The sequence below is a fragment of the Lissotriton vulgaris genome, chromosome 3_1 (genome assembly GCF_964263255.1).
Source record: "Lissotriton vulgaris chromosome 3_1, aLisVul1.2, whole genome shotgun sequence".
Lineage (NCBI taxonomy): Eukaryota > Metazoa > Chordata > Amphibia > Caudata > Salamandridae > Lissotriton > Lissotriton vulgaris.
The window spans coordinates 902,237,908-902,382,086 of NC_141689.1; positions in this window are offsets into that span (position 1 = coordinate 902,237,908).

Genomic DNA, 144,179 nt, shown 5'->3' on the forward strand with positions numbered 1-144,179 from the left:
TCCAGGACCATCCCATGAAGGGACCGCTGCATCCCGGATCATCCCATGAAGGGACAGGTGTATCGAGGATATTCCCCTGAAGGAAGAAGTGCATCCAGATCATCCCCTGAAGGGAGTAGTGCATCAAGGATCATCCCCTGAAGGGACAGGTGCAGCCAGGATCATCCCCTGAAGGGACAGGTGCAGCCAGGATCATCCCATGAAGGGACCGGTGCAGCCAGGATCATCCCCTTAAGGGAGTAGTGCATCCATGATCTTCCAATGAAGGGACCGATGCATACAGGATCATCCCATGAAGGGAGTAGTGCATCCAGGATCATCCCATGAAGGGACCGATGCATCAAGGATCATCCCATGAAGGGACAGGTGTATCCAAGATCATCCCATGAAGGGACTGGTGCATCCAAGATCATCCCATGAAGGGACTGGTGCATCCAGGACCATCCCCTGAAGGGAGTAGTGCATCCAGGATCATCCCCTGAAGGGAGTAGTGCATCCAGGATCATCCCCTGAAGGAAGTAGTGCATCCACGATCATTCCATGAAGGGACAGGTGCATATAGGATCATCCCATGAAGGGAGTAGTGCATCCAGGACCATCCCATGAAGGGACCGCTGCATCCCGGATCATCCCATGAAGGGACAGGTGTATCGAGGATATTCCCCTGAAGGAAGTAGTGCATCCAGATCATCCCCTGAAGGGAGTAGTGCATCAAGGATCATCCCCTGTAGGGACAGGTGCAGCCAGGATCATCCCCTGAAGGGACAGGTGCAGCCAGGATCATCCCCTGAAGGGACAGGTGCAGCCAGGATCATCCCATGAAGGGACCGGTGCAGCCAGGATCATCCCCTTAAGGGAGTAGTGCATCCATGATCTTCCAATGAAGGGACCGATGCATACAGGATCATCCCATGAAGGGAGTAGTGCATCCAGGATCATCCCATGAAGGGACCGATGCATCAAGGATCATCCCATGAAGGGACCGATGCATCAAGGATCATCCCATGAAGGGACAGGTGTATCCAAGATCATCCCATGAAGGGACTGGTGCATCCAAGATCATCCCATGACGGGACTGGTGCATCCAGGACCATCCCCTGAAGGGAGTAGTGCATCCAGGATCATCCCCTGAAGGGAGTAGTGGATCCATGATCTTCCAATGAAGGGACCGATGCATCCAGGATCATCCCATGAAGGGAGTAGTGCATCCAGGATCATCCCATGAAGGGAGTAGTGCATCCAGGATCATCCCATGAAGGGACCGATGCATCCAGGATCATCCCATGAAGGGACAGGTGTATCCAGGATCATCCCTTGAAGGGATTAGTGCATCCAGGATCATCCCCTGAAGGGAGTAGTGCATCCAGGATCATCCCATGAAGGGAGTAGTGCATCCAGGATCATCCCATGAAGAGACCGCTGCATCCAGGATAATCCCATGAAGAGAAAGGTGCATCCAGGATCATCCCATGAAGGGACAGGTACATCCAAGATCATGCCATGAAGGGAGTAGTGCATCCAGGATCATCCCATGAAAGGACCGGTGCATCCAGGATCATCCCCTGAAGGGAGTAGTGCATCCAGGATCATCCCATGAAGGGACCGATGCATCCAGGATCATCCCCTTAAGGGAGTAGTGCATACAGGATCATCCCCTTAAGGGAGTAGTGCATACAGGATCATCCCCTGAAGGGACAGGTGCATCCAGGATCATCCCATGAAGGGACAGGTGCATCCAGGATCATCCCCGGAAGGGAGTAGTGCATCCAGGATCATCCCATGAAGAAACCGCTGCATCCAGGATAATCCCATGAAGAGACAGAGGTGCATCCAGGATCATCCCATGAAGGGACCGGTGCATCCAGGATCATCCCATGAAGGGACCGGTGCATCCAGGATCATCCCCTGAAGGAAGTAGTGCATCCACGATCATTCCATGAAGGGACAGGTGCATATAGGATCATCCCATGAAGGGAGTAGTGCATCCAGGATCATCCCATGAAGGGACCGCTGCATCCCGGATCATCCCATGAAGGGACAGGTGTATCGAGGATATTCCCCTGAAGGAAGTAGTGCATCCAGATCATCCCCTGAAGGGAGTAGTGCATCAAGGATCATCCCCTGAAGGGACAGGTGCAGCCAGGATCATCCCCTGAAGGGACAGGTGCAGCCAGGATCATCCCATGAAGGGACCGGTGCAGCCAGGATCATCCCCTGAAGGGAGTAGTGCATCCATGATCTTCCAATGAAGGGACCGATGCATACAGGATCATCCCATGAAGGGAGTAGTGCATCCAGGATCATCCCATGAAGGGACCGATGCATCAAGGATCATCCCATGAAGGGACAGGTGTATCCAAGATCATCCCATGAAGGGACTGGTGCATCCAAGATCATCCCATGAAGGGACTGGTGCATCCAAGATCATCCCATGAAGGGAGTAGTGCATCCATGATCATCCCATGAAGGGGGCGATGCATCCAGGATCATCCCATGAAGGGACAGGCGCATCCAGGATCATCCCCTGAAGGGAGTAGTTCATTCAAGATCATCCCATGAAGGGACAGGTGCATCCAGGATCATCCCATGAAGGGACAGGTGCATCCAGGATCATCCCAAGAAGGGACAGGCGCATCCAGGATCATCCCCCGAAGGGAGTAGTGCATCCAGGATCATCCCCTGAAGAGAGTAGTGCATCCAGGATCATCCCCTGTAGTGCATCCAGGATCATCCCCTAAAGGGAGTAGTGCATCTATGATCATCCCATGAAGAGGCCGATGCATCCAGGATCATCCCCTGAAGGGAGTAGTGCATCCAGGATCATCCCCTGAAGGGAGTAGTGCATCCAGGATCATCCCATGAAGGGACCGGTGCATCCAGGATCATCCAATGAAGGGATAGGTGCATCCAAGATCATCCCATGAAGGGAGTAGTGCATCCAGGATCATCCCCTTAAGGGAGTAGTGCATCCAGGATCATCCCATGAAGGGACAGGTGCATCCAAGATCATCCCATGAAGGGACAGGTGCATCCAGGATCATCCCATGAAGGGACTGATGCATCCTGAATCATCCCCTGAAGGGAGTAGTGCATTTAGGATCATCCCATGAAGGGACAGGTGCATTTAGGATCATCCCATGAAGGGACAGGTGCATCCAAGATCATCCCATGAAGGGACAGGTGCATCCAAGATCATCCCATGAAGGGACTGGTGCATCCAAGATCATCCCATGAAGGGAGTAGTGCATCCAGGATCATCCCATGAAAGGACAGGTGCATCTAGGATCATCCCATGAAGGGGGCGATGCATCCAGGATCATCCCATGAAGGGACAGGCGCATCCAGGATCATCCCCTGAAGGGAGTAGTTCATCCAAGATCATCCCATGAAGGGACAGGTGCATCCAGGATCATCCCATGAAGGGACAGGTGCATCCAGGATCATCCCATGAAGGGACAGGCGCATCCAAGATCATCCCCCGAAGGGAGTAGTGCATCCAGGATCATCCCCTGAAGAGAGTAGTGCATCCAGGATCATCCCCTGTAGTGCATCCAGGATCATCCCCTAAAGGGAGTAGTGCATCTATGATCATCCCATGAAGAGGCCGATGCATCCAGGATCATCCCCTGAAGGGAGTAGTGCATCCAGGATCATCCCCTGAAGGGAGTAGTGCATCCAGGATCATCCCATGAAGGGACCGGTGCATCCAGGATCATCCAATGAAGGGATAGGTGCATCCAAGATCATCCCATGAAGGGAGTAGTGCATCCAGGATCATCCCCTGAAGGGACAGGTGCATCCAAGATCATCCCATGAAGGGACAGGTGCATCCAGGATCATCCCATGAAGGGACAGGTGCATCCAGGATCATCCCATGAAGGGACTGATGCATCCAGAATCATCCCCTGAAGGGAGTAGTGCATTTAGGATCATCCCATGAAGGGACAGGTGTATCCAAGATCATCCCATGAAGGGACTGGTGCATCCAAGATCATCCCATGAAGGGACTGGTGCATCCAGGACCATCCCCTGAAGGGAGTAGTGCATCCAGGATCATCCCCTGAAGGGAGTAGTGCATCCAGGATCATCCCCTGAAGGAAGTAGTGCATCCACGATCATTCCATGAAGGGACAGGTGCATATAGGATCATCCCATGAAGGGAGTAGTGCATCCAGGACCATCCCATGAAGGGACCGCTGCATCCCGGATCATCCCATGAAGGGACAGGTGTATCGAGGATATTCCCCTGAAGGAAGTAGTGCATCCAGATCATCCCCTGAAGGGAGTAGTGCATCAAGGATCATCCCCTGTAGGGACAGGTGCAGCCAGGATCATCCCCTGAAGGGACAGGTGCAGCCAGGATCATCCCATGAAGGGACCGGTGCAGCCAGGATCATCCCCTTAAGGGAGTAGTGCATCCATGATCTTCCAATGAAGGGACCGATGCATACAGGATCATCCCATGAAGGGAGTAGTGCATCCAGGATCATCCCATGAAGGGACCGATGCATCAAGGATCATCCCATGAAGGGACAGGTGTATCCAAGATCATCCCATGAAGGGACTGGTGCATCCAAGATCATCCCATGAAGGGACTGGTGCATCCAGGACCATCCCCTGAAGGGAGTAGTGCATCCAGGATCATCCCCTGAAGGGAGTAGTGGATCCATGATCTTCCAATGAAGGGACCGATGCATCCAGGATCATCCCATGAAGGGAGTAGTGCATCCAGGATCATCCCATGAAGGGACCGATGCATCCAGGATCATCCCATGAAGGGACAGGTGTATCCAGGATCATCCCTTGAAGGGATTAGTGCATCCAGGATCATCCCCTGAAGGGAGTAGTGCATCCAGGATCATCCCATGAAGGGAGTAGTGCATCCAGGATCATCCCATGAAGAGACCGCTGCATCCAGGATAATCCCATGAAGGGAGTAGTGCATCCAGGATCATCCCATGAAAGGACCGGTGCATCCAGGATCATCCCCTGAAGGGAGTAGTGCATCCAGGATCATCCCATGAAGGGACCGATGCATCCAGGATCATCCCCTTAAGGGAGTAGTGCATACAGGATCATCCCCTTAAGGGAGTAGTGCATACAGGATCATCCCCTTAAGGGAGTAGTGCATACAGGATCATCCCCTGAAGGGACAGGTGCATCCAGGATCATCCCATGAAGGGACAGGTGCATCCAGGATCATCCCCGGAAGGGAGTAGTGCATCCAGGATCATCCCATGAAGAAACCGCTGCATCCAGGATAATCCCATGAAGAGACAGAGGTGCATCCAGGACCATCCCATGAAGGGACCGGTGCATCCAGGATCATCCCATGAAGGGACCGGTGCATCCAGGATCATCCCCTGAAGGAAGTAGTGCATCCACGATCATTCCATGAAGGGACAGGTGCATATAGGATCATCCCATGAAGGGAGTAGTGCATCCAGGATCATCCCATGAAGGGACCGCTGCATCCCGGATCATCCCATGAAGGGACAGGTGTATCGAGGATATTCCCCTGAAGGAAGTAGTGCATCCAGATCATCCCCTGAAGGGAGTCGTGCATCAAGGATCATCCCCTGAAGGGACAGGTGCAGCCAGGATCATCCCCTGAAGGGACAGGTGCAGCCAGGATCATCCCCTGAAGGGACCGGTGCAGCCAGGATCATCCCCTGAAGGGAGTAGTGCATCCATGATCTTCCAATGAAGGGACCGATGCATACAGGATCATCCCATGAAGGGAGTAGTGCATCCAGGATCATCCCATGAAGGGACCGATGCATCAAGGATCATCCCATGAAGGGACAGGTGTATCCAAGATCATCCCATGAAGGGACAGGTGTATCCAAGATCATCCCATGAAGGGACTGGTGCATCCAAGATCATCCCATGAAGGGACTGGTGCATCCAAGATCATCCCATGAAGGGACTGGTGCATCCAGGACCATCCCCTGAAGGGAGTAGTGCATCCATGATCATCCCATGAAGGGGGTGATGCATCCAGGATCATCCCATGAAGGGACAGGCGCATCCAGGATCATCCCCTGAAGGGAGTAGTTCATCCAAGATCATCCCATGAAGGGACAGGTGCATCCAGGATCATCCCATGAAGGGACAGGTGCATCCAGGATCATCCCATGAAGGGACAGGCACATCCAGGATCATCCCCCGAAGGGAGTAGTGCATCCAGGATCATCCCCTGAAGAGAGTAGTGCATCCAGGATCATCCCCTGTAGTGCATCCAGGATCATCCCCTAAAGGGAGTAGTGCATCTATGATCATCCCATGAAGAGGCCGATGCATCCAGGATCATCCCCTGAAGGGAGTAGTGCATCCAGGATCATCCCCTGAAGGGAGTAGTGCATCCAGGATCATCCCATGAAGGGACCGGTGCATCCAGGATCATCCAATGAAGGGATAGGTGCATCCAAGATCATCCCATGAAGGGAGTAGTGCATCCAGGATCATCCCCTTAAGGGAGTAGTGCATCCAGGATCATCCCATGAAGGGACAGGTGCATCCAAGATCATCCCATGAAGGGACAGGTGCATCCAGGATCATCCCATGAAGGGACTGATGCATCCAGAATCATCCCCTGAAGGGAGTAGTGCATTTAGGATCATCCCATGAAGGGACAGGTGCATTTAGGATCATCCCATGAAGGGACAGGTGCATCCAAGATCATCCCATGAAGGGACAGGTGCATCCAAGATCATCCCATGAAGGGACTGGTGCATCCAAGATCATCCCATGAAGGGAGTAGTGCATCCAGGATCATCCCATGAAAGGACAGGTGCATCCAGGATCATCCCATGAAGGGGGCGATGCATCCAGGATCATCCCATGAAGGGACAGGCGCATCCAGGATCATCCCCTGAAGGGAGTAGTTCATCCAAGATCATCCCATGAAGGGACAGGTGCATCCAGGATCATCCCATGAAGGGACAGGTGCATCCAGGATCATCCCATGAAGGGACAGGCGCATCCAGGATCATCCCCCGAAGGGAGTAGTGCATCCAGGATCATCCCCTGAAGAGAGTAGTGCATCCAGGATCATCCCCTGTAGTGCATCCAGGATCATCCCCTAAAGGGAGTAGTGCATCTATGATCATCCCATGAAGAGGCCGATGCATCCAGGATCATCCCCTGAAGGGAGTAGTGCATCCAGGATCATCCCCTGAAGGGAGTAGTGCATCCAGGATCATCCCATGAAGGGACCGGTGCATCCAGGATCATCCAATGAAGGGATAGGTGCATCCAAGATCATCCCATGAAGGGAGTAGTGCATCCAGGATCATCCCCTGAAGGGACAGGTGCATCCAAGATCATCCCATGAAGGGACAGGTGCATCCAGGATCATCCCATGAAGGGACAGGTGCATCCAGGATCATCCCATGAAGGGACTGATGCATCCAGAATCATCCCCTGAAGAGAGTAGTGCATTTAGGATCATCCCATGAAGGGACAGGTGCATTTAGGATCATCCCATGAAGGGACAGGTGCATCCAAGATCATCCCATGAAGGGACAGGTGCATCCAAGATCATCCCATGAAGGGACAGGTGCATCCAAGATCATCCCATGAAGGGACTGGTGCATCCAAGATCATCCCATGAAGGGACAGGTGCATCCAAGATCATCCCATGAAGGGACAGGTGTATCCAGGATCATCCCATGAAGGGACTGATGCATCCAGAATCATCCCCTGAAGGGAGTAGTGCATTTAGGATCATCCCATGAAGGGACAGGTGCATTTAGGATCATCCCATGAAGGGACAGGTGCATCCAAGATCATCCCATGAAGGGACAGGTGCATCCAAGATCATCCCATGAAGGGACTGGTGCATCCAAGATCATCCCATGAAGGGAGTAGTGCATCCAGGATCATCCCATGAAAGGACAGGTGCATCCAGGATCATCCCATGAAGGGGGCGATGCATCCAGGATCATCCCATGAAGGGACAGGCGCATCCAGGATCATCCCCTGAAGGGAGTAGTTCATCCAAGATCATCCCATGAAGGGACAGGTGCATCCAGGATCATCCCATGAAGGGACAGGTGCATCCAGGATCATCCCATGAAGGGACAGGCGCATCCAGGATCATCCCCCGAAGGGAGTAGTGCATCCAGGATCATCCCCTGAAGAGAGTAGTGCATCCAGGATCATCCCCTGTAGTGCATCCAGGATCATCCCCTAAAGGGAGTAGTGCATCTATGATCATCCCATGAAGAGGCCGATGCATCCAGGATCATCCCCTGAAGGGAGTAGTGCATCCAGGATCATCCCCTGAAGGGAGTAGTGCATCCAGGATCATCCCATGAAGGGACCGGTGCATCCAGGATCATCCAATGAAGGGATAGGTGCATCCAAGATCATCCCATGAAGGGAGTAGTGCATCCAGGATCATCCCCTGAAGGGACAGGTGCATCCAAGATCATCCCATGAAGGGACAGGTGCATCCAGGATCATCCCATGAAGGGACAGGTGCATCCAGGATCATCCCATGAAGGGACTGATGCATCTAGAATCATCCCCTGAAGGGAGTAGTGCATTTAGGATCATCCCATGAAGGGACAGGTGTATCCAAGATCATCCCATGAAGGGACTGGTGCATCCAAGATCATCCCATGAAGGGACTGGTGCATCCAGGACCATCCCCTGAAGGGAGTAGTGCATCCAGGATCATCCCCTGAAGGGAGTAGTGCATCCAGGATCATCCCCTGAAGGAAGTAGTGCATCCACGATCATTCCATGAAGGGACAGGTGCATATAGGATCATCCCATGAAGGGAGTAGTGCATCCAGGACCATCCCATGAAGGGACCGCTGCATCCTGGATCATCCCATGAAGGGACAGGTGTATCGAGGATATTCCCCTGAAGGAAGTAGTGCATCCAGATCATCCCCTGAAGGGAGTAGTGCATCAAGGATCATCCCCTGTAGGGACAGGTGCAGCCAGGATCATCCCCTGAAGGGACAGGTGCAGCCAGGATCATCCCATGAAGGGACCGGTGCAGCCAGGATCATCCCCTTAAGGGAGTAGTGCATCCATGATCTTCCAATGAAGGGACCGATGCATACAGGATCATCCCATGAAGGGAGTAGTGCATCCAGGATCATCCCATGAAGGGACCGATGCATCAAGGATCATCCCATGAAGGGACAGGTGTATCCAAGATCATCCCATGAAGGGACTGGTGCATCCAAGATCATCCCATGAAGGGACTGGTGCATCCAGGACCATCCCCTGAAGGGAGTAGTGCATCCAGGATCATCCCCTGAAGGGAGTAGTGGATCCATGATCTTCCAATGAAGGGACCGATGCATCCAGGATCATCCCATGAAGGGAGTAGTGCATCCAGGATCATCCCATGAAGGGACCGATGCATCCAGGATCATCCCATGAAGGGACAGGTGTATCCAGGATCATCCCTTGAAGGGATTAGTGCATCCAGGATCATCCCCTGAAGGGAGTAGTGCATCCAGGATCATCCCATGAAGGGAGTAGTGCATCCAGGATCATCCCATGAAGAGACCGCTGCATCCAGGATAATCCCATGAAGAGAAAGGTGCATCCAGGATCATCCCATGAAGGGACAGGTACATCCAAGATCATGCCATGAAGGGAGTAGTGCATCCAGGATCATCCCATGAAAGGACCGGTGCATCCAGGATCATCCCCTGAAGGGAGTAGTGCATCCAGGATCATCCCATGAAGGGACCGATGCATCCAGGATCATCCCCTTAAGGGAGTAGTGCATACGGGATCATCCCCTTAAGGGAGTAGTGCATACAGGATCATCCCCTTAAGGGAGTAGTGCATACAGGATCATCCCCTGAAGGGACAGGTGCATCCAGGATCATCCCATGAAGGGACAGGTGCATCCAGGATCATCCCCGGAAGGGAGTAGTGCATCCAGGATCATCCCATGAAGAGACAGGTGCATCCAGGATCATCCCATGAAGGGACCGGTGCATCCAGGATCATCCCATGAAGGGACCGGTGCATCCAGGATCATCCCCTGAAGGAAGTAGTGCATCCACGATCATTCCATGAAGGGACAGGTGCATATAGGATCATCCCATGAAGGGAGTAGTGCATCCAGGATCATCCCATGAAGGGACCGCTGCATCCCGGATCATCCCATGAAGGGACAGGTGTATCGAGGATATTCCCCTGAAGGAAGTAGTGCATCCAGATCATCCCCTGAAGGGAGTAGTGCATCAAGGATCATCCCCTGAAGGGACAGGTGCAGCCAGGATCATCCCCTGAAGGGACAGGTGCAGCCAGGATCATCCCATGAAGGGACCGGTGCAGCCAGGATCATCCCCTGAAGGGAGTAGTGCATCCATGATCTTCCAATGAAGGGACCGATGCATACAGGATCATCCCATGAAGGGAGTAGTGCATCCAGGATCATCCCATGAAGGGACCGATGCATCAAGGATCATCCCATGAAGGGACAGGTGTATCCAAGATCATCCCATGAAGGGACTGGTGCATCCAAGATCATCCCATGAAGGGACTGGTGCATCCAAGATCATCCCCTGAAGGGAGTAGTGCATCCATGATCATCCCATGAAGGGGGCGATGCATCCAGGATCATCCCATGAAGGGACAGGCGCATCCAGGATCATCCCCTGAAGGGAGTAGTTCATCCAAGATCATCCCATGAAGGGACAGGTGCATCCAGGATCATCCCATGAAGGGACAGGTGCATCCAGGATCATCCCATGAAGGGACAGGCACATCCAGGATCATCCCCCGAAGGGAGTAGTGCATCCAGGATCATCCCCTGAAGAGAGTAGTGCATCCAGGATCATCCCCTGTAGTGCATCCAGGATCATCCCCTAAAGGGAGTAGTGCATCTATGATCATCCCATGAAGAGGCCGATGCATCCAGGATCATCCCCTGAAGGGAGTAGTGCATCCAGGATCATCCCCTGAAGGGAGTAGTGCATCCAGGATCATCCCATGAAGGGACCGGTGCATCCAGGATCATCCAATGAAGGGATAGGTGCATCCAAGATCATCCCATGAAGGGAGTAGTGCATCCAGGATCATCCCCTTAAGGGAGTAGTGCATCCAGGATCATCCCATGAAGGGACAGGTGCATCCAAGATCATCCCATGAAGGGACAGGTGCATCCAGGATCATCCCATGAAGGGACTGATGCATCCAGAATCATCCCCTGAAGGGAGTAGTGCATTTAGGATCATCCCATGAAGGGACAGGTGCATTTAGGATCATCCCATGAAGGGACAGGTGCATCCAAGATCATCCCATGAAGGGACAGGTGCATCCAAGATCATCCCATGAAGGGACTGGTGCATCCAAGATCATCCCATGAAGGGAGTAGTGCATCCAGGATCATCCCATGAAAGGACAGGTGCATCCAGGATCATCCCATGAAGGGGGCGATGCATCCAGGATCATCCCATGAAGGGACAGGCGCATCCAGGATCATCCCCTGAAGGGAGTAGTTCATCCAAGATCATCCCATGAAGGGACAGGTGCATCCAGGATCATCCCATGAAGGGACAGGTGCATCCAGGATCATCCCATGAAGGGACAGGCGCATCCAGGATCATCCCCCGAAGGGAGTAGTGCATCCAGGATCATCCCCTGAAGAGAGTAGTGCATCCAGGATCATCCCCTGTAGTGCATCCAGGATCATCCCCTAAAGGGAGTAGTGCATCTATGATCATCCCATGAAGAGGCCGATGCATCCAGGATCATCCCCTGAAGGGAGTAGTGCATCCAGGATCATCCCCTGAAGGGAGTAGTGCATCCAGGATCATCCCATGAAGGGACCGGTGCATCCAGGATCATCCAATGAAGGGATAGGTGCATCCAAGATCATCCCATGAAGGGAGTAGTGCATCCAGGATCATCCCCTGAAGGGACAGGTGCATCCAAGATCATCCCATGAAGGGACAGGTGCATCCAGGATCATCCCATGAAGGGACAGGTGCATCCAGGATCATCCCATGAAGGGACTGATGCATCTAGAATCATCCCCTGAAGGGAGTAGTGCATTTAGGATCATCCCATGAAGGGACAGGTGTATCCAAGATCATCCCATGAAGGGACTGGTGCATCCAAGATCATCCCATGAAGGGACTGGTGCATCCAGGACCATCCCCTGAAGGGAGTAGTGCATCCAGGATCATCCCCTGAAGGGAGTAGTGCATCCAGGATCATCCCCTGAAGGAAGTAGTGCATCCACGATCATTCCATGAAGGGACAGGTGCATATAGGATCATGCCATGAAGGGAGTAGTGCATCCAGGACCATCCCATGAAGGGACCGCTGCATCCTGGATCATCCCATGAAGGGACAGGTGTATCGAGGATATTCCCCTGAAGGAAGTAGTGCATCCAGATCATCCCCTGAAGGGAGTAGTGCATCAAGGATCATCCCCTGTAGGGACAGGTGCAGCCAGGATCATCCCCTGAAGGGACAGGTGCAGCCAGGATCATCCCATGAAGGGACCGGTGCAGCCAGGATCATCCCCTTAAGGGAGTAGTGCATCCATGATCTTCCAATGAAGGGACCGATGCATACAGGATCATCCCATGAAGGGAGTAGTGCATCCAGGATCATCCCATGAAGGGACCGATGCATCAAGGATCATCCCATGAAGGGACAGGTGTATCCAAGATCATCCCATGAAGGGACTGGTGCATCCAAGATCATCCCATGAAGGGACTGGTGCATCCAGGACCATCCCCTGAAGGGAGTAGTGCATCCAGGATCATCCCCTGAAGGGAGTAGTGGATCCATGATCTTCCAATGAAGGGACCGATGCATCCAGGATCATCCCATGAAGGGAGTAGTGCATCCAGGATCATCCCATGAAGGGACCGATGCATCCAGGATCATCCCATGAAGGGACAGGTGTATCCAGGATCATCCCTTGAAGGGATTAGTGCATCCAGGATCATCCCCTGAAGGGAGTAGTGCATCCAGGATCATCCCATGAAGGGAGTAGTGCATCCAGGATCATCCCATGAAGAGACCGCTGCATCCAGGATAATCCCATGAAGAGAAAGGTGCATCCAGGATCATCCCATGAAGGGACAGGTACATCCAAGATCATGCCATGAAGGGAGTAGTGCATCCAGGATCATCCCATGAAAGGACCGGTGCATCCAGGATCATCCCCTGAAGGGAGTAGTGCATCCAGGATCATCCCATGAAGGGACCGATGCATCCAGGATCATCCCCTTAAGGGAGTAGTGCATACGGGATCATCCCCTTAAGGGAGTAGTGCATACAGGATCATCCCCTTAAGGGAGTAGTGCATACAGGATCATCCCCTGAAGGGACAGGTGCATCCAGGATCATCCCATGAAGGGACAGGTGCATCCAGGATCATCCCCGGAAGGGAGTAGTGCATCCAGGATCATCCCATGAAGAGACAGGTGCATCCAGGATCATCCCATGAAGGGACCGGTGCATCCAGGATCATCCCATGAAGGGACCGGTGCATCCAGGATCATCCCCTGAAGGAAGTAGTGCATCCACGATCATTCCATGAAGGGACAGGTGCATATAGGATCATCCCATGAAGGGAGTAGTGCATCCAGGATCATCCCATGAAGGGACCGCTGCATCCCGGATCATCCCATGAAGGGACAGGTGTATCGAGGATATTCCCCTGAAGGAAGTAGTGCATCCAGATCATCCCCTGAAGGGAGTAGTGCATCAAGGATCATCCCCTGAAGGGACAGGTGCAGCCAGGATCATCCCCTGAAGGGACAGGTGCAGCCAGGATCATCCCATGAAGGGACCGGTGCAGCCAGGATCATCCCCTGAAGGGAGTAGTGCATCCATGATCTTCCAATGAAGGGACCGATGCATACAGGATCATCCCATGAAGGGAGTAGTGCATCCAGGATCATCCCATGAAGGGACCGATGCATCAAGGATCATCCCATGAAGGGACAGGTGTATCCAAGATCATCCCATGAAGGGACTGGTGCATCCAAGATCATCCCATGAAGGGACTGGTGCATCCAAGATCATCCCCTGAAGGGAGTAGTGCATCCATGATCATCCCATGAAGGGGGCGATGCATCCAGGATCATCCCATGAAGGGACAGGCGCATCCAGGATCATCCCCTGAAGGGAGTAGTTCATCCAAGATCATCCCATGAAGGGACAGGTGCATCCAGGATCATCCCATGAAGGGACAGGTGCATCCAGGATCATCCCATGAAGGGACAGGCACATCCAGGATCATCCCCCGAAGGGAGTAGTGCATCCAGGATCATCCCCTGAAGAGAGTAGTGCATCCAGGATCATCCCCTGTAGTGCATCCAGGATCATCCCCTAAAGGGAGTAGTGCATCTATGATCATCCCATGAAGAGGCCGATGCATCCAGGATCATCCCCTGAAGGGAGTAGTGCATCCAGGATCATCCCCTGAAGGGAGTAGTGCATCCAGGATCATCCCATGAAGGGACCGGTGCATCCAGGATCATCCAATGAAGGGATAGGTGCATCCAAGATCATCCCATGAAGGGAGTAGTGCATCCAGGATCATCCCCTTAAGGGAGTAGTGCATCCAGGATCATCCCATGAAGGGACAGGTGCATCCAAGATCATCCCATGAAGGGACAGGTGCATCCAGGATCATCCCATGAAGGGACTGATGCATCCAGAATCATCCCCTGAAGGGAGTAGTGCATTTAGGATCATCCCATGAAGGGACAGGTGCATTTAGGATCATCCCATGAAGGGACAGGTGCATCCAAGATCATCCCATGAAGGGACAGGTGCATCCAAGATCATCCCATGAAGGGACTGGTGCATCCAAGATCATCCCATGAAGGGAGTAGTGCATCCAGGATCATCCCATGAAAGGACAGGTGCATCCAGGATCATCCCATGAAGGGGGCGATGCATCCAGGATCATCCCATGAAGGGACAGGCGCATCCAGGATCATCCCCTGAAGGGAGTACTTCATCCAAGATCATCCCATGAAGGGACAGGTGCATCCAGGATCATCCCATGAAGGGACAGGTGCATCCAGGATCATCCCATGAAGGGACAGGCGCATCCAGGATCATCCCCCGAAGGGAGTAGTGCATCCAGGATCATCCCCTGAAGAGAGTAGTGCATCCAGGATCATCCCCTGTAGTGCATCCAGGATCATCCCCTAAAGGGAGTAGTGCATCTATGATCATCCCATGAAGAGGCCGATGCATCCAGGATCATCCCCTGAAGGGAGTAGTGCATCCAGGATCATCCCCTGAAGGGAGTAGTGCATCCAGGATCATCCCCTGAAGGGACCGGTGCATCCAGGATCATCCAATGAAGGGATAGGTGCATCCAAGATCATCCCATGAAGGGAGTAGTGCATCCAGGATCATCCCCTGAAGGGACAGGTGCATCCAAGATCATCCCATGAAGGGACAGGTGCATCCAGGATCATCCCATGAAGGGACAGGTGCATCCAGGATCATCCCATGAAGGGACTGATGCATCCAGAATCATCCCCTGAAGGGAGTAGTGCATTTAGGATCATCCCATGAAGGGACAGGTGCATTTAGGATCATCCCATGAAGGGACAGGTGCATCCAAGATCATCCCATGAAGGGACAGGTGCATCCAAGATCATCCCATGAAGGGACTGGTGCATCCAAGATCATCCCATTAAGGGAGTAGTGCATCCAGGATCATCCCATGAAAGGACAGGTGCATCCAGGATCAATCCCCTGAAGGGAGTAGTGCATCCAGGATCACCCCCTGAAGGGAGTAGTGCAACCAGGATCATCCCAAGAAGGGGCCCATGCATCCAGGATCATTCCCTGAAGGGAGTAGTGCATCCAGGATCATCCCCTGAAGGGAGTAGTGCATCCAGGATCATCTCATGAAGGGACCGGTGCATCCAGGATCATCCCATGAAGGGGCCGATGCATCCAGGATCATCCCATGAAGGGACAGGTGCATCCAGGATCATCCCATGAAGGGACAGGTGCATCCAGGATCATCCCATGAAGGGACAAGCGCATCCAGGATCATCCCCTGAAGAGAGTAGTGCATCCAGGATCATCCCCTGTAGTGCATCCAGGATCATCCCCTGAAGGGAGTAGTGCATCTATGATCATCCCATGAAGAGGTCGATGCATCCAGGATCATCCCCTGAAGGGAGTAGTGCATCCAGGATCATCCCCTGAAGGGAGTAGTGCATCCAGGATCATCCCATGAAGGGACTGGTGCATCCAGGATCATCCCATGAAGGGACTGGTGCATCCAGGATCATCCCATGAAGGGACTGGTGCATCCAGGATCATCCCATGAAGGGATAGATGCATCCAAGATCATCCCATGAAGGGAGTAGTGCATCCAGGATCATCCCCTTAAGGGAGTAGTGCATCCAGGATCATCCCATGAAGGGACAGGTGCATCCAAGATCATCCCATGAAGGGACCGGTGCATCCAGGATCATCCCCTGAAGGGAGTAGTGCATCCATGATCATTCCATGAAGGGATGGGTGCATATTGGATCATCCCCTGAAGGGAGTAGTGCATCCAGGATCATCCCATGAAGGGACCGCTGCATCCCGGATCATCCCATGAAGGGAAAGGTGTATCCAGGATATTCCCCTGAAGGAAGTAGTGCATCCAGATCATCCCCTGAAGGGAGTAGTGCATCAAGGATCATCCCCTGAAGGGAAAGATGCAGCCAGGATCATCCCCTGAAGGTACCGGTGCAGCCAGGATCATCCCATGAAGGGACCGGTGCAGCCAGGATCATCCCATGAAGGGACCAGTGCAGCCAGGATCATCCCCTGAAGGGACCGGTGCATCCAGGATCTTCCAATGAAGGGACCGGTGCATCCAGGATCATCCCATGAAGGGACCGGTGCATCCAAGATCATCCCATGAAGGGACCGGTGCATCCAAGATCATCCCATGAAGGGACAGGTGCATCCAGGATCATCCCATGAAGGGACCGGTGCATCCAAGATCATCCCATGAAGGGACCGGTGCATCCAGGATCATCCCATGAAGGGACCGGTGCATCCAGGATCATCCCCTGAAGGAACAGTGCATCCAGGATCATCCACTGAAGGAATAGTGCATCCAGGATCATCCACTGAAGGGACCGGAGCATCCAGGATCATCCCATGAAGGGACAGGCGCATCCAGGATCATCCCCTGAAGGGAGTAGTGCATCCAGGATCATCCCCTGAAGGGAGTAGTGCATCCAGGATCATCCCCTGAAGGGAGTAGTGCATCCAGGATCATACCATGTAGGGGCCGATGCATCCAGGATCATACCCTGAAGGGAGTAGTGCATCCAGGATCATCCCCTGAAGGGACAGGTGCATCCAAGATCATCCCCTGAAGGGACAGGTGCATCCAGGATCATCCCATGAAGGGACAGGTGCTTCCAGGATCAACCCATGAAGGGACAGGTGCTTCCAGGATCATCCCATGAAGGGACCGGTGCATCCAGGATCATCCCATGAAGGGACCGGTGCATCCAGGATCATCCCCTGAAGGGAGTAGTGCATCCAGGATCATCCACTGAAGGGACCGGAGCATCCAGGATCATCCCCTAAAGGGAGTAGTGCATCCAGGATCATCCCATGAAGGGACAGGTGCATCCAGGATCATCCAATGAAGGGACTGATGCATCCAGGGTCATCCCATGAAGGGACAGGTGCATCCAGAAGCATCCCCTGAAGGGAGTAGTGTATTCAGGATCATTCCATGAAGGGACAGGTGCATCCAAGATCATCCCATGAAGGGAGTAGTGCATCCAGGATCATTCCATGAAGGGACAGGTGCACCCAAGATCATCCCATGAAGGGACAGGTGCATCCAGGATCATCCCATGAAGGGATTAGTGCATCCAAGATCATCCCATGAAGGGACAGGTGCATCCAAGATCATCCCATGAAGGGACTAGTGCATCCAAGATCATCCCATGAAGGGACTAGTGCATCCAAGATCATCCCATGAAGGGACAGGTGCATCCAGAATCATCCCCTGAAGGGAGTAGTGCATTCAGGATCATCCCATGAAAGGACAGGTGCATCCAGGATCATCCCATGAAGGGACAGGTGCATCCAAGATCATCCCATGAAGGGACTAGTGCATCCAAGATCATCCCATGAAGGGACTAGTGCATCCAAGATCATCCCATGAAGGGACTAGTGCATCCAAAAGCATCCCCTGAAGGGAGTAGTGTATTCAGGATCATTCCATGAAGGGACAGGTGCATCCAAGATCATCCCATGAAGGGAGTAGTGCATCCAGGATCATCCCATGAAGGGACAGGTGCACCCAAGATCATCCCATGAAGGGACAGGTGCATCCAAGATCATCCCATGAAGGGACCGCTGCATCCAGGATAATCCCCTGAAGGGAGTAGTGCATCCAGGATCATCCCATGAAGGGACCGGTGCATCCAGGATCATCCCCTGAAGGGAGTAGTGCATCCATGATCATCCCATGTAGGGACCAGTGCATCCAGGATTATCCCCTGAAGGGAGTAGTCTATCCAGGATCATCTCATGAAGGGACCGGTGCATCCAGGATCATCCCATGAAGGGACGGGTGCATCCAGGATCATCCCACTAAGGGACAGGTGCATCCAGGATCATCCCATTAAGGGACAGGTGCATCCAAGATCATCCCTTGAAGGGACAGGTGCATCCAGAATCATCCCCTGAAGGGACAGGTGAATCCAGAAACATCCCCTGAAGGGAGTAGTACATCCAGGATCATCCCATGAAGGGACAGGTACATCCAACATCCCATGAAGGGAGTAGTGCATCCAGGATCATCCCCTTAAGGGAGTAGTGCATCCAGGATCATCCCATGAAGGGACAGGTGCATCCAAGATCATCCCATGAAGGGACAGGTGCATCAAGATCATCCCATGAAGGGACAGGTGCATCCAAGATCATCCCATGAAGGGACAGGTGCATCCAGAATCATCCCCTGAAGGGACAGGTGCATCCAGAATCATCCCATGAAGGGACCTGTGCATCCAGAATCATCCCATGAAGGGACCGGTGTATCCAGGATCATCCCATGAAGGGACCTGTGCATCCAGGATCATCCCATGAAGGGACAGGCGCATCCAGAATCATCCCCTGAAGGGAGTAGTGCATCCAGGATCATCCCATGAAGGGACAGGTACATCCAACATCCCATGAAGGGAGTAGTGCATCCAGGATCATCCCCTTAAGGGAGTAGTGCATCCAGGATCATCCCATGAAGGGACAGGTGCATCCAAGATCATCCCATGAAGGGACAGGTGCATCCAAGATCATCCCATGAAGGGACAGGTGCATCAAGATCATCCCATGAAGGGACAGGTGCATCCAAGATCATCCCATGAAGGGACAGGTGCATCCAGAATCATCCCCTGAAGGGACAGGTGCATCCAGAATCATCCCATGAAGGGACCTGTGCATCCAGAATCATCCCATGAAGGGACCGGTGTATCCAGGATCATCCCATGAAGGGACCGGTGCATCCAGGATCATCCCCTGAAGGGACAGGTGCATCCAGAATCATCCCATGAAGGGAAGGGTGCATCCAGGATCATCCCACTAAGGGACAGGTGCATCCAGGATCATCCCATTAAGGGACAGGTGCATCCAAGATCATCCCTTGAAGGGACAGGTGCATCCAGAATCATCCCCTGAAGGGACAGGTGAATCCAGAATCATCCCCTGAAGGGACAGGTGAATCCAGAATCATCCCCTGAAGGGAGTAGTGCATCCATGATCTTCCAATGAAGGGACCGATGCATACAGGATCATCCCATGAAGGGAGTAGTGCATCCAGGATCATCCCATGAAGGGACCGATGCATCAAGGATCATCCCATGAAGGGACAGGTGTATCCAAGATCATCCCATGAAGGGACTGGTGCATCCAAGATCATCCCATGAAGGGACTGGTGCATCCAGGACCATCCCCTGAAGGGAGTAGTGCATCCATGATCATCCCATGAAGGGGGCGATGCATCCAGGATCATCCCATGAAGGGACAGGCGCATCCAGGATCATCCCCTGAAGGGAGTAGTTCATCCAAGATCATCCCATGAAGGGACAGGTGCATCCAGGATCATCCCATGAAGGGACAGGTGCATCCAGGATCATCCCATGAAGGGACAGGCACATCCAGGATCATCCCCCGAAGGGAGTAGTGCATCCAGGATCATCCCCTGAAGAGAGTAGTGCATCCAGGATCATCCCCTGTAGTGCATCCAGGATCATCCCCTAAAGGGACAGGTGCATCCAGAATCATCCCCTGAAGGGAGTAGTGCATTCAGGATCATCCCATGAAGGGACAGGTGCATCCAGGATCATCCCATGAAGTGAGTAGTGCATCCAGGATCATCCCCTTAAGGGAGTAGTGCATCCAGAATCATCCCATGAAGGGAGAGGTGGATCCAAGATCATCCCATGAAGGGAGCGGTGGATCCAAGATCATCCCATGAAGGGAGGGGTGGATCCAAGATCATCTCATGAAGGGAGGGGTGGATCCAAGATCATCCCATGAAGGGACAGGTGAATCCAGGATCATCCCATGAAGGGACAGGTGAATCCAGGATCATCCCATGAAGGGACAGGCGCATCCTGGATCATCCCCTGAAGGGAGTAGTGCATCCAGGATCATCCACTGTAGTGCATCCAGGATCATCCCCTGAAGGGAGTAGTGCATCCATGATCATCCCATGGAGGGGCCGATGCATCCAGGATCATCCCCTGAAGGGAGTAGTGCATCCAGGAACATCCCCTGAAGGGACAGGTGCATCCAGGATCATGTTTAAACAATAAGGAGGGTGCTTAGGGGAATTTTTATTGACCTATCATTGCTACAATCCCTGGATACTATAAAAAAACACATAACAGCAGTGGGTCAGAAATGAATAAAGCTATCTATAGGAACTGTGCATTCACATCAGGATACAAACACGAAATCCAAGTAATTCGTGGTGAAAAAATTGTGTTCCCATCAGATACCCATCCTGTACCGCCCTACATCATTTGGGATCCTTCACCCGAAGGAAGTGGATGCGTATCCACTATGGATTAGGTAGATTGTAGACTAACATCTATGAAGGATACAGAGATATGATGAAAGGAAAGTAGTATCAGGGGGTAAACTGACTAGCAGTGCAAAGAAATTAGTGGAAGTGCTGTGTGCAAAAATATGTGGATAAATTAAGATTGGGTTGCGGAAATGGAATTACAGACAGGTGCATCCTGGATCATCCCCTGAAGGGAGTAGTGTATCCATGATCATCCCCTGAAGGGAGTAGTGCATCCATGATCATCCCCTGAAGGGGCCGATGCATCCAGGATCATCCCCTGAAGGGAGTAGTGCATCCAGGATCATCCCCTGATGGGACAGGTGCATCCAGGATCATCCCATGAAGGGTGGAGTGCATCCAGGATCATCCCCTGAAGGGAGTGGTGCATCCATGATCATCCCCTGAAGGGAGTAGTGCATCCATGATCATCCCATGAAGGGGGCGATGCATCCAGGATCATCCCATGAAGGGACAGGTGCATCCAAGATCATCCCATGAAGGGACAGGTGCATCCAGGATCATCCCATGAAGGGACAGGTGCATCCAGGATCATCCCATGAAGGGACTGATGCATCCAGAATCATCCCCTGAAGGGAGTAGTGCATTTAGGATCATCCCATGAAGGGACAGGTGTATCCAAGATCATCCCATGAAGGGACTGGTGCATCCAAGATCATCCCATGAAGGGACTGGTGCATCCAGGACCATCCCCTGAAGGGAGTAGTGCATCCAGGATCATCCCCTGAAGGGAGTAGTGCATCCAGGATCATCCCCTGAAGGAAGTAGTGCATCCACGATCATTCCATGAAGGGACAGGTGCATATAGGATCATCCCATGAAGGGAGTAGTGCATCCAGGACCATCCCATGAAGGGACCGCTGCATCCCGGATCATCCCATGAAGGGACAGGTGTATCGAGGATATTCCCCTGAAGGAAGTAGTGCATCCAGATCATCCCCTGAAGGGAGTAGTGCATCAAGGATCATCCCCTGTAGGGACAGGTGCAGCCAGGATCATCCCCTGAAGGGACAGGTGCAGCCAGGATCATCCCATGAAGGGACCGGTGCAGCCAGGATCATCCCCTTAAGGGAGTAGTGCATCCATGATCTTCCAATGAAGGGACCGATGCATACAGGATCATCCCATGAAGGGAGTAGTGCATCCAGGATCATCCCATGAAGGGACCGATGCATCAAGGATCATCCCATGAAGGGACAGGTGTATCCAAGATCATCCCATGAAGGGACTGGTGCATCCAAGATCATCCCATGAAGGGACTGGTGCATCCAGGACCATCCCCTGAAGGGAGTAGTGCATCCAGGATCATCCCCTGAAGGGAGTAGTGGATCCATGATCTTCCAATGAAGGGACCGATGCATCCAGGATCATCCCATGAAGGGAGTAGTGCATCCAGGATCATCCCATGAAGGGACCGATGCATCCAGGATCATCCCATGAAGGGACAGGTGTATCCAGGATCATCCCTTGAAGGGATTAGTGCATCCAGGATCATCCCCTGAAGGGAGTAGTGCATCCAGGATCATCCCATGAAGGGAGTAGTGCATCCAGGATCATCCCATGAAGAGACCGCTGCATCCAGGATAATCCCATGAAGAGAAAGGTGCATCCAGGATCATCCCATGAAGGGACAGGTACATCCAAGATCATGCCATGAAGGGAGTAGTGCATCCAGGATCATCCCATGAAAGGACCGGTGCATCCAGGATCATCCCCTGAAGGGAGTAGTGCATCCAGGATCATCCCATGAAGGGACCGATGCATCCAGGATCATCCCCTTAAGGGAGTAGTGCATACAGGATCATCCCCTTAAGGGAGTAGTGCATACAGGATCATCCCCTTAAGGGAGTAGTGCATACAGGATCATCCCCTGAAGGGACAGGTGCATCCAGGATCATCCCATGAAGGGACAGGTGCATCCAGGATCATCCCCGGAAGGGAGTAGTGCATCCAGGATCATCCCATGAAGAAACCGCTGCATCCAGGATAATCCCATGAAGAGACAGAGGTGCATCCAGGACCATCCCATGAAGGGACCGGTGCATCCAGGATCATCCCATGAAGGGACCGGTGCATCCAGGATCATCCCCTGAAGGAAGTAGTGCATCCACGATCATTCCATGAAGGGACAGGTGCATATAGGATCATCCCATGAAGGGAGTAGTGCATCCAGGATCATCCCATGAAGGGACCGCTGCATCCCGGATCATCCCATGAAGGGACAGGTGTATCGAGGATATTCCCCTGAAGGAAGTAGTGCATCCAGATCATCCCCTGAAGGGAGTAGTGCATCAAGGATCATCCCCTGAAGGGACAGGTGCAGCCAGGATCATCCCCTGAAGGGACAGGTGCAGCCAGGATCATCCCATGAAGGGACCGGTGCAGCCAGGATCATCCCCTGAAGGGAGTAGTGCATCCATGATCTTCCAATGAAGGGACCGATGCATACAGGATCATCCCATGAAGGGAGTAGTGCATCCAGGATCATCCCATGAAGGGACCGATGCATCAAGGATCATCCCATGAAGGGACAGGTGTATCCAAGATCATCCCATGAAGGGACAGGTGTATCCAAGATCATCCCATGAAGGGACTGGTGCATCCAAGATCATCCCATGAAGGGACTGGTGCATCCAGGACCATCCCCTGAAGGGAGTAGTGCATCCATGATCATCCCATGAAGGGGGTGATGCATCCAGGATCATCCCATGAAGGGACAGGCGCATCCAGGATCATCCCCTGAAGGGAGTAGTTCATCCAAGATCATCCCATGAAGGGACAGGTGCATCCAGGATCATCCCATGAAGGGACAGGTGCATCCAGGATCATCCCATGAAGGGACAGGCACATCCAGGATCATCCCCCGAAGGGAGTAGTGCATCCAGGATCATCCCCTGAAGAGAGTAGTGCATCCAGGATCATCCCCTGTAGTGCATCCAGGATCATCCCCTAAAGGGAGTAGTGCATCTATGATCATCCCATGAAGAGGCCGATGCATCCAGGATCATCCCCTGAAGGGAGTAGTGCATCCAGGATCATCCCCTGAAGGGAGTAGTGCATCCAGGATCATCCCATGAAGGGACCGGTGCATCCAGGATCATCCAATGAAGGGATAGGTGCATCCAAGATCATCCCATGAAGGGAGTAGTGCATCCAGGATCATCCCCTTAAGGGAGTAGTGCATCCAGGATCATCCCATGAAGGGACAGGTGCATCCAAGATCATCCCATGAAGGGACAGGTGCATCCAGGATCATCCCATGAAGGGACTGATGCATCCAGAATCATCCCCTGAAGGGAGTAGTGCATTTAGGATCATCCCATGAAGGGACAGGTGCATTTAGGATCATCCCATGAAGGGACAGGTGCATCCAAGATCATCCCATGAAGGGACAGGTGCATCCAAGATCATCCCATGAAGGGACTGGTGCATCCAAGATCATCCCATGAAGGGAGTAGTGCATCCAGGATCATCCCATGAAAGGACAGGTGCATCCAGGATCATCCCATGAAGGGGGCGATGCATCCAGGATCATCCCATGAAGGGACAGGCGCATCCAGGATCATCCCCTGAAGGGAGTAGTTCATCCAAGATCATCCCATGAAGGGACAGGTGCATCCAGGATCATCCCATGAAGGGACAGGTGCATCCAGGATCATCCCATGAAGGGACAGGCGCATCCAGGATCATCCCCCGAAGGGAGTAGTGCATCCAGGATCATCCCCTGAAGAGAGTAGTGCATCCAGGATCATCCCCTGTAGTGCATCCAGGATCATCCCCTAAAGGGAGTAGTGCATCTATGATCATCCCATGAAGAGGCCGATGCATCCAGGATCATCCCCTGAAGGGAGTAGTGCATCCAGGATCATCCCCTGAAGGGAGTAGTGCATCCAGGATCATCCCCTGAAGGGAGTAGTGCATCCAGGATCATCCAATGAAGGGATAGGTGCATCCAAGATCATCCCATGAAGGGAGTAGTGCATCCAGGATCATCCCCTGAAGGGACAGGTGCATCCAAGATCATCCCATGAAGGGACAGGTGCATCCAGGATCATCCCATGAAGGGACAGGTGCATCCAGGATCATCCCATGAAGGGACTGATGCATCCAGAATCATCCCCTGAAGGGAGTAGTGCATTTAGGATCATCCCATGAAGGGACAGGTGCATTTAGGATCATCCCATGAAGGGACAGGTGCATCCAAGATCATCCCATGAAGGGACAGGTGCATCCAAGATCATCCCATGAAGGGACTGGTGCATCCAAGATCATCCCATTAAGGGAGTAGTGCATCCAGGATCATCCCATGAAAGGACAGGTGCATCCAGGATCAATCCCCTGAAGGGAGTAGTGCATCCAGGATCACCCCCTGAAGGGAGTAGTGCAACCAGGATCATCCCATGAAGGGGCCCATGCATCCAGGATCATTCCCTGAAGGGAGTAGTGCATCCAGGATCATCTCATGAAGGGACCGGTGCATCCAGGATCATCCCATGAAGGGGCCGATGCATCCAGGATCATCCCATGAAGGGACAGGTGCATCCAGGATCATCCCATGAAGGGACAGGTGCATCCAGGGTTCATCCCATGAAGGGACAGGTGCATCCAGGATCATCCCATGAAGGGACAGGTGCATCCAGGATCATCCTATGAAGGGACAAGCGCATCCAGGATCATCCCCTGAAGAGAGTAGTGCATCCAGGATCATCCCCTGTAGTGCATCCAGGATCATCCCCTGAAGGGAGTAGTGCATCTATGATCATCCCATGAAGAGGTCGATGCATCCAGGATCATCCCCTGAAGGGAGTAGTGCATCCAGGATCATCCCCTGAAGGGAGTAGTGCATCCAGGATCATCCCATGAAGGGACTGGTGCATCCAGGATCATCCCATGAAGGGACTGGTGCATCCAGGATCATCCCATGAAGGGACTGGTGCATCCAGGATCATCCCATGAAGGGATAGATGCATCCAAGATCATCCCATGAAGGGAGTAGTGCATCCAGGATCATCCCCTTAAGGGAGTAGTGCATCCAGGATCATCCCATGAAGGGACAGGTGCATCCAAGATCATCCCATGAAGGGACCGGTGCATCCAGGATCATCCCCTGAAGGGAGTAGTGCATCCATGATCATTCCATGAAGGGATGGGTGCATATTGGATCATCCCCTGAAGGGAGTAGTGCATCCAGGATCATCCCATGAAGGGACCGCTGCATCCCGGATCATCCCATGAAGGAAAGGTGTATCCAGGATATTCCCCTGAAGGAAGTAGTGCATCCAGATCATCCCCTGAAGGGAGTAGTGCATCAAGGATCATCCCCTGAAGGGAAAGATGCAGCCAGGATCATCCCCTGAAGGTACCGGTGCAGCCAGGATCATCCCATGAAGGGACCGGTGCAGCCAGGATCATCCCATGAAGGGACCAGTGCAGCCAGGATCATCCCCTGAAGGGAGTAGTGCATCCATGATCTTCCAATGAAGGGACCGGTGCATCCAGGATCATCCCAATGAAGGGACCGGTGCATCCAGGATCATCCCATGAAGGGACCGGTGCATCCAAGATCATCCCATGAAGGGACCGGTGCATCCAAGATCATCCCATGAAGGGACAGGTGCATCCAGGATTATCCCATGAAGGGACCGGTGCATCCAAGATCATCCCATGAAGGGACCGGTGCATCCAAGATCATCCCATGAAGGGACCGGTGCATCCAGGATCATCCCCTGAAGGAATAGTGCATCCAGGATCATCCACTGAAGGAATAGTGCATCCAGGATCATCCACTGAAGGGACCGGAGCATCCAGGATCATCCCATGAAGGGACAGGCGCATCCAGGATCATCCCCTGAAGGGAGTAGTGCATCCAGGATCATCCCCTGAAGGGAGTAGTGCATCCAGGATCATCCCCTGAAGGGAGTAGTGCATCCAGGATCATCCCCTGAAGGGAGTAGTGCATCCAGGATCATACCATGAAGGGGCCGATGCATCCAGGATCATACCCTGAAGGGAGTAGTGCATCCAGGATCATCCCCTGAAGGGACAGGTGCATCCAGGATCATCCCCTGAAGGGACAGGTGCATCCAGGATCATCCCATGAAGGGACAGGTGCTTCCAGGATCAACCCATGAAGGGACAGGTGCTTCCAGGATCATCCCATGAAGGGACCGGTGCATCCAGGATCATCCCATGAAGGGACCGGTGCATCCAGGATCATCCCCTGAAGGGAGTAGTGCATCCAGGATCATCCACTGAAGGGACCGGAGCATCCAGGATCATCCCCTAAAGGGAGTAGTGCATCCAGGATCATCCCATGAAGGGACAGGTGCATCCAGGATCATCCAATGAAGGGACTGATGCATCCAGGGTCATCCCATGAAGGGACAGGTGCATCCAGAAGCATCCCCTGAAGGGAGTAGTGTATTCAGGATCATTCCATGAAGGGACAGGTGCATCCAAGATCATCCCATGAAGGGAGTAGTGCATCCAGGATCATTCCATGAAGGGACAGGTGCACCCAAGATCATCCCATGAAGGGACAGGTGCATCCAGGATCATCCCATGAAGGGATTAGTGCATCCAAGATCATCCCATGAAGGGACAGGTGCATCCAAGATCATCCCATGAAGGGACTAGTGCATCCAAGATCATCCCATGAAGGGACTAGTGCATCCAAGATCATCCCATGAAGGGACAGGTGCATCCAGAATCATCCCCTGAAGGGAGTAGTGCATTCAGGATCATCCCATGAAAGGACAGGTGCATCCAGGATCATCCCATGAAGGGACAGGTGCATCCAAGATCATCCCATGAAGGGACTAGTGCATCCAAGATCATCCCATGAAGGGACTAGTGCATCCAAGATCATCCCATGAAGGGACTAGTGCATCCAAAAGCATCCCCTGAAGGGAGTAGTGTATTCAGGATCATTCCATGAAGGGACAGGTGCATCCAAGATCATCCCATGAAGGGAGTAGTGCATCCAGGATCATCCCATGAAGGGACAGGTGCACCCAAGATCATCCCATGAAGGGACAGGTGCATCCAAGATCATCCCATGAAGGGACCGCTGCATCCAGGATAATCCCCTGAAGGGAGTAGTGCATCCAGGATCATCCCATGAAGGGACCGGTGCATCCAGGATCATCCCCTGAAGGGAGTAGTGCATCCATGATCATCCCATGTAGGGACCAGTGCATCCAGGATTATCCCCTGAAGGGAGTAGTCTATCCAGGATCATCTCATGAAGGGACCGGTGCATCCAGGATCATCCCATGAAGGGACGGGTGCATCCAGGATCATCCCACTAAGGGACAGGTGCATCCAGGATCATCCCATTAAGGGACAGGTGCATCCAAGATCATCCCTTGAAGGGACAGGTGCATCCAGAATCATCCCCTGAAGGGACAGGTGAATCCAGAAACATCCCCTGAAGGGAGTAGTGCATCCAGGATCATCCCATGAAGGGACAGGTACATCCAACATCCCATGAAGGGAGTAGTGCATCCAGGATCATCCCCTTAAGGGAGTAGTGCATCCAGGATCATCCCATGAAGGGACAGGTGCATCCAAGATCATCCCATGAAGGGACAGGTGCATCAAGATCATCCCATGAAGGGACAGGTGCATCCAAGATCATCCCATGAAGGGACAGGTGCATCCAGAATCATCCCCTGAAGGGACAGGTGCATCCAGAATCATCCCATGAAGGGACCTGTGCATCCAGAATCATCCCATGAAGGGACCGGTGTATCCAGGATCATCCCATGAAGGGACCTGTGCATCCAGGATCATCCCATGAAGGGACAGGCGCATCCAGAATCATCCCCTGAAGGGAGTAGTGCATCCAGGATCATCCCATGAAGGGACAGGTACATCCAACATCCCATGAAGGGAGTAGTGCATCCAGGATCATCCCCTTAAGGGAGTAGTGCATCCAGGATCATCCCATGAAGGGACAGGTGCATCCAAGATCATCCCATGAAGGGACAGGTGCATCCAAGATCATCCCATGAAGGGACAGGTGCATCAAGATCATCCCATGAAGGGACAGGTGCATCCAAGATCATCCCATGAAGGGACAGGTGCATCCAGAATCATCCCCTGAAGGGACAGGTGCATCCAGAATCATCCCATGAAGGGACCTGTGCATCCAGAATCATCCCATGAAGGGACCGGTGTATCCAGGATCATCCCATGAAGGGACCGGTGCATCCAGGATCATCCCCTGAAGGGACAGGTGCATCCAGAATCATCCCATGAAGGGAAGGGTGCATCCAGGATCATCCCACTAAGGGACAGGTGCATCCAGGATCATCCCATTAAGGGACAGGTGCATCCAAGATCATCCCTTGAAGGGACAGGTGCATCCAGAATCATCCCCTGAAGGGACAGGTGAATCCAGAATCATCCCCTGAAGGGAGTAGTGCATCCATGATCTTCCAATGAAGGGACCGATGCATACAGGATCATCCCATGAAGGGAGTAGTGCATCCAGGATCATCCCATGAAGGGACTGGTGCATCCAGGACCATCCCCTGAAGGGAGTAGTGCATCCATGATCATCCCATGAAGGGGGCGATGCATCCAGGATCATCCCATGAAGGGACAGGCGCATCCAGGATCATCCCCTGAAGGGAGTAGTTCATCCAAGATCATCCCATGAAGGGACAGGTGCATCCAGGATCATCCCATGAAGGGACAGGTGCATCCAGGATCATCCCATGAAGGGACAGGCACATCCAGGATCATCCCCCGAAGGGAGTAGTGCATCCAGGATCATCCCCTGAAGAGAGTAGTGCATCCAGGATCATCCCCTGTAGTGCATCCAGGATCATCCCCTAAAGGGACAGGTGCATCCAGAATCATCCCCTGAAGGGAGTAGTGCATTCAGGATCATCCCATGAAGGGACAGGTGCATCCAGGATCATCCCATGAAGTGAGTAGTGCATCCAGGATCATCCCCTTAAGGGAGTAGTGCATCCAGAATCATCCCATGAAGGGAGAGGTGGATCCAAGATCATCCCATGAAGGGAGCGGTGGATCCAAGATCATCCCATGAAGGGAGGGGTGGATCCAAGATCATCTCATGAAGGGAGGGGTGGATCCAAGATCATCCCATGAAGGGACAGGTGAATCCAGGATCATCCCATGAAGGGACAGGTGAATCCAGGATCATCCCATGAAGGGACAGGCGCATCCTGGATCATCCCCTGAAGGGAGTAGTGCATCCAGGATCATCCACTGTAGTGCATCCAGGATCATCCCCTGAAGGGAGTAGTGCATCCATGATCATCCCATGGAGGGGCCGATGCATCCAGGATCATCCCCTGAAGGGAGTAGTGCATCCAGGAACATCCCCTGAAGGGACAGGTGCATCCAGGATCATGTTTAAACAATAAGGAGGGTGCTTAGGGGAATTTTTATTGACCTATCATTGCTACAATCCCTGGATACTATAAAAAAAACACATAACAGCAGTGGGTCAGAAATGAATAAAGCTATCTATAGGAACTGTGCATTCACATCAGGATACAAACACGAAATCCAAGTAATTCGTGGTGAAAAAATTGTGTTCCCATCAGATACCCATCCTGTACCGCCCTACATCATTTGGGATCCTTCACCCGAAGGAAGTGGATGCGTATCCACTATGGATTAGGTAGATTGTAGACTAACATCTATGAAGGATACAGAGATATGATGAAAGGAAAGTAGTATCAGGGGGTAAACTGACTAGCAGTGCAAAGAAATTAGTGGAAGTGCTGTGTGCAAAAATATGTGGATAAATTAAGATTGGGTTGCGGAAATGGAATTACAGACAGGTGCATCCTGGATCATCCCCTGAAGGGAGTAGTGTATCCATGATCATCCCCTGAAGGGAGTAGTGCATCCATGATCATCCCCTGAAGGGGCCGATGCATCCAGGATCATCCCCTGAAGGGAGTAGTGCATCCAGGATCATCCCCTGATGGGACAGGTGCATCCAGGATCATCCCATGAAGGGTGGAGTGCATCCAGGATCATCCCCTGAAGGGAGTGGTGCATCCATGATCATCCCTTGAAGGGAGTAGTGCATCCATGATCATCCCATGAAGGGGGCGATGCATCCAGGATCATCCCATGAAGGGACAGGTGCATCCAAGATCATCCCATGAAGGGACAGGTGCATCCAGGATCATCCCATGAAGGGACAGGTGCATCCAGGATCATCCCATGAAGGGACTGATGCATCCAGAATCATCCCCTGAAGGGAGTAGTGCATTTAGGATCATCCCATGAAGGGACAGGTGTATCCAAGATCATCCCATGAAGGGACTGGTGCATCCAAGATCATCCCATGAAGGGACTGGTGCATCCAGGACCATCCCCTGAAGGGAGTAGTGCATCCAGGATCATCCCCTGAAGGGAGTAGTGCATCCAGGATCATCCCCTGAAGGAAGTAGTGCATCCACGATCATTCCATGAAGGGACAGGTGCATATAGGATCATCCCATGAAGGGAGTAGTGCATCCAGGACCATCCCATGAAGGGACCGCTGCATCCCGGATCATCCCATGAAGGGACAGGTGTATCGAGGATATTCCCCTGAAGGAAGTAGTGCATCCAGATCATCCCCTGAAGGGAGTAGTGCATCAAGGATCATCCCCTGTAGGGACAGGTGCAGCCAGGATCATCCCCTGAAGGGACAGGTGCAGCCAGGATCATCCCATGAAGGGACCGGTGCAACCAGGATCATCCCCTTAAGGGAGTAGTGCATCCATGATCTTCCAATGAAGGGACCGATGCATACAGGATCATCCCATGAAGGGAGTAGTGCATCCAGGATCATCCCATGAAGGGACCGATGCATCAAGGATCATCCCATGAAGGGACAGGTGTATCCAAGATCATCCCATGAAGGGACTGGTGCATCCAAGATCATCCCATGAAGGGACTGGTGCATCCAGGACCATCCCCTGAAGGGAGTAGTGCATCCAGGATCATCCCCTGAAGGGAGTAGTGGATCCATGATCTTCCAATGAAGGGACCGATGCATCCAGGATCATCCCATGAAGGGAGTAGTGCATCCAGGATCATCCCATGAAGGGACCGATGCATCCAGGATCATCCCATGAAGGGACAGGTGTATCCAGGATCATCCCTTGAAGGGATTAGTGCATCCAGGATCATCCCCTGAAGGGAGTAGTGCATCCAGGATCATCCCATGAAGGGAGTAGTGCATCCAGGATCATCCCATGAAGAGACCGCTGCATCCAGGATAATCCCATGAAGAGAAAGGTGCATCCAGGATCATCCCATGAAGGGACAGGTACATCCAAGATCATGCCATGAAGGGAGTAGTGCATCCAGGATCATCCCATGAAAGGACCGGTGCATCCAGGATCATCCCCTGAAGGGAGTAGTGCATCCAGGATCATCCCATGAAGGGACCGATGCATCCAGGATCATCCCCTTAAGGGAGTAGTGCATACAGGATCATCCCCTTAAGGGAGTAGTGCATACAGGATCATCCCCTTAAGGGAGTAGTGCATACAGGATCATCCCCTGAAGGGACAGGTGCATCCAGGATCATCCCATGAAGGGACAGGTGCATCCAGGATCATCCCCGGAAGGGAGTAGTGCATCCAGGATCATCCCATGAAGAAACCGCTGCATCCAGGATAATCCCATGAAGAGACAGAGGTGCATCCAGGACCATCCCATGAAGGGACCGGTGCATCCAGGATCATCCCATGAAGGGACCGGTGCATCCAGGATCATCCCCTGAAGGAAGTAGTGCATCCACGATCATTCCATGAAGGGACAGGTGCATATAGGATCATCCCATGAAGGGAGTAGTGCATCCAGGATCATCCCATGAAGGGACCGCTGCATCCCGGATCATCCCATGAAGGGACAGGTGTATCGAGGATATTCCCCTGAAGGAAGTAGTGCATCCAGATCATCCCCTGAAGGGAGTAGTGCATCAAGGATCATCCCCTGAAGGGACAGGTGCAGCCAGGATCATCCCCTGAAGGGACAGGTGCAGCCAGGATCATCCCATGAAGGGACCGGTGCAGCCAGGATCATCCCCTGAAGGGAGTAGTGCATCCATGATCTTCCAATGAAGGGACCGATGCATACAGGATCATCCCATGAAGGGAGTAGTGCATCCAGGATCATCCCATGAAGGGACCGATGCATCAAGGATCATCCCATGAAGGGACAGGTGTATCCAAGATCATCCCATGAAGGGACAGGTGTATCCAAGATCATCCCATGAAGGGACTGGTGCATCCAAGATCATCCCATGAAGGGACTGGTGCATCCAGGACCATCCCCTGAAGGGAGTAGTGCATCCATGATCATCCCATGAAGGGGGTGATGCATCCAGGATCATCCCATGAAGGGACAGGCGCATCCAGGATCATCCCCTGAAGGGAGTAGTTCATCCAAGATCATCCCATGAAGGGACAGGTGCATCCAGGATCATCCCATGAAGGGACAGGTGCATCCAGGATCATCCCATGAAGGGACAGGCACATCCAGGATCATCCCCCGAAGGGAGTAGTGCATCCAGGATCATCCCCTGAAGAGAGTAGTGCATCCAGGATCATCCCCTGTAGTGCATCCAGGATCATCCCCTAAAGGGAGTAGTGCATCTATGATCATCCCATGAAGAGGCCGATGCATCCAGGATCATCCCCTGAAGGGAGTAGTGCATCCAGGATCATCCCCTGAAGGGAGTAGTGCATCCAGGATCATCCCATGAAGGGACCGGTGCATCCAGGATCATCCAATGAAGGGATAGGTGCATCCAAGATCATCCCATGAAGGGAGTAGTGCATCCAGGATCATCCCCTTAAGGGAGTAGTGCATCCAGGATCATCCCATGAAGGGACAGGTGCATCCAAGATCATCCCATGAAGGGACAGGTGCATCCAGGATCATCCCATGAAGGGACTGATGCATCCAGAATCATCCCCTGAAGGGAGTAGTGCATTTAGGATCATCCCATGAAGGGACAGGTGCATTTAGGATCATCCCATGAAGGGACAGGTGCATCCAAGATCATCCCATGAAGGGACAGGTGCATCCAAGATCATCCCATGAAGGGACTGGTGCATCCAAGATCATCCCATGAAGGGAGTAGTGCATCCAGGATCATCCCATGAAAGGACAGGTGCATCCAGGATCATCCCATGAAGGGGGCGATGCATCCAGGATCATCCCATGAAGGGACAGGCGCATCCAGGATCATCCCCTGAAGGGAGTAGTTCATCCAAGATCATCCCATGAAGGGACAGGTGCATCCAGGATCATCCCATGAAGGGACAGGTGCATCCAGGATCATCCCATGAAGGGACAGGCGCATCCAGGATCATCCCCCGAAGGGAGTAGTGCATCCAGGATCATCCCCTGAAGAGAGTAGTGCATCCAGGATCATCCCCTGTAGTGCATCCAGGATCATCCCCTAAAGGGAGTAGTGCATATATGATCATCCCATGAAGAGGCCGATGCATCCAGGATCATCCCCTGAAGGGAGTAGTGCATCCAGGATCATCCCCTGAAGGGAGTAGTGCATCCAGGATCATCCCATGAAGGGACCGGTGCATCCAGGATCATCCAATGAAGGGATAGGTGCATCCAAGATCATCCCATGAAGGGAGTAGTGCATCCAGGATCATCCCCTGAAGGGACAGGTGCATCCAAGATCATCCCATGAAGGGACAGGTGCATCCAGGATCATCCCATGAAGGGACAGGTGCATCCAGGATCATCCCATGAAGGGACTGATGCATCCAGAATCATCCCCTGAAGGGAGTAGTGCATTTAGGATCATCCCATGAAGGGACAGGTGCATTTAGGATCATCCCATGAAGGGACAGGTGCATCCAAGATCATCCCATGAAGGGACAGGTGCATCCAAGATCATCCCATGAAGGGACAGGTGCATCCAAGATCATCCCATGAAGGGACTGGTGCATCCAAGATCATCCCATGAAGGGACAGGTGCATCCAAGATCATCCCATGAAGGGACAGGTGCATCCAGGATCATCCCATGAAGGGACTGATGCATCCAGAATCATCCCCTGAAGGGAGTAGTGCATTTAGGATCATCCCATGAAGGGACAGGTGCATTTAGGATCATCCCATGAAGGGACAGGTGCATCCAAGATCATCCCATGAAGGGACAGGTGCATCCAAGATCATCCCATGAAGGGACTGGTGCATCCAAGATCATCCCATGAAGGGAGTAGTGCATCCAGGATCATCCCATGAAAGGACAGGTGCATCCAGGATCATCCCATGAAGGGGGCGATGCATCCAGGATCATCCCATGAAGGGACAGGCGCATCCAGGATCATCCCCTGAAGGGAGTAGTTCATCCAAGATCATCCCATGAAGGGACAGGTGCATCCAGGATCATCCCATGAAGGGACAGGTGCATCCAGGATCATCCCATGAAGGGACAGGCGCATCCAGGATCATCCCCCGAAGGGAGTAGTGCATCCAGGATCATCCCCTGAAGAGAGTAGTGCATCCAGGATCATCCCCTGTAGTGCATCCAGGATCATCCCCTAAAGGGAGTAGTGCATCTATGATCATCCCATGAAGAGGCCGATGCATCCAGGATCATCCCCTGAAGGGAGTAGTGCATCCAGGATCATCCCCTGAAGGGAGTAGTGCATCCAGGATCATCCCCTGAAGGGAGTAGTGCATCCAGGATCATCCCCTGAAGGGACCGGTGCATCCAGGATCATCCAATGAAGGGATAGGTGCATCCAAGATCATCCCATGAAGGGAGTAGTGCATCCAGGATCATCCCCTGAAGGGACAGGTGCATCCAAGATCATCCCATGAAGGGACAGGTGCATCCAGGATCATCCCATGAAGGGACAGGTGCATCCAGGATCATCCCATGAAGGGACTGATGCATCCAGAATCATCCCCTGAAGGGAGTAGTGCATTTAGGATCATCCCATGAAGGGACAGGTGTATCCAAGATCATCCCATGAAGGGACTGGTGCATCCAAGATCATCCCATGAAGGGACTGGTGCATCCAGGACCATCCCCTGAAGGGAGTAGTGCATCCAGGATCATCCCCTGAAGGGAGTAGTGCATCCAGGATCATCCCCTGAAGGAAGTAGTGCATCCACGATCATTCCATGAAGGGACAGGTGCATATAGGATCATCCCATGAAGGGAGTAGTGCATCCAGGACCATCCCATGAAGGGACCGCTGCATCCCGGATCATCCCATGAAGGGACAGGTGTATCGAGGATATTCCCCTGAAGGAAGTAGTGCATCCAGATCATCCCCTGAAGGGAGTAGTGCATCCAGGATCATCCCCTGAAGGGAGTAGTGCATCCAGGATCATCCCCTGAAGGAAGTAGTGCATCCACGATCATTCCATGAAGGGACAGGTGCATATAGGATCATCCCATGAAGGGAGTAGTGCATCCAGGACCATCCCATGAAGGGACCGCTGCATCCCGGATCATCCCATGAAGGGACAGGTGTATCGAGGATATTCCCCTGAAGGAAGTAGTGCATCCAGATCATCCCCTGAAGGGACAGGTGCAGCCAGGATCATCCCATGAAGGGACCGGTGCAGCCAGGATCATCCCCTTAAGGGAGTAGTGCATCCATGGTCTTCCAATGAAGGGACCGATGCATACAGGATCATCCCATGAAGGGAGTAGTGCATCCAGGATCATCCCATGAAGGGACCGATGCATCAAGGATCATCCCATGAAGGGACAGGTGTATCCAAGATCATCCCATGAAGGGACAGGTGCATCCAAGATCATCCCATGAAGGGACTGGTGCATCCAGGACCATCCCCTGAAGGGAGTAGTGCATCCAGGATCATCCCCTGAAGGGAGTAGTGGATCCATGATCTTCCAATGAAGGGACCGATGCATCCAGGATCATCCCATGAAGGGAGTAGTGCATCCAGGATCATCCCATGAAGGGACCGATGCATCCAGGATCATCCCATGAAGGGACAGGTGTATCCAGGATCATCCCTTGAAGGGATTAGTGCATCCAGGATCATCCCCTGAAGGGAGTAGTGCATCCAGGATCATCCCATGAAGGGAGTAGTGCATCCAGGATCATCCCATGAAGAGACCGCTGCATCCAGGATAATCCCATGAAGAGAAAGGTGCATCCAGGATCATCCCATGAAGGGACAGGTACATCCAAGATCATGCCATGAAGGGAGTAGTGCATCCAGGATCATCCCATGAAAGGACCGGTGCATCCAGGATCATCCCCTGAAGGGAGTAGTGCATCCAGGATCATCCCATGAAGGGACCGATGCATCCAGGATCATCCCCTTAAGGGAGTAGTGCATACAGGATCATCCCCTTAAGGGAGTAGTGCATACAGGATCATCCCCTGAAGGGACAGGTGCATCCAGGATCATCCCATGAAGGGACAGGTGCATCCAGGATCATCCCCGGAAGGGAGTAGTGCATCCAGGATCATCCCATGAAGAGACAGAGGTGCATCCAGGATCATCCCATGAAGGGACCGGTGCATCCAGGATCATCCCATGAAGGGACCGGTGCATCCAGGATCATCCCCTGAAGGAAGTAGTGCATCCACGATCATTCCATGAAGGGACAGGTGCATATAGGATCATCCCATGAAGGGAGTAGTGCATCCAGGATCATCCCATGAAGGGACCGCTGCATCCCGGATCATCCCATGAAGGGACAGGTGTATCGAGGATATTCCCCTGAAGGAAGTAGTGCATCCAGATCATCCCCTGAAGGGAGTAGTGCATCAAGGATCATCCCCTGAAGGGACAGGTGCAGCCAGGATCATCCCCTGAAGGGACAGGTGCAGCCAGGATCATCCCATGAAGGGACCGGTGCAGCCAGGATCATCCCCTGAAGGGAGTAGTGCATCCATGATCTTCCAATGAAGGGACCGATGCATACAGGATCATCCCATGAAGGGAGTAGTGCATCCAGGATCATCCCATGAAGGGACCGATGCATCAAGGATCATCCCATGAAGGGACAGGTGTATCCAAGATCATCCCATGAAGGGACTGGTGCATCCAAGGTCATCCCATGAAGGGACTGGTGCATCCAGGACCATCCCCTGAAGGGAGTAGTGCATCCATGATCATCCCATGAAGGGGGCGATGCATCCAGGATCATCCCATGAAGGGACAGGCGCATCCAGGATCATCCCCTGAAGGGAGTAGTTCATCCAAGATCATCCCATGAAGGGACAGGTGCATCCAGGATCATCCCATGAAGGGACAGGTGCATCCAGGATCATCCCATGAAGGGACAGGCACATCCAGGATCATCCCCCGAAGGGAGTAGTGCATCCAGGATCATCCCCTGAAGAGAGTAGTGCATCCAGGATCATCCCCTGTAGTGCATCCAGGATCATCCCCTAAAGGGAGTAGTGCATCTATGATCATCCCATGAAGAGGCCGATGCATCCAGGATCATCCCCTGAAGGGAGTAGTGCATCCAGGATCATCCCCTGAAGGGAGTAGTGCATCCAGGATCATCCCATGAAGGGACCGGTGCATCCAGGATCATCCAATGAAGGGATAGGTGCATCCAAGATCATCCCATGAAGGGAGTAGTGCATCCAGGATCATCCCCTTAAGGGAGTAGTGCATCCAGGATCATCCCATGAAGGGACAGGTGCATCCAAGATCATCCCATGAAGGGACAGGTGCATCCAGGATCATCCCATGAAGGGACTGATGCATCCAGAATCATCCCCTGAAGGGAGTAGTGCATTTAGGATCATCCCATGAAGGGACAGGTGCATTTAGGATCATCCCATGAAGGGACAGGTGCATCCAAGATCATCCCATGAAGGGACAGGTGCATCCAAGATCATCCCATGAAGGGACTGGTGCATCCAAGATCATCCCATGAAGGGAGTAGTGCATCCAGGATCATCCCATGAAAGGACAGGTGCATCCAGGATCATCCCATGAAGGGGGCGATGCATCCAGGATCATCCCATGAAGGGACAGGCGCATCCAGGATCATCCCCTGAAGGGAGTACTTCATCCAAGATCATCCCATGAAGGGACAGGTGCATCCAGGATCATCCCATGAAGGGACAGGTGCATCCAGGATCATCCCATGAAGGGACAGGCGCATCCAGGATCATCCCCCGAAGGGAGTAGTGCATCCAGGATCATCCCCTGAAGAGAGTAGTGCATCCAGGATCATCCCCTGTAGTGCATCCAGGATCATCCCCTAAAGGGAGTAGTGCATCTATGATCATCCCATGAAGAGGCCGATGCATCCAGGATCATCCCCTGAAGGGAGTAGTGCATCCAGGATCATCCCCTGAAGGGAGTAGTGCATCCAGGATCATCCCCTGAAGGGACCGGTGCATCCAGGATCATCCAATGAAGGGATAGGTGCATCCAAGATCATCCCATGAAGGGAGTAGTGCATCCAGGATCATCCCCTGAAGGGACAGGTGCATCCAAGATCATCCCATGAAGGGACAGGTGCATCCAGGATCATCCCATGAAGGGACAGGTGCATCCAGGATCATCCCATGAAGGGACTGATGCATCCAGAATCATCCCCTGAAGGGAGTAGTGCATTTAGGATCATCCCATGAAGGGACAGGTGCATTTAGGATCATCCCATGAAGGGACAGGTGCATCCAAGATCATCCCATGAAGGGACAGGTGCATCCAAGATCATCCCATGAAGGGACTGGTGCATCCAAGATCATCCCATTAAGGGAGTAGTGCATCCAGGATCATCCCATGAAAGGACAGGTGCATCCAGGATCAATCCCCTGAAGGGAGTAGTGCATCCAGGATCACCCCCTGAAGGGAGTAGTGCAACCAGGATCATCCCATGAAGGGGCCCATGCATCCAGGATCATTCCCTGAAGGGAGTAGTGCATCCAGGATCATCTCATGAAGGGACCGGTGCATCCAGGATCATCCCATGAAGGGGCCGATGCATCCAGGATCATCCCATGAAGGGACAGGTGCATCCAGGATCATCCCATGAAGGGACAGGTGCATCCAGGATCATCCCATGAAGGGACAGGTGCATCCAGGATCATCCCATGAAGGGACAGGTGCATCCAGGATCATCCTATGAAGGGACAAGCGCATCCAGGATCATCCCCTGAAGAGAGTAGTGCATCCAGGATCATCCCCTGTAGTGCATCCAGGATCATCCCCTGAAGGGAGTAGTGCATCTATGATCATCCCATGAAGAGGTCGATGCATCCAGGATCATCCCCTGAAGGGAGTAGTGCATCCAGGATCATCCCCTGAAGGGAGTAGTGCATCCAGGATCATCCCATGAAGGGACTGGTGCATCCAGGATCATCCCATGAAGGGACTGGTGCATCCAGGATCATCCCATGAAGGGACTGGTGCATCCAGGATCATCCCATGAAGGGATAGATGCATCCAAGATCATCCCATGAAGGGAGTAGTGCATCCAGGATCATTCCCTTAAGGGAGTAGTGCATCCAGGATCATCCCATGAAGGGACAGGTGCATCCAAGATCATCCCATGAAGGGACCGGTGCATCCAGGATCATCCCCTGAAGGGAGTAGTGCATCCATGATCATTCCATGAAGGGATGGGTGCATATTGGATCATCCCCTGAAGGGAGTAGTGCATCCAGGATCATCCCATGAAGGGACCGCTGCATCCCGGATCATCCCATGAAGGAAAGGTGTATCCAGGATATTCCCCTGAAGGAAGTAGTGCATCCAGATCATCCCCTGAAGGGAGTAGTGCATCAAGGATCATCCCCTGAAGGGAAAGATGCAGCCAGGATCATCCCCTGAAGGTACCGGTGCAGCCAGGATCATCCCATGAAGGGACCGGTGCAGCCAGGATCATCCCATGAAGGGACCAGTGCAGCCAGGATCATCCCCCTGAAGGGAGTAGTGCATCCATGATCTTCCAATGAAGGGACCGGTGCATCCAGGATCATCCCATGAAGGGACCGGTGCATCCAAGATCATCCCATGAAGGGACCGGTGCATCCAAGATCATCCCATGAAGGGACAGGTGCATCCAGGATCATCCCATGAAGGGACCGGTGCATCCAAGATCATCCCATGAAGGGACCGGTGCATCCAGGATCATCCCATGAAGGGACCGGTGCATCCAGGATCATCCCCTGAAGGAATAGTGCATCCAGGATCATCCACTGAAGGAATAGTGCATCCAGGATCATCCACTGAAGGGACCGGAGCATCCAGGATCATCCCATGAAGGGACAGGCGCATCCAGGATCATCCCCTGAAGGGAGTAGTGCATCCAGGATCATCCCCTGAAGGGAGTAGTGCATCCAGGATCATCCCCTGAAGGGAGTAGTGCATCCAGGATCATCCCCTGAAGGGAGTAGTGCATCCAGGATCATACCATGAAGGGGCCGATGCATCCAGGATCATACCCTGAAGGGAGTAGTGCATCCAGGATCATCCCCTGAAGGGACAGGTGCATCCAGGATCATCCCCTGAAGGGACAGGTGCATCCAGGATCATCCCATGAAGGGACAGGTGCTTCCAGGATCAACCCATGAAGGGACAGGTGCTTCCAGGATCATCCCATGAAGGGACCGGTGCATCCAGGATCATCCCATGAAGGGACTGGTGCATCCAGGATCATCCCCTGAAGGGAGTAGTGCATCCAGGATCATCCACTGAAGGGACCGGAGCATCCAGGATCATCCCCTAAAGGGAGTAGTGCATCCAGGATCATCCCATGAAGGGACAGGTGCATCCAGGATCATCCAATGAAGGGACTGATGCATCCAGGGTCATCCCATGAAGGGACAGGTGCATCCAGAAGCATCCCCTGAAGGGAGTAGTGTATTCAGGATCATTCCATGAAGGGACAGGTGCATCCAAGATCATCCCATGAAGGGAGTAGTGCATCCAGGATCATTCCATGAAGGGACAGGTGCACCCAAGATCATCCCATGAAGGGACAGGTGCATCCAGGATCATCCCATGAAGGGATTAGTGCATCCAAGATCATCCCATGAAGGGACAGGTGCATCCAAGATCATCCCATGAAGGGACTAGTGCATCCAAGATCATCCCATGAAGGGACTAGTGCATCCAAGATCATCCCATGAAGGGACAGGTGCATCCAGAATCATCCCCTGAAGGGAGTAGTGCATTCAGGATCATCCCATGAAAGGACAGGTGCATCCAGGATCATCCCATGAAGGGACAGGTGCATCCAAGATCATCCCATGAAGGGACTAGTGCATCCAAGATCATCCCATGAAGGGACTAGTGCATCCAAGATCATCCCATGAAGGGACTAGTGCATCCAAAAGCATCCCCTGAAGGGAGTAGTGTATTCAGGATCATTCCATGAAGGGACAGGTGCATCCAAGATCATCCCATGAAGGGAGTAGTGCATCCAGGATCATCCCATGAAGGGACAGGTGCACCCAAGATCATCCCATGAAGGGACAGGTGCATCCAAGATCATCCCATGAAGGGACCGCTGCATCCAGGATAATCCCCTGAAGGGAGTAGTGCATCCAGGATCATCCCATGAAGGGACCGGTGCATCCAGGATCATCCCCTGAAGGGAGTAGTGCATCCATGATCATCCCATGTAGGGACCAGTGCATCCAGGATTATCCCCTGAAGGGAGTAGTCTATCCAGGATCATCTCATGAAGGGACCAGTGCATCCAGGATCATCCCATGAAGGGACGGGTGCATCCAGGATCATCCCACTAAGGGACAGGTGCATCCAGGATCATCCCATTAAGGGACAGGTGCATCCAAGATCATCCCTTGAAGGGACAGGTGCATCCAGAATCATCCCCTGAAGGGACAGGTGAATCCAGAAACATCCCCTGAAGGGAGTAGTGCATCCAGGATCATCCCATGAAGGGACAGGTACATCCAACATCCCATGAAGGGAGTAGTGCATCCAGGATCATCCCCTTAAGGGAGTAGTGCATCCAGGATCATCCCATGAAGGGACAGGTGCATCCAAGATCATCCCATGAAGGGACAGGTGCATCAAGATCATCCCATGAAGGGACAGGTGCATCAAGATCATCCCATGAAGGGACAGGTGCATCCAAGATCATCCCATGAAGGGACAGGTGCATCCAGAATCATCCCCTGAAGGGACAGGTGCATCCAGAATCATCCCATGAAGGGACCTGTGCATCCAGAATCATCCCATGAAGGGACCAGTGTATCCAGGATCATCCCATGAAGGGACCTGTGCATCCAGGATCATCCCATGAAGGGACAGGCGCATCCAGAATCATCCCCTGAAGGGAGTAGTGCATCCAGGATCATCCCATGAAGGGACAGGTACATCCAACATCCCATGAAGGGAGTAGTGCATCCAGGATCATCCCCTTAAGGGAGTAGTGCATCCAGGATCATCCCATGAAGGGACAGGTGCATCCAAGATCATCCCATGAAGGGACAGGTGCATCCAAGATCATCCCATGAAGGGACAGGTGCATCAAGATCATCCCATGAAGGGACAGGTGCATCCAAGATCATCCCATGAAGGGACAGGTGCATCCAGAATCATCCCCTGAAGGGACAGGTGCATCCAGAATCATCCCATGAAGGGACCTGTGCATCCAGAATCATCCCATGAAGGGACCGGTGTATCCAGGATCATCCCATGAAGGGACCGGTGCATCCAGGATCATCCCCTGAAGGGACAGGTGCATCCAGAATCATCCCACTAAGGGACAGGTGCATCCAGGATCATCCCACTAAGGGACAGGTGCATCCAGGATCATCCCATTAAGGGACAGGTGCATCCAAGATCATCCCTTGAAGGGACAGGTGCATCCAGAATCATCCCCTGAAGGGACAGGTGAATCCAGAATCATCCCCTGAAGGGAGTAGTGCATCCATGATCTTCCAATGAAGGGACCGATGCATACAGGATCATCCCATGAAGGGAGTAGTGCATCCAGGATCATCCCATGAAGGGACCGATGCATCAAGGATCATCCCATGAAGGGACAGGTGTATCCAAGATCATCCCATGAAGGGACTGGTGCATCCAAGATCATCCCATGAAGGGACTGGTGCATCCAGGACCATCCCCTGAAGGGAGTAGTGCATCCATGATCATCCCATGAAGGGGGCGATGCATCCAGGATCATCCCATGAAGGGACAGGCGCATCCAGGATCATCCCCTGAAGGGAGTAGTTCATCCAAGATCATCCCATGAAGGGACAGGTGCATCCAGGATCATCCCATGAAGGGACAGGTGCATCCAGGATCATCCCATGAAGGGACAGGCACATCCAGGATCATCCCCCGAAGGGAGTAGTGCATCCAGGATCATCCCCTGAAGAGAGTAGTGCATCCAGGATCATCCCCTGTAGTGCATCCAGGATCATCCCCTAAAGGGACAGGTGCATCCAGAATCATCCCCTGAAGGGAGTAGTGCATTCAGGATCATCCCATGAAGGGACAGGTGCATCCAGGATCATCCCATGAAGTGAGTAGTGCATCCAGGATCATCCCCTTAAGGGAGTAGTGCATCCAGAATCATCCCATGAAGGGAGAGGTGGATCCAAGATCATCCCATGAAGGGAGCGGTGGATCCAAGATCATCCCATGAAGGGAGGGGTGGATCCAAGATCATCTCATGAAGGGAGAGGTGGATCCAAGATCATCCCATGAAGGGACAGGTGAATCCAGGATCATCCCATGAAGGGACAGGTGAATCCAGGATCATCCCATGAAGGGACAGGCGCATCCTGGATCATCCCCTGAAGGGAGTAGTGCATCCAGGATCATCCACTGTAGTGCATCCAGGATCATCCCCTGAAGGGAGTAGTGCATCCATGATCATCCCATGGAGGGGCCGATGCATCCAGGATCATCCCCTGAAGGGAGTAGTGCATCCAGGAACATCCCCTGAAGGGACAGGTGCATCCAGGATCATGTTTAAACAATAAGGAGGGTGCTTAGGGGAATTTTTATTGACCTATCATTGCTACAATCCCTGGATACTATAAAAAAACACATAACAGCAGTGGGTCAGAAATGAATAAAGCTATCTATAGGAACTGTGCATTCACATCAGGATACAAACACGAAATCCAAGTAATTCGTGGTGAAAAAATTGTGTTCCCATCAGATACCCATCCTGTACCGCCCTACATCATTTGGGATCCTTCACCCGAAGGAAGTGGATGCGTATCCACTATGGATTAGGTAGATTGTAGACTAACATCTATGAAGGATACAGAGATATGATGAAAGGAAAGTAGTATCAGGGGGTAAACTGACTAGCAGTGCAAAGAAATTAGTGGAAGTGCTGTGTGCAAAAATATGTGGATAAATTAAGATTGGGTTGCGGAAATGGAATTACAGACAGGTGCATCCTGGATCATCCCCTGAAGGGAGTAGTGTATCCATGATCATCCCCTGAAGGGAGTAGTGCATCCATGATCATCCCCTGAAGGGGCCGATGCATCCAGGATCATCCCCTGAAGGGAGTAGTGCATCCAGGATCATCCCCTGATGGGACAGGTGCATCCAGGATCATCCCATGAAGGGTGGAGTGCATCCAGGATCATCCCATGACAAGATAGGTGCATCCTGGATCATCCCCTGAAGGGAGTAGTGCATCCATGATCATCCCCTGAAGGGAGTGGTGCATCCATGATCATCCCCTGAAGGGAGTAGTGCATCCATGATCATCCCATGAAGGGGGCGATGCATCCAGGATCATCCCATGAAGGGACAGGCGCATCCAGGATCATCCCCTGAAGGGAGTAGTGCATCCAGGATCATCCCCTGAAGGGAGTAGTGCATCCAGGATCATCCCCTGAAGGGAGTAGTGCATCCATGATCATTCCATGAAGTGGCTGATGCATCCAGGATCATCCCCTGAAGGGAGTAGTGCATCCAGGATCATCCCCTGAAGGGACAGGTACATTCAAGATCATCCCATGAAGGGACCGCTGCATCCAGGATAATCCCCTGAAGGGAGTAGTGCATCCAGGATCATCCCATGAAGGGACCGGTGCATCCAGGATCATCCCCTGAAGGGAGTAGTGCATCCATGATCATCCCATGAAGGGGGCGATGCATCCAGGATCATCCCATGAAGGGACAGGCACATCCAGGATCATCCCCTGAAGGGAGTAGTGCATCCAGGATCATCCCCTGAAGGGAGTAGTGCATCCATGATCATCCCATGAAGTGGCTGATGCATCCAGGATCATCCCCTGAAGGGAGTAGTGCATCCAGGATCATCCCCTGAAGGGACAGGTACATTCAAGATCATCCCATGAAGGGACCGGTGCATCCAAGATCATCCCATGAAGGGACCGCTGCATCCAGGATAAAACCCTGAAGGGAGTAGTGCATCCAGGATCATCCCATGAAGGGACCGGTGCATCCAGGATCATCCCTTGAAGGGAGTAGTGCATCCATGATCATCCCATGAAGGGACCAGTGCATCCAGGATTATCCCTGAAGGGAGTAGTGCATCCAGGATCATCTCATGAAGGGACCGGTGCATCCAGGATCATCCCATGAAGGGACGGGTGCATCCAGGATCATCCCATTAAGGGACGGGTGCATCCAGGATCATCCCATTAAGGGACAGGTGCATCCAAAATCATCCCATGAAGGGACTGGTGCATCCAAGATCATCCCATGAAGGGACCGGTGCATCCAAGATCATCCCATGAAGGGAGTGGTGCATCCAGGATCATCCCCTGAAGGGAGCAGTGCATTCAGGATCATCCCATGAAGGGACAGGTGCATCCAGGATCATCCCCTGAAGGGAGTAGTGCATCCAGGATCATCCCATGAAGGGACAGGTGCATCCAGGATCATCCCCTGAAGGGAGTAGTGCATCCAGGATCATCCCATGAAGGGACAGGTGCATCCAAGATCATCCCATGAAGGGAGTAGTGCATCCAGGATCATACCCTTAAGGGAGTAGTGCATCCAGGATCATCCCATGAAGGGACAGGTGCATCCAAGATCATCCCATGAAGGGACAGGTGCATCCAAGATCATCCCATGAAGGGACAGGTGCACCCAGAATCATCCCCTGAAGGGACAGGTGCATCCAGAATCATCCCCTGAAGGGAGTAGTGCATCCAGGATCATCCCATGAAGGGACAGGTACATCCAACATCCCATGAAGGGAGTAGTGCATCCAGGATCATCCCCTTAAGGGAGTAGTGCATCCAGGATCACCCCATGAAGGGACAGGTGCATCCAAGATCATCCCATGAAGGGACAGGTGCATCCAAGATCATCCCATGAAGGGACATGTGCATCCAGAATCATCCCCTGAAGGGACAGGTGCATCCAGAATCATCCCATGAAGGGACCTGTGCATCCAGAATCATCCCATGAAGGGACTGGTGCATCCAGGATCATCCCATGAAGGGACCGGTGCATCCAGGATCATCCCATGAAGGGACAGGCGCATCCAGGATCATCCCCTGAAGGGAGTAGAGCATCCAGGATCATCCCCTGAAGGGACCGGTGCATCCAGGATCATCCCATGAAGGTACCGGTGCATCCAGGATCATCCCATGAAGGGACCGGTGCATCCAGGATCATCCCATGAAGGGACCGGTGCATCCAGGATCATCCCATGAAGGGACCGGTGCATCCAGGATGATCCCCTGAAGGGAGTAGTGCATCCAGGATCATCCACTGAAGGGACCGGAGCATCCAGGATCATCCCCTAAAGGGAGTAGTGCATCCAGGATTATCCCATGAAGGGACAGGTGCATCCAGGATCATCCCATGAAGGGAGTAGTGCATCCAGGATTATCCCATGAAGGGACAGGTGCATCCAGGATCATCCCATGAAGGGACAGGTGCATCCAGGATCATCCCCCGAAGGGAGTAGTGCATCCAGGATCATCCACTGAAGGGACCGGAGCATCCAGGATCATCCCCTAAAGGGAGTAGTGCATCCAGGATCATCCCATGAAGGTACAGGTGCATCCAGGATCATCCAATGAAGGGACTGATGCATCCAGGGTCATCCCATGAAGGGACAGGTGCATCCAGAAGCATCCCCTGAAGGGAGTAGTGTATTCAGGATCATTTGATGAAGGGACAGGTGCATCCAAGATCATCCCATAAAGGGAGTAGTGCATCCAGGATCATCCCATGAAGGGACAGGTGCACCCAAGATCATCCCATGAAGGGACAGGTGCATCCAGGATCATCCCATGAAGGGATTAGTGCATCGATGATCATCCCATGAAGAGACTGATGCATCCAGAATCATCCCCTGAAGGGACAGGTGCATCCAGAATCATCCCCTGAAGGGACAGGTGCATCCAGAATCATCCCCTGAAGGGAGTAGTGCATTCAGGATCATCCCATGAAGGGACAGGTGCATCCAAGATCATCCCATGAAGGGAATGGTGCATCCAAGATCATCCCATGAAGGGAATGGTGCATCCAGAATCATCCCCTGAAGGGAGTAGTGCATTCAGGATCATCCCATGAAGGGACAGGTGCATCCAGGATCATCCCATGAAGTGAGTAGTGCATCCAGGATCATCCCCTTAAGGGAGTAGTGCATCCAGGATCATCCCATGAAGGGAGAGGTGGATCCAAGATCATCCCATGAAGGGAGAGGTGGATCCAAGATCATCCCATGAAGGGAGAGGTGGATCCAAGATCATCCCATGAAGGGACAGGTGAATCCAGGATCATCCCATGAAGGGACAGGTGAATCCAGGATCATCCCATGAAGGGACAGGCGCATCCTGGATCATCCCCTGAAGGGAGTAGTGCATCCAGGATCATCCACTGTAATGCACCCAGGATCATCCCCTGAAGGGAGTAGTGCATCCAGGAACATCCCCTGAAGGGACAGGTGCATCCAGGATCATCCCATGAAGGGTGGAGTGCATCCAGGATCATCCCATGAAAAGATAGGTGCATCCTGGATCATCCCCTGAAGGGAGTAGTGCATCCATGATCATCCCCTGAAGGGAGTGGTGCATCCATGATCATCCCCTGAAGGGAGTAGTGCATCCATGATCATCCCATGAAGGGGGCGATGCATCCAGGATCATCCCATGAAGGGACAGGCGCATCCAGGATCATCCCCTGAAGGGAGTAGTGCATCCAGGATCATCCCCTGAAGGGAGTAGTGCATCCAGGATCATCCCCTGAAGGGAGTAGTGCATCCATGATCATCCCATGAAGTGGCTGATGCATCCAGGATCATCCCCTGAAGGGAGTAGTGCATCCAGGATCATCCCCTGAAGGGACAGGTACATTCAAGATCATCCCATGAAGGGAACGCTGCATCCAGGATAATCCCCTGAAGGGAGTAGTGCATCCAGGATCATCCCATGAAGGGACCGGTGCATCCAGGATCATCCCCTGAAGGGAGTAGTGCATCCATGATCATCCCATGAAGGGGGCGATGCATCCAGGATCATCCCATGAAGGGACAGGCGCATCCAGGATCATCCCATGAAGGGATTAGTGCATCCATGATCATCCCATGAAGAGACTGATGCATCCAGAATCATCCCCTGAAGGGACAGGGGCACCCAGAATCATCCCCTGAAGGGACAGGTGCATCCAGAATCATCCCCTGAAGGGAGTAGTGCATCCAGGATCATCCCATGAAGGGACAGGTACATTCAACATCCCATGAAGGGACAGGTGCATCCAGGATCATCCCTTGAAGGGACAGGTGCATCCAGGATCATCCCATGAAGGGACAGGTGCATCCAGGATCATCCCATGAAGGGACCGGTGCTTCCAGGATCATCCCATGAAGGGACAGGTGCATCCAAGATCATCCCATGAAGGGACCGGTGCATCCAGGATCATCCCATGAAGGGACTGGTGCATCCAGGATCATCCCCCGAAGGGAGTAGTGCATCCAGGATCATCCACTGAAGGGACCGGAGCATCCAGGATCATCCCCTAAAGGGAGTAGTGCATCCAGGATCATCCCATGAAGGGACAGGTGCATCCAGGATCATCCAATGAAGGGACTGATGCATCCAGGGTCATCCCATGAAGGGACAGGTGCATCCAGAAGCATCCCCTGAAGGGAGTAGTGTATTCAGGATCATTTGATGAAGGGACAGGTGCATCCAAGATCATCCCATAAAGGGAGTAGTGCATCCAGGATCATCCCATGAAGGGACAGGTGCACCCAAGATCATCCCATGAAGGGACAGGTGCATCCAGGATCATCCCATGAAGGGATTAGTGCATCCATGATCATCACATGAAGAGACTGATGCATCCAGAATCATCCCCTGAAGGGACAGGTGCATCCAGAATCATCCCCTGAAGGGAGTAGTGCATTCAGGATCATCCCATGAAGGGACAGGTGCATCCAAGATCATCCCATGAAGGGACAGGTGCATCCAAGATCATCCCATGAAGGGAATGGTGCATCCAAGATCATCCCCTGAAGGGACTGGTGCATCCAGGATCATCCCATGAAGGGACTGGTGCATCCAGGATCATCCCATGAAGGGACTGGTGCATCCAGGATCATCCCATGAAGGGACTGGTGCATCCAGGATCATCCCATGAAGGGACTGATGCATCCAGAATCATCCCCTAAAGGGACAGGTGCATCCAGAATCATCCCCTGAAGGGAGTAGTGCATTCAGGATCATCCCATGAAGGGACAGGTGCATCCAGGATCATCCCATGAAGTGAGTAGTGCATCCAGGATCATCCCCTTAAGGGAGTAGTGCATCCAGAATCATCCCATGAAGGGAGAGGTGGATCCAAGATCATCCCATGAAGGGAGCGGTGGATCCAAGATCATCCCATGAAGGGAGGGGTGGATCCAAGATCATCTCATGAAGGGAGAGGTGGATCCAAGATCATCCCATGAAGGGACAGGTGAATCCAGGATCATCCCATGAAGGGACAGGTGAATCCAGGATCATCCCATGAAGGGACAGGCGCATCCTGGATCATCCCCTGAAGGGAGTAGTGCATCCAGGATCATCCACTGTAGTGCATCCAGGATCATCCCCTGAAGGGAGTAGTGCATTCATGATCATCCCATGGAGGGGCCGATGCATCCAGGATCATCCCCTGAAGGGAGTAGTGCATCCAGGAACATCCCCTGAAGGGACAGGTGCATCCAGGATCATGTTTAAACAATAAGGAGGGTGCTTAGGGGAATTTTTATTGACCTATCATTGCTACAATCCCTGGATACTATAAAAAAACACAACAGCAGTGGGTCAGAAATGAATAAAGCTATCTATAGGAACTGTGCATTCACATCAGGATACAAACACGAAATCCAAGTAATTCGTGGTGAAAAAATTGTGTTCCCATCAGATACCCATCCTGTACCGCCCTACATCATTTGGGATCCTTCACCCGAAGGAAGTGGATGCGTATCCACTATGGATTAGGTAGATTGTAGACTAACATCTATGAAGGATACAGAGATATGATGAAATGAAAGTAGTATCAGGGGGTAAACTGACTAGCAGTGCAAAGAAATTAGTGGAAGTGCTGTGTGCAAAAATAAGTGGATAAATTAAGATTGGGTTGCGGAAATGGAATTACAGACAGGTGCATCCTGGATCATCCCCTGAAGGGAGTAGTGTATCCATGATCATCCCCTGAAGGGAGTAGTGCATCCATGATCATCCCCTGAAGGGAGTGGTGCATCCATGATCATCCCCTTAAGGGAGTAGTGCATCCATGATCATCCCATGAAGGGGGCGATGCATCCAGGATCATCCCATGAAGGGACAGGCGCATCCAGGATCATCCCCTGAAGGGAGTAGTGCATCCAGGATCATCCCCTGAAGGGAGTAGTGCATCCAGGATCATCCCCTGAAGGGAGTAGTGCATCCATGATCATTCCATGAAGTGGCTGATGCATCCAGGATCATCCCCTGAAGGGAGTAGTACATCCAGGATCATCCCCTGAAGGGACAGGTACATTCAAGATCATCCCATGAAGGGACCGGTGCATCCAAGATCATCCCATGAAGGGACCGCTGCATCCAGGATAATCCCCTGAAGGGAGTAGTGCATCCAGGATCATCCCATGAAGGGACCGGTGCATCCAGGATCATCCCCTGAAGGGAGTAGTGCATCCATGATCATCCCATGAAGGGGGCGATGCATCCAGGATCATCCCATGAAGGGACAGGCACATCCAGGATCATCCCCTGAAGGGAGTAGTGCATCCAGGATCATCCCCTGAAGGGAGTAGTGCATCCATGATCATCCCATGAAGTGGCTGATGCATCCAGGATCATCCCCTGAAGGGAGTAGTGCATCCAGGATCATCCCCTGAAGGGACAGGTACATTCAAGATCATCCCATGAAGGGACCGGTGCATCCAAGATCATCCCATGAAGGGACCGCTGCATCCAGGATAAAACCCTGAAGGGAGTAGTGCATCCAGGATCATCCCATGAAGGGACCGGTGCATCCAGGATCATCCCTTGAAGGGAGTAGTGCATCCATGATCATCCCATGAAGGGACCAGTGCATCCAGGATTATCCCTGAAGGGAGTAGTGCATCCAGGATCATCTCATGAAGGGACCAGTGCATCCAGGATCATCCCATGAAGGGACGGGTGCATCCAGGATCATCCCATTAAGGGACAGGTGCATCCAGGATCATCCCATTAAGGGACAGGTGCATCCAAAATCATCCCATGAAGGGACTGGTGCATCCAAGATCATCCCATGAAGGGACCGGTGCATCCAAGATCATCCCATGAAGGGAGTGGTGCATCCAGGATCATCCCCTGAAGGGAGCAGTGCATTCAGGATCATCCCATGAAGGGACAGGTGCATCCAGGATCATCCCCTGAAGGGAGTAGTGCATCCAGGATCATCCCATGAAGGGACAGGTGCATCCAGGATCATCCCCTGAAGGGAGTAGTGCATCCAGGATCATCCCATGAAGGGACAGGTGCATCCAAGATCATCCCATGAAGGGAGTAGTGCATCCAGGATCATACCCTTAAGGGAGTAGTGCATCCAGGATCATCCCATGAAGGGACAGGTGCATCCAAGATCATCCCATGAAGGGACAGGTGCACCCAGAATCATCCCCTGAAGGGACAGGTGCACCCAGAATCATCCCCTGAAGGGACAGGTGCATCCAGAATCATCCCCTGAAGGGAGTAGTGCATCCAGGATCATCCCATGAAGGGACAGGTACATCCAACATCCCATGAAGGGAGTAGTGCATCCAGGATCATCCCCTTGAGGGAGTAGTGCATCCAGGATCACCCCATGAAGGGACAGGTGCATCCAAGATCATCCCATGAAGGGACAGGTGCATCCAAGATCATCCCATGAAGGGACATGTGCATCCAGAATCATCCCCTGAAGGGACAGGTGCATCCAGAATCATCCCATGAAGGGACCTGTGCATCCAGAATCATCCCATGAAGGGACCGGTGCATCCAGGATCATCTCATGAAGGGACAGGTGCATCCAGGATCATCCCATGAAGGGACAGGCGCATCCAGGATCATCCCCTGAAGGGAGTAGAGCATCCAGGATCATCCCCTGAAGGGACCGGTGCATCCAGGATCATCCCATGAAGGTACCGGTGCACCCAGGATCATCCCATGAAGGGACCGGTGCATCCAGGATCATCCCATGAAGGGACCGGTGCATCCAGGATCATCCCATGAAGGGACCGGTGCATCCAGGATGATCCCCTGAAGGGAGTAGTGCATCCAGGATCATCCACTGAAGGGACCGGAGCATCCAGGATCATCCCCTAAAGGGAGTAGTGCATCCAGGATTATCCCATGAAGGGACAGGTGCATCCAGGATTATCCCATGAAGGGACAGGTGCATCCAGGATCATCCCATGAAGGGAGTAGTGCATCCAGGATTATCCCATGAAGGGACAGGTGCATCCAGGATCATCCCATGAAGGGACAGGTGCATCCAGGATCATCCCCCGAAGGGAGTAGTGCATCCAGGATCATCCACTGAAGGGACCGGAGCATCCAGGATCATCCCCTAAAGGGAGTAGTGCATCCAGGATCATCCCATGAAGGTACAGGTGCATCCAGGATCATCCAATGAAGGGACTGATGCATCCAGGGTCATCCCATGAAGGGACAGGTGCATCCAGAAGCATCCCCTGAAGGGAGTAGTGTATTCAGGATCATTTGATGAAGGGACAGGTGCATCCAAGATCATCCCATAAAGGGAGTAGTGCATCCAGGATCATCCCATGAAGGGACAGGTGCACCCAAGATCATCCCATGAAGGGACAGGTGCATCCAGGATCATCCCATGAAGGGATTAGTGCATCGATGATCATCCCATGAAGAGACTGATGCATCCAGAATCATCCCCTGAAGGGACAGGTGCATCCAGAATCATCCCCTGAAGGGAGTAGTGCATTCAGGATCATCCCATGAAGGGACAGGTGCATCCAAGATCATCCCATGAAGGGACTGGTGCATCCAAGATCATCCCATGAAGGGAATGGTGCATCCAAGATCATCCCATGAAGGGAATGGTGCATCCAAGATCATCCCATGAAGGGAATGGTGCATCCAAGATCATCCCATGAAGGGAATGGTGCATCCAGAATCATCCCCTGAAGGGAGTAGTGCATTCAGGATCATCCCATGAAGGGACAGGTGCATCCAGGATCATCCCATGAAGTGAGTAGTGCATCCAGGATCATCCCCTTAAGGGAGTAGTGCATCCAGGATCATCCCATGAAGGGAGAGGTGGATCCAAGATCATCCCATGAAGGGAGAGGTGGATCCAAGATCATCCCATGAAGGGAGAGGTGGATCCAAGATCATCCCATGAAGGGACAGGTGAATCCAGGATCATCCCATGAAGGGACAGGTGAATCCAGGATCATCCCATGAAGGGACAGGCGCATCCTGGATCATCCCCTGAAGGGAGTAGTGCATCCAGGATCATCCACTGTAATGCATCCAGGATCATCCCCTGAAGGGAGTAGTGCATCCAGGAACATCCCCTGAAGGGACAGGTGCATCCAGGATCATGTTTAAACAATAAGGAGGGTGTTTAGGGGAATTTTTTTTTACCTATCATTGCTACAATCCCTGGCTACTATAAAAAACACATAACAGCAGTGGGTCAGAAATGAATAAAGCTATCTATAGGAACTGTGCATTCACATCAGGATACAATCACGAAATCCAAGTAATTCGTGGTGAAAAAATTGTGTTCCCATCAGATACCCATCCTGTACCGCCCTACATCATTTGGGATCCTTCACCCGAAGGAAGTGGATGCGTAACCACTATGGATTAGGTAGATTGTAGCCTAACATCTATGAAGGATACAGATGTGATGAAAGGAAAGTAGTATCAGGGGGTAAACTGACTAGCAGTGCAAAGAAATTAGTGGAAGTGCAGTGTGCAAAAATATGTGGATAAATTAAGATTGGGTTGCGGAAATGGAATTACAGACAGGTGCATCCTGGATCATCCCCTGAAGGGAGTAGTGCATCCATGATCATCCCCTGAAGGGAGTAGTGCATCCATGATCATCCCCTGAAGGGAGTAGTGCATCCATGATCATCCCCTGAAGGGAGTAGTGCATCCATGATCATCCCCTGAAGGGGCCGATGCATCCAGGATCATCCCCTGAAGGGAGTAGTGCATCCAGGATCATCCCCTGAAGGGGCAGGTGCATCCAGAATCATCCCATGAAGGGTGGAGTGCATCCAGGATCATCCCATGAAGAGATAGGTGCATCTTGGATCATCCCCTGAAGGGAGTAGTGCATCCATGATCATCCCCTGAAGGGAGTGGTGCATCCATGATCATCCCCTGAAGGGAGTAGTGCATCCATGATCATCCCATGAAGGGGGCGATGCATCCAGGATCATCCCATGAAGGGACAGGCACATCCAGGATCATCCCCTGAAGGGAGTAGTGCATCCAGGATCATCCCCTGAAGGGAGTAGTGCATCCAGGATCATCCCATGAAGTGGCTGATGCATCCAGGATCATCCCCTGAAGGGAGTAGTGCATCCAGGATCATCCCATGTAGGAGCCAGTGCATCCAGGATCATCCCATGTAGGGACCAATGCATCCATGATCATCCCATGAAGGGGCCAATGCATCCATGATCATCCCATGAAGGGGCCAATGCATCCATGATCATCCCATGAAGGGGCCAATGCATCCATGATCATCCCATGAAGGGACAGGTGCATCCAAGATCATCCCATGAAGGGACAGGTGCACCCAAGATCATCCCATGAAGGGACAGGTGCATCCAAGATCATCCCCTGAAGGGACAGGTGCATCCAGATTCATCCCCTGAAGGGAGTAGTGCATTCAGGATCATCCCATGAAGGGACAGATGCATCCAAGATAATCCCATGAAGGGACAGGTGCATCCAAGATCATCCCATGAAGGGACAGGTACATCCAGGATTATCCCATGAAGGGACAGGTGCATCCAGGATCATCCCCTGAAGGGAGTAGTACATCCGGGATCATCCCCTGTAGTGCATCCAGGATCATGCCCTGAAGGGAGTAGTGCATCCAGGATCATCCCATGAAGGGACCGGTGCACCCAGGATCATCCCCTGAAGGGAGTAGTGCATCCAGGATCATCCCATGAAGGGACCGGTGCATCCAGGATCATCCCCTGAAGGGAGTAGTGCATCCAGGATCATCCCTTCAAGGGACAGGTGCATCCCGGATCAGCCCTTGAAGGGACAGGTGCATATGGGATCATCCCATGAAGGGACAGGTGCATCCAGGATCATCCCATGAAGGGACCGGTGCATCCAGGATCATCCCATGAAGGGACCAGTGCATCCAGGATCATCCCATGAAGGGACCGGTGCATCCAAGATCATCCCATGAAGGGACCGGTGCATCCAGGATCATCCCCTGAAGGGAGTAGTGCATCCAGGATCATCCACTGAAGGGACCGGAGCATCCAGGATCATCCCCTAAAGGGAGTAGTGCACCCAGGATCATCCCATGAAGGGACAGGTGCATCCAGGATCATCCAATGAAGGGACTGATGCATCCAGGGTCATCCCATGAAGGGACAGGTGTATCCAGAAGCATCCCCTGAAGGGAGTAGTGCATCCAGGATCATCCACTGAAGGGAAAGGTGCATCCAGGATCATCCCATGAAGGGACAGGCGCATGCAGGATCATCCCCTGAAGGGAGTAGTGCATCCAGGATCATCCCATGAAGGGACAGGTGCATCCAGAATCATCCCCTGTAGGGAGTAGTGTATTCAGGATCATCCCATGAAGGGACAAGTGCATCCAAGATCATCCCATGAAGGGAGTAGTGTATCCAGGATCATCCACTTAAGGGAGTACTGTATCCAGGATCATCCCAATGAAGGGACCAGTGCATCCAGGATCATCCCCTGAAGGGAGTAGTGCATCCAGGATCATCCCCTGAAGGGAGTAGTGCATCCATGATCCTCCCATGAAAGGGCCGATGCATCCAGGATCATCCCCTGAAGGGAGTAGTGCATCCAGGATCATCCACTGAAGGGACCGGAGCATCCAGGATCATCCCCTGAAGGGACAGGTGCATCCAGGATAATCCCATGAAGGGACAGGCGCATCCAGGATCATCCCCTGAAGGGAGTAGTGCATCCAGGATGATCCCCTGAAGGGACAGGTGCATCCAGAATCATCCCATGAAGGGACAGGTGCATCCAGGATCATCCCAATGAAGGGACCGGTGCATCCAGGATCATCCCATGAAGGGACCGATGCATCCAGGGTCATCCCATGAAGGGACCGATGCATCCAGGGTCATCCCATAAAGGGACAGGTGCATTCAGAATCATCCCCTGAAGCGAGTAGTGTATTTAGGATCATCCCATGAAGGGACAAGTGCATCCAAGATCATCCCATGATGGGAGTAGTGCATCCAAGATCATCCCATGATGGGAGTAGTGCATCGAGGATCATCCACTTAAGGGAGTCCTGTATCCAGGATCATCCCAATGAAGGGACCAGTGCATCCAGGATCATCCCCTGAAGGGAGTAGTGCACCCAGGATCATCCCCTGAAGGGAGTAGTGCATCCAGGATCATCCCATGAAGGGACAGGTGTATCCAAGATCATCCCATGAAGGGAGTAGTTCATCCAGGATCATCCCATGAAGGGGGTAGTTCATCCAGGATCATCCCATGAAGGGACAGGTGCATCCAAGATCATCCCATGAAGGGACAGGTGTATCCAAGATCATCCCATGAAGGGACAGGTGTATCCAAGATCATCCCATGAAGGGACAGGTGCATCCAAGATCATCCCATGAAGGGACAGGTGCATCCAGAATCATCCCCTGAAGGGAGTAGTGCATTCAGGATCATCCCATGAAAGGACAGGTGCATCCAAGATCATCCCATGAAAGGACAGGTGCATCCAAGATCATCCCATGAAGGGACAGGTGCATCCAAGATCATCCCATGAAGGGACAGGTGCATCCAAGATCATCCCATGAAGGGAGTAGTGCATCCAGGATCATCCCCTTAAGGGAATAGTGCATCCAGGATCATCCCATGAAGGGACAGGTGCATCCAGGATCATCCCATGAAGGGACAGGCGCATCCAGGATCATCCCATGAAGGGACAGGCGCATCCAGGATCATCCCATGAAGGGAGTAGTGCATCCAGGATCATCCCCTGTAGTGCATCCAGGATCATCCCCTGAAGAGAGTAGTGCATCCAGGATCATCCCCTGTAATGCATCCAGGATCATGCCCTGAAGGGAGTAGTGCATCCAGGATCATTCTCTGTAGTGCATCCAGGATCATCCCCTGTAGTGCATCCAGGATCATCCCCTGAAGGGAGTAGTGCATCCAGGATCATCCCCTGAAGGGACAGGTGCATCCAGGATCATCCCATGAAGGGACAGGCGCATCCAGGATCATCCCCTGAAGGGAGTAGTACATCCAGGATCATCCCCTGAAGGGAGTAGTGCATCCAGGATCATCCCATGAAGTGGCTGATGCATCCAGGATCATCCCCTGAAGGGAGTAGTGCATCCAGGATCATCCCCTATCATCCCCTGAAGGGAGTAGTGCATCCAGGATCATCCCCTGAAGGGACAGGTACATTCAAGATCATCCCATGAAGGGACCGGTGCATCCAAGATCATCCCATGAAGGGACCGCTGCATCCAGGATAAACCCCTGAAGGGAGTAGTGCATCCAGGATCATCCCATGAAGGGACCGGTGCATCCAGGATCATCCCCTGAAGGGAGTAGTGCATCCATGATCATCCCATGAAGGGACCAGTGCATCCAGGATTATCCCCAGAAGGGAGTAGTGCATCCAGGATCATCTCATGAAGGGACCGGTGCATCCAGGATCATCCCATGAAGGGACGGGTGCATCCAGGATCATCCCATTAAGGGACAGGTGCATCCAGGATCATCCCATTAAGGGACAGGTGCATCCAAAATCATCCCATGAAGGGACCGGTGCATCCAAGATCATCCCATGAAGGGAGTGGTGCATCCAGGATCATCCACTGAAGGGAGCAGTGCATTCAGGATCATCCCCTGAAGGGACAGGTGCATCCAGGATCATCCCCTGAAGGGAGTAGTGCATCCAGGATCATCCCCTGAAGGGAGTAGTGCATCCAGGATCATCCCATGAAGGGACAGGTGCATCCAAGATCATCCCATGAAGGGAGTAGTGCATCCAGGATCATCCCCTGAAGGGAGTAGTGCATCCAGGATCATCCCATGAAGGGACAGGTGCATCCAAGATCATCCCATGAAGGGAGTAGTGCATCCAGGATCATCCCCTGAAGGGAGTAGTGCATCCAGGATCATCCCCTGAAGGGACAGGTACATTCAAGATCATCCCATGAATGGACAGGTGCATCCAGGATCATCCCATGAAGGGACAGGTGCATCCAAGATCATCCCATGAAGGGAGTAGTGCATCCAGGATCATCCCCTGAAGGGAGTAGTGCATCCAGGATCATCCCCTGAAGGGACAGGTACATTAAGGATCATCCCATGAAGGGACAGGTGCATCCAGGATCATCCCCTGAAGGGAGCAGTGCATTCAGGATCATCCCATGAAGGGACAGGTGCATCCAGGATCATCCCCTGAAGGGAGCAGTGCATTCAGGATCATCCCATGAAGGGACAGGTGCATCCAGGATCATCCCCTGAAGGGAGTAGTGCATCCAGGATCATCCCATGAAGGGACCGGTGCATCCAGGATCATCCTCTGAAGGGAGTAGTGCATCCATGATCATCCCATGAAGGGACCAGTGCATCCAGGATTATCCCCTGAAGGGAGTAGTCTATCCAGGATCATCTCATGAAGGGACCGGTGCATCCAGGATCATCCCATGAAGGGACGGGTGCATCCAGGATCATCCCACTAAGGGACAGGTGCATCCAGGATCATCCCATTAAGGGACAGGTGCATCCAAGATCATCCCTTGAAGGGACAGGTGCATCCAGAATCATCCCCTGAAGGGACAGGTGAATCCAGAATCATCCCCTGAAGGGAGTAGTGCATCCAGGATCATCCCATGAAGGGACAGGTACATCCAACATCCCATGAAGGGAGTAGTGCATCCAGGATCATCCCATGAAGGGACAGGTGCATCCAGGATCATCCCATGAAGGGACAGGCGCATCCAGGATCACCCCCTGAAGGGAGTAGTGCATCCAGGATCATCCCCTGAAGGGAGTAGTGCATCCATGATCATCCCATGAAGTGGCTGATGCATTCAGGATCATCCCCTGAAGGGAGTAGTGCATCCAGGATCATCCCATGAAGGGACAGGTACATCCAACATCCCATGAAGGGAGTAGTGCATCCAGGATCATCCCCTTAAGGGAGTAGTGCATCCAGGATCATCCCATGAAGGGACAGGTGCATCCAAGATCATCCCATGAAGGGACAGGTGCATCAAGATCATCCCATGAAGGGACAGGTGCATCCAAGATCATCCCATGAAGGGACAGGTGCATCCAGAATCATCCCCTGAAGGGACAGGTGCATCCAGAATCATCCCATGAAGGGACCTGTGCATCCAGAATCATCCCATGAAGGGACCGGTGTATCCAGGATCATCCCATGAAGGGACCGGTGCATCCAGGATCATCCCCTGAAGGGACAGGTACATCCAACATCCCATGAAGGGAGTAGTGCATCCAGGATCATCCCCTTAAGGGAGTAGTGCATCCAGGATCATCCCCTGAAGGGAGTAGTGCATCCAGGATCATCCCCTGAAGGGAGTAGTGCATCCAGGATCATCCCATGAAGTGGCTGATGCATCCAGGATCATCCCCTGAAGGGAGTAGTGCATCCAGGATCATCCCCTGAAGGGACAGGTACATTCAAGATCATCCCATGAAGGGACAGGTGAATCCAGGATCATCCCCTGAAGGGAGTAGTGCATCCAGGATCATCCCCTGATGGGACAGGTGCATCCAGGATCATCCCATGAAGGGTGGAGTGCATCCAGGATCATCCCATGAAAAGATAGGTGCATCCTGGATCATCCCCTGAAGGGAGTAGTGCATCCATGATCATCCCCTGAAGGGAGTGGTGCATCCATGATCATCCCCTGAAGGGAGTAGTGCATCCATGATCATCCCATGAAGGGGGCGATGCATCCAGGATCATCCCATGAAGGGACAGGCGCATCCAGGATCATCCCCTGAAGGGAGTAGTGCATCCAGGATCATCCCCTGAAGGGAGTAGTGCATCCAGGATCATCCCCTGAAGGGAGTAGTGCATCCATGATCATTCCATGAAGTGGCTGATGCATCCAGGATCATCCCCTGAAGGGAGTAGTGCATCCAGGATCATCCCCTGAAGGGACAGGTACATTCAAGATCATCCCATGAAGGGACCGGTGCATCCAAGATCATCCCATGAAGGGACCGCTGCATCCAGGATAATCCCCTGAAGGGAGTAGTGCATCCAGGATCATCCCATGAAGGGACCGGTGCATCCAGGATCATCCCCTGAAGGGAGTAGTGCATCCATGATCATCCCATGAAGGGGGCGATGCATCCAGGATCATCCCATGAAGGGACAGGCACATCCAGGATCATCCCCTGAAGGGAGTAGTGCATCCAGGATCATCCCCTGAAGGGAGTAGTGCATCCATGATCATCCCATGAAGTGGCTGATGCATCCAGGATCATCCCCTGAAGGGAGTAGTGCATCCAGGATCATCCCCTGAAGGGACAGGTACATTCAAGATCATCCCATGAAGGGACCGGTGCATCCAAGATCATCCCATGAAGGGACCGCTGCATCCAGGATAAAACCCTGAAGGGAGTAGTGCATCCAGGATCATCCCATGAAGGGACTGGTGCATCCAGGATCATCCCTTGAAGGGAGTAGTGTATCCATGATCATCCCATGAAGGGACCAGTGCATCCAGGATTATCCCTGAAGGGAGTAGTGCATCCAGGATCATCTCATGAAGGGACCGGTGCATCCAGGATCATCCCATGAAGGGACGGGTGCATCCAGGATCATCCCATTAAGGGACAGGTGCATCCAGCATCATCCCATTAAGGGACAGGTGCATCCAAAATCATCCCATGAAGGGACTGGTGCATCCAAGATCATCCCATGAAGGGACCGGTGCATCCAAGATCATCCCATGAAGGGAGTGGTGCATCCAGGATCATCCCCTGAAGGGAGCAGTGCATTCAGGATCATCCCATGAAGGGACAGGTGCATCCAGGATCATCCCCTGAAGGGAGTAGTGCATCCAGGATCATCCCATGAAGGGACAGGTGCATCCAGGATCATCCCCTGAAGGGAGTAGTGCATCCAGGATCATCCCATGAAGGGACAGGTGCATCCAAGATCATCCCATGAAGGGAGTAGTGCATCCAGGATCATACCCTTAAGGGAGTAGTGCATCCAGGATCATACCCTTAAGGGAGTAGTGCATCCAGGATCATCCCATGAAGGGACAGGTGCATCCAAGATCATCCCATGAAGGGACAGGTGCATCCAAGATCATCCCATGAAGGGACAGGTGCATCCAAGATCATCCCATGAAGGGACAGGTGCACCCAGAATCATCCCCTGAAGGGACAGGTGCATCCAGAATCATCCCCTGAAGGGAGTAGTGCATCCAGGATCATCCCATGAAGGGACAGGTACATCCAACATCCCATGAAGGGAGTAGTGCATCCAGGATCATCCCCTTAAGGGAGTAGTGCATCCAGGATCATCCCATGAAGGGACAGGTGCATCCAAGATCATCCCATGAAGGGACAGGTGCATCCAAGATCATCCCATGAAGGGACAGGTGCATCCAAGATCATCCCATGAAGGGACAGGTGCATCCAAGATCATCCCATGAAGGGAGTAGTGCATCCAGGATCATCCCCTTAAGGGAGTAGTGCATCCAGGATCATCCCATGAAGGGACAGGTGCATCCAGGATCATCCCATGAAGGGACAGGCGCATCCAGGATCATCCCATGAAGGGACAGGCGCATCCAGGATCATCCCATGAAGGGAGTAGTGCATCCAGGATCATCCCCTGTAGTGCATCCAGGATCATCCCCTGAAGAGAGTAGTGCATCCAGGATCATCCCCTGTAGTGCATCCAGGATCATGCCCTGAAGGGAGTAGTGCATCCAGGATCATTCTCTGTAGTGCATCCAGGATCATCCCCTGTAGTGCATCCAGGATCATCCCCTGAAGGGAGTAGTGCATCCAGGATCATCCCCTGAAGGGACAGGTGCATCCAGGATCATCCCCTGAAGGGACAGGCGCATCCAGGATCATCCCCTGAAGGGAGTAGTACATCCAGGATCATCCCCTGAAGGGAGTAGTGCATCCAGGATCATCCCATGAAGTGGCTGATGCATCCAGGATCATCCCCTGAAGGGAGTAGTGCATCCAGGATCATCCCCTGAAGGGAGTAGTGCATCCAGGATCATCCCCTGAAGGGACAGGTACATTCAAGATCATCCCATGAAGGGACCGGTGCATCCAAGATCATCCCATGAAGGGACCGCTGCATCCAGGATAAACCCCTGAAGGGAGTAGTGCATCCAGGATCATCCCACGAAGGGACCGGTGCATCCAGGATCATCCCCTGAAGGGAGTAGTGCATCCATGATCATCCCATGAAGGGACCAGTGCATCCAGGATTATCCCCAGAAGGGAGTAGTGCATCCAGGATCATCTCATGAAGGGACCGGTGCATCCAGGATCATCCCATGAAGGGACGGGTGCATCCAGGATCATCCCATGAAGGGACGGGTGCATCCAGGATCATCCCATGAAGGGACGGGTGCATCCAGGATCATCCCATGAAGGGACGGGTGCATCCAGGATCATCCCATTAAGGGACAGGTGCATCCAAAATCATCCCATGAAGGGACCGGTGCATCCAAGATCATCCCATGAAGGGACCGGTGCATCCAAGATCATCCCATGAAGGGAGTGGTGCATCCAGGATCATCCACTGAAGGGAGCAGTGCATTCAGGATCATCCCCTGAAGGGACAGGTGCATCCAGGATCATCCCCTGAAGGGAGTAGTGCATCCAGGATCATCCCATGAAGGGAGTAGTGCATCCAGGATCATCCCCTGAAGGGAGTAGTGCATCCAGGATCATCCCCTGAAGGGAGTAGTGCATCCAGGATCATCCCCTGAAGGGACAGGTACATTCAAGATCATCCCATGAATGGACAGGTGCATCCAGGATCATCCCATGAAGGGACAGGTGCATCCAAGATCATCCCATGAAGGGAGTAGTGCATCCAGGATCATCCCCTGAAGGGAGTAGTGCATCCAGGATCATCCCCTGAAGGGACAGGTACATTCAGGATCATCCCATGAAGGGACAGGTGCATTCAGGATCATCCCCTGAAGGGAGCAGTGCATTCAGGATCATCCCATGAAGGGACAGGTGCATCCAGGATCATCCCCTGAAGGGAGCAGTGCATTCAGGATCATCCCATGAAGGGACAGGTGCATCCAGGATCATCCCCTGAAGGGAGTAGTGCATCCAGGATCATCCCATGAAGGGACCGGTGCATCCAGGATCATCCCCTGAAGGGAGTAGTGCATCCATGATCATCCCATGAAGGGACCAGTGCATCCAGGATTATCCCCTGAAGGGAGTAGTCTATCCAGGATCATCTCATGAAGGGACCGGTGCATCCAGGATCATCCCATGAAGGGACGGGTGCATCCAGGATCATCCCACTAAGGGACAGGTGCATCCAGGATCATCCCATTAAGGGACAGGTGCATCCAAGATCATCCCTTGAAGGGACAGGTGCATCCAGAATCATCCCCTGAAGGGACAGGTGAATCCAGAATCATCCCCTGAAGGGAGTAGTGCATCCAGGATCATCCCATGAAGGGACAGGTACATCCAACATCCCATGAAGGGAGTAGTGCATCCAGGATCATCCCATGAAGGGACAGGTGCATCCAAGATCATCCCATGAAGGGACAGGCGCATCCAGGATCACCCCCTGAAGGGAGTAGTGCATCCAGGATCATCCCCTGAAGGGAGTAGTGCATCCATGATCATCCCATGAAGTGGCTGATGCATTCAGGATCATCCCCTGAAGGGAGTAGTGCATCCAGGATCATCCCCTGAAGGGACAGGTACATTCAAGATCATCCCATGAAGGGACAGGTGCATCCAAGATCATCCCATGAAGGGACCGCTGCATCCAGGATAATCCCCTGAAGGGAGTAGTGCATCCAGGATCATCCCATGAAGGGACCGGTGCATCCAGGATCATCCCCTGAAGGGAGTAGTGCATCCATGATCATCCCATGAAGGGACCAGTGCATCCAGGATTATCCCCTGAAGGGAGTAGTCTATCCAGGATCATCTCATGAAGGGACCGGTGCATCCAGGATCATCCCATGAAGGGACGGGTGCATCCAGGATCATCCAACTAAGGGACAGGTGCATCCAGGATCATCCCATTAAGGGACAGGTGCATCCAGGATCATCCCTTGAAGGGACAGGTGCATCCAGAATCATCCCCTGAAGGGACAGGTGAATCCAGAATCATCCCCTGAAGGGAGTAGTGCATCCAGGATCATCCCATGAAGGGACAGGTACATCCAACATCCCATGAAGGGAGTAGTGCATCCAGGATCATCCCCTTAAGGGAGTAGTGCATCCAGGATCATCCCATGAAGGGACAGGTGCATCCAAGATCATCCCATGAAGGGACAGGTGCATCCAAGATCATCCCATGAAGGGACAGGTGCATCCAAGATCATCCCATGAAGGGACAGGTGCATCCAGAATCATCCCCTGAAGGGACAGGTGCATCCAGAATCATCCCATGAAGGGACCTGTGCATCCAGAATCATCCCATGAAGGGACCGGTGTATCCAGGATCATCCCATGAAGGGACCAGTGCATCCAGGATCATCCCCTGAAGGGACAGGTACATTCAAGATCATCCCATGAAGGGACAGGTGCATCCAAGATCATCCCATGAAGGGACCGCTGCATCCAGGATAATCCCCTGAAGGGAGTAGTGCATCCAGGATCATCCCATGAAGGGACCGGTGCATCCAGGATCATCCCCTGAAGGGAGTAGTGCATCCATGATCATCCCATGAAGGGACCAGTGCATCCAGGATTATCCCCTGAAGGGAGTAGTCTATCCAGGATCATCTCATGAAGGGACCGGTGCATCCAGGATCATCCCATGAAGGGACGGGTGCATCCAGGATCATCCCACTAAGGGACAGGTGCATCCAGGATCATCCCATTAAGGGACAGGTGCATCCAAGATCATCCCTTGAAGGGACAGGTGCATCCAGAATCATCCCCTGAAGGGACAGGTGAATCCAGAATCATCCCCTGAAGGGAGTAGTGCATCCAGGATCATCCCATGAAGGGACAGGTACATCTAACATCCCATGAAGGGAGTAGTGCATCCAGGATCATCCCCTTAAGGGAGTAGTGCATCCAGGATCATCCCATGAAGGGACAGGTGCATCCAAGATCATCCCATGAAGGGACAGGCGCATCCAGGATCACCCCCTGAAGGGAGTAGTGCATCCAGGATCATCCCCTGAAGGGAGTAGTGCATCCATGATCATCCCATGAAGTGGCTGATGCATCCAGGATCATCCCCTGAAGGGAGTAGTGCATCCAGGATCATCCCCTGAAGGGACAGGTACATTCAAGATCATCCCATGAAGGGACAGGTGCATCCAAGATCATCCCATGAAGGGACCGCTGCATCCAGGATAATCCCCTGAAGGGAGTAGTGCATCCAGGATCATCCCATGAAGGGACCGGTGCATCCAGGATCATCCCCTGAAGGGAGTAGTGCATCCATGATCATCCCATGTAGGGACCAGTGCATCCAGGATTATCCCCTGAAGGGAGTAGTCTATCCAGGATCATCTCATGAAGGGACCGGTGCATCCAGGATCATCCCATGAAGGGACGGGTGCATCCAGGATCATCCCACTAAGGGACAGGTGCATCCAGGATCATCCCATTAAGGGACAGGTGCATCCAAGATCATCCCTTGAAGGGACAGGTGCATCCAGAATCATCCCCTGAAGGGACAGGTGAATCCAGAAACATCCCCTGAAGGGAGTAGTGCATCCAGGATCATCCCATGAAGGGACAGGTACATCCAACATCCCATGAAGGGAGTAGTGCATCCAGGATCATCCCCTTAAGGGAGTAGTGCATCCAGGATCATCCCATGAAGGGACAGGTGCATCCAAGATCATCCCATGAAGGGACAGGTGCATCAAGATCATCCCATGAAGGGACAGGTGCATCCAAGATCATCCCATGAAGGGACAGGTGCATCCAGAATCATCCCCTGAAGGGACAGGTGCATCCAGAATCATCCCATGAAGGGACCTGTGCATCCAGAATCATCCCATGAAGGGACCGGTGTATCCAGGATCATCCCATGAAGGGACCTGTGCATCCAGGATCATCCCATGAAGGGACAGGCGCATCCAGAATCATCCCCTGAAGGGAGTAGTGCATCCAGGATCATCCCATGAAGGGACAGGTACATCCAACATCCCATGAAGGGAGTAGTGCATCCAGGATCATCCCCTTAAGGGAGTAGTGCATCCAGGATCATCCCATGAAGGGACAGGTGCATCCAAGATCATCCCATGAAGGGACAGGTGCATCCAAGATCATCCCATGAAGGGACAGGTGCATCAAGATCATCCCATGAAGGGACAGGTGCATCCAAGATCATCCCATGAAGGGACAGGTGCATCCAGAATCATCCCCTGAAGGGACAGGTGCATCCAGAATCATCCCATGAAGGGACCTGTGCATCCAGAATCATCCCATGAAGGGACCGGTGTATCCAGGATCATCCCATGAAGGGACCGGTGCATCCAGGATCATCCCCTGAAGGGACAGGTGCATCCAGAATCATCCCATGAAAGGAAGGGTGCATCCAGGATCATCCCACTAAGGGACAGGTGCATCCAGGATCATCCCATTAAGGGACATGTGCATCCAAGATCATCCCTTGAAGGGACAGGTGCATCCAGAACCATCCCCTGAAGGGACAGGTGAATCCAGAATCATCCCCTGAAGGGAGTAGTGCATCCAGGATCATCCCATGAAGGGACAGGTGCATCCAACATCCCATGAAGGGAGTAGTGCATCCAGGATCATCCCCTTAAGGGAGTAGTGCATCCAGGATCATCCCATGAAGGGACAGGTGCATCCAAGATCATCCCATGAAGGGACAGGTGCATCAAGATCATCCCATGAAGGGACAGGTGCATCCAAGATCATCCCATGAAGGGACAGGTGCATCCAGAATCATCCCCTGAAGGGACAGGTGCATCCAGAATCATCCCATGAAGGGACCTGTGCATCCAGAATCATCCCATGAAGGGACCGGTGTATCCAGGATCATCCCATGAAGGGACCGGTGCATCCAGGATCATCCCATGAAGGGACAGGTGCATCCAGGATCATCCCATGAAGGGACAGGCGCATCCTGGATCATCCCCTGAAGGGAGTAGTGCATCTAGGATCATCCACTGTAATGCATCCAGGATCATCCCCTGAAGGGAGTAGTGCATCCAGGAACATCCCCTGAAGGGACAGGTGCATCCAGGATCATGTTTAAACAATAAGGAGGGTGTTTAGGGGAATTTTTTTTTACCTATCATTGCTACAATCCCTGGCTACTATAAAAAACACATAACAGCAGTGGGTCAGAAATGAATAAAGCTATCTATAGGAACTGTGCATTCACATCAGGATACAATCACGAAATCCAAGTAATTCGTGGTGAAAAAATTGTGTTCCCATCAGATACCCATCCTGTACCGCCCTACATCATTTGGGATCCTTCACCCGAAGGAAGTGGATGCGTATCCACTATGGATTAGGTAGATTGTAGACTAACATCTATGAAGGATACAGAGATATGATGAAAGGAAAGTAGTATCAGGGGGTAAACTGACTAGCAGTGCAAAGAAATTAGTGGAAGTGCTGTGTGCAAAAATATGTGGATAAATTAAGATTGGGTTGCGGAAATGGAATTACAGACAGGTGCATCCTGGATCATCCCCTGAAGGGAGTAGTGTATCCATGATCATCCCCTGAAGGGAGTAGTGCATCCATGATCATCCCCTGAAGGGGCCGATGCATCCAGGATCATCCCCTGAAGGGAGTAGTGCATCCAGGATCATCCCCTGATGGGACAGGTGCATCCAGGATCATCCCATGAAGGGTGGAGTGCATCCAGGATCATCCCATGAAAAGATAGGTGCATCCTGGATCATCCCCTGAAGGGAGTAGTGCATCCATGATCATCCCCTGAAAGGAGTAGTGCATCCATGATCATCCCATGAAGGGGGCGATGCATCCAGGATCATCCCATGAAGGGACAGGCGCATCCAGGATCATCCCCTGAAGGGAGTAGTGCATCCAGGATCATCCCCTGAAGGGAGTAGTGCATCCAGGATCATCCCCTGAAGTGGCTGATGCATCCAGGATCATCCCCTGAAGGGAGTAGTGCATCCAGGATCATCCCCTGAAGGGACAGGTACATTCAAGATCATCCCATGAAGGGACCGGTGCATCCAAGATCATCCCATGAAGGGACCGCTGCATCCAGGATAATCCCCTGAAGGGAGTAGTGCATCCAGGATCATCCCATGAAGGGACCGGTGCATCCAAAATCATCCCATGAAGGGACCGGTGCATCCAAGATCATCCCATGAAGGGAGTGGTGCATCCAGGATCATCCACTGAAGGGAGCAGTGCATTCAGGATCATCCCCTGAAGGGACAGGTGCATCCAGGATCATCCCATGAAGGGAGTAGTGCATCCAGGATCATCCCCTGAAGGGAGTAGTGCATCCAGGATCATCCCCTGAAGGGACAGGTACATTCAAGATCATCCCATGAATGGACAGGTGCATCCAGGATCATCCCATGAAGGGACAGGTGCATCCAAGATCATCCCATGAAGGGAGTAGTGCATCCAGGATCATCCCCTGAAGGGAGTAGTGCATCCAGGATCATCCCCTGAAGGGAGTAGTGCATCCAGGATCATCCCCTGAAGGGACAGGTACATTCAGGATCATCCCATGAAGGGACAGGTGCATCCAGGATCATCCCCTGAAGGGAGCAGTGCATTCAGGATCATCCCATGAAGGGACAGGTGCATCCAGGATCATCCCCTGAAGGGAGCAGTGCATTCAGGATCATCCCATGAAGGGACAGGTGCATCCAGGATCATCCCCTGAAGGGAGTAGTGCATCCAGGATCATCCCATGAAGGGACCGGTGCATCCAGGATCATCCCCTGAAGGGAGTAGTGCATCCATGATCATCCCATGAAGGGACCAGTGCATCCAGGATTATCCCCTGAAGGGAGTAGTCTATCCAGGATCATCTCATGAAGGGACCGGTGCATCCAGGATCATCCCATGAAGGGACGGGTGCATCCAGGATCATCCCACTAAGGGACAGGTGCATCCAGGATCATCCCATTAAGGGACAGGTGCATCCAGGATCATCCCTTGAAGGGACAGGTGCATCCAGAATCATCCCCTGAAGGGACAGGTGAATCCAGAATCATCCCCTGAAGGGAGTAGTGCATCCAGGATCATCCCATGAAGGGACAGGTACATCCAACATCCCATGAAGGGAGTAGTGCATCCAGGATCATCCCATGAAGGGACAGGTGCATCCAGGATCATCCCATGAAGGGACAGGCGCATCCAGGATCACCCCCTGAAGGGAGTAGTGCATCCAGGATCATCCCCTGAAGGGAGTAGTGCATCCATGATCATCCCATGAAGTGGCTGATGCATTCAGGATCATCCCCTGAAGGGAGTAGTGCATCCAGGATCATCCCATGAAGGGACAGGTACATCCAACATCCCATGAAGGGAGTAGTGCATCCAGGATCATCCCCTTAAGGGAGTAGTGCATCCAGGATCATCCCATGAAGGGACAGGTGCATCCAAGATCATCCCATGAAGGGACAGGTGCATCAAGATCATCCCATGAAGGGACAGGTGCATCCAAGATCATCCCATGAAGGGACAGGTGCATCCAGAATCATCCCCTGAAGGGACAGGTGCATCCAGAATCATCCCATGAAGGGACCTGTGCATCCAGAATCATCCCATGAAGGGACCGGTGTATCCAGGATCATCCCATGAAGGGACCGGTGCATCCAGGATCATCCCCTGAAGGGACAGGTACATTCAAGATCATCCCATGAAGGGACAGGTGCATCCAAGATCATCCCATGAAGGGACCGCTGCATCCAGGATAATCCCCTGAAGGGAGTAGTGCATCTAGGATCATCCCATGAAGGGACCGGTGCATCCAGGATCATCCCCTGAAGGGAGTAGTGCATCCATGATCATCCCATGAAGGGACCAGTGCATCCAGGATTATCCCCTGAAGGGAGTAGTCTATCCAGGATCATCTCATGAAGGGACCGGTGCATCCAGGATCATCCCATGAAGGGACGGGTGCATCCAGGATCATCCCACTAAGGGACAGGTGCATCCAGGATCATCCCATTAAGGGACAGGTGCACCCAAGATCATCCCTTGAAGGGACAGGTGCATCCAGAATCATCCCCTGAAGGGACAGGTGAATCCAGAATCATCCCCTGAAGGGACAGGTGAATCCAGAATCATCCCCTGAAGGGAGTAGTGCATCCAGGATCATCCCATGAAGGGACAGGTACATCTAACATCCCATGAAGGGAGTAGTGCATCCAGGATCATCCCCTTAAGGGAGTAGTGCATCCAGGATCATCCCATGAAGGGACAGGTGCATCCAAGATCATCCCATGAAGGGACAGGCGCATCCAGGATCACCCCCTGAAGGGAGTAGTGCATCCAGGATCATCCCCTGAAGGGAGTAGTGCATCCATGATCATCCCATGAAGTGGCTGATGCATCCAGGATCATCCCCTGAAGGGAGTAGTGCATCCAGGATCATCCCCTGAAGGGACAGGTACATTCAAGATCATCCCATGAAGGGACAGGTGCATCCAGGATCATCCCATGAAGGGACCGCTGCATCCAGGATAATCCCCTGAAGGGAGTAGTGCATCCAGGATCATCCCATGAAGGGACCGGTGCATCCAGGATCATCCCCTGAAGGGAGTAGTGCATCCATGATCATCCCATGTAGGGACCAGTGCATCCAGGATTATCCCCTGAAGGGAGTAGTCTATCCAGGATCATCTCATGAAGGGACCGGTGCATCCAGGATCATCCCATGAAGGGACGGGTGCATCCAGGATCATCCCACTAAGGGACAGGTGCATCCAGGATCATCCCATTAAGGGACAGGTGCATCCAAGATCATCCCTTGAAGGGACAGGTGCATCCAGAATCATCCCCTGAAGGGACAGGTGAATCCAGAAACATCCCCTGAAGGGAGTAGTGCATCCAGGATCATCCCATGAAGGGACAGGTACATCCAACATCCCATGAAGGGAGTAGTGCATCCAGGATCATCCCCTTAAGGGAGTAGTGCATCCAGGATCATCCCATGAAGGGACAGGTGCATCCAAGATCATCCCATGAAGGGACAGGTGCATCAAGATCATCCCATGAAGGGACAGGTGCATCCAAGATCATCCCATGAAGGGACAGGTGCATCCAGAATCATCCCCTGAAGGGACAGGTGCATCCAGAATCATCCCATGAAGGGACCTGTGCATCCAGAATCATCCCATGAAGGGACCGGTGTATCCAGGATCATCCCATGAAGGGACCTGTGCATCCAGGATCATCCCATGAAGGGACAGGCACATCCAGAATCATCCCCTGAAGGGAGTAGTGCATCCAGGATCATCCCATGAAGGGACAGGTACATCCAACATCCCATGAAGGGAGTAGTGCATCCAGGATCATCCCCTTAAGGGAGTAGTGCATCCAGGATCATCCCATGAAGGGACAGGTGCATCCAAGATCATCCCATGAAGGGACAGGTGCATCCAAGATCATCCCATGAATGGACAGGTGCATCAAGATCATCCCATGAAGGGACAGGTGCATCCAAGATCATCCCATGAAGGGACAGGTGCATCCAGAATCATCCCCTGAAGGGACAGGTGCATCCAGAATCATCCCATGAAGGGACCTGTGCATCCAGAATCATCCCATGAAGGGACCGGTGTATCCAGGATCATCCCATGAAGGGACCGGAACATCCAGGATCATCCCCTGAAGGGACAGGTGCATCCAGAATCATCCCATGAAGGGAAGGGTGCATCCAGGATCATCCCACTAAGGGACAGGTGCATCCAGGATCATCCCATTAAGGGACAGGTGCATCCAAGATCATCCCTTGAAGGGACAGGTGCATCCAGAATCATCCCCTGAAGGGACAGGTGAATCCAGAATCATCCCCTGAAGGGAGTAGTGCATCCAGGATCATCCCATGAAGGGACAGGTACATCCAACATCCCATGAAGGGAGTAGTGCATCCAGGATCATCCCCTTAAGGGAGTAGTGCATCCAGGATCATCCCATGAAGGGACAGGTGCATCCAAGATCATCCCATGAAGGGACAGGTGCATCAAGATCATCCCATGAAGGGACAGGTGCATCCAAGATCATCCCATGAAGGGACAGGTGCATCCAGAATCATCCCCTGAAGGGACAGGTGCATCCAGAATCATCCCAAGAAGGGACCTGTGCATCCAGAATCATCCCATGAAGGGACCGGTGTATCCAGGATCATCCCATGAAGGGACCGGTGCATCCAGGATCATCCCATGAAGGGACAGGTGCATCCAGGATCATCCCATGAAGGGACAGGCGCATCCTGGATCATCCCCTGAAGGGAGTAGTGCATCCAGGAACATCCCCTGAAGGGACAGGTGCATCCAGGATCATATTTAAACAATAAGGAGGGTGTTTAGGGGAATTTTTTTTTACCTATCATTGCTACAATCCCTGGCTACTATAAAAAACACATAACAGCAGTGGGTCAGAAATGAATAAAGCTATCTATAGGAACTGTGCATTCACATCAGGATACAATCACGAAATCCAAGTAATTCGTGGTGAAAAAATTGTGTTCCCATCAGATACCCATCCTGTACCGCCCTACATCATTTGGGATCCTTCACCCGAAGAAAGTGGATGCGTATCCACTATGGATTAGGTAGATTGTAGACTAACATCTATGAAGGATACAGAGATATGATGAAAGGAAAGTAGTATCAGGGGGTAAACTGACTAGCAGTGCAAAGAAATTAGTGGAAGTGCTGTGTGCAAAAATATGTGGATAAATTAAGATTGGGTTGCGGAAATGGAATTACAGACAGGTGCATCCTGGATCATCCCCTGAAGGGAGTAGTGTATCCATGATCATCCCCTGAAGGGAGTAGTGCATCCATGATCATCCCCTGAAGGGGCCGATGCATCCAGGATCATCCCCTGAAGGGAGTAGTGCATCCAGGATCATCCCCTGATGGGACAGGTGCATCCAGGATCATCCCATGAAGGGTGGAGTGCATCCAGGATCATCCCATGAAAAGATAGGTGCATCCTGGATCATCCCCTGAAGGGAGTAGTGCATCCATGATCATCCCCTGAAGGGAGTGGTGCATCCATGATCATCCCCTGAAGGGAGTAGTGCATCCATGATCATCCCATGAAGGGGGCGATGCATCCAGGATCATCCCATGAAGGGACAGGCGCATCCAGGATCATCCCCTGAAGGGAGTAGTGCATCCAGGATCATCCCCTGAAGGGAGTAGTGCATCCAGGATCATCCCCTGAAGGGAGTAGTGCATCCATGATCATTCCATGAAGTGGCTGATGCATCCAGGATCATCCCCTGAAGGGAGTAGTGCATCCAGGATCATCCCCTGAAGGGACAGGTACATTCAAGATCATCCCATGAAGGGACCGGTGCATCCAAGATCATCCCATGAAGGGACCGCTGCATCCAGGATAATCCCCTGAAGGGAGTAGTGCATCCAGGATCATCCCATGAAGGGACCGGTGCATCCAGGATCATCCCCTGAAGGGAGTAGTGCATCCATGATCATCCCATGAAGGGGGCGATGCATCCAGGATCATCCCATGAAGGGACAGGCACATCCAGGATCATCCCCTGAAGGGAGTAGTGCATCCAGGATCATCCCCTGAAGGGAGTAGTGCATCCAGGATCATCCCATGAAGGGACCGGTGCATCCAAGATCATCCCATGAAGGGACTGGTGCATCCAGGACCATCCCCTGAAGGGAGTAGTGCATCCATGATCATCCCATGAAGGGGGCGATGCATCCAGGATCATCCCATGAAGGGACAGGCGCATCCAGGATCATCCCCTGAAGGGAGTAGTTCATCCAAGATCATCCCATGAAGGGACAGGTGCATCCAGGATCATCCCATGAAGGGACAGGTGCATCCAGGATCATCCCATGAAGGGACAGGCGCATCCAGGATCATCCCCCGAAGGGAGTAGTGCATCCAGGATCATCCCCTGAAGAGAGTAGTGCATCCAGGATCATCCCCTGTAGTGCATCCAGGATCATCCCCTAAAGGGAGTAGTGCATCTATGATCATCCCATGAAGAGGCCGATGCATCCAGGATCATCCCCTGAAGGGAGTAGTGCATCCAGGATCATCCCCTGAAGGGAGTAGTGCATCCAGGATCATCCCATGAAGGGACCGGAGCATCCAGGATCATCCAATGAAGGGATAGGTGCATCCAAGATCATCCCATGAAGGGAGTAGTGCATCCAGGATCATCCCCTTAAGGGAGTAGTGCATCCAGGATCATCCCCTTAAGGGAGTAGTGCATCCAGGATCATCCCATGAAGGGACAGGTGCATCCAAGATCATCCCATGAAGGGACAGGTGCATCCAGGATCATCCCATGAAGGGACTGATGCATCCAGAATCATCCCCTGAAGGGAGTAGTGCATTTAGGATCATCCCATGAAGGGACAGGTGCATTTAGGATCATCCCATGAAGGGACAGGTGCATCCAAGATCATCCCATGAAGGGACAGGTGCATCCAAGATCATCCCATGAAGGGACTGGTGCATCCAAGATCATCCCATGAAGGGAGTAGTGCATCCAGGATCATCCCATGAAAGGACAGGTGCATCCAGGATCATCCCATGAAGGGGGCGATGCATCCAGGATCATCCCATGAAGGGACAGGCGCATCCAGGATCATCCCCTGAAGGGAGTAGTTCATCCAAGATCATCCCATGAAGGGACAGGTGCATCCAGGATCATCCCATGAAGGGACAGGTGCATCCAGGATCATCCCATGAAGGGACAGGCGCATCCAGGATCATCCCCCGAAGGGAGTAGTGCATCCAGGATCATCCCCTGAAGAGAGTAGTGCATCCAGGATCATCCCCTGTAGTGCATCCAGGATCATCCCCTAAAGGGAGTAGTGCATCTATGATCATCCCATGAAGAGGCCGATGCATCCAGGATCATCCCCTGAAGGGAGTAGTGCATCCAGGATCATCCCCTGAAGGGAGTAGTGCATCCAGGATCATCCCATGAAGGGACCGGTGCATCCAGGATCATCCAATGAAGGGATAGGTGCATCCAAGATCATCCCATGAAGGGACCGATGCATCAAGGATCATCCCATGAAGGGACAGGTGTATCCAAGATCATCCCATGAAGGGACTGGTGCATCCAAGATCATCCCATGAAGGGACTGGTGCATCCAGGACCATCCCCTGAAGGGAGTAGTGCATCCATGATCATCCCATGAAGGGGGCGATGCATCCAGGATCATCCCATGAAGGGACAGGCGCATCCAGGATCATCCCCTGAAGGGAGTAGTTCATCCAAGATCATCCCATGAAGGGACAGGTGCATCCAGGATCATCCCATGAAGGGACAGGTGCATCCAGGATCATCCCATGAAGGGACAGGCGCATCCAGGATCATCCCCTGAAGGGAGTAGTGCATCCAGGATCATCCCCTGAAGAGAGTAGTGCATCCAGGATCATCCCCTGTAGTGCATCCAGGATCATCCCCTAAAGGGAGTAGTGCATCTATGATCATCCCATGAAGAGGCCGATGCATCCAGGATCATCCCCTGAAGGGAGTAGTGCATCCAGGATCATCCCCTGAAGGGAGTAGTGCATCCAGGATCATCCCATGAAGGGACCGGTGCATCCAGGATCATCCAATGAAGGGATAGGTGCATCCAAGATCATCCCATGAAGGGAGTAGTGCATCCAGGATCATCCCCTTAAGGGAGTAGTGCATTCAGGATCATCCCATGAAGGGACAGGTGCATCCAAGATCATCCCATGAAGGGACAGGTGCATCCAGGATCATCCCATGAAGGGACTGATGCATCCAGAATCATCCCCTGAAGGGAGTAGTGCATTTAGGATCATCCCATGAAGGGACAGGTGCATTTAGGATCATCCCATGAAGGGACAGGTGCATTTAGGATCATCCCATGAAGGGACAGGTGTATCCAAGATCATCCCATGAAGGGACTGGTGCATCCAAGATCATCCCATGAAGGGACTGGTGCATCCAGGACCATCCCCTGAAGGGAGTAGTGCATCCAGGATCATCCCCTGAAGGGAATAGTGGATCCATGATCTTCCAATGAAGGGACCGATGCATCCAGGATCATCCCATGAAGGGAGTAGTGCATCCAGGATCATCCCATGAAGGGACCGATGCATCCAGGATCATCCCATGAAGGGACAGGTGTATCCAGGATCATCCCTTGAAGGGATTAGTGCATCCAGGATCATCCCCTGAAGGGAGTAGTGCATCCAGGATCATCCCATGAAGGGAGTAGTGCATCCAGGATCATCCCATGAAGAGACCGCTGCATCCAGGATAATCCCATGAAGAGAAAGGTGCATCCAGGATCATCCCATGAAGAGAAAGGTGCATCCAGGATCATCCCATGAAGGGACAGGTACATCCAAGATCATGCCATGGAGTAGTGCATCCAGGATCATCCCATGAAAGGACCGGTGCATCCAGGATCATCCCCTGAAGGGAGTAGTGCATCCAGGATCATCCCATGAAGGGACCGATGCATCCAGGATCATCCCCTTAAGGGAGTAGTGCATACAGGATCATCCCCTTAAGGGAGTAGTGCATACAGGATCATCCCCTTAAGGGAGTAGTGCATACAGGATCATCCCCTGAAGGGACAGGTGCATCCAGGATCATCCCATGAAGGGACAGGTGCATCCAGGATCATACCATGAAGGGACTGATGCATCCAGAATCATCCCCTGAAGGGAGTAGTGCATTTAGGATCATCCCATGAAGGGACAGGTGCATTTAGGATCATCCCATGAAGGGACAGGTGCATCCAAGATCATCCCATGAAGGGACAGGTGCATCCAAGATCATCCCATGAAGGGACTGGTGCATCCAAGATCATCCCATGAAGGGAGTAGTGCATCCAGGATCATCCCATGAAAGGACAGGTGCATCCAGGATCATCCCATGAAGGGGGCGATGCATCCAGGATCATCCCATGAAGGGACAGGCGCATCCAGGATCATCCCCTGAAGGGAGTAGTTCATCCAAGATCATCCCATGAAGGGACAGGTGCATCCAGGATCATCCCATGAAGGGACAGGTGCATCCAGGATCATCCCATGAAGGGACAGGCGCATCCAGGATCATCCCCCGAAGGGAGTAGTGCATCCAGGATCATCCCCTGAAGAGAGTAGTGCATCCAGGATCATCCCCTGTAGTGCATCCAGGATCATCCCCTAAAGGGAGTAGTGCATCTATGATCATCCCATGAAGAGGCCGATGCATCCAGGATCATCCCCTGAAGGGAGTAGTGCATCCAGGATCATCCCCTGAAGGGAGTAGTGCATCCAGGATCATCCCATGAAGGGACCGGTGCATCCAGGATCATCCAATGAAAAGATAGGTGCATCCAAGATCATCCCATGAAGGGAGTAGTGCATCCAGGATCATCCCCTGAAGGGACAGGTGCATCCAAGATCATCCCATGAAGGGACAGGTGCATCCAGGATCATCCCATGAAGGGACAGGTGCATCCAGGATCATCCCATGAAGGGACTGATGCATCCAGAATCATCCCCTGAAGGGAGTAGTGCATTTAGGATCATCCCATGAAGGGACAGGTGTATCCAAGATCATCCCATGAAGGGACTGGTGCATCCAAGATCATCCCATGAAGGGACTGGTGCATCCAGGACCATCCCCTGAAGGGAGTAGTGCATCCAGGATCATCCCCTGAAGGGAGTAGTGCATCCAGGATCATCCCCTGAAGGAAGTAGTGCATCCACGATCATTCCATGAAGGGACAGGTGCATATAGGATCATCCCATGAAGGGAGTAGTGCATCCAGGACCATCCCATGAAGGGACCGCTGCATCCCGGATCATCCCATGAAGGGACAGGTGTATCGAGGATATTCCCCTGAAGGAAGTAGTGCATCCAGATCATCCCCTGAAGGGAGTAGTGCATCAAGGATCATCCCCTGTAGGGACAGGTGCAGCCAGGATCATCCCCTGAAGGGACAGGTGCAGCCAGGATCATCCCCTGAAGGGACCGGTGCAGCCAGGATCATCCCCTTAAGGGAGTAGTGCATCCATGATCTTCCAATGAAGGGACCGATGCATACAGGATCATCCCATGAAGGGAGTAGTGCATCCAGGATCATCCCATGAAGGGACCGATGCATCAAGGATCATCCCATGAAGGGACAGGTGTATCCAAGATCATCCCATGAAGGGACTGGTGCATCCAAGATCATCCCATGAAGGGACTGGTGCATCCAGGACCATCCCCTGAAGGGAGTAGTGCATCCAGGATCATCCCCTGAAGGGAATAGTGGATCCATGATCTTCCAATGAAGGGACCGATGCATCCAGGATCATCCCATGAAGGGAGTAGTGCATCCAGGATCATCCCATGAAGGGACCGATGCATCCAGGATCATCCCATGAAGGGACAGGTGTATCCAGGATCATCCCTTGAAGGGATTAGTGCATCCAGGATCATCCCCTGAAGGGAGTAGTGCATCCAGGATCATCCCATGAAGGGAGTAGTGCATCCAGGATCATCCCATGAAGAGACCGCTGCATCCAGGATAATCCCATGAAGAGAAAGGTGCATCCAGGATCATCCCATGAAGAGAAAGGTGCATCCAGGATCATCCCATGAAGGGACAGGTACATCCAAGATCATGCCATGGAGTAGTGCATCCAGGATCATCCCATGAAAGGACCGGTGCATCCAGGATCATCCCCTGAAGGGAGTAGTGCATCCAGGATCATCCCATGAAGGGACCGATGCATCCAGGATCATCCCCTTAAGGGAGTAGTGCATACAGGATCATCCCCTTAAGGGAGTAGTGCATACAGGATCATCCCCTTAAGGGAGTAGTGCATACAGGATCATCCCCTGAAGGGACAGGTGCATCCAGGATCATCCCATGAAGGGACAGGTGCATCCAGGATCATCCCCGGAAGGGAGTAGTGCATCCAGGATCATCCCATGAAGAAACCGCTGCATCCAGGATAATCCCATGAAGAGACAGAGGTGCATCCAGGATCATCCCATGAAGGGACCGGTGCATCCAGGATCATCCCATGAAGGGACCGGTGCATCCAGGATCATCCCCTGAAGGAAGTAGTGCATCCACGATCATTCCATGAAGGGACAGGTGCATATAGGATCATCCCATGAAGGGAGTAGTGCATCCAGGATCATCCCATGAAGGGACCGCTGCATCCCGGATCATCCCATGAAGGGACAGGTGTATCGAGGATATTCCCCTGAAGGAAGTAGTGCATCCAGATCATCCCCTGAAGGGAGTAGTGCATCAAGGATCATCCCCTGAAGGGACAGGTGCAGCCAGGATCATCCCCTGAAGGGACAGGTGCAGCCAGGATCATCCCATGAAGGGACCGGTGCAGCCAGGATCATCCCCTGAAGGGAGTAGTGCATCCATGATCTTCCAATGAAGGGACCGATGCATACAGGATCATCCCATGAAGGGAGTAGTGCATCCAGGATCATCCCATGAAGGGACCGATGCATCAAGGATCATCCCATGAAGGGACAGGTGTATCCAAGATCATCCCATGAAGGGACTGGTGCATCCAAGATCATCCCATGAAGGGACTGGTGCATCCAGGACCATCCCCTGAAGGGAGTAGTGCATCCATGATCATCCCATGAAGGGGGCGATGCATCCAGGATCATCCCATGAAGGGACAGGCGCATCCAGGATCATCCCCTGAAGGGAGTAGTTCATCCAAGATCATCCCATGAAGGGACAGGTGCATCCAGGATCATCCCATGAAGGGACAGGTGCATCCAGGATCATCCCATGAAGGGACAGGCGCATCCAGGATCATCCCCCGAAGGGAGTAGTGCATCCAGGATCATCCCCTGAAGAGAGTAGTGCATCCAGGATCATCCCCTGAAGAGAGTAGTGCATCCAGGATCATCCCCTGTAGTGCATCCAGGATCATCCCCTAAAGGGAGTAGTGCATCTATGATCATCCCATGAAGAGGCCGATGCATCCAGGATCATCCCCTGAAGGGAGTAGTGCATCCAGGATCATCCCCTGAAGGGAGTAGTGCATCCAGGATCATCCCATGAAGGGACCGGAGCATCCAGGATCATCCAATGAAGGGATAGGTGCATCCAAGATCATCCCATGAAGGGAGTAGTGCATCCAGGATCATCCCCTTAAGGGAGTAGTGCATCCAGGATCATCCCATGAAGGGACAGGTGCATCCAAGATCATCCCATGAAGGGACAGGTGCATCCAGGATCATCCCATGAAGGGACTGATGCATCCAGAATCATCCCCTGAAGGGAGTAGTGCATTTAGGATCATCCCATGAAGGGACAGGTGCATTTAGGATCATCCCATGAAGGGACAGGTGCATCCAAGATCATCCCATGAAGGGACAGGTGCATCCAAGATCATCCCATGAAGGGACTGGTGCATCCAAGATCATCCCATGAAGGGAGTAGTGCATCCAGGATCATCCCATGAAAGGACAGGTGCATCCAGGATCATCCCATGAAGGGGGCGATGCATCCAGGATCATCCCATGAAGGGACAGGCGCATCCAGGATCATCCCCTGAAGGGAGTAGTTCATCCAAGATCATCCCATGAAGGGACAGGTGCATCCAGGATCATCCCATGAAGGGACAGGTGCATCCAGGATCATCCCATGAAGGGACAGGCGCATCCAGGATCATCCCCCGAAGGGAGTAGTGCATCCAGGATCATCCCCTGAAGAGAGTAGTGCATCCAGGATCATCCCCTGTAGTGCATCCAGGATCATCCCCTAAAGGGAGTAGTGCATCTATGATCATCCCATGAAGAGGCCGATGCATCCAGGATCATCCCCTGAAGGGAGTAGTGCATCCAGGATCATCCCCTGAAGGGAGTAGTGCATCCAGGATCATCCCATGAAGGGACCAGTGCATCCAGCATCATCCAATGAAGGGATAGGTGCATCCAAGATCATCCCATGAAGGGAGTAGTGCATCCAGGATCATCCCATGAAGAGACCGCTGCATCCAGGATAATCCCATGAAGAGACAGAGGTGCATCCAGGATCATCCCATGAAGGGACCGGTGCATCCAGGATCATCCCATGAAGGGACCGGTGCATCCAGGATCATCCCATGAAGGGACCGGTGCATCCAGGATCATCCCCTGAAGGAAGTAGTGCATCCACGATCATTCCATGAAGGGACAGGTGCATATAGGATCATCCCATGAAGGGAGTAGTGCATCCAGGACCATCCCATGAAGGGACCGCTGCATCCCGGATCATCCCATGAAGGGACAGGTGTATCGAGGATATTCCCCTGAAGGAAGAAGTGCATCCAGATCATCCCCTGAAGGGAGTAGTGCATCAAGGATCATCCCCTGAAGGGACAGGTGCAGCCAGGATCATCCCCTGAAGGGACAGGTGCAGCCAGGATCATCCCATGAAGGGACCGGTGCAGCCAGGATCATCCCCTTAAGGGAGTAGTGCATCCATGATCTTCCAATGAAGGGACCGATGCATACAGGATCATCCCATGAAGGGAGTAGTGCATCCAGGATCATCCCATGAAGGGACCGATGCATCAAGGATCATCCCATGAAGGGACAGGTGTATCCAAGATCATCCCATGAAGGGACTGGTGCATCCAAGATCATCCCATGAAGGGACTGGTGCATCCAGGACCATCCCCTGAAGGGAGTAGTGCATCCAGGATCATCCCCTGAAGGGAGTAGTGCATCCAGGATCATCCCCTGAAGGAAGTAGTGCATCCACGATCATTCCATGAAGGGACAGGTGCATATAGGATCATCCCATGAAGGGAGTAGTGCATCCAGGACCATCCCATGAAGGGACCGCTGCATCCCGGATCATCCCATGAAGGGACAGGTGTATCGAGGATATTCCCCTGAAGGAAGTAGTGCATCCAGATCATCCCCTGAAGGGAGTAGTGCATCAAGGATCATCCCCTGTAGGGACAGGTGCAGCCAGGATCATCCCCTGAAGGGACAGGTGCAGCCAGGATCATCCCCTGAAGGGACAGGTGCAGCCAGGATCATCCCATGAAGGGACCGGTGCAGCCAGGATCATCCCCTTAAGGGAGTAGTGCATCCATGATCTTCCAATGAAGGGACCGATGCATACAGGATCATCCCATGAAGGGAGTAGTGCATCCAGGATCATCCCATGAAGGGACCGATGCATCAAGGATCATCCCATGAAGGGACCGATGCATCAAGGATCATCCCATGAAGGGACAGGTGTATCCAAGATCATCCCATGAAGGGACTGGTGCATCCAAGATCATCCCATGACGGGACTGGTGCATCCAGGACCATCCCCTGAAGGGAGTAGTGCATCCAGGATCATCCCCTGAAGGGAGTAGTGGATCCATGATCTTCCAATGAAGGGACCGATGCATCCAGGATCATCCCATGAAGGGAGTAGTGCATCCAGGATCATCCCATGAAGGGAGTAGTGCATCCAGGATCATCCCATGAAGGGACCGATGCATCCAGGATCATCCCATGAAGGGACAGGTGTATCCAGGATCATCCCTTGAAGGGATTAGTGCATCCAGGATCATCCCCTGAAGGGAGTAGTGCATCCAGGATCATCCCATGAAGGGAGTAGTGCATCCAGGATCATCCCATGAAGAGACCGCTGCATCCAGGATAATCCCATGAAGAGAAAGGTGCATCCAGGATCATCCCATGAAGGGACAGGTACATCCAAGATCATGCCATGAAGGGAGTAGTGCATCCAGGATCATCCCATGAAAGGACCGGTGCATCCAGGATCATCCCCTGAAGGGAGTAGTGCATCCAGGATCATCCCATGAAGGGACCGATGCATCCAGGATCATCCCCTTAAGGGAGTAGTGCATACAGGATCATCCCCTTAAGGGAGTAGTGCATACAGGATCATCCCCTGAAGGGACAGGTGCATCCAGGATCATCCCATGAAGGGACAGGTGCATCCAGGATCATCCCCGGAAGGGAGTAGTGCATCCAGGATCATCCCATGAAGAAACCGCTGCATCCAGGATAATCCCATGAAGAGACAGAGGTGCATCCAGGATCATCCCATGAAGGGACCGGTGCATCCAGGATCATCCCATGAAGGGACCGGTGCATCCAGGATCATCCCCTGAAGGAAGTAGTGCATCCACGATCATTCCATGAAGGGACAGGTGCATATAGGATCATCCCATGAAGGGAGTAGTGCATCCAGGATCATCCCATGAAGGGACCGCTGCATCCCGGATCATCCCATGAAGGGACAGGTGTATCGAGGATATTCCCCTGAAGGAAGTAGTGCATCCAGATCATCCCCTGAAGGGAGTAGTGCATCAAGGATCATCCCCTGAAGGGACAGGTGCAGCCAGGATCATCCCCTGAAGGGACAGGTGCAGCCAGGATCATCCCATGAAGGGACCGGTGCAGCCAGGATCATCCCCTGAAGGGAGTAGTGCATCCATGATCTTCCAATGAAGGGACCGATGCATACAGGATCATCCCATGAAGGGAGTAGTGCATCCAGGATCATCCCATGAAGGGACCGATGCATCAAGGATCATCCCATGAAGGGACAGGTGTATCCAAGATCATCCCATGAAGGGACTGGTGCATCCAAGATCATCCCATGAAGGGACTGGTGCATCCAAGATCATCCCATGAAGGGAGTAGTGCATCCATGATCATCCCATGAAGGGGGCGATGCATCCAGGATCATCCCATGAAGGGACAGGCGCATCCAGGATCATCCCCTGAAGGGAGTAGTTCATTCAAGATCATCCCATGAAGGGACAGGTGCATCCAGGATCATCCCATGAAGGGACAGGTGCATCCAGGATCATCCCAAGAAGGGACAGGCGCATCCAGGATCATCCCCCGAAGGGAGTAGTGCATCCAGGATCATCCCCTGAAGAGAGTAGTGCATCCAGGATCATCCCCTGTAGTGCATCCAGGATCATCCCCTAAAGGGAGTAGTGCATCTATGATCATCCCATGAAGAGGCCGATGCATCCAGGATCATCCCCTGAAGGGAGTAGTGCATCCAGGATCATCCCCTGAAGGGAGTAGTGCATCCAGGATCATCCCATGAAGGGACCGGTGCATCCAGGATCATCCAATGAAGGGATAGGTGCATCCAAGATCATCCCATGAAGGGAGTAGTGCATCCAGGATCATCCCCTTAAGGGAGTAGTGCATCCAGGATCATCCCATGAAGGGACAGGTGCATCCAAGATCATCCCATGAAGGGACAGGTGCATCCAGGATCATCCCATGAAGGGACTGATGCATCCAGAATCATCCCCTGAAGGGAGTAGTGCATTTAGGATCATCCCATGAAGGGACAGGTGCATTTAGGATCATCCCATGAAGGGACAGGTGCATCCAAGATCATCCCATGAAGGGACAGGTGCATCCAAGATCATCCCATGAAGGGACTGGTGCATCCAAGATCATCCCATGAAGGGAGTAGTGCATCCAGGATCATCCCATGAAAGGACAGGTGCATCTAGGATCATCCCATGAAGGGGGCGATGCATCCAGGATCATCCCATGAAGGGACAGGCGCATCCAGGATCATCCCCTGAAGGGAGTAGTTCATCCAAGATCATCCCATGAAGGGACAGGTGCATCCAGGATCATCCCATGAAGGGACAGGTGCATCCAGGATCATCCCATGAAGGGACAGGCGCATCCAAGATCATCCCCCGAAGGGAGTAGTGCATCCAGGATCATCCCCTGAAGAGAGTAGTGCATCCAGGATCATCCCCTGTAGTGCATCCAGGATCATCCCCTAAAGGGAGTAGTGCATCTATGATCATCCCATGAAGAGGCCGATGCATCCAGGATCATCCCCTGAAGGGAGTAGTGCATCCAGGATCATCCCCTGAAGGGAGTAGTGCATCCAGGATCATCCCATGAAGGGACCGGTGCATCCAGGATCATCCAATGAAGGGATAGGTGCATCCAAGATCATCCCATGAAGGGAGTAGTGCATCCAGGATCATCCCCTGAAGGGACAGGTGCATCCAAGATCATCCCATGAAGGGACAGGTGCATCCAGGATCATCCCATGAAGGGACAGGTGCATCCAGGATCATCCCATGAAGGGACTGATGCATCCAGAATCATCCCCTGAAGGGAGTAGTGCATTTAGGATCATCCCATGAAGGGACAGGTGTATCCAAGATCATCCCATGAAGGGACTGGTGCATCCAAGATCATCCCATGAAGGGACTGGTGCATCCAGGACCATCCCCTGAAGGGAGTAGTGCATCCAGGATCATCCCCTGAAGGGAGTAGTGCATCCAGGATCATCCCCTGAAGGAAGTAGTGCATCCACGATCATTCCATGAAGGGACAGGTGCATATAGGATCATCCCATGAAGGGAGTAGTGCATCCAGGACCATCCCATGAAGGGACCGCTGCATCCCGGATCATCCCATGAAGGGACAGGTGTATCGAGGATATTCCCCTGAAGGAAGTAGTGCATCCAGATCATCCCCTGAAGGGAGTAGTGCATCAAGGATCATCCCCTGTAGGGACAGGTGCAGCCAGGATCATCCCCTGAAGGGACAGGTGCAGCCAGGATCATCCCATGAAGGGACCGGTGCAGCCAGGATCATCCCCTTAAGGGAGTAGTGCATCCATGATCTTCCAATGAAGGGACCGATGCATACAGGATCATCCCATGAAGGGAGTAGTGCATCCAGGATCATCCCATGAAGGGACAGGTGTATCCAAGATCATCCCATGAAGGGACTGGTGCATCCAAGATCATCCCATGAAGGGACTGGTGCATCCAGGACCATCCCCTGAAGGGAGTAGTGCATCCAGGATCATCCCCTGAAGGGAGTAGTGGATCCATGATCTTCCAATGAAGGGACCGATGCATCCAGGATCATCCCATGAAGGGAGTAGTGCATCCAGGATCATCCCATGAAGGGACCGATGCATCCAGGATCATCCCATGAAGGGACAGGTGTATCCAGGATCATCCCTTGAAGGGATTAGTGCATCCAGGATCATCCCCTGAAGGGAGTAGTGCATCCAGGATCATCCCATGAAGGGAGTAGTGCATCCAGGATCATCCCATGAAGAGACCGCTGCATCCAGGATAATCCCATGAAGGGAGTAGTGCATCCAGGATCATCCCATGAAAGGACCGGTGCATCCAGGATCATCCCCTGAAGGGAGTAGTGCATCCAGGATCATCCCATGAAGGGACCGATGCATCCAGGATCATCCCCTTAAGGGAGTAGTGCATACAGGATCATCCCCTTAAGGGAGTAGTGCATACAGGATCATCCCCTTAAGGGAGTAGTGCATACAGGATCATCCCCTGAAGGGACAGGTGCATCCAGGATCATCCCATGAAGGGACAGGTGCATCCAGGATCATCCCCGGAAGGGAGTAGTGCATCCAGGATCATCCCATGAAGAAACCGCTGCATCCAGGATAATCCCATGAAGAGACAGAGGTGCATCCAGGACCATCCCATGAAGGGACCGGTGCATCCAGGATCATCCCATGAAGGGACCGGTGCATCCAGGATCATCCCCTGAAGGAAGTAGTGCATCCACGATCATTCCATGAAGGGACAGGTGCATATAGGATCATCCCATGAAGGGAGTAGTGCATCCAGGATCATCCCATGAAGGGACCGCTGCATCCCGGATCATCCCATGAAGGGACAGGTGTATCGAGGATATTCCCCTGAAGGAAGTAGTGCATCCAGATCATCCCCTGAAGGGAGTAGTGCATCAAGGATCATCCCCTGAAGGGACAGGTGCAGCCAGGATCATCCCCTGAAGGGACAGGTGCAGCCAGGATCATCCCCTGAAGGGACCGGTGCAGCCAGGATCATCCCCTGAAGGGAGTAGTGCATCCATGATCTTCCAATGAAGGGACCGATGCATACAGGATCATCCCATGAAGGGAGTAGTGCATCCAGGATCATCCCATGAAGGGACCGATGCATCAAGGATCATCCCATGAAGGGACAGGTGTATCCAAGATCATCCCATGAAGGGACAGGTGTATCCAAGATCATCCCATGAAGGGACTGGTGCATCCAAGATCATCCCATGAAGGGACTGGTGCATCCAAGATCATCCCATGAAGGGACTGGTGCATCCAGGACCATCCCCTGAAGGGAGTAGTGCATCCATGATCATCCCATGAAGGGGGTGATGCATCCAGGATCATCCCATGAAGGGACAGGCGCATCCAGGATCATCCCCTGAAGGGAGTAGTTCATCCAAGATCATCCCATGAAGGGACAGGTGCATCCAGGATCATCCCATGAAGGGACAGGTGCATCCAGGATCATCCCATGAAGGGACAGGCACATCCAGGATCATCCCCCGAAGGGAGTAGTGCATCCAGGATCATCCCCTGAAGAGAGTAGTGCATCCAGGATCATCCCCTGTAGTGCATCCAGGATCATCCCCTAAAGGGAGTAGTGCATCTATGATCATCCCATGAAGAGGCCGATGCATCCAGGATCATCCCCTGAAGGGAGTAGTGCATCCAGGATCATCCCCTGAAGGGAGTAGTGCATCCAGGATCATCCCATGAAGGGACCGGTGCATCCAGGATCATCCAATGAAGGGATAGGTGCATCCAAGATCATCCCATGAAGGGAGTAGTGCATCCAGGATCATCCCCTTAAGGGAGTAGTGCATCCAGGATCATCCCATGAAGGGACAGGTGCATCCAAGATCATCCCATGAAGGGACAGGTGCATCCAGGATCATCCCATGAAGGGACTGATGCATCCAGAATCATCCCCTGAAGGGAGTAGTGCATTTAGGATCATCCCATGAAGGGACAGGTGCATTTAGGATCATCCCATGAAGGGACAGGTGCATCCAAGATCATCCCATGAAGGGACAGGTGCATCCAAGATCATCCCATGAAGGGACTGGTGCATCCAAGATCATCCCATGAAGGGAGTAGTGCATCCAGGATCATCCCATGAAAGGACAGGTGCATCCAGGATCATCCCATGAAGGGGGCGATGCATCCAGGATCATCCCATGAAGGGACAGGCGCATCCAGGATCATCCCCTGAAGGGAGTAGTTCATCCAAGATCATCCCATGAAGGGACAGGTGCATCCAGGATCATCCCATGAAGGGACAGGTGCATCCAGGATCATCCCATGAAGGGACAGGCGCATCCAGGATCATCCCCCGAAGGGAGTAGTGCATCCAGGATCATCCCCTGAAGAGAGTAGTGCATCCAGGATCATCCCCTGTAGTGCATCCAGGATCATCCCCTAAAGGGAGTAGTGCATCTATGATCATCCCATGAAGAGGCCGATGCATCCAGGATCATCCCCTGAAGGGAGTAGTGCATCCAGGATCATCCCCTGAAGGGAGTAGTGCATCCAGGATCATCCCATGAAGGGACCGGTGCATCCAGGATCATCCAATGAAGGGATAGGTGCATCCAAGATCATCCCATGAAGGGAGTAGTGCATCCAGGATCATCCCCTGAAGGGACAGGTGCATCCAAGATCATCCCATGAAGGGACAGGTGCATCCAGGATCATCCCATGAAGGGACAGGTGCATCCAGGATCATCCCATGAAGGGACTGATGCATCCAGAATCATCCCCTGAAGAGAGTAGTGCATTTAGGATCATCCCATGAAGGGACAGGTGCATTTAGGATCATCCCATGAAGGGACAGGTGCATCCAAGATCATCCCATGAAGGGACAGGTGCATCCAAGATCATCCCATGAAGGGACAGGTGCATCCAAGATCATCCCATGAAGGGACTGGTGCATCCAAGATCATCCCATGAAGGGACAGGTGCATCCAAGATCATCCCATGAAGGGACAGGTGTATCCAGGATCATCCCATGAAGGGACTGATGCATCCAGAATCATCCCCTGAAGGGAGTAGTGCATTTAGGATCATCCCATGAAGGGACAGGTGCATTTAGGATCATCCCATGAAGGGACAGGTGCATCCAAGATCATCCCATGAAGGGACAGGTGCATCCAAGATCATCCCATGAAGGGACTGGTGCATCCAAGATCATCCCATGAAGGGAGTAGTGCATCCAGGATCATCCCATGAAAGGACAGGTGCATCCAGGATCATCCCATGAAGGGGGCGATGCATCCAGGATCATCCCATGAAGGGACAGGCGCATCCAGGATCATCCCCTGAAGGGAGTAGTTCATCCAAGATCATCCCATGAAGGGACAGGTGCATCCAGGATCATCCCATGAAGGGACAGGTGCATCCAGGATCATCCCATGAAGGGACAGGCGCATCCAGGATCATCCCCCGAAGGGAGTAGTGCATCCAGGATCATCCCCTGAAGAGAGTAGTGCATCCAGGATCATCCCCTGTAGTGCATCCAGGATCATCCCCTAAAGGGAGTAGTGCATCTATGATCATCCCATGAAGAGGCCGATGCATCCAGGATCATCCCCTGAAGGGAGTAGTGCATCCAGGATCATCCCCTGAAGGGAGTAGTGCATCCAGGATCATCCCATGAAGGGACCGGTGCATCCAGGATCATCCAATGAAGGGATAGGTGCATCCAAGATCATCCCATGAAGGGAGTAGTGCATCCAGGATCATCCCCTGAAGGGACAGGTGCATCCAAGATCATCCCATGAAGGGACAGGTGCATCCAGGATCATCCCATGAAGGGACAGGTGCATCCAGGATCATCCCATGAAGGGACAGGTGCATCCAGGATCATCCCATGAAGGGACTGATGCATCTAGAATCATCCCCTGAAGGGAGTAGTGCATTTAGGATCATCCCATGAAGGGACAGGTGTATCCAAGATCATCCCATGAAGGGACTGGTGCATCCAAGATCATCCCATGAAGGGACTGGTGCATCCAGGACCATCCCCTGAAGGGAGTAGTGCATCCAGGATCATCCCCTGAAGGGAGTAGTGCATCCAGGATCATCCCCTGAAGGAAGTAGTGCATCCACGATCATTCCATGAAGGGACAGGTGCATATAGGATCATCCCATGAAGGGAGTAGTGCATCCAGGACCATCCCATGAAGGGACCGCTGCATCCTGGATCATCCCATGAAGGGACAGGTGTATCGAGGATATTCCCCTGAAGGAAGTAGTGCATCCAGATCATCCCCTGAAGGGAGTAGTGCATCAAGGATCATCCCCTGTAGGGACAGGTGCAGCCAGGATCATCCCCTGAAGGGACAGGTGCAGCCAGGATCATCCCATGAAGGGACCGGTGCAGCCAGGATCATCCCCTTAAGGGAGTAGTGCATCCATGATCTTCCAATGAAGGGACCGATGCATACAGGATCATCCCATGAAGGGAGTAGTGCATCCAGGATCATCCCATGAAGGGACCGATGCATCAAGGATCATCCCATGAAGGGACAGGTGTATCCAAGATCATCCCATGAAGGGACTGGTGCATCCAAGATCATCCCATGAAGGGACTGGTGCATCCAGGACCATCCCCTGAAGGGAGTAGTGCATCCAGGATCATCCCCTGAAGGGAGTAGTGGATCCATGATCTTCCAATGAAGGGACCGATGCATCCAGGATCATCCCATGAAGGGAGTAGTGCATCCAGGATCATCCCATGAAGGGACCGATGCATCCAGGATCATCCCATGAAGGGACAGGTGTATCCAGGATCATCCCTTGAAGGGATTAGTGCATCCAGGATCATCCCCTGAAGGGAGTAGTGCATCCAGGATCATCCCATGAAGGGAGTAGTGCATCCAGGATCATCCCATGAAGAGACCGCTGCATCCAGGATAATCCCATGAAGAGAAAGGTGCATCCAGGATCATCCCATGAAGGGACAGGTACATCCAAGATCATGCCATGAAGGGAGTAGTGCATCCAGGATCATCCCATGAAAGGACCGGTGCATCCAGGATCATCCCCTGAAGGGAGTAGTGCATCCAGGATCATCCCATGAAGGGACCGATGCATCCAGGATCATCCCCTTAAGGGAGTAGTGCATACAGGATCATCCCCTTAAGGGAGTAGTGCATACAGGATCATCCCCTTAAGGGAGTAGTGCATACAGGATCATCCCCTGAAGGGACAGGTGCATCCAGGATCATCCCATGAAGGGACAGGTGCATCCAGGATCATCCCCGGAAGGGAGTAGTGCATCCAGGATCATCTCATGAAGAGACAGGTGCATCCAGGATCATCCCATGAAGGGACCGGTGCATCCAGGATCATCCCATGAAGGGACCGGTGCATCCAGGATCATCCCCTGAAGGAAGTAGTGCATCCACGATCATTCCATGAAGGGACAGGTGCATATAGGATCATCCCATGAAGGGAGTAGTGCATCCAGGATCATCCCATGAAGGGACCGCTGCATCCCGGATCATCCCATGAAGGGACAGGTGTATCGAGGATATTCCCCTGAAGGAAGTAGTGCATCCAGATCATCCCCTGAAGGGAGTAGTGCATCAAGGATCATCCCCTGAAGGGACAGGTGCAGCCAGGATCATCCCCTGAAGGGACAGGTGCAGCCAGGATCATCCCATGAAGGGACCGGTGCAGCCAGGATCATCCCCTGAAGGGAGTAGTGCATCCATGATCTTCCAATGAAGGGACCGATGCATACAGGATCATCCCATGAAGGGAGTAGTGCATCCAGGATCATCCCATGAAGGGACCGATGCATCAAGGATCATCCCATGAAGGGACAGGTGTATCCAAGATCATCCCATGAAGGGACTGGTGCATCCAAGATCATCCCATGAAGGGACTGGTGCATCCAAGATCATCCCCTGAAGGGAGTAGTGCATCCATGATCATCCCATGAAGGGGGCGATGCATCCAGGATCATCCCATGAAGGGACAGGCGCATCCAGGATCATCCCCTGAAGGGAGTAGTTCATCCAAGATCATCCCATGAAGGGACAGGTGCATCCAGGATCATCCCATGAAGGGACAGGTGCATCCAGGATCATCCCATGAAGGGACAGGCACATCCAGGATCATCCCCCGAAGGGAGTAGTGCATCCAGGATCATCCCCTGAAGAGAGTAGTGCATCCAGGATCATCCCCTGTAGTGCATCCAGGATCATCCCCTAAAGGGAGTAGTGCATCTATGATCATCCCATGAAGAGGCCGATGCATCCAGGATCATCCCCTGAAGGGAGTAGTGCATCCAGGATCATCCCCTGAAGGGAGTAGTGCATCCAGGATCATCCCATGAAGGGACCGGTGCATCCAGGATCATCCAATGAAGGGATAGGTGCATCCAAGATCATCCCATGAAGGGAGTAGTGCATCCAGGATCATCCCCTTAAGGGAGTAGTGCATCCAGGATCATCCCATGAAGGGACAGGTGCATCCAAGATCATCCCATGAAGGGACAGGTGCATCCAGGATCATCCCATGAAGGGACTGATGCATCCAGAATCATCCCCTGAAGGGAGTAGTGCATTTAGGATCATCCCATGAAGGGACAGGTGCATTTAGGATCATCCCATGAAGGGACAGGTGCATCCAAGATCATCCCATGAAGGGACAGGTGCATCCAAGATCATCCCATGAAGGGACTGGTGCATCCAAGATCATCCCATGAAGGGAGTAGTGCATCCAGGATCATCCCATGAAAGAACAGGTGCATCCAGGATCATCCCATGAAGGGGGCGATGCATCCAGGATCATCCCATGAAGGGACAGGCGCATCCAGGATCATCCCCTGAAGGGAGTACTTCATCCAAGATCATCCCATGAAGGGACAGGTGCATCCAGGATCATCCCATGAAGGGACAGGTGCATCCAGGATCATCCCATGAAGGGACAGGCGCATCCAGGATCATCCCCCGAAGGGAGTAGTGCATCCAGGATCATCCCCTGAAGAGAGTAGTGCATCCAGGATCATCCCCTGTAGTGCATCCAGGATCATCCCCTAAAGGGAGTAGTGCATCTATGATCATCCCATGAAGAGGCCGATGCATCCAGGATCATCCCCTGAAGGGAGTAGTGCATCCAGGATCATCCCCTGAAGGGAGTAGTGCATCCAGGATCATCCCCTGAAGGGACCGGTGCATCCAGGATCATCCAATGAAGGGATAGGTGCATCCAAGATCATCCCATGAAGGGAGTAGTGCATCCAGGATCATCCCCTGAAGGGACAGGTGCATCCAAGATCATCCCATGAAGGGACAGGTGCATCCAGGATCATCCCATGAAGGGACAGGTGCATCCAGGATCATCCCATGAAGGGACTGATGCATCCAGAATCATCCCCTGAAGGGAGTAGTGCATTTAGGATCATCCCATGAAGGGACAGGTGCATTTAGGATCATCCCATGAAGGGACAGGTGCATCCAAGATCATCCCATGAAGGGACAGGTGCATCCAAGATCATCCCATGAAGGGACTGGTGCATCCAAGATCATCCCATTAAGGGAGTAGTGCATCCAAGATCATCCCATGAAAGGACAGGTGCATCCAGGATCAATCCCCTGAAGGGAGTAGTGCATCCAGGATCACCCCCTGAAGGGAGTAGTGCAACCAGGATCATCCCAAGAAGGGGCCCATGCATCCAGGATCATTCCCTGAAGGGAGTAGTGCATCCAGGATCATCCCCTGAAGGGAGTAGTGCATCCAGGATCATCTCATGAAGGGACCGGTGCATCCAGGATCATCCCATGAAGGGGCCGATGCATCCAGGATCATCCCATGAAGGGACAGGTGCATCCAGGATCATCCCATGAAGGGACAGGTGCATCCAGGATCATCCCATGAAGGGACAAGCGCATCCAGGATCATCCCCTGAAGAGAGTAGTGCATCCAGGATCATCCCCTGTAGTGCATCCAGGATCATCCCCTGAAGGGAGTAGTGCATCTATGATCATCCCATGAAGAGGTCGATGCATCCAGGATCATCCCCTGAAGGGAGTAGTGCATCCAGGATCATCCCCTGAAGGGAGTAGTGCATCCAGGATCATCCCATGAAGGGACTGGTGCATCCAGGATCATCCCATGAAGGGACTGGTGCATCCAGGATCATCCCATGAAGGGACTGGTGCATCCAGGATCATCCCATGAAGGGATAGATGCATCCAAGATCATCCCATGAAGGGAGTAGTGCATCCAGGATCATCCCCTTAAGGGAGTAGTGCATCCAGGATCATCCCATGAAGGGACAGGTGCATCCAAGATCATCCCATGAAGGGACCGGTGCATCCAGGATCATCCCCTGAAGGGAGTAGTGCATCCATGATCATTCCATGAAGGGATGGGTGCATATTGGATCATCCCCTGAAGGGAGTAGTGCATCCAGGATCATCCCATGAAGGGACCGCTGCATCCCGGATCATCCCATGAAGGGAAAGGTGTATCCAGGATATTCCCCTGAAGGAAGTAGTGCATCCAGATCATCCCCTGAAGGGAGTAGTGCATCAAGGATCATCCCCTGAAGGGAAAGATGCAGCCAGGATCATCCCCTGAAGGTACCGGTGCAGCCAGGATCATCCCATGAAGGGACCGGTGCAGCCAGGATCATCCCATGAAGGGACCAGTGCAGCCAGGATCATCCCCTGAAGGGACCGGTGCATCCAGGATCTTCCAATGAAGGGACCGGTGCATCCAGGATCATCCCATGAAGGGACCGGTGCATCCAAGATCATCCCATGAAGGGACCGGTGCATCCAAGATCATCCCATGAAGGGACAGGTGCATCCAGGATCATCCCATGAAGGGACCGGTGCATCCAAGATCATCCCATGAAGGGACCGGTGCATCCAGGATCATCCCATGAAGGGACCGGTGCATCCAGGATCATCCCCTGAAGGAACAGTGCATCCAGGATCATCCACTGAAGGAATAGTGCATCCAGGATCATCCACTGAAGGGACCGGAGCATCCAGGATCATCCCATGAAGGGACAGGCGCATCCAGGATCATCCCCTGAAGGGAGTAGTGCATCCAGGATCATCCCCTGAAGGGAGTAGTGCATCCAGGATCATCCCCTGAAGGGAGTAGTGCATCCAGGATCATCCCCTGAAGGGAGTAGTGCATCCAGGATCATACCATGTAGGGGCCGATGCATCCAGGATCATACCCTGAAGGGAGTAGTGCATCCAGGATCATCCCCTGAAGGGACAGGTGCATCCAGGATCATCCCCTGAAGGGACAGGTGCATCCAGGATCATCCCATGAAGGGACAGGTGCTTCCAGGATCAACCCATGAAGGGACAGGTGCTTCCAGGATCATCCCATGAAGGGACCGGTGCATCCAGGATCATCCCATGAAGGGACCGGTGCATCCAGGATCATCCCCTGAAGGGAGTAGTGCATCCAGGATCATCCACTGAAGGGACCGGAGCATCCAGGATCATCCCCTAAAGGGAGTAGTGCATCCAGGATCATCCCATGAAGGGACAGGTGCATCCAGGATCATCCAATGAAGGGACTGATGCATCCAGGGTCATCCCATGAAGGGACAGGTGCATCCAGAAGCATCCCCTGAAGGGAGTAGTGTATTCAGGATCATTCCATGAAGGGACAGGTGCATCCAAGATCATCCCATGAAGGGAGTAGTGCATCCAGGATCATTCCATGAAGGGACAGGTGCACCCAAGATCATCCCATGAAGGGACAGGTGCATCCAGGATCATCCCATGAAGGGATTAGTGCATCCAAGATCATCCCATGAAGGGACAGGTGCATCCAAGATCATCCCATGAAGGGACTAGTGCATCCAAGATCATCCCATGAAGGGACTAGTGCATCCAAGATCATCCCATGAAGGGACAGGTGCATCCAGAATCATCCCCTGAAGGGAGTAGTGCATTCAGGATCATCCCATGAAAGGACAGGTGCATCCAGGATCATCCCATGAAGGGACAGGTGCATCCAAGATCATCCCATGAAGGGACTAGTGCATCCAAGATCATCCCATGAAGGGACTAGTGCATCCAAGATCATCCCATGAAGGGACTAGTGCATCCAAAAGCATCCCCTGAAGGGAGTAGTGTATTCAGGATCATTCCATGAAGGGACAGGTGCATCCAAGATCATCCCATGAAGGGAGTAGTGCATCCAGGATCATCCCATGAAGGGACAGGTGCACCCAGGATCATCCCATGAAGGGACAGGTGCATCCAAGATCATCCCATGAAGGGACCGCTGCATCCAGGATAATCCCCTGAAGGGAGTAGTGCATCCAGGATCATCCCATGAAGGGACCGGTGCATCCAGGATCATCCCCTGAAGGGAGTAGTGCATCCATGATCATCCCATGTAGGGACCAGTGCATCCAGGATTATCCCCTGAAGGGAGTAGTCTATCCAGGATCATCTCATGAAGGGACCGGTGCATCCAGGATCATCCCATGAAGGGACGGGTGCATCCAGGATCATCCCACTAAGGGACAGGTGCATCCAGGATCATCCCATTAAGGGACAGGTGCATCCAAGATCATCCCTTGAAGGGACAGGTGCATCCAGAATCATCCCCTGAAGGGACAGGTGAATCCAGAAACATCCCCTGAAGGGAGTAGTACATCCAGGATCATCCCATGAAGGGACAGGTACATCCAACATCCCATGAAGGGAGTAGTGCATCCAGGATCATCCCCTTAAGGGAGTAGTGCATCCAGGATCATCCCATGAAGGGACAGGTGCATCCAAGATCATCCCATGAAGGGACAGGTGCATCAAGATCATCCCATGAAGGGACAGGTGCATCCAAGATCATCCCATGAAGGGACAGGTGCATCCAGAATCATCCCCTGAAGGGACAGGTGCATCCAGAATCATCCCATGAAGGGACCTGTGCATCCAGAATCATCCCATGAAGGGACCGGTGTATCCAGGATCATCCCATGAAGGGACCTGTGCATCCAGGATCATCCCATGAAGGGACAGGCGCATCCAGAATCATCCCCTGAAGGGAGTAGTGCATCCAGGATCATCCCATGAAGGGACAGGTACATCCAACATCCCATGAAGGGAGTAGTGCATCCAGGATCATCCCCTTAAGGGAGTAGTGCATCCAGGATCATCCCATGAAGGGACAGGTGCATCCAAGATCATCCCATGAAGGGACAGGTGCATCCAAGATCATCCCATGAAGGGACAGGTGCATCATGATCATCCCATGAAGGGACAGGTGCATCCAAGATCATCCCATGAAGGGACAGGTGCATCCAGAATCATCCCCTGAAGGGACAGGTGCATCCAGAATCATCCCATGAAGGGACCTGTGCATCCAGAATCATCCCATGAAGGGACCGGTGTATCCAGGATCATCCCATGAAGGGACCGGTGCATCCAGGATCATCCCCTGAAGGGACAGGTGCATCCAGAATCATCCCATGAAGGGAAGGGTGCATCCAGGATCATCCCACTAAGGGACAGGTGCATCCAGGATCATCCCATTAAGGGACAGGTGCATCCAAGATCATCCCTTGAAGGGACAGGTGCATCCAGAATCATCCCCTGAAGGGACAGGTGAATCCAGAATCATCCCCTGAAGGGACAGGTGAATCCAGAATCATCCCCTGAAGGGAGTAGTGCATCCATGATCTTCCAATGAAGGGACCGATGCATACAGGATCATCCCATGAAGGGAGTAGTGCATCCAGGATCATCCCATGAAGGGACCGATGCATCAAGGATCATCCCATGAAGGGACAGGTGTATCCAAGATCATCCCATGAAGGGACTGGTGCATCCAAGATCATCCCATGAAGGGACTGGTGCATCCAGGACCATCCCCTGAAGGGAGTAGTGCATCCATGATCATCCCATGAAGGGGGCGATGCATCCAGGATCATCCCATGAAGGGACAGGCGCATCCAGGATCATCCCCTGAAGGGAGTAGTTCATCCAAGATCATCCCATGAAGGGACAGGTGCATCCAGGATCATCCCATGAAGGGACAGGTGCATCCAGGATCATCCCATGAAGGGACAGGCACATCCAGGATCATCCCCCGAAGGGAGTAGTGCATCCAGGATCATCCCCTGAAGAGAGTAGTGCATCCAGGATCATCCCCTGTAGTGCATCCAGGATCATCCCCTAAAGGGACAGGTGCATCCAGAATCATCCCCTGAAGGGAGTAGTGCATTCAGGATCATCCCATGAAGGGACAGGTGCATCCAGGATCATCCCATGAAGTGAGTAGTGCATCCAGGATCATCCCCTTAAGGGAGTAGTGCATCCAGAATCATCCCATGAAGGGAGAGGTGGATCCAAGATCATCCCATGAAGGGAGCGGTGGATCCAAGATCATCCCATGAAGGGAGGGGTGGATCCAAGATCATCTCATGAAGGGAGGGGTGGATCCAAGATCATCCCATGAAGGGACAGGTGAATCCAGGATCATCCCATGAAGGGACAGGTGAATCCAGGATCATCCCATGAAGGGACAGGCGCATCCTGGATCATCCCCTGAAGGGAGTAGTGCATCCAGGATCATCCACTGTAGTGCATCCAGGATCATCCCCTGAAGGGAGTAGTGCATCCATGATCATCCCATGGAGGGGCCGATGCATCCAGGATCATCCCCTGAAGGGAGTAGTGCATCCAGGAACATCCCCTGAAGGGACAGGTGCATCCAGGATCATGTTTAAACAATAAGGAGGGTGCTTAGGGGAATTTTTATTGACCTATCATTGCTACAATCCCTGGATACTATAAAAAAACACATAACAGCAGTGGGTCAGAAATGAATAAAGCTATCTATAGGAACTGTGCATTCACATCAGGATACAAACACGAAATCCAAGTAATTCGTGGTGAAAAAATTGTGTTCCCATCAGATACCCATCCTGTACCGCCCTACATCATTTGGGATCCTTCACCCGAAGGAAGTGGATGCGTATCCACTATGGATTAGGTAGATTGTAGACTAACATCTATGAAGGATACAGAGATATGATGAAAGGAAAGTAGTATCAGGGGGTAAACTGACTAGCAGTGCAAAGAAATTAGTGGAAGTGCTGTGTGCAAAAATATGTGGATAAATTAAGATTGGGTTGCGGAAATGGAATTACAGACAGGTGCATCCTGGATCATCCCCTGAAGGGAGTAGTGTATCCATGATCATCCCCTGAAGGGAGTAGTGCATCCATGATCATCCCCTGAAGGGGCCGATGCATCCAGGATCATCCCCTGAAGGGAGTAGTGCATCCAGGATCATCCCCTGATGGGACAGGTGCATCCAGGATCATCCCATGAAGGGTGGAGTGCATCCAGGATCATCCCCTGAAGGGAGTGGTGCATCCATGATCATCCCCTGAAGGGAGTAGTGCATCCATGATCATCCCATGAAGGGGGCGATGCATCCAGGATCATCCCATGAAGGGACAGGTGCATCCAAGATCATCCCATGAAGGGACAGGTGCATCCAGGATCATCCCATGAAGGGACAGGTGCATCCAGGATCATCCCATGAAGGGACTGATGCATCCAGAATCATCCCCTGAAGGGAGTAGTACATTTAGGATCATCCCATGAAGGGACAGGTGTATCCAAGATCATCCCATGAAGGGACTGGTGCATCCAAGATCATCCCATGAAGGGACTGGTGCATCCAGGACCATCCCCTGAAGGGAGTAGTGCATCCAGGATCATCCCCTGAAGGGAGTAGTGCATCCAGGATCATCCCCTGAAGGAAGTAGTGCATCCACGATCATTCCATGAAGGGACAGGTGCATATAGGATCATCCCATGAAGGGAGTAGTGCATCCAGGACCATCCCATGAAGGGACCGCTGCATCCCGGATCATCCCATGAAGGGACAGGTGTATCGAGGATATTCCCCTGAAGGAAGTAGTGCATCCAGATCATCCCCTGAAGGGAGTAGTGCATCAAGGATCATCCCCTGTAGGGACAGGTGCAGCCAGGATCATCCCCTGAAGGGACAGGTGCAGCCAGGATCATCCCATGAAGGGACCGGTGCAGCCAGGATCATCCCCTTAAGGGAGTAGTGCATCCATGATCTTCCAATGAAGGGACCGATGCATACAGGATCATCCCATGAAGGGAGTAGTGCATCCAGGATCATCCCATGAAGGGACCGATGCATCAAGGATCATCCCATGAAGGGACAGGTGTATCCAAGATCATCCCATGAAGGGACTGGTGCATCCAAGATCATCCCATGAAGGGACTGGTGCATCCAGGACCATCCCCTGAAGGGAGTAGTGCATCCAGGATCATCCCCTGAAGGGAGTAGTGGATCCATGATCTTCCAATGAAGGGACCGATGCATCCAGGATCATCCCATGAAGGGAGTAGTGCATCCAGGATCATCCCATGAAGGGACCGATGCATCCAGGATCATCCCATGAAGGGACAGGTGTATCCAGGATCATCCCTTGAAGGGATTAGTGCATCCAGGATCATCCCCTGAAGGGAGTAGTGCATCCAGGATCATCCCATGAAGGGAGTAGTGCATCCAGGATCATCCCATGAAGAGACCGCTGCATCCAGGATAATCCCATGAAGAGAAAGGTGCATCCAGGATCATCCCATGAAGGGACAGGTACATCCAAGATCATGCCATGAAGGGAGTAGTGCATCCAGGATCATCCCATGAAAGGACCGGTGCATCCAGGATCATCCCCTGAAGGGAGTAGTGCATCCAGGATCATCCCATGAAGGGACCGATGCATCCAGGATCATCCCCTTAAGGGAGTAGTGCATACAGGATCATCCCCTTAAGGGAGTAGTGCATACAGGATCATCCCCTTAAGGGAGTAGTGCATACAGGATCATCCCCTGAAGGGACAGGTGCATCCAGGATCATCCCATGAAGGGACAGGTGCATCCAGGATCATCCCCGGAAGGGAGTAGTGCATCCAGGATCATCCCATGAAGAAACCGCTGCATCCAGGATAATCCCATGAAGAGACAGAGGTGCATCCAGGACCATCCCATGAAGGGACCGGTGCATCCAGGATCATCCCATGAAGGGACCGGTGCATCCAGGATCATCCCCTGAAGGAAGTAGTGCATCCACGATCATTCCATGAAGGGACAGGTGCATATAGGATCATCCCATGAAGGGAGTAGTGCATCCAGGATCATCCCATGAAGGGACCGCTGCATCCCGGATCATCCCATGAAGGGACAGGTGTATCGAGGATATTCCCCTGAAGGAAGTAGTGCATCCAGATCATCCCCTGAAGGGAGTAGTGCATCAAGGATCATCCCCTGAAGGGACAGGTGCAGCCAGGATCATCCCCTGAAGGGACAGGTGCAGCCAGGATCATCCCATGAAGGGACCGGTGCAGCCAGGATCATCCCCTGAAGGGAGTAGTGCATCCATGATCTTCCAATGAAGGGACCGATGCATACAGGATCATCCCATGAAGGGAGTAGTGCATCCAGGATCATCCCATGAAGGGACCGATGCATCAAGGATCATCCCATGAAGGGACAGGTGTATCCAAGATCATCCCATGAAGGGACAGGTGTATCCAAGATCATCCCATGAAGGGACTGGTGCATCCAAGATCATCCCATGAAGGGACTGGTGCATCCAGGACCATCCCCTGAAGGGAGTAGTGCATCCATGATCATCCCATGAAGGGGGTGATGCATCCAGGATCATCCCATGAAGGGACAGGCGCATCCAGGATCATCCCCTGAAGGGAGTAGTTCATCCAAGATCATCCCATGAAGGGACAGGTGCATCCAGGATCATCCCATGAAGGGACAGGTGCATCCAGGATCATCCCATGAAGGGACAGGCACATCCAGGATCATCCCCCGAAGGGAGTAGTGCATCCAGGATCATCCCCTGAAGAGAGTAGTGCATCCAGGATCATCCCCTGTAGTGCATCCAGGATCATCCCCTAAAGGGAGTAGTGCATCTATGATCATCCCATGAAGAGGCCGATGCATCCAGGATCATCCCCTGAAGGGAGTAGTGCATCCAGGATCATCCCCTGAAGGGAGTAGTGCATCCAGGATCATCCCATGAAGGGACCGGTGCATCCAGGATCATCCAATGAAGGGATAGGTGCATCCAAGATCATCCCATGAAGGGAGTAGTGCATCCAGGATCATCCCCTTAAGGGAGTAGTGCATCCAGGATCATCCCATGAAGGGACAGGTGCATCCAAGATCATCCCATGAAGGGACAGGTGCATCCAGGATCATCCCATGAAGGGACTGATGCATCCAGAATCATCCCCTGAAGGGAGTAGTGCATTTAGGATCATCCCATGAAGGGACAGGTGCATTTAGGATCATCCCATGAAGGGACAGGTGCATCCAAGATCATCCCATGAAGGGACAGGTGCATCCAAGATCCTCCCATGAAGGGACTGGTGCATCCAAGATCATCCCATGAAGGGAGTAGTGCATCCAGGATCATCCCATGAAAGGACAGGTGCATCCAGGATCATCCCATGAAGGGGGCGATGCATCCAGGATCATCCCATGAAGGGACAGGCGCATCCAGGATCATCCCCTGAAGGGAGTAGTTCATCCAAGATCATCCCATGAAGGGACAGGTGCATCCAGGATCATCCCATGAAGGGACAGGTGCATCCAGGATCATCCCATGAAGGGACAGGCGCATCCAGGATCATCCCCCGAAGGGAGTAGTGCATCCAGGATCATCCCCTGAAGAGAGTAGTGCATCCAGGATCATCCCCTGTAGTGCATCCAGGATCATCCCCTAAAGGGAGTAGTGCATCTATGATCATCCCATGAAGAGGCCGATGCATCCAGGATCATCCCCTGAAGGGAGTAGTGCATCCAGGATCATCCCCTGAAGGGAGTAGTGCATCCAGGATCATCCCATGAAGGGACCGGTGCATCCAGGATCATCCAATGAAGGGATAGGTGCATCCAAGATCATCCCATGAAGGGACAGGTGCATCCAGGATCATCCCCTGAAGAGAGTAGAGCATCCAGGATAATCCCCTGTAGTGCATCCAGGATCATCCCCTAAAGGGAGTAGTGCATCTATGATCATCCCATGAAGAGGCCGATGCATCCAGGATCATCCCCTGAAGGGAGTAGTGCATCCAGGATCATCCCCTGAAGGGAGTAGTGCATCCAGGATCATCCCATGAAGGGACCGGTGCATCCAGGATCATCCAATGAAGGGATAGGTGCATCCAAGATCATCCCATGAAGGGAGTAGTGCATCCAGGATCATCCCCTTAAGGGAGTAGTGCATCCAGGATCATCCCATGAAGGGACAGGTGCATCCAAGATCATCCCATGAAGGGACAGGTGCATCCAGGATCATCCCATGAAGGGACTGATGCATCCAGAATCATCCCCTGAAGGGAGTAGTGCATTTAGGATCATCCCATGAAGGGACAGGTGCATTTAGGATCATCCCATGAAGGGACAGGTGCATCCAAGATCATCCCATGAAGGGACAGGTGCATCCAAGATCATCCCATGAAGGGACTGGTGCATCCAAGATCATCCCATGAAGGGAGTAGTGCATCCAGGATCATCCCATGAAAGGACAGGTGCATCCAGGATCATCCCATGAAGGGGGCGATGCATCCAGGATCATCCCATGAAGGGACAGGCGCATCCAGGATCATCCCCTGAAGGGAGTAGTTCATCCAAGATCATCCCATGAAGGGACAGGTGCATCCAGGATCATCCCATGAAGGGACAGGTGCATCCAGGATCATCCCATGAAGGGACAGGCGCATCCAGGATCATCCCCCGAAGGGAGTAGTGCATCCAGGATCATCCCCTGAAGAGAGTAGTGCATCCAGGATCATCCCCTGTAGTGCATCCAGGATCATCCCCTAAAGGGAGTAGTGCATCTATGATCATCCCATGAAGAGGCCGATGCATCCAGGATCATCCCCTGAAGGGAGTAGTGCATCCAGGATCATCCCCTGAAGGGAGTAGTGCATCCAGGATCATCCCCTGAAGGGAGTAGTGCATCCAGGATCATCCCCTGAAGGGACCGGTGCATCCAGGATCATCCAATGAAGGGATAGGTGCATCCAAGATCATCCAATGAAGGGATAGGTGCATCCAAGATCATCCCATGAAGGGAGTAGTGCATCCAAGATCATCCCATGAAGGGACAGGTGCATCCAGGATCATCCCATGAAGGGACAGGTGCATCCAGGATCATCCCATGAAGGGACAGGTGCATCCAGGATCATCCCATGAAGGGACTGATGCATCCAGAATCATCCCCTGAAGGGAGTAGTGCATTTAGGATCATCCCATGAAGGGACAGGTGTATCCAAGATCATCCCATGAAGGGACTGGTGCATCCAAGATCATCCCATGAAGGGACTGGTGCATCCAGGACCATCCCCTGAAGGGAGTAGTGCATCCAGGATCATCCCATGAAGGGAGTAGTGCATCCAGGATCATCCCCTGAAGGAAGTAGTGCATCCACGATCATTCCATGAAGGGACAGGTGCATATAGGATCATCCCATGAAGGGAGTAGTGCATCCAGGACCATCCCATGAAGGGACCGCTGCATCCCGGATCATCCCATGAAGGGACAGGTGTATCGAGGATATTCCCCTGAAGGAAGTAGTGCATCCAGATCATCCCCTGAAGGGAGTAGTGCATCCAGGATCATCCCCTGAAGGGAGTAGTGCATCCAGGATCATCCCCTGAAGGAAGTAGTGCATCCACGATCATTCCATGAAGGGACAGGTGCATATAGGATCATCCCATGAAGGGAGTAGTGCATCCAGGACCATCCCATGAAGGGACCGCTGCATCCCGGATCATCCCATGAAGGGACAGGTGTATCGAGGATATTCCCCTGAAGGAAGTAGTGCATCCAGATCATCCCCTGAAGGGACAGGTGCAGCCAGGATCATCCCATGAAGGGACCGGTGCAGCCAGGATCATCCCCTTAAGGGAGTAGTGCATCCATGGTCTTCCAATGAAGGGACCGATGCATACAGGATCATCCCATGAAGGGACAGGTGTATCCAAGATCATCCCATGAAGGGACAGGTGCATCCAAGATCATCCCATGAAGGGACTGGTGCATCCAGGACCATCCCCTGAAGGGAGTAGTGCATCCAGGATCATCCCCTGAAGGGAGTAGTGGATCCATGATCTTCCAATGAAGGGACCGATGCATCCAGGATCATCCCATGAAGGGAGTAGTGCATCCAGGATCATCCCATGAAGGGACCGATGCATCCAGGATCATCCCATGAAGGGACAGGTGTATCCAGGATCATCCCTTGAAGGGATTAGTGCATCCAGGATCATCCCCTGAAGGGAGTAGTGCATCCAGGATCATCCCATGAAGGGAGTAGTGCATCCAGGATCATCCCATGAAGAGACCGCTGCATCCAGGATAATCCCATGAAGAGAAAGGTGCATCCAGGATCATCCCATGAAGGGACAGGTACATCCAAGATCATGCCATGAAGGGAGTAGTGCATCCAGGATCATCCCATGAAAGGACCGGTGCATCCAGGATCATCCCCTGAAGGGAGTAGTGCATCCAGGATCATCCCATGAAGGGACCGATGCATCCAGGATCATCCCCTTAAGGGAGTAGTGCATACAGGATCATCCCCTTAAGGGAGTAGTGCATACAGGATCATCCCCTGAAGGGACAGGTGCATCCAGGATCATCCCATGAAGGGACAGGTGCATCCAGGATCATCCCCGGAAGGGAGTAGTGCATCCAGGATCATCCCATGAAGAGACAGAGGTGCATCCAGGATCATCCCATGAAGGGACCGGTGCATCCAGGATCATCCCATGAAGGGACCGGTGCATCCAGGATCATCCCCTGAAGGAAGTAGTGCATCCACGATCATTCCATGAAGGGACAGGTGCATATAGGATCATCCCATGAAGGGAGTAGTGCATCCAGGATCATCCCATGAAGGGACCGCTGCATCCCGGATCATCCCATGAAGGGACAGGTGTATCAAGGATATTCCCCTGAAGGAAGTAGTGCATCCAGATCATCCCCTGAAGGGAGTAGTGCATCAAGGATCATCCCCTGAAGGGACAGGTGCAGCCAGGATCATCCCCTGAAGGGACAGGTGCAGCCAGGATCATCCCATGGAGGGACCGGTGCAGCCAGGATCATCCCCTGAAGGGAGTAGTGCATCCATGATCTTCCAATGAAGGGACCGATGCATACAGGATCATCCCATGAAGGGAGTAGTGCATCCAGGATCATCCCATGAAGGGACCGATGCATCAAGGATCATCCCATGAAGGGACAGGTGTATCCAAGATCATCCCATGAAGGGACTGGTGCATCCAAGGTCATCCCATGAAGGGACTGGTGCATCCAGGACCATCCCCTGAAGGGAGTAGTGCATCCATGATCATCCCATGAAGGGGGCGATGCATCCAGGATCATCCCATGAAGGGACAGGCGCATCCAGGATCATCCCCTGAAGGGAGTAGTTCATCCAAGATCATCCCATGAAGGGACAGGTGCATCCAGGATCATCCCATGAAGGGACAGGTGCATCCAGGATCATCCCATGAAGGGACAGGCACATCCAGGATCATCCCCCGAAGGGAGTAGTGCATCCAGGATCATCCCCTGAAGAGAGTAGTGCATCCAGGATCATCCCCTGTAGTGCATCCAGGATCATCCCCTAAAGGGAGTAGTGCATCTATGATCATCCCATGAAGAGGCCGATGCATCCAGGATCATCCCCTGAAGGGAGTAGTGCATCCAGGATCATCCCCTGAAGGGAGTAGTGCATCCAGGATCATCCCATGAAGGGACCGGTGCATCCAGGATCATCCAATGAAGGGATAGGTGCATCCAAGATCATCCCATGAAGGGAGTAGTGCATCCAGGATCATCCCCTTAAGGGAGTAGTGCATCCAGGATCATCCCATGAAGGGACAGGTGCATCCAAGATCATCCCATGAAGGGACAGGTGCATCCAGGATCATCCCATGAAGGGACTGATGCATCCAGAATCATCCCCTGAAGGGAGTAGTGCATTTAGGATCATCCCATGAAGGGACAGGTGCATTTAGGATCATCCCATGAAGGGACAGGTGCATCCAAGATCATCCCATGAAGGGACAGGTGCATCCAAGATCATCCCATGAAGGGACTGGTGCATCCAAGATCACCCCATGAAGGGAGTAGTGCATCCAGGATCATCCCATGAAAGGACAGGTGCATCCAGGATCATCCCATGAAGGGGGCGATGCATCCAGGATCATCCCATGAAGGGACAGGCGCATCCAGGATCATCCCCTGAAGGGAGTACTTCATCCAAGATCATCCCATGAAGGGACAGGTGCATCCAGGATCATCCCATGAAGGGACAGGTGCATCCAGGATCATCCCATGAAGGGACAGGCGCATCCAGGATCATCCCCCGAAGGGAGTAGTGCATCCAGGATCATCCCCTGAAGAGAGTAGTGCATCCAGGATCATCCCCTGTAGTGCATCCAGGATCATCCCCTAAAGGGAGTAGTGCATCTATGATCATCCCATGAAGAGGCCGATGCATCCAGGATCATCCCCTGAAGGGAGTAGTGCATCCAGGATCATCCCCTGAAGGGAGTAGTGCATCCAGGATCATCCCCTGAAGGGAGTAGTGCATCCAGGATCATCCAATGAAGGGATAGGTGCATCCAAGATCATCCCATGAAGGGAGTAGTGCATCCAGGATCATCCCCTGAAGGGACAGGTGCATCCAAGATCATCCCATGAAGGGACAGGTGCATCCAGGATCATCCCATGAAGGGACAGGTGCATCCAGGATCATCCCATGAAGGGACTGATGCATCCAGAATCATCCCCTGAAGGGAGTAGTGCATTTAGGATCATCCCATGAAGGGACAGGTGCATTTAGGATCATCCCATGAAGGGACAGGTGCATCCAAGATCATCCCATGAAGGGACAGGTGCATCCAAGATCATCCCATGAAGGGACTGGTGCATCCAAGATCATCCCATTAAGGGAGTAGTGCATCCAGGATCATCCCATGAAAGGACAGGTGCATCCAGGATCAATCCCCTGAAGGGAGTAGTGCATCCAGGATCACCCCCTGAAGGGAGTAGTGCAACCAGGATCATCCCATGAAGGGGCCCATGCATCCAGGATCATTCCCTGAAGGGAGTAGTGCATCCAGGATCATCTCATGAAGGGACCGGTGCATCCAGGATCATCCCATGAAGGGGCCGATGCATCCAGGATCATCCCATGAAGGGACAGGTGCATCCAGGATCATCCCATGAAGGGACAGGTGCATCCAGGGTTCATCCCATGAAGGGACAGGTGCATCCAGGATCATCCCATGAAGGGACAGGTGCATCCAGGATCATCCTATGAAGGGACAAGCGCATCCAGGATCATCCCCTGAAGAGAGTAGTGCATCCAGGATCATCCCCTGTAGTGCATCCAGGATCATCCCCTGAAGGGAGTAGTGCATCTATGATCATCCCATGAAGAGGTCGATGCATCCAGGATCATCCCCTGAAGGGAGTAGTGCATCCAGGATCATCCCCTGAAGGGAGTAGTGCATCCAGGATCATCCCATGAAGGGACTGGTGCATCCAGGATCATCCCATGAAGGGACTGGTGCATCCAGGATCATCCCATGAAGGGACTGGTGCATCCAGGATCATCCCATGAAGGGATAGATGCATCCAAGATCATCCCATGAAGGGAGTAGTGCATCCAGGATCATCCCCTTAAGGGAGTAGTGCATCCAGGATCATCCCATGAAGGGACAGGTGCATCCAAGATCATCCCATGAAGGGACCGGTGCATCCAGGATCATCCCCTGAAGGGAGTAGTGCATCCATGATCATTCCATGAAGGGATGGGTGCATATTGGATCATCCCCTGAAGGGAGTAGTGCATCCAGGATCATCCCATGAAGGGACCGCTGCATCCCGGATCATCCCATGAAGGAAAGGTGTATCCAGGATATTCCCCTGAAGGAAGTAGTGCATCCAGATCATCCCCTGAAGGGAGTAGTGCATCAAGGATCATCCCCTGAAGGGAAAGATGCAGCCAGGATCATCCCCTGAAGGTACCGGTGCAGCCAGGATCATCCCATGAAGGGACCGGTGCAGCCAGGATCATCCCATGAAGGGACCAGTGCAGCCAGGATCATCCCCTGAAGGGAGTAGTGCATCCATGATCTTCCAATGAAGGGACCGGTGCATCCAGGATCATCCCAATGAAGGGACCGGTGCATCCAGGATCATCCCATGAAGGGACCGGTGCATCCAAGATCATCCCATGAAGGGACCGGTGCATCCAAGATCATCCCATGAAGGGACAGGTGCATCCAGGATTATCCCATGAAGGGACCGGTGCATCCAAGATCATCCCATGAAGGGACCGGTGCATCCAAGATCATCCCATGAAGGGACCGGTGCATCCAGGATCATCCCCTGAAGGAATAGTGCATCCAGGATCATCCACTGAAGGAATAGTGCATCCAGGATCATCCACTGAAGGGACCGGAGCATCCAGGATCATCCCATGAAGGGACAGGCGCATCCAGGATCATCCCCTGAAGGGAGTAGTGCATCCAGGATCATCCCCTGAAGGGAGTAGTGCATCCAGGATCATCCCCTGAAGGGAGTAGTGCATCCAGGATCATCCCCTGAAGGGAGTAGTGCATCCAGGATCATACCATGAAGGGGCCGATGCATCCAGGATCATACCCTGAAGGGAGTAGTGCATCCAGGATCATCCCCTGAAGGGACAGGTGCATCCAGGATCATCCCCTGAAGGGACAGGTGCATCCAGGATCATCCCATGAAGGGACAGGTGCTTCCAGGATCAACCCATGAAGGGACAGGTGCTTCCAGGATCATCCCATGAAGGGACCGGTGCATCCAGGATCATCCCATGAAGGGACCGGTGCATCCAGGATCATCCCCTGAAGGGAGTAGTGCATCCAGGATCATCCACTGAAGGGACCGGAGCATCCAGGATCATCCCCTAAAGGGAGTAGTGCATCCAGGATCATCCCATGAAGGGACAGGTGCATCCAGGATCATCCAATGAAGGGACTGATGCATCCAGGGTCATCCCATGAAGGGACAGGTGCATCCAGAAGCATCCCCTGAAGGGAGTAGTGTATTCAGGATCATTCCATGAAGGGACAGGTGCATCCAAGATCATCCCATGAAGGGAGTAGTGCATCCAGGATCATTCCATGAAGGGACAGGTGCACCCAAGATCATCCCATGAAGGGACAGGTGCATCCAGGATCATCCCATGAAGGGATTAGTGCATCCAAGATCATCCCATGAAGGGACAGGTGCATCCAAGATCATCCCATGAAGGGACTAGTGCATCCAAGATCATCCCATGAAGGGACTAGTGCATCCAAGATCATCCCATGAAGGGACAGGTGCATCCAGAATCATCCCCTGAAGGGAGTAGTGCATTCAGGATCATCCCATGAAAGGACAGGTGCATCCAGGATCATCCCATGAAGGGACAGGTGCATCCAAGATCATCCCATGAAGGGACTAGTGCATCCAAGATCATCCCATGAAGGGACTAGTGCATCCAAGATCATCCCATGAAGGGACTAGTGCATCCAAAAGCATCCCCTGAAGGGAGTAGTGTATTCAGGATCATTCCATGAAGGGACAGGTGCATCCAAGATCATCCCATGAAGGGAGTAGTGCATCCAGGATCATCCCATGAAGGGACAGGTGCACCCAAGATCATCCCATGAAGGGACCGCTGCATCCAGGATAATCCCCTGAAGGGAGTAGTGCATCCAGGATCATCCCATGAAGGGACCGGTGCATCCAGGATCATCCCCTGAAGGGAGTAGTGCATCCATGATCATCCCATGTAGGGACCAGTGCATCCAGGATTATCCCCTGAAGGGAGTAGTCTATCCAGGATCATCTCATGAAGGGACCGGTGCATCCAGGATCATCCCATGAAGGGACGGGTGCATCCAGGATCATCCCACTAAGGGACAGGTGCATCCAGGATCATCCCATTAAGGGACAGGTGCATCCAAGATCATCCCTTGAAGGGACAGGTGCATCCAGAATCATCCCCTGAAGGGACAGGTGAATCCAGAAACATCCCCTGAAGGGAGTAGTGCATCCAGGATCATCCCATGAAGGGACAGGTACATCCAACATCCCATGAAGGGAGTAGTGCATCCAGGATCATCCCCTTAAGGGAGTAGTGCATCCAGGATCATCCCATGAAGGGACAGGTGCATCCAAGATCATCCCATGAAGGGACAGGTGCATCAAGATCATCCCATGAAGGGACAGGTGCATCCAAGATCATCCCATGAAGGGACAGGTGCATCCAGAATCATCCCCTGAAGGGACAGGTGCATCCAGAATCATCCCATGAAGGGACCTGTGCATCCAGAATCATCCCATGAAGGGACCGGTGTATCCAGGATCATCCCATGAAGGGACCTGTGCATCCAGGATCATCCCATGAAGGGACAGGCGCATCCAGAATCATCCCCTGAAGGGAGTAGTGCATCCAGGATCATCCCATGAAGGGACAGGTACATCCAACATCCCATGAAGGGAGTAGTGCATCCAGGATCATCCCCTTAAGGGAGTAGTGCATCCAGGATCATCCCATGAAGGGACAGGTGCATCCAAGATCATCCCATGAAGGGACAGGTGCATCCAAGATCATCCCATGAAGGGACAGGTGCATCAAGATCATCCCATGAAGGGACAGGTGCATCCAAGATCATCCCATGAAGGGACAGGTGCATCCAGAATCATCCCCTGAAGGGACAGGTGCATCCAGAATCATCCCATGAAGGGACCTGTGCATCCAGAATCATCCCATGAAGGGACCGGTGTATCCAGGATCATCCCATGAAGGGACCGGTGCATCCAGGATCATCCCCTGAAGGGACAGGTGCATCCAGAATCATCCCATGAAGGGAAGGGTGCATCCAGGATCATCCCACTAAGGGACAGGTGCATCCAGGATCATCCCATTAAGGGACAGGTGCATCCAAGATCATCCCTTGAAGGGACAGGTGCATCCAGAATCATCCCCTGAAGGGACAGGTGAATCCAGAATCATCCCCTGAAGGGAGTAGTGCATCCATGATCTTCCAATGAAGGGACCGATGCATACAGGATCATCCCATGAAGGGAGTAGTGCATCCAGGATCATCCCATGAAGGGACCGATGCATCAAGGATCATCCCATGAAGGGACAGGTGTATCCAAGATCATCCCATGAAGGGACTGGTGCATCCAAGATCATCCCATGAAGGGACTGGTGCATCCAGGACCATCCCCTGAAGGGAGTAGTGCATCCATGATCATCCCATGAAGGGGGCGATGCATCCAGGATCATCCCATGAAGGGACAGGCGCATCCAGGATCATCCCCTGAAGGGAGTAGTTCATCCAAGATCATCCCATGAAGGGACAGGTGCATCCAGGATCATCCCATGAAGGGACAGGTGCATCCAGGATCATCCCATGAAGGGACAGGCACATCCAGGATCATCCCCCGAAGGGAGTAGTGCATCCAGGATCATCCCCTGAAGAGAGTAGTGCATCCAGGATCATCCCCTGTAGTGCATCCAGGATCATCCCCTAAAGGGACAGGTGCATCCAGAATCATCCCCTGAAGGGAGTAGTGCATTCAGGATCATCCCATGAAGGGACAGGTGCATCCAGGATCATCCCATGAAGTGAGTAGTGCATCCAGGATCATCCCCTTAAGGGAGTAGTGCATCCAGAATCATCCCATGAAGGGAGAGGTGGATCCAAGATCATCCCATGAAGGGAGCGGTGGATCCAAGATCATCCCATGAAGGGAGGGGTGGATCCAAGATCATCTCATGAAGGGAGGGGTGGATCCAAGATCATCCCATGAAGGGACAGGTGAATCCAGGATCATCCCATGAAGGGACAGGTGAATCCAGGATCATCCCATGAAGGGACAGGCGCATCCTGGATCATCCCCTGAAGGGAGTAGTGCATCCAGGATCATCCACTGTAGTGCATCCAGGATCATCCCCTGAAGGGAGTAGTGCATCCATGATCATCCCATGGAGGGGCCGATGCATCCAGGATCATCCCCTGAAGGGAGTAGTGCATCCAGGAACATCCCCTGAAGGGACAGGTGCATCCAGGATCATGTTTAAACAATAAGGAGGGTGCTTAGGGGAATTTTTATTGACCTATCATTGCTACAATCCCTGGATACTATAAAAAAAACACATAACAGCAGTGGGTCAGAAATGAATAAAGCTATCTATAGGAACTGTGCATTCACATCAGGATACAAACACGAAATCCAAGTAATTCGTGGTGAAAAAATTGTGTTCCCATCAGATACCCATCCTGTACCGCCCTACATCATTTGGGATCCTTCACCCGAAGGAAGTGGATGCGTATCCACTATGGATTAGGTAGATTGTAGACTAACATCTATGAAGGATACAGAGATATGATGAAAGGAAAGTAGTATCAGGGGGTAAACTGACTAGCAGTGCAAAGAAATTAGTGGAAGTGCTGTGTGCAAAAATATGTGGATAAATTAAGATTGGGTTGCGGAAATGGAATTACAGACAGGTGCATCCTGGATCATCCCCTGAAGGGAGTAGTGTATCCATGATCATCCCCTGAAGGGAGTAGTGCATCCATGATCATCCCCTGAAGGGGCCGATGCATCCAGGATCATCCCCTGAAGGGAGTAGTGCATCCAGGATCATCCCCTGATGGGACAGGTGCATCCAGGATCATCCCATGAAGGGTGGAGTGCATCCAGGATCATCCCCTGAAGGGAGTGGTGCATCCATGATCATCCCTTGAAGGGAGTAGTGCATCCATGATCATCCCATGAAGGGGGCGATGCATCCAGGATCATCCCATGAAGGGACAGGTGCATCCAAGATCATCCCATGAAGGGACAGGTGCATCCAGGATCATCCCATGAAGGGACAGGTGCATCCAGGATCATCCCATGAAGGGACTGATGCATCCAGAATCATCCCCTGAAGGGAGTAGTGCATTTAGGATCATCCCATGAAGGGACAGGTGTATCCAAGATCATCCCATGAAGGGACTGGTGCATCCAAGATCATCCCATGAAGGGACTGGTGCATCCAGGACCATCCCCTGAAGGGAGTAGTGCATCCAGGATCATCCCCTGAAGGGAGTAGTGCATCCAGGATCATCCCCTGAAGGAAGTAGTGCATCCACGATCATTCCATGAAGGGACAGGTGCATATAGGATCATCCCATGAAGGGAGTAGTGCATCCAGGACCATCCCATGAAGGGACCGCTGCATCCCGGATCATCCCATGAAGGGACAGGTGTATCGAGGATATTCCCCTGAAGGAAGTAGTGCATCCAGATCATCCCCTGAAGGGAGTAGTGCATCAAGGATCATCCCCTGTAGGGACAGGTGCAGCCAGGATCATCCCCTGAAGGGACAGGTGCAGCCAGGATCATCCCATGAAGGGACCGGTGCAACCAGGATCATCCCCTTAAGGGAGTAGTGCATCCATGATCTTCCAATGAAGGGACCGATGCATACAGGATCATCCCATGAAGGGAGTAGTGCATCCAGGATCATCCCATGAAGGGACCGATGCATCAAGGATCATCCCATGAAGGGACAGGTGTATCCAAGATCATCCCATGAAGGGACTGGTGCATCCAAGATCATCCCATGAAGGGACTGGTGCATCCAGGACCATCCCCTGAAGGGAGTAGTGCATCCAGGATCATCCCCTGAAGGGAGTAGTGGATCCATGATCTTCCAATGAAGGGACCGATGCATCCAGGATCATCCCATGAAGGGAGTAGTGCATCCAGGATCATCCCATGAAGGGACCGATGCATCCAGGATCATCCCATGAAGGGACAGGTGTATCCAGGATCATCCCTTGAAGGGATTAGTGCATCCAGGATCATCCCCTGAAGGGAGTAGTGCATCCAGGATCATCCCATGAAGGGAGTAGTGCATCCAGGATCATCCCATGAAGAGACCGCTGCATCCAGGATAATCCCATGAAGAGAAAGGTGCATCCAGGATCATCCCATGAAGGGACAGGTACATCCAAGATCATGCCATGAAGGGAGTAGTGCATCCAGGATCATCCCATGAAAGGACCGGTGCATCCAGGATCATCCCCTGAAGGGAGTAGTGCATCCAGGATCATCCCATGAAGGGACCGATGCATCCAGGATCATCCCCTTAAGGGAGTAGTGCATACAGGATCATCCCCTTAAGGGAGTAGTGCATACAGGATCATCCCCTTAAGGGAGTAGTGCATACAGGATCATCCCCTGAAGGGACAGGTGCATCCAGGATCATCCCATGAAGGGACAGGTGCATCCAGGATCATCCCCGGAAGGGAGTAGTGCATCCAGGATCATCCCATGAAGAAACCGCTGCATCCAGGATAATCCCATGAAGAGACAGAGGTGCATCCAGGACCATCCCATGAAGGGACCGGTGCATCCAGGATCATCCCATGAAGGGACCGGTGCATCCAGGATCATCCCCTGAAGGAAGTAGTGCATCCACGATCATTCCATGAAGGGACAGGTGCATATAGGATCATCCCATGAAGGGAGTAGTGCATCCAGGATCATCCCATGAAGGGACCGCTGCATCCCGGATCATCCCATGAAGGGACAGGTGTATCGAGGATATTCCCCTGAAGGAAGTAGTGCATCCAGATCATCCCCTGAAGGGAGTAGTGCATCAAGGATCATCCCCTGAAGGGACAGGTGCAGCCAGGATCATCCCCTGAAGGGACAGGTGCAGCCAGGATCATCCCATGAAGGGACCGGTGCAGCCAGGATCATCCCCTGAAGGGAGTAGTGCATCCATGATCTTCCAATGAAGGGACCGATGCATACAGGATCATCCCATGAAGGGAGTAGTGCATCCAGGATCATCCCATGAAGGGACCGATGCATCAAGGATCATCCCATGAAGGGACAGGTGTATCCAAGATCATCCCATGAAGGGACAGGTGTATCCAAGATCATCCCATGAAGGGACTGGTGCATCCAAGATCATCCCATGAAGGGACTGGTGCATCCAGGACCATCCCCTGAAGGGAGTAGTGCATCCATGATCATCCCATGAAGGGGGTGATGCATCCAGGATCATCCCATGAAGGGACAGGCGCATCCAGGATCATCCCCTGAAGGGAGTAGTTCATCCAAGATCATCCCATGAAGGGACAGGTGCATCCAGGATCATCCCATGAAGGGACAGGTGCATCCAGGATCATCCCATGAAGGGACAGGCACATCCAGGATCATCCCCCGAAGGGAGTAGTGCATCCAGGATCATCCCCTGAAGAGAGTAGTGCATCCAGGATCATCCCCTGTAGTGCATCCAGGATCATCCCCTAAAGGGAGTAGTGCATCTATGATCATCCCATGAAGAGGCCGATGCATCCAGGATCATCCCCTGAAGGGAGTAGTGCATCCAGGATCATCCCCTGAAGGGAGTAGTGCATCCAGGATCATCCCATGAAGGGACCGGTGCATCCAGGATCATCCAATGAAGGGATAGGTGCATCCAAGATCATCCCATGAAGGGAGTAGTGCATCCAGGATCATCCCCTTAAGGGAGTAGTGCATCCAGGATCATCCCATGAAGGGACAGGTGCATCCAAGATCATCCCATGAAGGGACAGGTGCATCCAGGATCATCCCATGAAGGGACTGATGCATCCAGAATCATCCCCTGAAGGGAGTAGTGCATTTAGGATCATCCCATGAAGGGACAGGTGCATTTAGGATCATCCCATGAAGGGACAGGTGCATCCAAGATCATCCCATGAAGGGACAGGTGCATCCTAGATCATCCCATGAAGGGACTGGTGCATCCAAGATCATCCCATGAAGGGAGTAGTGCATCCAGGATCATCCCATGAAAGGACAGGTGCATCCAGGATCATCCCATGAAGGGGGCGATGCATCCAGGATCATCCCATGAAGGGACAGGCGCATCCAGGATCATCCCCTGAAGGGAGTAGTTCATCCAAGATCATCCCATGAAGGGACAGGTGCATCCAGGATCATCCCATGAAGGGACAGGTGCATCCAGGATCATCCCATGAAGGGACAGGCGCATCCAGGATCATCCCCCGAAGGGAGTAGTGCATCCAGGATCATCCCCTGAAGAGAGTAGTGCATCCAGGATCATCCCCTGTAGTGCATCCAGGATCATCCCCTAAAGGGAGTAGTGCATATATGATCATCCCATGAAGAGGCCGATGCATCCAGGATCATCCCCTGAAGGGAGTAGTGCATCCAGGATCATCCCCTGAAGGGAGTAGTGCATCCAGGATCATCCCATGAAGGGACCGGTGCATCCAGGATCATCCAATGAAGGGATAGGTGCATCCAAGATCATCCCATGAAGGGAGTAGTGCATCCAGGATCATCCCCTGAAGGGACAGGTGCATCCAAGATCATCCCATGAAGGGACAGGTGCATCCAGGATCATCCCATGAAGGGACAGGTGCATCCAGGATCATCCCATGAAGGGACTGATGCATCCAGAATCATCCCCTGAAGGGAGTAGTGCATTTAGGATCATCCCATGAAGGGACAGGTGCATTTAGGATCATCCCATGAAGGGACAGGTGCATCCAAGATCATCCCATGAAGGGACAGGTGCATCCAAGATCATCCCATGAAGGGACAGGTGCATCCAAGATCATCCCATGAAGGGACTGGTGCATCCAAGATCATCCCATGAAGGGACTGGTGCATCCAAGATCATCCCATGAAGGGACAGGTGCATCCAAGATCATCCCATGAAGGGACAGGTGCATCCAGGATCATCCCATGAAGGGACTGATGCATCCAGAATCATCCCCTGAAGGGAGTAGTGCATTTAGGATCATCCCATGAAGGGACAGGTGCATTTAGGATCATCCCATGAAGGGACAGGTGCATCCAAGATCATCCCATGAAGGGACAGGTGCATCCAAGATCATCCCATGAAGGGACTGGTGCATCCAAGATCATCCCATGAAGGGAGTAGTGCATCCAGGATCATCCCATGAAAGGACAGGTGCATCCAGGATCATCCCATGAAGGGGGCGATGCATCCAGGATCATCCCATGAAGGGACAGGCGCATCCAGGATCATCCCCTGAAGGGAGTAGTTCATCCAAGATCATCCCATGAAGGGACAGGTGCATCCAGGATCATCCCATGAAGGGACAGGTGCATCCAGGATCATCCCATGAAGGGACAGGCGCATCCAGGATCATCCCCCGAAGGGAGTAGTGCATCCAGGATCATCCCCTGAAGAGAGTAGTGCATCCAGGATCATCCCCTGTAGTGCATCCAGGATCATCCCCTAAAGGGAGTAGTGCATCTATGATCATCCCATGAAGAGGCCGATGCATCCAGGATCATCCCCTGAAGGGAGTAGTGCATCCAGGATCATCCCCTGAAGGGAGTAGTGCATCCAGGATCATCCCCTGAAGGGAGTAGTGCATCCAGGATCATCCCCTGAAGGGACCGGTGCATCCAGGATCATCCAATGAAGGGATAGGTGCATCCAAGATCATCCCATGAAGGGAGTAGTGCATCCAGGATCATCCCCTGAAGGGACAGGTGCATCCAAGATCATCCCATGAAGGGACAGGTGCATCCAGGATCATCCCATGAAGGGACAGGTGCATCCAGGATCATCCCATGAAGGGACTGATGCATCCAGAATCATCCCCTGAAGGGAGTAGTGCATTTAGGATCATCCCATGAAGGGACAGGTGTATCCAAGATCATCCCATGAAGGGACTGGTGCATCCAAGATCATCCCATGAAGGGACTGGTGCATCCAGGACCATCCCCTGAAGGGAGTAGTGCATCCAGGATCATCCCCTGAAGGGAGTAGTGCATCCAGGATCATCCCCTGAAGGGAGTAGTGCATCCACGATCATTCCATGAAGGGACAGGTGCATATAGGATCATCCCATGAAGGGAGTAGTGCATCCAGGACCATCCCATGAAGGGACCGCTGCATCCCGGATCATCCCATGAAGGGACAGGTGTATCGAGGATATTCCCCTGAAGGAAGTAGTGCATCCAGATCATCCCCTGAAGGGAGTAGTGCATCCAGGATCATCCCCTGAAGGGAGTAGTGCATCCAGGATCATCCCCTGAAGGAAGTAGTGCATCCACGATCATTCCATGAAGGGACAGGTGCATATAGGATCATCCCATGAAGGGAGTAGTGCATCCAGGACCATCCCATGAAGGGACCGCTGCATCCCGGATCATCCCATGAAGGGACAGGTGTATCGAGGATATTCCCCTGAAGGAAGTAGTGCATCCAGATCATCCCCTGAAGGGACAGGTGCAGCCAGGATCATCCCATGAAGGGACCGGTGCAGCCAGGATCATCCCCTTAAGGGAGTAGTGCATCCATGGTCTTCCAATGAAGGGACCGATGCATACAGGATCATCCCATGAAGGGAGTAGTGCATCCAGGATCATCCCATGAAGGGACCGATGCATCAAGGATCATCCCATGAAGGGACAGGTGTATCCAAGATCATCCCATGAAGGGACAGGTGCATCCAAGATCATCCCATGAAGGGACTGGTGCATCCAGGACCATCCCCTGAAGGGAGTAGTGCATCCAGGATCATCCCCTGAAGGGAGTAGTGGATCCATGATCTTCCAATGAAGGGACCGATGCATCCAGGATCATCCCATGAAGGGAGTAGTGCATCCAGGATCATCCCATGAAGGGACCGATGCATCCAGGATCATCCCATGAAGGGACAGGTGTATCCAGGATCATCCCTTGAAGGGATTAGTGCATCCAGGATCATCCCCTGAAGGGAGTAGTGCATCCAGGATCATCCCATGAAGGGAGTAGTGCATCCAGGATCATCCCATGAAGAGACCGCTGCATCCAGGATAATCCCATGAAGAGAAAGGTGCATCCAGGATCATCCCATGAAGGGACAGGTACATCCAAGATCATGCCATGAAGGGAGTAGTGCATCCAGGATCATCCCATGAAAGGACCGGTGCATCCAGGATCATCCCCTGAAGGGAGTAGTGCATCCAGGATCATCCCATGAAGGGACCGATGCATCCAGGATCATCCCCTTAAGGGAGTAGTGCATACAGGATCATCCCCTTAAGGGAGTAGTGCATACAGGATCATCCCCTGAAGGGACAGGTGCATCCAGGATCATCCCATGAAGGGACAGGTGCATCCAGGATCATCCCCGGAAGGGAGTAGTGCATCCAGGATCATCCCATGAAGAGACAGAGGTGCATCCAGGATCATCCCATGAAGGGAGTAGTGCATCCAGGATCATCCCATGAAGGGACCGCTGCATCCCGGATCATCCCATGAAGGGACAGGTGTATCGAGGATATTCCCCTGAAGGAAGTAGTGCATCCAGATCATCCCCTGAAGGGAGTAGTGCATCAAGGATCATCCCCTGAAGGGACAGGTGCAGCCAGGATCATCCCCTGAAGGGACAGGTGCAGCCAGGATCATCCCATGAAGGGACCGGTGCAGCCAGGATCATCCCCTGAAGGGAGTAGTGCATCCATGATCTTCCAATGAAGGGACCGATGCATACAGGATCATCCCATGAAGGGAGTAGTGCATCCAGGATCATCCCATGAAGGGACCGATGCATCAAGGATCATCCCATGAAGGGACAGGTGTATCCAAGATCATCCCATGAAGGGACTGGTGCATCCAAGGTCATCCCATGAAGGGACTGGTGCATCCAGGACCATCCCCTGAAGGGAGTAGTGCATCCATGATCATCCCATGAAGGGGGCGATGCATCCAGGATCATCCCATGAAGGGACAGGCGCATCCAGGATCATCCCCTGAAGGGAGTAGTTCATCCAAGATCATCCCATGAAGGGACAGGTGCATCCAGGATCATCCCATGAAGGGACAGGTGCATCCAGGATCATCCCATGAAGGGACAGGCACATCCAGGATCATCCCCCGAAGGGAGTAGTGCATCCAGGATCATCCCCTGAAGAGAGTAGTGCATCCAGGATCATCCCCTGTAGTGCATCCAGGATCATCCCCTAAAGGGAGTAGTGCATCTATGATCATCCCATGAAGAGGCCGATGCATCCAGGATCATCCCCTGAAGGGAGTAGTGCATCCAGGATCATCCCCTGAAGGGAGTAGTGCATCCAGGATCATCCCATGAAGGGACCGGTGCATCCAGGATCATCCAATGAAGGGATAGGTGCATCCAAGATCATCCCATGAAGGGAGTAGTGCATCCAGGATCATCCCCTTAAGGGAGTAGTGCATCCAGGATCATCCCATGAAGGGACAGGTGCATCCAAGATCATCCCATGAAGGGACAGGTGCATCCAGGATCATCCCATGAAGGGACTGATGCATCCAGAATCATCCCCTGAAGGGAGTAGTGCATTTAGGATCATCCCATGAAGGGACAGGTGCATTTAGGATCATCCCATGAAGGGACAGGTGCATCCAAGATCATCCCATGAAGGGACAGGTGCATCCAAGATCATCCCATGAAGGGACTGGTGCATCCAAGATCATCCCATGAAGGGAGTAGTGCATCCAGGATCATCCCATGAAAGGACAGGTGCATCCAGGATCATCCCATGAAGGGGGCGATGCATCCAGGATCATCCCATGAAGGGACAGGCGCATCCAGGATCATCCCCTGAAGGGAGTACTTCATCCAAGATCATCCCATGAAGGGACAGGTGCATCCAGGATCATCCCATGAAGGGACAGGTGCATCCAGGATCATCCCCTGAAGGGAGTAGTGCATTTAGGATCATCCCATGAAGGGACAGGTGCATTTAGGATCATCCCATGAAGGGACAGGTGCATCCAAGATCATCCCATGAAGGGACAGGTGCATCCAAGATCATCCCATGAAGGGACAGGTGCATCCAGGATCATCCCATGAAGGGACTGATGCATCCAGAATCATCCCCTGAAGGGAGTAGTGCATTTAGGATCATCCCATGAAGGGACAGGTGCATTTAGGATCATCCCATGAAGGGACAGGTGCATCCAAGATCATCCCATGAAGGGACAGGTGCATCCAAGATCATCCCATGAAGGGACTGGTGCATCCAAGATCATCCCATGAAGGGAGTAGTGCATCCAGGATCATCCCATGAAAGGACAGGTGCATCCAGGATCATCCCATGAAGGGGGCGATGCATCCAGGATCATCCCATGAAGGGACAGGCGCATCCAGGATCATCCCCTGAAGGGAGTACTTCATCCAAGATCATCCCATGAAGGGACAGGTGCATCCAGGATCATCCCATGAAGGGACAGGTGCATCCAGGATCATCCCATGAAGGGACAGGCGCATCCAGGATCATCCCCCGAAGGGAGTAGTGCATCCAGGATCATCCCCTGAAGAGAGTAGTGCATCCAGGATCATCCCCTGAAGAGAGTAGTGCATCCAGGATCATCCCCTGTAGTGCATCCAGGATCATCCCCTAAAGGGAGTAGTGCATCTATGATCATCCCATGAAGAGGCCGATGCATCCAGGATCATCCCCTGAAGGGAGTAGTGCATCCAGGATCATCCCCTGAAGGGAGTAGTGCATCCAGGATCATCCCCTGAAGGGACCGGTGCATCCAGGATCATCCAATGAAGGGATAGGTGCATCCAAGATCATCCCATGAAGGGAGTAGTGCATCCAGGATCATCCCCTGAAGGGACAGGTGCATCCAAGATCATCCCATGAAGGGACAGGTGCATCCAGGATCATCCCATGAAGGGACAGGTGCATCCAGGATCATCCCATGAAGGGACTGATGCATCCAGAATCATCCCCTGAAGGGAGTAGTGCATTTAGGATCATCCCATGAAGGGACAGGTGCATTTAGGATCATCCCATGAAGGGACAGGTGCATCCAAGATCATCCCATGAAGGGACAGGTGCATCCAAGATCATCCCATGAAGGGACTGGTGCATCCAAGATCATCCCATTAAGGGAGTAGTGCATCCAGGATCATCCCATGAAAGGACAGGTGCATCCAGGATCAATCCCCTGAAGGGAGTAGTGCATCCAGGATCACCCCCTGAAGGGAGTAGTGCAACCAGGATCATCCCATGAAGGGGCCCATGCATCCAGGATCATTCCCTGAAGGGAGTAGTGCATCCAGGATCATCTCATGAAGGGACCGGTGCATCCAGGATCATCCCATGAAGGGGCCGATGCATCCAGGATCATCCCATGAAGGGACAGGTGCATCCAGGATCATCCCATGAAGGGACAGGTGCATCCAGGATCATCCCATGAAGGGACAGGTGCATCCAGGATCATCCCATGAAGGGACAGGTGCATCCAGGATCATCCTATGAAGGGACAAGCGCATCCAGGATCATCCCCTGAAGAGAGTAGTGCATCCAGGATCATCCCCTGTAGTGCATCCAGGATCATCCCCTGAAGGGAGTAGTGCATCTATGATCATCCCATGAAGAGGTCGATGCATCCAGGATCATCCCCTGAAGGGAGTAGTGCATCCAGGATCATCCCCTGAAGGGAGTAGTGCATCCAGGATCATCCCATGAAGGGACTGGTGCATCCAGGATCATCCCATGAAGGGACTGGTGCATCCAGGATCATCCCATGAAGGGACTGGTGCATCCAGGATCATCCCATGAAGGGATAGATGCATCCAAGATCATCCCATGAAGGGAGTAGTGCATCCAGGATCATTCCCTTAAGGGAGTAGTGCATCCAGGATCATCCCATGAAGGGACAGGTGCATCCAAGATCATCCCATGAAGGGACCGGTGCATCCAGGATCATCCCCTGAAGGGAGTAGTGCATCCATGATCATTCCATGAAGGGATGGGTGCATATTGGATCATCCCCTGAAGGGAGTAGTGCATCCAGGATCATCCCATGAAGGGACCGCTGCATCCCGGATCATCCCATGAAGGAAAGGTGTATCCAGGATATTCCCCTGAAGGAAGTAGTGCATCCAGATCATCCCCTGAAGGGAGTAGTGCATCAAGGATCATCCCCTGAAGGGAAAGATGCAGCCAGGATCATCCCCTGAAGGTACCGGTGCAGCCAGGATCATCCCATGAAGGGACCGGTGCAGCCAGGATCATCCCATGAAGGGACCAGTGCAGCCAGGATCATCCCCCTGAAGGGAGTAGTGCATCCATGATCTTCCAATGAAGGGACCGGTGCATCCAGGATCATCCCATGAAGGGACCGGTGCATCCAAGATCATCCCATGAAGGGACCGGTGCATCCAAGATCATCCCATGAAGGGACAGGTGCATCCAGGATCATCCCATGAAGGGACCGGTGCATCCAAGATCATCCCATGAAGGGACCGGTGCATCCAGGATCATCCCATGAAGGGACCGGTGCATCCAGGATCATCCCCTGAAGGAATAGTGCATCCAGGATCATCCACTGAAGGAATAGTGCATCCAGGATCATCCACTGAAGGGACCGGAGCATCCAGGATCATCCCATGAAGGGACAGGCGCATCCAGGATCATCCCCTGAAGGGAGTAGTGCATCCAGGATCATCCCCTGAAGGGAGTAGTGCATCCAGGATCATCCCCTGAAGGGAGTAGTGCATCCAGGATCATCCCCTGAAGGGAGTAGTGCATCCAGGATCATACCATGAAGGGGCCGATGCATCCAGGATCATACCCTGAAGGGAGTAGTGCATCCAGGATCATCCCCTGAAGGGACAGGTGCATCCAGGATCATCCCCTGAAGGGACAGGTGCATCCAGGATCATCCCATGAAGGGACAGGTGCTTCCAGGATCAACCCATGAAGGGACAGGTGCTTCCAGGATCATCCCATGAAGGGACCGGTGCATCCAGGATCATCCCATGAAGGGACTGGTGCATCCAGGATCATCCCCTGAAGGGAGTAGTGCATCCAGGATCATCCACTGAAGGGACCGGAGCATCCAGGATCATCCCCTAAAGGGAGTAGTGCATCCAGGATCATCCCATGAAGGGACAGGTGCATCCAGGATCATCCAATGAAGGGACTGATGCATCCAGGGTCATCCCATGAAGGGACAGGTGCATCCAGAAGCATCCCCTGAAGGGAGTAGTGTATTCAGGATCATTCCATGAAGGGACAGGTGCATCCAAGATCATCCCATGAAGGGAGTAGTGCATCCAGGATCATTCCATGAAGGGACAGGTGCACCCAAGATCATCCCATGAAGGGACAGGTGCATCCAGGATCATCCCATGAAGGGATTAGTGCATCCAAGATCATCCCATGAAGGGACAGGTGCATCCAAGATCATCCCATGAAGGGACTAGTGCATCCAAGATCATCCCATGAAGGGACTAGTGCATCCAAGATCATCCCATGAAGGGACAGGTGCATCCAGAATCATCCCCTGAAGGGAGTAGTGCATTCAGGATCATCCCATGAAAGGACAGGTGCATCCAGGATCATCCCATGAAGGGACAGGTGCATCCAAGATCATCCCATGAAGGGACTAGTGCATCCAAGATCATCCCATGAAGGGACTAGTGCATCCAAGATCATCCCATGAAGGGACTAGTGCATCCAAAAGCATCCCCTGAAGGGAGTAGTGTATTCAGGATCATTCCATGAAGGGACAGGTGCATCCAAGATCATCCCATGAAGGGAGTAGTGCATCCAGGATCATCCCATGAAGGGACAGGTGCACCCAAGATCATCCCATGAAGGGACAGGTGCATCCAAGATCATCCCATGAAGGGACCGCTGCATCCAGGATAATCCCCTGAAGGGAGTAGTGCATCCAGGATCATCCCATGAAGGGACCGGTGCATCCAGGATCATCCCCTGAAGGGAGTAGTGCATCCATGATCATCCCATGTAGGGACCAGTGCATCCAGGATTATCCCCTGAAGGGAGTAGTCTATCCAGGATCATCTCATGAAGGGACCAGTGCATCCAGGATCATCCCATGAAGGGACGGGTGCATCCAGGATCATCCCACTAAGGGACAGGTGCATCCAGGATCATCCCATTAAGGGACAGGTGCATCCAAGATCATCCCTTGAAGGGACAGGTGCATCCAGAATCATCCCCTGAAGGGACAGGTGAATCCAGAAACATCCCCTGAAGGGAGTAGTGCATCCAGGATCATCCCATGAAGGGACAGGTACATCCAACATCCCATGAAGGGAGTAGTGCATCCAGGATCATCCCCTTAAGGGAGTAGTGCATCCAGGATCATCCCATGAAGGGACAGGTGCATCCAAGATCATCCCATGAAGGGACAGGTGCATCAAGATCATCCCATGAAGGGACAGGTGCATCAAGATCATCCCATGAAGGGACAGGTGCATCCAAGATCATCCCATGAAGGGACAGGTGCATCCAGAATCATCCCCTGAAGGGACAGGTGCATCCAGAATCATCCCATGAAGGGACCTGTGCATCCAGAATCATCCCATGAAGGGACCAGTGTATCCAGGATCATCCCATGAAGGGACCTGTGCATCCAGGATCATCCCATGAAGGGACAGGCGCATCCAGAATCATCCCCTGAAGGGAGTAGTGCATCCAGGATCATCCCATGAAGGGACAGGTACATCCAACATCCCATGAAGGGAGTAGTGCATCCAGGATCATCCCCTTAAGGGAGTAGTGCATCCAGGATCATCCCATGAAGGGACAGGTGCATCCAAGATCATCCCATGAAGGGACAGGTGCATCCAAGATCATCCCATGAAGGGACAGGTGCATCAAGATCATCCCATGAAGGGACAGGTGCATCCAAGATCATCCCATGAAGGGACAGGTGCATCCAGAATCATCCCCTGAAGGGACAGGTGCATCCAGAATCATCCCATGAAGGGACCTGTGCATCCAGAATCATCCCATGAAGGGACCGGTGTATCCAGGATCATCCCATGAAGGGACCGGTGCATCCAGGATCATCCCCTGAAGGGACAGGTGCATCCAGAATCATCCCACTAAGGGACAGGTGCATCCAGGATCATCCCACTAAGGGACAGGTGCATCCAGGATCATCCCATTAAGGGACAGGTGCATCCAAGATCATCCCTTGAAGGGACAGGTGCATCCAGAATCATCCCCTGAAGGGACAGGTGAATCCAGAATCATCCCCTGAAGGGAGTAGTGCATCCATGATCTTCCAATGAAGGGACCGATGCATACAGGATCATCCCATGAAGGGAGTAGTGCATCCAGGATCATCCCATGAAGGGACCGATGCATCAAGGATCATCCCATGAAGGGACAGGTGTATCCAAGATCATCCCATGAAGGGACTGGTGCATCCAAGATCATCCCATGAAGGGACTGGTGCATCCAGGACCATCCCCTGAAGGGAGTAGTGCATCCATGATCATCCCATGAAGGGGGCGATGCATCCAGGATCATCCCATGAAGGGACAGGCGCATCCAGGATCATCCCCTGAAGGGAGTAGTTCATCCAAGATCATCCCATGAAGGGACAGGTGCATCCAGGATCATCCCATGAAGGGACAGGTGCATCCAGGATCATCCCATGAAGGGACAGGCACATCCAGGATCATCCCCCGAAGGGAGTAGTGCATCCAGGATCATCCCCTGAAGAGAGTAGTGCATCCAGGATCATCCCCTGTAGTGCATCCAGGATCATCCCCTAAAGGGACAGGTGCATCCAGAATCATCCCCTGAAGGGAGTAGTGCATTCAGGATCATCCCATGAAGGGACAGGTGCATCCAGGATCATCCCATGAAGTGAGTAGTGCATCCAGGATCATCCCCTTAAGGGAGTAGTGCATCCAGAATCATCCCATGAAGGGAGAGGTGGATCCAAGATCATCCCATGAAGGGAGCGGTGGATCCAAGATCATCCCATGAAGGGAGGGGTGGATCCAAGATCATCTCATGAAGGGAGAGGTGGATCCAAGATCATCCCATGAAGGGACAGGTGAATCCAGGATCATCCCATGAAGGGACAGGTGAATCCAGGATCATCCCATGAAGGGACAGGCGCATCCTGGATCATCCCCTGAAGGGAGTAGTGCATCCAGGATCATCCACTGTAGTGCATCCAGGATCATCCCCTGAAGGGAGTAGTGCATCCATGATCATCCCATGGAGGGGCCGATGCATCCAGGATCATCCCCTGAAGGGAGTAGTGCATCCAGGAACATCCCCTGAAGGGACAGGTGCATCCAGGATCATGTTTAAACAATAAGGAGGGTGCTTAGGGGAATTTTTATTGACCTATCATTGCTACAATCCCTGGATACTATAAAAAAACACATAACAGCAGTGGGTCAGAAATGAATAAAGCTATCTATAGGAACTGTGCATTCACATCAGGATACAAACACGAAATCCAAGTAATTCGTGGTGAAAAAATTGTGTTCCCATCAGATACCCATCCTGTACCGCCCTACATCATTTGGGATCCTTCACCCGAAGGAAGTGGATGCGTATCCACTATGGATTAGGTAGATTGTAGACTAACATCTATGAAGGATACAGAGATATGATGAAAGGAAAGTAGTATCAGGGGGTAAACTGACTAGCAGTGCAAAGAAATTAGTGGAAGTGCTGTGTGCAAAAATATGTGGATAAATTAAGATTGGGTTGCGGAAATGGAATTACAGACAGGTGCATCCTGGATCATCCCCTGAAGGGAGTAGTGTATCCATGATCATCCCCTGAAGGGAGTAGTGCATCCATGATCATCCCCTGAAGGGGCCGATGCATCCAGGATCATCCCCTGAAGGGAGTAGTGCATCCAGGATCATCCCCTGATGGGACAGGTGCATCCAGGATCATCCCATGAAGGGTGGAGTGCATCCAGGATCATCCCATGACAAGATAGGTGCATCCTGGATCATCCCCTGAAGGGAGTAGTGCATCCATGATCATCCCCTGAAGGGAGTGGTGCATCCATGATCATCCCCTGAAGGGAGTAGTGCATCCATGATCATCCCATGAAGGGGGCGATGCATCCAGGATCATCCCATGAAGGGACAGGCGCATCCAGGATCATCCCCTGAAGGGAGTAGTGCATCCAGGATCATCCCCTGAAGGGAGTAGTGCATCCAGGATCATCCCCTGAAGGGAGTAGTGCATCCATGATCATTCCATGAAGTGGCTGATGCATCCAGGATCATCCCCTGAAGGGAGTAGTGCATCCAGGATCATCCCCTGAAGGGACAGGTACATTCAAGATCATCCCATGAAGGGACCGCTGCATCCAGGATAATCCCCTGAAGGGAGTAGTGCATCCAGGATCATCCCATGAAGGGACCGGTGCATCCAGGATCATCCCCTGAAGGGAGTAGTGCATCCATGATCATCCCATGAAGGGGGCGATGCATCCAGGATCATCCCATGAAGGGACAGGCACATCCAGGATCATCCCCTGAAGGGAGTAGTGCATCCAGGATCATCCCCTGAAGGGAGTAGTGCATCCATGATCATCCCATGAAGTGGCTGATGCATCCAGGATCATCCCCTGAAGGGAGTAGTGCATCCAGGATCATCCCCTGAAGGGACAGGTACATTCAAGATCATCCCATGAAGGGACCGGTGCATCCAAGATCATCCCATGAAGGGACCGCTGCATCCAGGATAAAACCCTGAAGGGAGTAGTGCATCCAGGATCATCCCATGAAGGGACCGGTGCATCCAGGATCATCCCTTGAAGGGAGTAGTGCATCCATGATCATCCCATGAAGGGACCAGTGCATCCAGGATTATCCCTGAAGGGAGTAGTGCATCCAGGATCATCTCATGAAGGGACCGGTGCATCCAGGATCATCCCATGAAGGGACGGGTGCATCCAGGATCATCCCATTAAGGGACGGGTGCATCCAGGATCATCCCATTAAGGGACAGGTGCATCCAAAATCATCCCATGAAGGGACTGGTGCATCCAAGATCATCCCATGAAGGGACCGGTGCATCCAAGATCATCCCATGAAGGGAGTGGTGCATCCAGGATCATCCCCTGAAGGGAGCAGTGCATTCAGGATCATCCCATGAAGGGACAGGTGCATCCAGGATCATCCCCTGAAGGGAGTAGTGCATCCAGGATCATCCCATGAAGGGACAGGTGCATCCAGGATCATCCCCTGAAGGGAGTAGTGCATCCAGGATCATCCCATGAAGGGACAGGTGCATCCAAGATCATCCCATGAAGGGAGTAGTGCATCCAGGATCATACCCTTAAGGGAGTAGTGCATCCAGGATCATCCCATGAAGGGACAGGTGCATCCAAGATCATCCCATGAAGGGACAGGTGCATCCAAGATCATCCCATGAAGGGACAGGTGCACCCAGAATCATCCCCTGAAGGGACAGGTGCATCCAGAATCATCCCCTGAAGGGAGTAGTGCATCCAGGATCATCCCATGAAGGGACAGGTACATCCAACATCCCATGAAGGGAGTAGTGCATCCAGGATCATCCCCTTAAGGGAGTAGTGCATCCAGGATCACCCCATGAAGGGACAGGTGCATCCAAGATCATCCCATGAAGGGACAGGTGCATCCAAGATCATCCCATGAAGGGACATGTGCATCCAGAATCATCCCCTGAAGGGACAGGTGCATCCAGAATCATCCCATGAAGGGACCTGTGCATCCAGAATCATCCCATGAAGGGACTGGTGCATCCAGGATCATCCCATGAAGGGACCGGTGCATCCAGGATCATCCCATGAAGGGACAGGCGCATCCAGGATCATCCCCTGAAGGGAGTAGAGCATCCAGGATCATCCCCTGAAGGGACCGGTGCATCCAGGATCATCCCATGAAGGTACCGGTGCATCCAGGATCATCCCATGAAGGGACCGGTGCATCCAGGATCATCCCATGAAGGGACCGGTGCATCCAGGATCATCCCATGAAGGGACCGGTGCATCCAGGATGATCCCCTGAAGGGAGTAGTGCATCCAGGATCATCCACTGAAGGGACCGGAGCATCCAGGATCATCCCCTAAAGGGAGTAGTGCATCCAGGATTATCCCATGAAGGGACAGGTGCATCCAGGATCATCCCATGAAGGGAGTAGTGCATCCAGGATTATCCCATGAAGGGACAGGTGCATCCAGGATCATCCCATGAAGGGACAGGTGCATCCAGGATCATCCCCCGAAGGGAGTAGTGCATCCAGGATCATCCACTGAAGGGACCGGAGCATCCAGGATCATCCCCTAAAGGGAGTAGTGCATCCAGGATCATCCCATGAAGGTACAGGTGCATCCAGGATCATCCAATGAAGGGACTGATGCATCCAGGGTCATCCCATGAAGGGACAGGTGCATCCAGAAGCATCCCCTGAAGGGAGTAGTGTATTCAGGATCATTTGATGAAGGGACAGGTGCATCCAAGATCATCCCATAAAGGGAGTAGTGCATCCAGGATCATCCCATGAAGGGACAGGTGCACCCAAGATCATCCCATGAAGGGACAGGTGCATCCAGGATCATCCCATGAAGGGATTAGTGCATCGATGATCATCCCATGAAGAGACTGATGCATCCAGAATCATCCCCTGAAGGGACAGGTGCATCCAGAATCATCCCCTGAAGGGACAGGTGCATCCAGAATCATCCCCTGAAGGGAGTAGTGCATTCAGGATCATCCCATGAAGGGACAGGTGCATCCAAGATCATCCCATGAAGGGAATGGTGCATCCAAGATCATCCCATGAAGGGAATGGTGCATCCAGAATCATCCCCTGAAGGGAGTAGTGCATTCAGGATCATCCCATGAAGGGACAGGTGCATCCAGGATCATCCCATGAAGTGAGTAGTGCATCCAGGATCATCCCCTTAAGGGAGTAGTGCATCCAGGATCATCCCATGAAGGGAGAGGTGGATCCAAGATCATCCCATGAAGGGAGAGGTGGATCCAAGATCATCCCATGAAGGGAGAGGTGGATCCAAGATCATCCCATGAAGGGACAGGTGAATCCAGGATCATCCCATGAAGGGACAGGTGAATCCAGGATCATCCCATGAAGGGACAGGCGCATCCTGGATCATCCCCTGAAGGGAGTAGTGCATCCAGGATCATCCACTGTAATGCACCCAGGATCATCCCCTGAAGGGAGTAGTGCATCCAGGAACATCCCCTGAAGGGACAGGTGCATCCAGGATCATCCCATGAAGGGTGGAGTGCATCCAGGATCATCCCATGAAAAGATAGGTGCATCCTGGATCATCCCCTGAAGGGAGTAGTGCATCCATGATCATCCCCTGAAGGGAGTGGTGCATCCATGATCATCCCCTGAAGGGAGTAGTGCATCCATGATCATCCCATGAAGGGGGCGATGCATCCAGGATCATCCCATGAAGGGACAGGCGCATCCAGGATCATCCCCTGAAGGGAGTAGTGCATCCAGGATCATCCCCTGAAGGGAGTAGTGCATCCAGGATCATCCCCTGAAGGGAGTAGTGCATCCATGATCATCCCATGAAGTGGCTGATGCATCCAGGATCATCCCCTGAAGGGAGTAGTGCATCCAGGATCATCCCCTGAAGGGACAGGTACATTCAAGATCATCCCATGAAGGGAACGCTGCATCCAGGATAATCCCCTGAAGGGAGTAGTGCATCCAGGATCATCCCATGAAGGGACCGGTGCATCCAGGATCATCCCCTGAAGGGAGTAGTGCATCCATGATCATCCCATGAAGGGGGCGATGCATCCAGGATCATCCCATGAAGGGACAGGCGCATCCAGGATCATCCCATGAAGGGATTAGTGCATCCATGATCATCCCATGAAGAGACTGATGCATCCAGAATCATCCCCTGAAGGGACAGGGGCACCCAGAATCATCCCCTGAAGGGACAGGTGCATCCAGAATCATCCCCTGAAGGGAGTAGTGCATCCAGGATCATCCCATGAAGGGACAGGTACATTCAACATCCCATGAAGGGACAGGTGCATCCAGGATCATCCCTTGAAGGGACAGGTGCATCCAGGATCATCCCATGAAGGGACAGGTGCATCCAGGATCATCCCATGAAGGGACAGGTGCATCCAGGATCATCCCATGAAGGGACCGGTGCTTCCAGGATCATCCCATGAAGGGACAGGTGCATCCAAGATCATCCCATGAAGGGACCGGTGCATCCAGGATCATCCCATGAAGGGACTGGTGCATCCAGGATCATCCCCCGAAGGGAGTAGTGCATCCAGGATCATCCACTGAAGGGACCGGAGCATCCAGGATCATCCCCTAAAGGGAGTAGTGCATCCAGGATCATCCCATGAAGGGACAGGTGCATCCAGGATCATCCAATGAAGGGACTGATGCATCCAGGGTCATCCCATGAAGGGACAGGTGCATCCAGAAGCATCCCCTGAAGGGAGTAGTGTATTCAGGATCATTTGATGAAGGGACAGGTGCATCCAAGATCATCCCATAAAGGGAGTAGTGCATCCAGGATCATCCCATGAAGGGACAGGTGCACCCAAGATCATCCCATGAAGGGACAGGTGCATCCAGGATCATCCCATGAAGGGATTAGTGCATCCATGATCATCACATGAAGAGACTGATGCATCCAGAATCATCCCCTGAAGGGACAGGTGCATCCAGAATCATCCCCTGAAGGGAGTAGTGCATTCAGGATCATCCCATGAAGGGACAGGTGCATCCAAGATCATCCCATGAAGGGACAGGTGCATCCAAGATCATCCCATGAAGGGAATGGTGCATCCAAGATCATCCCCTGAAGGGACTGGTGCATCCAGGATCATCCCATGAAGGGACTGGTGCATCCAGGATCATCCCATGAAGGGACTGGTGCATCCAGGATCATCCCATGAAGGGACTGGTGCATCCAGGATCATCCCATGAAGGGACTGATGCATCCAGAATCATCCCCTAAAGGGACAGGTGCATCCAGAATCATCCCCTGAAGGGAGTAGTGCATTCAGGATCATCCCATGAAGGGACAGGTGCATCCAGGATCATCCCATGAAGTGAGTAGTGCATCCAGGATCATCCCCTTAAGGGAGTAGTGCATCCAGAATCATCCCATGAAGGGAGAGGTGGATCCAAGATCATCCCATGAAGGGAGCGGTGGATCCAAGATCATCCCATGAAGGGAGGGGTGGATCCAAGATCATCTCATGAAGGGAGAGGTGGATCCAAGATCATCCCATGAAGGGACAGGTGAATCCAGGATCATCCCATGAAGGGACAGGTGAATCCAGGATCATCCCATGAAGGGACAGGCGCATCCTGGATCATCCCCTGAAGGGAGTAGTGCATCCAGGATCATCCACTGTAGTGCATCCAGGATCATCCCCTGAAGGGAGTAGTGCATTCATGATCATCCCATGAAGGGGCCGATGCATCCAGGATCATCCCCTGAAGGGAGTAGTGCATCCAGGAACATCCCCTGAAGGGACAGGTGCATCCAGGATCATGTTTAAACAATAAGGAGGGTGCTTAGGGGAATTTTTATTGACCTATCATTGCTACAATCCCTGGATACTATAAAAAAACACAACAGCAGTGGGTCAGAAATGAATAAAGCTATCTATAGGAACTGTGCATTCACATCAGGATACAAACACGAAATCCAAGTAATTCGTGGTGAAAAAATTGTGTTCCCATCAGATACCCATCCTGTACCGCCCTACATCATTTGGGATCCTTCACCCGAAGGAAGTGGATGCGTATCCACTATGGATTAGGTAGATTGTAGACTAACATCTATGAAGGATACAGAGATATGATGAAATGAAAGTAGTATCAGGGGGTAAACTGACTAGCAGTGCAAAGAAATTAGTGGAAGTGCTGTGTGCAAAAATAAGTGGATAAATTAAGATTGGGTTGCGGAAATGGAATTACAGACAGGTGCATCCTGGATCATCCCCTGAAGGGAGTAGTGTATCCATGATCATCCCCTGAAGGGAGTAGTGCATCCATGATCATCCCCTGAAGGGAGTGGTGCATCCATGATCATCCCCTTAAGGGAGTAGTGCATCCATGATCATCCCATGAAGGGGGCGATGCATCCAGGATCATCCCATGAAGGGACAGGCGCATCCAGGATCATCCCCTGAAGGGAGTAGTGCATCCAGGATCATCCCCTGAAGGGAGTAGTGCATCCAGGATCATCCCCTGAAGGGAGTAGTGCATCCATGATCATTCCATGAAGTGGCTGATGCATCCAGGATCATCCCCTGAAGGGAGTAGTACATCCAGGATCATCCCCTGAAGGGACAGGTACATTCAAGATCATCCCATGAAGGGACCGGTGCATCCAAGATCATCCCATGAAGGGACCGCTGCATCCAGGATAATCCCCTGAAGGGAGTAGTGCATCCAGGATCATCCCATGAAGGGACCGGTGCATCCAGGATCATCCCCTGAAGGGAGTAGTGCATCCATGATCATCCCATGAAGGGGGCGATGCATCCAGGATCATCCCATGAAGGGACAGGCACATCCAGGATCATCCCCTGAAGGGAGTAGTGCATCCAGGATCATCCCCTGAAGGGAGTAGTGCATCCATGATCATCCCATGAAGTGGCTGATGCATCCAGGATCATCCCCTGAAGGGAGTAGTGCATCCAGGATCATCCCCTGAAGGGACAGGTACATTCAAGATCATCCCATGAAGGGACCGGTGCATCCAAGATCATCCCATGAAGGGACCGCTGCATCCAGGATAAAACCCTGAAGGGAGTAGTGCATCCAGGATCATCCCATGAAGGGACCGGTGCATCCAGGATCATCCCTTGAAGGGAGTAGTGCATCCATGATCATCCCTTGAAGGGAGTAGTGCATCCATGATCATCCCATGAAGGGACCAGTGCATCCAGGATTATCCCTGAAGGGAGTAGTGCATCCAGGATCATCTCATGAAGGGACCAGTGCATCCAGGATCATCCCATGAAGGGACGGGTGCATCCAGGATCATCCCATTAAGGGACAGGTGCATCCAGGATCATCCCATTAAGGGACAGGTGCATCCAAAATCATCCCATGAAGGGACTGGTGCATCCAAGATCATCCCATGAAGGGACCGGTGCATCCAAGATCATCCCATGAAGGGAGTGGTGCATCCAGGATCATCCCCTGAAGGGAGCAGTGCATTCAGGATCATCCCATGAAGGGACAGGTGCATCCAGGATCATCCCCTGAAGGGAGTAGTGCATCCAGGATCATCCCATGAAGGGACAGGTGCATCCAGGATCATCCCCTGAAGGGAGTAGTGCATCCAGGATCATCCCATGAAGGGACAGGTGCATCCAAGATCATCCCATGAAGGGAGTAGTGCATCCAGGATCATACCCTTAAGGGAGTAGTGCATCCAGGATCATCCCATGAAGGGACAGGTGCATCCAAGATCATCCCATGAAGGGACAGGTGCACCCAGAATCATCCCCTGAAGGGACAGGTGCACCCAGAATCATCCCCTGAAGGGACAGGTGCATCCAGAATCATCCCCTGAAGGGAGTAGTGCATCCAGGATCATCCCATGAAGGGACAGGTACATCCAACATCCCATGAAGGGAGTAGTGCATCCAGGATCATCCCCTTGAGGGAGTAGTGCATCCAGGATCACCCCATGAAGGGACAGGTGCATCCAAGATCATCCCATGAAGGGACAGGTGCATCCAAGATCATCCCATGAAGGGACATGTGCATCCAGAATCATCCCCTGAAGGGACAGGTGCATCCAGAATCATCCCATGAAGGGACCTGTGCATCCAGAATCATCCCATGAAGGGACCGGTGCATCCAGGATCATCTCATGAAGGGACAGGTGCATCCAGGATCATCCCATGAAGGGACAGGCGCATCCAGGATCATCCCCTGAAGGGAGTAGAGCATCCAGGATCATCCCCTGAAGGGACCGGTGCATCCAGGATCATCCCATGAAGGTACCGGTGCACCCAGGATCATCCCATGAAGGGACCGGTGCATCCAGGATCATCCCATGAAGGGACCGGTGCATCCAGGATCATCCCATGAAGGGACCGGTGCATCCAGGATGATCCCCTGAAGGGAGTAGTGCATCCAGGATCATCCACTGAAGGGACCGGAGCATCCAGGATCATCCCCTAAAGGGAGTAGTGCATCCAGGATTATCCCATGAAGGGACAGGTGCATCCAGGATTATCCCATGAAGGGACAGGTGCATCCAGGATCATCCCATGAAGGGAGTAGTGCATCCAGGATTATCCCATGAAGGGACAGGTGCATCCAGGATCATCCCATGAAGGGACAGGTGCATCCAGGATCATCCCCCGAAGGGAGTAGTGCATCCAGGATCATCCACTGAAGGGACCGGAGCATCCAGGATCATCCCCTAAAGGGAGTAGTGCATCCAGGATCATCCCATGAAGGTACAGGTGCATCCAGGATCATCCAATGAAGGGACTGATGCATCCAGGGTCATCCCATGAAGGGACAGGTGCATCCAGAAGCATCCCCTGAAGGGAGTAGTGTATTCAGGATCATTTGATGAAGGGACAGGTGCATCCAAGATCATCCCATAAAGGGAGTAGTGCATCCAGGATCATCCCATGAAGGGACAGGTGCACCCAAGATCATCCCATGAAGGGACAGGTGCATCCAGGATCATCCCATGAAGGGATTAGTGCATCGATGATCATCCCATGAAGAGACTGATGCATCCAGAATCATCCCCTGAAGGGACAGGTGCATCCAGAATCATCCCCTGAAGGGAGTAGTGCATTCAGGATCATCCCATGAAGGGACAGGTGCATCCAAGATCATCCCATGAAGGGACTGGTGCATCCAAGATCATCCCATGAAGGGAATGGTGCATCCAAGATCATCCCATGAAGGGAATGGTGCATCCAAGATCATCCCATGAAGGGAATGGTGCATCCAAGATCATCCCATGAAGGGAATGGTGCATCCAGAATCATCCCCTGAAGGGAGTAGTGCATTCAGGATCATCCCATGAAGGGACAGGTGCATCCAGGATCATCCCATGAAGTGAGTAGTGCATCCAGGATCATCCCCTTAAGGGAGTAGTGCATCCAGGATCATCCCATGAAGGGAGAGGTGGATCCAAGACCATCCCATGAAGGGAGAGGTGGATCCAAGATCATCCCATGAAGGGAGAGGTGGATCCAAGATCATCCCATGAAGGGACAGGTGAATCCAGGATCATCCCATGAAGGGACAGGTGAATCCAGGATCATCCCATGAAGGGACAGGCGCATCCTGGATCATCCCCTGAAGGGAGTAGTGCATCCAGGATCATCCACTGTAATGCATCCAGGATCATCCCCTGAAGGGAGTAGTGCATCCAGGAACATCCCCTGAAGGGACAGGTGCATCCAGGATCATGTTTAAACAATAAGGAGGGTGTTTAGGGGAATTTTTTTTTACCTATCATTGCTACAATCCCTGGCTACTATAAAAAACACATAACAGCAGTGGGTCAGAAATGAATAAAGCTATCTATAGGAACTGTGCATTCACATCAGGATACAATCACGAAATCCAAGTAATTCGTGGTGAAAAAATTGTGTTCCCATCAGATACCCATCCTGTACCGCCCTACATCATTTGGGATCCTTCACCCGAAGGAAGTGGATGCGTAACCACTATGGATTAGGTAGATTGTAGCCTAACATCTATGAAGGATACAGATGTGATGAAAGGAAAGTAGTATCAGGGGGTAAACTGACTAGCAGTGCAAAGAAATTAGTGGAAGTGCAGTGTGCAAAAATATGTGGATAAATTAAGATTGGGTTGCGGAAATGGAATTACAGACAGGTGCATCCTGGATCATCCCCTGAAGGGAGTAGTGCATCCATGATCATCCCCTGAAGGGAGTAGTGCATCCATGATCATCCCCTGAAGGGAGTAGTGCATCCATGATCATCCCCTGAAGGGAGTAGTGCATCCATGATCATCCCCTGAAGGGGCCGATGCATCCAGGATCATCCCCTGAAGGGAGTAGTGCATCCAGGATCATCCCCTGAAGGGGCAGGTGCATCCAGAATCATCCCATGAAGGGTGGAGTGCATCCAGGATCATCCCATGAAGAGATAGGTGCATCTTGGATCATCCCCTGAAGGGAGTAGTGCATCCATGATCATCCCCTGAAGGGAGTGGTGCATCCATGATCATCCCCTGAAGGGAGTAGTGCATCCATGATCATCCCATGAAGGGGGCGATGCATCCAGGATCATCCCATGAAGGGACAGGCACATCCAGGATCATCCCCTGAAGGGAGTAGTGCATCCAGGATCATCCCCTGAAGGGAGTAGTGCATCCAGGATCATCCCATGAAGTGGCTGATGCATCCAGGATCATCCCCTGAAGGGAGTAGTGCATCCAGGATCATCCCATGTAGGAGCCAGTGCATCCAGGATCATCCCATGTAGGGACCAATGCATCCATGATCATCCCATGAAGGGGCCAATGCATCCATGATCATCCCATGAAGGGGCCAATGCATCCATGATCATCCCATGAAGGGGCCAATGCATCCATGATCATCCCATGAAGGGACAGGTGCATCCAAGATCATCCCATGAAGGGACAGGTGCACCCAAGATCATCCCATGAAGGGACAGGTGCATCCAAGATCATCCCCTGAAGGGACAGGTGCATCCAGATTCATCCCCTGAAGGGAGTAGTGCATTCAGGATCATCCCATGAAGGGACAGATGCATCCAAGATAATCCCATGAAGGGACAGGTGCATCCAAGATCATCCCATGAAGGGACAGGTACATCCAGGATTATCCCATGAAGGGACAGGTGCATCCAGGATCATCCCCTGAAGGGAGTAGTACATCCGGGATCATCCCCTGTAGTGCATCCAGGATCATGCCCTGAAGGGAGTAGTGCATCCAGGATCATCCCATGAAGGGACCGGTGCACCCAGGATCATCCCCTGAAGGGAGTAGTGCATCCAGGATCATCCCATGAAGGGACCGGTGCATCCAGGATCATCCCCTGAAGGGAGTAGTGCATCCAGGATCATCCCTTCAAGGGACAGGTGCATCCCGGATCAGCCCTTGAAGGGACAGGTGCATATGGGATCATCCCATGAAGGGACAGGTACATCCAGGATCATCCCATGAAGGGACCGGTGCATCCAGGATCATCCCATGAAGGGACCAGTGCATCCAGGATCATCCCATGAAGGGACCGGTGCATCCAAGATCATCCCATGAAGGGACCGGTGCATCCAGGATCATCCCCTGAAGGGAGTAGTGCATCCAGGATCATCCACTGAAGGGACCGGAGCATCCAGGATCATCCCCTAAAGGGAGTAGTGCACCCAGGATCATCCCATGAAGGGACAGGTGCATCCAGGATCATCCAATGAAGGGACTGATGCATCCAGGGTCATCCCATGAAGGGACAGGTGTATCCAGAAGCATCCCCTGAAGGGAGTAGTGCATCCAGGATCATCCACTGAAGGGAAAGGTGCATCCAGGATCATCCCATGAAGGGACAGGCGCATGCAGGATCATCCCCTGAAGGGAGTAGTGCATCCAGGATCATCCCATGAAGGGACAGGTGCATCCAGAATCATCCCCTGTAGGGAGTAGTGTATTCAGGATCATCCCATGAAGGGACAAGTGCATCCAAGATCATCCCATGAAGGGAGTAGTGTATCCAGGATCATCCACTTAAGGGAGTACTGTATCCAGGATCATCCCAATGAAGGGACCAGTGCATCCAGGATCATCCCCTGAAGGGAGTAGTGCATCCAGGATCATCCCCTGAAGGGAGTAGTGCATCCATGATCCTCCCATGAAAGGGCCGATGCATCCAGGATCATCCCCTGAAGGGAGTAGTGCATCCAGGATCATCCACTGAAGGGACCGGAGCATCCAGGATCATCCCCTGAAGGGACAGGTGCATCCAGGATAATCCCATGAAGGGACAGGCGCATCCAGGATCATCCCCTGAAGGGAGTAGTGCATCCAGGATGATCCCCTGAAGGGACAGGTGCATCCAGAATCATCCCATGAAGGGACAGGTGCATCCAGGATCATCCCAATGAAGGGACCGGTGCATCCAGGATCATCCCATGAAGGGACCGATGCATCCAGGGTCATCCCATGAAGGGACCGATGCATCCAGGGTCATCCCATAAAGGGACAGGTGCATTCAGAATCATCCCCTGAAGCGAGTAGTGTATTTAGGATCATCCCATGAAGGGACAAGTGCATCCAAGATCATCCCATGATGGGAGTAGTGCATCCAAGATCATCCCATGATGGGAGTAGTGCATCGAGGATCATCCACTTAAGGGAGTCCTGTATCCAGGATCATCCCAATGAAGGGACCAGTGCATCCAGGATCATCCCCTGAAGGGAGTAGTGCACCCAGGATCATCCCCTGAAGGGAGTAGTGCATCCAGGATCATCCCATGAAGGGACAGGTGCATCCAAGATCATCCCATGAAGGGAGTAGTTCATCCAGGATCATCCCATGAAGGGGGTAGTTCATCCAAGATCATCCCATGAAGGGACAGGTGCATCCAAGATCATCCCATGAAGGGACAGGTGTATCCAAGATCATCCCATGAAGGGACAGGTGTATCCAAGATCATCCCATGAAGGGACAGGTGCATCCAAGATCATCCCATGAAGGGACAGGTGCATCCAGAATCATCCCCTGAAGGGAGTAGTGCATTCAGGATCATCCCATGAAAGGACAGGTGCATCCAAGATCATCCCATGAAAGGACAGGTGCATCCAAGATCATCCCATGAAGGGACAGGTGCATCCAAGATCATCCCATGAAGGGACAGGTGCATCCAAGATCATCCCATGAAGGGAGTAGTGCATCCAGGATCATCCCCTTATGGGAGTAGTGCATCCAGGATCATCCCATGAAGGGACAGGTGCATCCAGGATCATCCCATGAAGGGACAGGCGCATCCAGGATCATCCCATGAAGGGACAGGCGCATCCAGGATCATCCCATGAAGGGAGTAGTGCATCCAGGATCATCCCCTGTAGTGCATCCAGGATCATCCCCTGAAGAGAGTAGTGCATCCAGGATCATCCCCTGTAATGCATCCAGGATCATGCCCTGAAGGGAGTAGTGCATCCAGGATCATTCTCTGTAGTGCATCCAGGATCATCCCCTGTAGTGCATCCAGGATCATCCCCTGAAGGGAGTAGTGCAT